The sequence below is a fragment of the Mixophyes fleayi genome, chromosome 4 (assembly GCF_038048845.1).
Source record: "Mixophyes fleayi isolate aMixFle1 chromosome 4, aMixFle1.hap1, whole genome shotgun sequence".
Taxonomy (NCBI): Eukaryota; Metazoa; Chordata; class Amphibia; order Anura; family Limnodynastidae; genus Mixophyes; species Mixophyes fleayi.
In genome coordinates this window covers 276398633-276542811 of record NC_134405.1, presented here as the reverse complement: position 1 = coordinate 276542811, position 144179 = coordinate 276398633, and the positions used below count along the sequence as shown (strand labels likewise).

The following is a 144179-nucleotide window of genomic DNA, read 5'->3' as shown; positions in this document are numbered from 1 at the left end:
TTAAATGTTATGATAAACATTACGTTGTGTACGATTTGCATCGCAACTGATTGTACTGTGCAGTAATTATTAATTTACTTCCTTTATCTTTAACAGTTCCACTCTTTGAGAATATAACTAACACTCTCACCCTTTCAAGATTCTATTACAGGATCATAATAGCACACTTTTCTGTGACACATGTCCCTCTTAATAGTATCACATTGTCATTTTCTGGGATCACCTCAGTCAAATATTTACCGTACTTCAACACAGCAGGAACACATCTGATACATAAGCCAATTACTATAAAGACACCAACTGTAAGGATAAGGAGCTTACCTATAATAGCAACAAGTTCTTGTACTCATTTTGTAGGGGCAACACTTATCATCAAACTGGGTGTCTAACACCAAACTATATTCATCATTAATTCTAGTAATATACTTTAGTACCTAATTTCTGTTGTACTAATTCCTTTCTATATGTTTGTAGCTCCTTATCCATATACCTGTATGTGCCATTGTACATTTCGGTAATATTGTCAATTAACTTTGCTAGATCTTGTATATACATATAATTTAAGGCTCCCTGAGTAATCTTAGTTGGGTCCAATGCAACCATGATCTAGAACCCTGTAGTTTCTGAAATTAAATTTGCAGCTACAGGTTCTTCACCTGGAATCATATTTTTTATGAATTTGTGTTCATACTGTGTGTGTACATAAGAGGTGGGATCATTCTGTGGCTGTCAGTCATTTTATCATGGGATATTGTCATTAGTTCAGGAACTACTAGGAAACATATAACTTTGGAACTCGGAGTTAACCATTTGTACACCCTTCATCCACATATGTAATATACATTATCTGGAAGGATATAAGGCACAATATAATACTTTACAATACACAATATTCTAATAAAGTTCCCCCTGTCTAGCATTTCCATCTATCCCAGGCAAGTCTCCGCTTCTATAACATTTGAACTGTAACCTAGAGGAACTTTCACAACTAACACCCTCTTATGTCTATTACATAACCTAATTTATGATATCCTTCAGCCTTTTAAGTTAAATGCATTCCAATAATATTGATGGGATTTTCATCAAAATGTGTGGGGCAGGTTATTATCTGATCAATCAGTTCAGCTTCCTAATACTCAAGTTTCTTTTTGTGTGAAAAATTCCGACTCAGCAAAGAACGGTCTACTGAGTATTGGCGAAGTCTCAAACTAGGGGACCTAGTAACATTACATCTCCCTTCAATTGGCCTCCCATACAATAATTAGAGTACCTCAGAAACATTTAGTGGATATAAAACTAGTCCTACATAATTTTGTCTCTGAGGCACGTGAGAGCACACCCAGCATCTAGTTTGGTCTAAGACCTTACCCACCAAAGAATGATAATCATTCTCATGGATGCTCGCCCAAGTCCAAATTATTACTGGACTGGCATCGCTGGATGTGCCTCTCTTCAACTATGGGGTCACTGTACTTACAGACACAATATTCTTCAGACAATAGTCCCTCACACTCTCTCCGAGCTCCAAGGTTAGCAGACCTTTTCTTTACCCCCGAATTGAATAGTGTAATCGGCTGGACCAATTGTGTTAACAATTTCTCCTCCATCCCCACATCCTCAATATCACTACTAGTCTCCATCACCTGACCACCATTGCAAAAATAAAAAGTCCTGGAAAATAATAAGGATGAGAGAAACACTGGAAAGGGAAAAACAGAAAAAACGCTACTCCATGATGGGATAACAATTTTTGCAAAGTCCTTGGCTCAGGTGTTAATAACTGCGATCTTAGGTCTAATAAAACAGATTCACGAGGGTCATCCTCAGCTATTTTGAACCTTCTCTGGGTTGCTGACTTCTCTGCAGTGGATGAAACGGATCCAAGTGTCTCTTTCTGCTACTTTCAGAGATGTAGTACTGGTCATCAACACTTTGAACGGGCCTTCTCGCCTGTCTGTTAAACAACTTGAGCACAGGAAATTACAGTCCATAATATTGGGAACTGATTAGCAGCTAGTTTGGTTGCAAAAGAAAGCAAAAGTTAAACACTGCTGTTCATTGTAGTGCCATACTTGTTAAAGGTTCAAACTGTGAATTGGGTGGGGTCCAAAAAGAAAAAAAAATTAAACTGTTGTAATGCTATGGGGGGAATTCAATTCCCCCCGAAGTACCGCTGCACTAAAACTATGTTATTACGGTAGTTTTAACCCGGCTTTAGAACTACTAGTAATTATGCTCACTATTATCGTAATAACTGTAATAATGCGCAGGCCCCATTACTTTTAACAGTAACGCGGGCAGTTGAATTCCCCCCTATGTTGCTGTGAAGAGACAAACCTTTGTACTGGGAACTGATTAGCAGCTGTTTGGTTTCAAAACAAAGCAGAAGTTAAACACTGCTGTTCATTGTAGTACCACACTTATCAAAGGTTCAAACTGTGGGGGGAATTCAATTTCCCCCGAAGTACCAGATATCAGATATAGATATTACCGTTATTACGCTAATATTAACCCGGCTTTCTGCTCGTAGCTCAAGGAGCTGCGATCAAAAAGTCAGCGTTATAACTAGCATAATAACGGTAATTACAAACACTATTACCGTAATAACGGTAATAGTATTAGCGCGGCGGTACTTCAGGGGGAATTGAATTTCCCATTGTGAGTTGGGTGTGGTCCAAAAACAAAAAAGAAAAAAATATTTTTTCTGCTTTGTTTGCTATTTACCAGTGAAGGTTTAAAGCATATGTCAGCTGGAAAAAAAGGGGGTTCAAAAACAAACAAAACAAATTTATTTTTCTTGTAATTGTAGCACCACACCTTGTGGGTCACTCAGTTGTGAATGGGGTTTGGTCCAGAAACTTTTATTGTTTACCTGAATGCTGAGAGAATCTAAGTTTCATTTCCCAGCACAAACTCCTGTGTGAATAGAAGACATTTTAAGAACCCTAGTGAATGTGGCAGTGCAGGAGGAAAATACCTGACTTCTTCGTGAGGAGATCGCTCAGGGGAGACGGGATAGAAAGACTCCAGCTACCGCACTGCTACAGAAATTAACTTCTGATGATGACGTGAAGGCATATCTAATAGCCTTTGAGCGTGCCGCCACCGGAGCCAAGTGGCTACCTGGGTCTTGGTCCAAATACCTGGCTCACTATCTTTCAGGAGAAACACAGCAAATCTATATAGACCTAGATGAGGACCAGGCTTGCGATTATCAGCGGCTGAAAACCGCCATCTTAGCGAGGGCTGGAGTCACCAGTGTCAGGCGCCGTCTCCGCACTGACACTTGGTGCAGGAAACGGACGCCTCCATCTTCTCAGCAACCACGTCCCGTTGCCTAGCAAGGGGATGCTATCTCTGCTCACCTGTCTGCAGCCAACATGTGTTACCGCCAAAATCTCCCTAACCCTATCAGGAGGCACCTTAGGGTATATAAAGCAGCCTCTGACACATGTCTAGTGCCAGAGTATTTGGTCTTCAGCCTTGCTCCAGCGTTTGTTCCTGTGTTGCTGTTACTTGGATTCTGACCCGGCTTGTTCCTGACTTCTCCTTCGGTTCCTGATTCTGGCTTAGACTGATATTTGGTATTGACCCGGCTTCCTGACCATTCTCCTGCTTCTGATTTGGCTATATCCTGTCACAAATCGGGATCTTAGCCGCACTTAACTCATCCGCCGCTGTCATATCACGGCTACCTGGGTCCCTTCTGGTCATCTGCAGCAGTCCCGTTCTCCACACCTCCATTTGTAAACAAACACATACTGTTTGTTCTGCTGCATGGGCGCGGCCATCTTGGATGCAGTCAGGTGATCATTCCAAACCAACCAGATTCAGAAGCTGTGATCACATGAACTGATCAGCCAATAGTTGTTTGGGACATCCTATTTAAACCTGCTGCTGTGATCTGTTCATTGCCAGAACAACACACTTCTCTCCAGAGGATAGTTCTTGGCTCCTGGTTCCAGTGTTCCTGTCTGCATAACTAAAGTGCAGTGTTCCTGCCTGCATAACTAAAGTGCAGTGTTCCTGTCTGCATAACTAAAGTGCAGTGCTCCTGTCAGCATTTCCAGACTGCCCATTCCCCTGCTATATTTTACATTCAGCAAGAACATAAGCAGGAAGATTATCCAGGCTGCTAGTTTCTGTTTCAGTCCTGCTCCAGCTAGGCTTAAGGGTCCTGAATCGGATCAAGAAATTCAGACGACCGTGACATATCCGTTCCTCTGGTCGTGACCCGGCTTGTTGACTACTCTTCCATCCTGCATCCTGGTGGGCTGTCACCGCTGCCTCAATTGTTACCTCGCCAGCTGACTGATACTGGGGGCCGCGACCTGCGCGTCCCTTGCAGCAAAGTCCATACCTCCTTACGGGCGTTCCTGGTGAAAACCAGGGGCGTGTTAGACTCCGCGCCTCAGTACTCAGTAGCGGGTATCATCAATTCCACAGAGTAATTCTGACAACTAGAGCAGGGGACGCCAACGATATCATGACTGGAGACTCTCAAAAGATTTACCGGTTCAGGCTCAGCTTGCTGAACTTGGTAGAACACTAAAAAAGTGGTTACAGCCAGAAAAGAACACTGCAGGCCAAATGATCGAAATTCTGGCCATTGACCATTGTATCCAGAGTATGAACCGAGGGCTTCAAAGGTGGGCACTGCAGGCGGATCCTCAGTCATATGAGGAATTGGCTGCTGTAGTGGAAAGAAACAGCGCCTTGCAGCATATGCCCAAACCTCTGTTGCCCGCTCCAAAGTTTGTGCCTCAGTCAAAATCTGGCATATGGAACAGTGGACCAGATGTTGGTGAGGAGAGATTGCTCGATAAAAATGCAGCCAAACCTGCATTAAGTCCAATCTGCTTCAAGTGCAAAGAACCTGGACATTTGAGGGCTCAGTGCCAAATGTTAGTAGAGCCTATGGATTGTTCACTTATGCACACACAACCAAGCTATTCGAGCTACTGTACAATGAGTCCGGTTACCGGGAAGTCCTGCTTGTTTCGCGTGACTGTGTTTGTTGATCACCATCTGGTGCTGGCTCTGGTAGACTCAGGTAGTGAACTGTCCTTGGTTTCCATCTCCATATTACAAGAGAAACTGATGCATAATCTGCCCAAAGTGAAGGTACTCTGTGTCCATGGGACTGCAGAGGAATACGACAGGACTCTTATCCCTATTACTGTGAATGGACAGACCGTAACAGTGGTAGCGCCCGTTGCCCCAAAACTGCCATACCCTTTAACCCTGGGCAGAGACTTTCTGCTGTTCAAACAGATCCTCTAGGAGTGAATCCAGCCGGATACGTCGGCAATTGAAGCACCGGTCGAAAGTCCAGCCTTGGTGGAGGAGTTTGAAGGAACAGAAAATGGAAAGCGCCAGGATCTACAACGAAACCTGAACCAGACAATTCAGGAAAATACACCTCCTAAGAGGTGGGAGCATAGACAAAGGAGATCTGCACAAGTGTCAATGCAGAACCAGACCCTGGCATCATTTGTTGGCGTGACCTCGGGTGAAGGTGCTACGCCTCCCAATGAGGACTCAGACTGGGCAGGATTGTCTAACTTGTTTCCACTAAGAGACTTTGCCTGAGACCAACTTGGAGATGTTGCCTTAGCTAATATCTATAAGAATATGGTTGAGATTAATGGGGTAGAGAAAGCTAACAAGCCTGCAGAAGGTATTGCCTATTATATGGTAAATAATGATCTGTTGTATAGAGTTGCTAATGTACAGAGTAGAACTGTGGAGCAATTGTTAGTGTTGCATATCCATACCTCACTTGTTCTCAAAGCTGCACATACACATCTTTGTGGCGGGCACATGGGGGAAGATAAAACACGGGGGTGGATATTGTTCAGGTTCTATTGGCCAGGAGTGTACGAGGCAATAAAAAAGTTTTGCTGAATGTGTCCAGTATGTCAGAGAACATGTCCAAAGCCAGACTACCGGGCCCCACTAGTTCCCATCCCTGTGGTGCAGACCCCATTGAGCATATTGGTATGGATCTGGTAGGCCCATTAGAGAAGTCGGCCCGCGGCCACCAGTATGTATTGGTCATAGTGGACTATGCCACCAGGTATCCCGAGGCTATACCTTTGAGCAATATAAAGTCCAGTACAATAGCAAAAGAACTCCTTCTGTATTGTACAAGGTTGGGTATCCCCAAAGAAATCTTGACTGATCAGGGTACTCCCGTCTAAGAGCTTTGCCGGTTGTTAAAAGTAGAAACGTTACACACGTCAGTATATCACCCGCAGTTTGACACTCAAACATATGGTGAGGTAGGCAGAGGCACAGGAAAAATAGGACTGGGATGTGCTATTACCCTATTTAATGTTCGCAGTCAGGGAGGTGCCTCAAGCATCTACCTGTCAGGTCGATAGCCTTTTGAGGAGAACTACAGGAGGACACTAACCGGTATTAGCGCTACTGAACTAACAGGTGCGGAGTCTAACGTACCACTGGTATTCGCCAGGGACTCCTGCAAGGAGGTTTGGACTTCGCTGCACAGGGTACGCAGGTCGCGGTCTTGCTAGCCAGTTGCCGGTGTAATGTAGAAGGGTCAGACGTTCCGGGTCAAGCCAAATCGGGAACGCAAGGTACCAGAGAGAATCCAGAGGGATGGTCAAACAAGCCGAGGTCACGGAGCAATTTAGGTCACACAGAACGAGGGTTTGTCGACAAGCTGGGTCACAACGAGGAAGCAGGAACACTGGGAGCACAATCATTAAACTGGAGTAAGGAAAACCAGGAACTCAGGGAATGAAACCTGTTACTCTGGCACTCTAATGGCGCCAGAGACAGGTTTAAATAGAGGCAGAGGCTGCAGCTGATAGGAGGGCTCAGGGGGCGGCACGCTGGTGGTAAAGTAGCGTCCCGTTGCCTGGCAACGGGATGAGAGCAGGACGCATACGCCCGACAGGCAGGGACAGGAAGCCGGAGCGGGTCTGTTGCTAAGCAACAATCCGCTCGGCGGAAGTCGGGCGTCCGTCCCCATCAGCGGGGACGGCGCCTGACACTTCCTAGTTCAGCCCCTTCAAATTGTTGTATGGTAGCCAAGGGGCATTTTGGATGTTCTCAACGAAGGCTGGGAGCAACAGAGTCCAAAAGAACCCAATATGATCCAGTTTGCGTGCAAGTTGTATGACAGGTTGGGGAAGATCACCTCTTTGGTACAACAACATATGCATGAGGCACAGGAGAGACAAAAAAGAAACTACGTTAAGTCAGCTGTAGTTAGGGCTTTCCAAACAGGTGAAAAAGTTCTGATCCTGGTACCCACACAAGAGAGTAAGCTCTTTACCCATTGGCAGGGGCCATAAGAGGTGATTGAGGCTGTGGAGCTGGTTAATTATAAAGTCAGGCAGGAAGGCAGGAGAAAACCTATTCAGACATATCATGTCAACTTGCTGAAACCTTAGCATGATAGGGAGGAGCCACAAGCCGCGTTGGTAAACGCAGTTGTACAGGAAAACTCTCCACGCTCATAGAACACGACATAGTCACACCTCCAGAGGTGGTGGTGAGAGTAAGACCATACCGCATTCCTGAAGCTAGACATGTAGCTGTGAAACAGGAGATTAGAAAAATGTTGGACCTTGATGTCATTGAGGAATCCAATAGCAACTGGAATAGCCCCATTGTGTTAGTGGCGAAGCCAAACGGGAGTATTCATTTTTGAAAAGACTTTAGGAAGTTAAACGAAGTCTCCCATTTTGACACATATCCGATGCCTCGCATTGATGAATTGATGAATTAGTGGAAACCTAAGACAATAGTCGGTGCCACACGACATTAGATATAACCAAAGGCTCTGGGCAAATTCCCCTAACACAATCTGCAAAGGCTAAAACAGCCTGTTCAACTCTGGATGGGTTATTCCAATACAAGGTTCTACCTTTCGGGCTCCATGGGGCTTCCACCACCTTCCATAAAGCCATGAATCTTGCCTTAAAACCACACCAGGAGTATGCAGCTGCATACTTAGACGATATAGTCATCCACTCCCAGGACTGGGAGACCCATCTACCCAAAGTGGAGGCAGTATTAGCCTCACTCAGGGAGGCGGGTCTAACCGCCAATCCGGAGAAATGCGCATTGGCCATGCGTGAGGCCAAACACTTGGGGTATGTTGTGGGACAGGGTCAGGTCAAACCTCAAGTCGATTAAATAAAGGCTGTCAGAGATTGACCCAAGCCTATGCGGAAGACCCAGCTGAGAACCTTTCTGGGCCTAGTGGGCTACTGTCGCCGGTTTATTGCTAATTTTGCCACTAGCGCTGCTCCTCTTACAGAGCTCCTAAAACAAACTTGCCCAGGCAAGTTGGTCTAGTCGGAAGCAGTGGAGGGATCTTCGGGTGGCTCTGTGTTCAGCACCAATACTCCAAGCGCCGGATTTCAGCAGGAGATTGTATCTCCAAACAGATGCCTCTGGAGTATGTTTGAGTGCTGTGATGTCGCTGAGATTTGATAGGACAGAGAAGCCCATCCTTTATCTAAGCCGCTAATACTCCACAGTGGAGCAGGAGTGCCTGGCCATCAAATGGGCTACCAAGGCTCTCAGGTACGGGTGGGGTACCTTTTTACGATGCCCATCTTGCCGATACCAGATACGCCGACAATAATACACCGAAAGTGTATTCCCCGGCGCATTGGTAATACTGACAGCTTTAAACAGTGACCGGAAACCAGTGCGCCGGGGAATACACTTTCGGCGTATCTGGTATCGGCTAGATAGTCATCATTTTAATGACTACCACCGCTCAGGTACTACCTCCTGGGCAGGGAATTCATCTTGGTCACTGACCATCCACCACTAAAGTGGATGCACAGGAACAAGGAGGTGAATGCCCGGGTAACTAGGTGGTTCCTAGCTTCCTCTTTTAGCACATACACATACAGGTGTTTCACATGGGTGTAACCAGTTTTGCTTTGATGTTATTTGTTGTAGTGCTTGGGTGGAGGATAAAGGCACTATCTGTACGTGTGGGTGGGACCACCGATGCCAGTAAGTGGCCGGATTGCAGACAGGGATGTTTAGCCAGATGTAGGTGGTGGGGAGTTTTGTGTTACTGTTTCTGGATGACTGCTGCACCATTGCTGTAAATTGTTTACCATCTTTACAACTGCTAATAAACAGTTAAATGGTTCAGCATACCTGTATTCGGCTTCGTGAATGCTGTACTTTCACACACAATATATATATATATATATATATATATATATTATTTTTAACTTAAACTTCTTTAAATTAATAATGTTTGTTTTGTTCTTTTTGGCTAATTATATGGATGCTATGCTCCTATGCTTCTACTTCCAGATCAGCCACTGTCAGTGACAGGCTGGGCTGTGGGACATGGTGGCATTTGCCCCCCAGGCTGGTCCGAAACTCATTTTTTTAGTTTCTCTTAGTTGCAAACATGTTCTGGCATGCATACGTGTGGTCATCACTATCAGTTGGCATTTACACTTGCCCTGTAGCTGTTGCAAATGATACATGTACTTATGAGATATCCTGAACTTCAATTGGCTGCATCTGTATAGACAGGCCCGTCTATGTAAGTCCACCCCTGGTCCACCTTTCAAGTTGTAATAGTTTTGTTAGTTGGGCGTGGAGTCTAACGTAGCGGCTGGTCTTCCAGGAACCCTCATAAGAAGTTGTGTTTTTTTAGCGGCTTCCGCCACACAGGTTGCGGCCCTCAGGAGAGTATGGCGAGATCAGTGGAGTTCAGAGTTATCTGTAGGGTGGGTCACAGGAATGGAGAGCGAAGATCAGCGGGCGGCAGGTGTTTCCACTGGGATAGCAGATTGTTGATCTGCGGACAGCAGGTATTTCCACTGGAACAGCGGGTATGATGATCTGTGGATAGCAGGTATTTCCACTAGAACAGTGGGTATAATGATCTGCGGATGGCAGATGATGATCTGCGGATTGTAGGTGTAATGATCTGTGGACAGCAGGTATGATGATCTGCGGATAGCAGGTATGATGATCTGCGGAGAGCCGGTATGATGATCTGCGGATAGCAGGTATGATGATCTGCGGAGAGCCGTTATGATGATCTGCGGATAGCAGGTATGATAATCTGCTGACTGCAGGTGTAAAGATCTGCGGACAGCAGGTGTAAACACTGGGATAGGGGAGGAGAGAAATCCAGAGCTTGTTCATAGGGGAATGATGTCCAAGAACAGGCTCAGATGGAGAGAGGGGGCTGCCTTAAGTATTAGGCAAACCGCCCAAGAGCCAATGAGAAGGCAGGAAAAGTCTTTAAAGAAAAATCTTTGCGCAGACCCGAATCTAAGATGGCGCCTGGCAGCGGAGACCGGAGGACGCCGGCAGGAAGGTAAGTAAGCTGGGTCTGTGACAGTCCCCCCGTCTTTAAAGGTGGACGCTCGACACTTAGAGCCCAGTTTACTAGGGAATTTAGGGGTATATTTACTAAACTGCGGGTTTGAAAAAGTGGAGGTGTTGCCTATAACAACCAATCAGATTCTAACTGTCATTTTCTAGAATGCACTAAATAAATGAAAGCTAGAATCTGATTGGTTGCTATAGGCAACATCTCCACTTTTTCAAACCCGCAATTTAGTAAATCTAGCCCTTAGAGTGAGACCTTTTCAGAAGAGCCGGGGCATTGATTTCGGCAGCACGGATCCAGGAGCGCTCTTCAGGACTGAATTCCCTCCAATGAACCAAATACACCTCCTCTGGAAATTTTAGAGTCAAGGATGTTAGTTATCTCAAATTCCTTGTCTCGTTGGAGCTGAATGGTCGGCGATGTGGGGGAAGGAGCATAGAATCGGTTGACAATAAGAGGCTTCAACAGAAAGGCATAAAAGGAATTGGCGATACGGAAATTCTTAGGTAACTGTAGTTTGAAACAAACTGGATTTAGGATTCGTGGTGCAAATTTCATGCAAGGAATTCTGAGGCGGATGTTTCTGGTAGATAACCAGACTCGAGCCACCAATTTGAATACAGGAACGGCCCGCCTCCTTTTGTTAGTGAAAAACCTGTATCTAGAAGATGTTCTCCTGTGGGAAGGCCGAGCTTGAGTCCAGATGGAAGAAAATCTCTGTCGTACAGAATTATCCCTCCACCCCACTGCATCCCTCCCCCCCCCACTGCAGGAACCTGGGTGTGGGGGGGTAAGAGTTCTAGGAGTAGTGGATGGAGCCTGTACACAATGGAAAAAGGACTGGTGATTCTTGTTATGCATTGTTATGGGTGAACTCTGCCCAAGTTAGAAGATCCACCCAATCATCCTGGTTAGCTGAAGAATAGATTCTCAAAAAGGTCTCAAGATCTTGGTTGACCCTCTCGGTCTGTCCATTGGATTGGAGAAGGTAGGAGGATGATAGAAAAATAGCCAAAAACCCAGAACTTGGAGATGAACTGTACTCCTCTATTCCACACAATTTCAGAGGGGCATTAATGAAGACGAAAAATCTCCTTAATAAAATGGTTAGCCAAAATAGGGGAGGAAGGCAGACCCACCAGAGGAACAAAATGGGCCATTTTGGAGAACCTATCCACGATTACCCAGATGGTGTTAAGCCTCTTGCTAGGTGGAAGGTTCGTAATAAAGTCCATGCTGATATGGGACTAAGGTTGGGATGGAATAGGCAGTGGTTGAAGGAGACCAGCAGGAACCAGATAAGAGGACTTGAATTGAGCGCATATATTGAAAGCAGCCACAAAATCCTTAACATCATTTGGAATAGTGGGCCACCAATAGCTTTGAGAAATGATTTTTAAGGTCTTCTGTACTCCAACATGTCCAGAAAAGCGAGAGGAGTGGTGCCAGGAGAGGATTCTTTTTCGGAGAGAAGGGGGCACAAAGGTTTTACCTGAAGGTGGAGTAATAGGAGTTGAGGCAAATAGTAAAACACATTCAGGATTTAAAAGTGGACGTTCAAATGGAACCTGAGGCACGGGTGAAGGCTCGAGATAAGGCATCTGCTTTCTTTCTTGTTGTTAAAGGCAGGTTTGAAGGTGATGATAAGTTCAAAACGAGAGAAGAACAGCGACCATCGTGCCTGCTGGGAATTCATACATTGAGCAGAATGTAAATAAAACAGGTTTCTGTGGTCAGTAAAGATAGCAATAGGGTGTCGAGAACCGTCCAGAAGGTATCGCCATTCCTCCAGAGCCACCTTCATAGCCAACAGCTCCTTATCACCGATGGTGTAGGTCCTCTCTGCCGGCAATAGACTCCTAGAGTAGAAGGCACAGGGGTTAAGTTTGTTCTGAATGGATTTCTGTGACAGGATAGCCCCAATTCCAACGTTGGAAGCGTCAACCTCAAGGTAGAAAGAAAGCAACGTGTCGGGTTGTTGGAGTATGGGAGCCGTCAGGAATCCATCCTTTAGAAATTGGAATGCCCGTAGTGCGTCAGGAGGCCAAAGCTTGATGTTGGAACCTTTCCGGGTGAGAGCAGTTATGGGTGTAAAAATGGTGGAGAACCCTTCAATGAAGTGTCGGTAGTAATTAGCAAAGCCCAAAAAGCGTTGAATAACTTTAAGACCGGTGGGAAGTGGCCATTGCAAAACAGCCCTCTCCTTCTCTGGATCCATCTCAAGACCGGAACCGGACACCATATAGCCTAGGAAGGGAATCTGTGGGAGTTCAAAGGAGCATTTCTCCAACTTACAGAATAGTTGATTCCTCCGGAGTCTTAGAAGTACCTCCACCACATGTTGCCGGTGAGAGGCAAGGTTTTGGGAAAAAAATCAAAATGTCATCCAGGTAAACGACCACACACATGTAGAGGAGGTACCCGAAGATTTCATTAATGAAACTTTGGAATACACTCGGGGCGTTACACAGACCGAAGGGTATCACAAGATAGCCATAGTGACAGTCCCGGGTGTTGAATGCTGTGTTCTATTCGTCACCAGCCTAAATCTTAATAAGATTGTAAGCGCCACGGAGGTCTAGTTTGGTTAAAATTCGAGCTCCACTGATGCGATTAAAAAGTTCCGTAATTAGGGGAATAAGATAGCGGTTCTTAATGGTTATGGCATTGAGACCCCTATAGTCGATACAGGGTCGTAATGTATCATCTTTCTTCTTAGTGAAGAAGAACCCCGCTCTGGCAGGAGAAGTAGAAAGTCTGATAAATCTACACTAGAAATTCTCTTTGATGTAGTATGACATGGCCTGAGTCTCGGGCAAGGAAAGTGGGTATACCCTACCTCTGGGTGAAACTTTGCTGGGTGCAGATCCACAGGGCAATCGTAAGGTCAATGAGGGGGAAGCTGTTCAGAACGGACCTTGTCAAAAACATACTGAGTATACTGAGCAGGGAGACCGACCGGAGAGGAACTCAGAGAGGGGCTAGTCGCCTTGACAGTAAGGATTTGAGGAAGGCATCTCTTGTGGCACGTGGAACCCCAAGAGAGGACTTGGGGGGAACACCAATCTATTTGAGGGGAATGGAGTTGGAGCCAGGGCAGGTCCAGAATGAGTGGACTGGTGGCGGAAGGTAAGACAAAAAAAGAAATTTGTTCTAAATGCAATGCTCCTACTTGAAGGGTGAGTGGGCTAGTGCATTCATGAATAAATCCCTTAGGTATTTGTGATCCGTCAATAGCCGTGATAACAATGGCCTTCTCCAGAGGAATGACAGGTAGGGCCCACCGAGCAACTAGAGAGTGGGAAATTAAGTTGCCCGCAGCTCTGGAATCCAATAGTGCATTGGTGGTGAAAGGACCAACAGAGGCAAAGATAGTGATGGGAAAGGAGCAGGTCTTAGAACCGAAACAGATTGGGGAGGATTCGAAGGACCCTTGCCTGACCTCCCCAGAGCAGGTTAGGGTTTCGCGTTTCCTGGTCTCTTGGGGCAGGAACTGAGCAAGTCACCGGAATCAGCGCAATAAATACAAAGTTTGTTTTTCAGTTTACACTTTCCCTACTCTGGCGTTAGACGAGAACGACCCAACTACATAGGCTCCACTAAAGGAAGAAGGTGTTGGAGGCGGGGTGCGAGTCTGATAGGAGGATGAAGTAAAGACTCCTTTTCAGAAGACCTCCCCCGGAACCCTTAGGTCAACGCGGTTACATAGGGAAATTAATGCATCCAAGGTGGAAGGTAATTCTTGTGAAGCCAGTACATCTTTGATCCTATAAAAAAGTCCTTGCGAGAAGGTAGCCACCAGAGCATCATTGTTCCACTGAAGTTCTGAGGAAAAAGGAAAAAGTGCGGAACTCAAAAACATACTGTGCTACTGAGTGAGTCCCTTGTCGAAGCTGGAGAATGCAGAGGAGACCCGACCACGTTTATCAAATATCTTACTGAAGACGGCTATGAAGACGGTACTATCACTTAACAATGGGTCATTTCTTTCCCAAAGGGGGGAGGCCCAAGCCAGAGCCTGTCCGGAGAGTAGAGAAATATTATATGCCACTGTGGAACGGTGAGTCGGAAAATTTTGACGTTGAACTAGAAGTGAATAGAGCATTGGTAGAGGAAGTCCCGGCAGGACTTCGGTTCCCCATCGAATTTGGTGGGAGAAGGCAAATGTAAGGTAGAGGGAACAGAAGCAGTAGAGCACTCAGTGCCCTGAGGGACCACAGGGGGTCTGCAACAGGGGGTGGTGCAGAAATTTGCAGAGAGTTCACACAGGTGACCAAGGATTGGAAGCACTGCAATAATTGCCATTGGATGGCATCCTGTTGTTCCAATCGAGAGACCAAGTGTTGGAGTAGATCTTTCGCTGAAGGTTCCCTAGCGGGGTCCATCATCGCCTGTTCTTACTGTCACGGATATCTAGGAGGTTAGGACCCTGATCTGCCTAATAGCTAGTACCCTTCCCAGAGGCACGGAGTCTAACGTCGCGGCTGGTCTTTTCCTAGGAACCCTAGCAAGAAGGTTTGGTTTTTTAGCTGCTTGCACCACGCAGGTTGCGGCCCTCAGGAGAGTATGGCGAGATTAGCGGAGTTCAGCGTTATCTGTAGGTTGGGTCACAGGAATGGAGAGTGAAGATCAGCTGGTGGCAGTTGTTGCCACTGTGATAGCAGATTGTTGATCTGCGGACAGCAGGTATTGCCACTGGAACAGCGAGTATGATGATCTGCGGATAGCATTTGTTGCCACTAGAACAGTGGGTATAATGATCTGCGGGTGGCACATGATGATCTGCGGACTGTAGTTGTAATGATCTGCGGACAGCAGGTATGATGATCTGCGCACAGCAGGTAAGATGATCTGCGGACAGCAGGTATGATGATCTGCGGATTGTCGGTATGAGGATCTGCGGATAGCAGGTATGATGATCTGCGGATAGCAGGTATGATGATCTACGGACTGCAGGTGTAAAGATCTGCGGACAGCAGGTGTAAACACTGGGATAGTGGAGGAGAGCAATCCAGAACTTGTTCATAGGGAACTGATGTCCAAGAACAGGCTCAGATGGAGAGAGGAGGCTGCCTTAAGTAGTAGGCAAACTGCCCAGGAGCCAATGAGAAAGCAGGAAAAGTCTTTAAAGAGAAATTGGGTCTGCGCACTAAGATGGTGCCCGGCCGGGGAGATGGGAGGACGCCGGCAGGAAGGTAAGTAAGCCGGGTCTCGGTTTAGAATTACCGAAGACCCGGCGTGTGACATGGACTTGCATCCGAAGGTGAATCAGGCCCACAATGTTTCATGGGCCCCAACTATTGCATACCCCCCAGTGGGCCATTCATCCCACAGTACAACACTTAACTGTAATATTCTGCTAAGAGACCTAAACACACTCAAAGTACAAAACTGTACGATATAAAGTATTAAACCATGGATAAAGACAAGTTTATACGCAGTATAACACTGCTATATAGGAATGATACAAAGCATAATAATAGCTCTGTGGTTATGAAAATTTTGTGAAGAGAAGATTATTCAACGAATTGCAATGGAACTATTAATGGAAGGGGAAAAGGTGATGGTGTGGTACCAACCGTAAAACACAGACAGAAAATATAATTAGTTCATAGCCATAATTCAGTGAAATTTGTATATACTTAGTTCTAAAGCCAAAACATTAAGATTTACACAATTCAAATATGTTTAAAATGGAGAGTAGACATTTAAACTGACCATTTTTGGTTTTGAAGTTATACGCCTTTAAAGTTGCACTTTTTTAACAAAAAATTAGTTTAACATTTTTTTAATTTGCATTTGTAGCTCAGCTGTTTGAGATAGAGAGTTGGACAAGGTCTCATTTTAAACCTATTTTTATGGGTTTTCATATGATATATAACACATCAGTATGTTTCAATAAAAATTAAAAATGTAAAATTTACAAAATCAAAATATTGATTTTCTCAAAAAGCTATATTATCAAATTTTTAAAAAATATCTAAAAAATTGTTCATACTGTTGTAAATAAATTCCCAAATTTATTATGGAATAATCTGCTACAGGAGCTTTCACTTTGGGCTGTTTGTTAAAATAATGAAAATGGGGACTATCTAGGCATATTCATTACTTTTAATTTATCTCCTTAAACAATCCCTGTATATTATGTACAATGACACAGTATATTAATACTGAAATATTTAAAACATTTGTGATAATTTTATGTCTTTCACATATTATAAGAAAACTTACTACTGATCATTACCATTTGGTGCTGCTGCTCTGGATTGATGGTGCTAATTGATGGGTTGGAACTGGCTGAAGTCTTCATTTGTTATTTGTATTTCCATTTTAGAAAGGGTGTACATTTGACTTAACAGATTCACCTTACACAGAACATCTACCATAGAAATCCATAAAACATTTGGCTTTCTTGGGCATGAAAAAGATGGTGATGGACCAGCTGGATTGAGGAATGTCACTTTCACTTCATCGATGTTCTCATCTTTCTCCAGGATAAATGTGAGCCACCATTTCTTGTCATATATAGCAATTACATAACCCATGATGTCAGCAAGTGGGAGCTAATACTACATTATCTTGAGGAACTGAACAATGACCCTATTGCTCATTTCGAAGTGTCCCAAGTTGTTTTCTGCAGCTGGCACAAACTTTTGCAACTTTTGGCATTTCAGATAAAAATGTACACATCCATTCTGAAATAGTTCTCAACCCCTTCCTACCTAAGTATGATTAGCCTTTTTAAATGGGTTGAAACAACAAGGTACCTGTCACTTTCCTCCATCTTTAATCTTCTTTAAACCAATTTAAACACCAACCACTGTAACGGGTGGCTAGGGGAACAAGGCCACTCAAACCACAATCCCCTTCACTACACACCAGGCACTCACCCGATTCCGAGGGATAGCTACGAGGCACCGTATTTTTCTGACCTCGCATTGATCCCCTTTCTGAATGTTGCAGCTACCACCTCACAATAGTCACCCGAATCTACCGTCACAGCCCCTCCACAGGCCTCTGCCCGTGACCTGAACCCTGGCTCTTAGAAGGATTTTAGGTGCCCTTATGGACTGGATGAAGGGTCTCATACACAGGGCACTCTCAACAGCTTACAGTTAACTAATAATCAGGGACCGAACATCCCATAGATTAAGGATCTAGTGTCCTTCAATTAAACTGTACAGGGCCTAGCGCCCTCCTAACAAACATGGCCTAGTGCCCTGCTAACAACCAGGCCCTAGCACCCCTCTTACCACAAGGGCCTAAATGGCCAACTACATAAAAGGGCCACTGCACAAAAAGGACTAATGCCTAGTAACCCTAAAGGGCTTAATGACTAGCTTCCCTAAAGGGCTGAATGCCCACTACTAACTATTAGGGCCTCATGCCCCTCCCTACTCACTATTGGATTGTTGTGGATTCTTGGGACCTGATACCCCTGCTTACTATTAGGGTTTGAAGATACCAGGATTTCTGGCCCAATTCTACCCACTTCACGCTGGCTGACCACCCACGGGTTCCTTCCTATGCCAGGGAAGTCTACCCAGTACATTCTAAGGTTCTTATTAGTCACTCAGGCAAATGGAGTTATAAAGTAAAGCAATACATTTATTGTAATAAAAACAATCACTAGATTATTATGTACACACAGTAAATAAATGCCAGGCAGGTTTACCACATCATCTGTCCCTTACCCCACTAGCTTAAGGAGTTACAGTCACCTGGCTTTCCGGACTTGACGACCCATGGATCTGCCGATGTATTTCATTGGTAGAGAACGGCAACTCTAAAAGCAGCCACCCTGCAGCTTCCAGTCCCAGAAATAATATCCCCCCCTGGAGTGGCTCTTTATATATAGGGTCTAATTTCCACAGTGTTTTCCCCTCCCTGGGCAAATCCCTGGGTCTCTCCTTAACCATTGGTGTGTGCTGTATCAGGAGGGTTGGAGGGGGAGTGAAGATGAGCTGTACTTCCACAGGAGGTTCGTTACAGAGCTCTCAACAAAATTTCTGATCTAGTCATGTTGAGATCAATGGATACCAATTGGTCTTCCCCCTCACCTGTATCCTGCAATCTGATCCTCACTTTAAGCACAATGACTCCAGCCTCTATGCATTATCAACAAGATACAATAGACAATATACATATTTACAATTAGCTACAATGTCCCCTTATCCACAAGTAATTAGACACTGCAGTGGTATTCTGTTGAGCTGGGGAACAAAAGTAAGGCTTATAAAAAATACATGCTATAATCCACATTTTATGACAGGCTGGTTAGGATGACAGGCTGGTTAGGGTAATATTAATACCTCGTTTCACCACATGGGGCCTTGTGCCCCTTCCTACTTATTATTGGTGCCTCATAGAGGGCATGCCCACAAGGGCCCTACCTGTTTCCTTGCTTCTGCCGCTGTCCTCTGGGTCAGCCGAGGAGTTCTTCACCCAGCCGGGCTCATCTCCACTTCCCCCAGTCGTCTACTTGCAGGGTAGTTCTCAGCCCTTACAAAGGCTCCCTGACACTGCTCTCTGCCATCTTCTTCCTTCTGCTCTTGACCGTGGCGGCTGTCTCTTCTGTCCGGCACATCCACTCTTCTTCTGACGGGAAGCATCTTCTTTCTTCAGTCGCCGCCGTCTAACTAAAATGTTGCGGGCCGTAGCAGTATAAAAAGTTGCCAACGCCATGTAACGTCACAGCACTGTTGTGTGACAACGTGGCAAGCCCTGATTGATTCGCCATTGCGTCAAAATTCAAAAGTCCGTGCGGGGAGCCCTGATTGGCTCCCCGGCCCGCCCATCACTACCGACGCCGCTGGAGAGCCACAACGGAGTCAGAGGGACCCCCTGGATGCTTTACATCCAGGTAAGTCCACCACAAACACTGCACACACTGCTTTAAACCAATTTAATCACCACAGCATGCTCGGACAGGGCTGCCAGAGAGTCTGGGAAATATTTTCCATGAGACTTTGCAGAGGGGTAGAAGGTGCATGTACTGAGCTCTATCACATGCTCCTCTGACCTGTGGAGATCAGCAGCAGCCTGATGGGCTGTGCCTTCTCTTCTCTGCCTGGCCGGGTGACTGAGGCTTCTTCTCGTGAGTTCAATGTTGCTCTCTCCATCCCAGCACTCCTACTCCAAGTTGCTGTTCCTCCCTGCACCCAGCACACATTCTCCCAGTCTGATACTTTACTGTAATTAAACATTCTGCTTTTTCAAATATGACACAAATGGCCCAGGGTCAAGGTTTGGGTGGGCCCCTTGGTCACTAAATCAGTGACCAAGGGGCTTATCACCACTAATTAAAGCCCACCCAAACCTAACCTATTCCTGTAAAAGGTGGGCCTATTCAATGGAAGTGAAGTATCTTTTCACATAGAGTATCTTTCCACTTAAATTCACAAGCCTGCGCAGAAGTGGGAGCAGGCGTTGTCTGTAAAATCTCATCCCCAAACACACCTGAAGAGGAATGTGCTTATCTCTAATGAAGTGAACTGGAAACAATATTGTTTTGTTGATTTTCTCAGATGTGTAGTGCCTCAATAAATACAATTTTCATGAATCACACAAAACTGAAAGCTCTTGTAGCAGATGATCCCATAATGATCCCATGATTTATTAACAACAGCATGAACAATTTTTGACATGTTTTTCCAAAAATTTCAAAATATTGCTTTTTGAGACAATCAAAAATTTTATTTTAAAAATGTTACATTTGTAATTTTTATTGAAGCATAATGCTGTGCTATGTATCATATGAAATCCCATAAAAAAGCTACTTAAAATGAAACCTTGCCCAACTCTCTAGCTCAATGAGGTGAGCTACAAATGCAGTTTAAAAAAATGTTAACAGCAAGTTTTTTGCTAAAAAATGGCAGCTTTAAAAGCGTATAACTTCAAAACTAGTGCACATACCAGTCTAAGATTTGGGGGTTTTCTTTACACCCATGGCAGCATTTATTATACCAAATTTAATTAAAATTTGGGAATGTAAAGTAGCTTTTCTAAAGTTAAATTGATTTGATGTGGAACGACCCAAATCATAAAGAATACTTCCATCTGTGAATCCCTTCTTTCCATAAAACCAATCTCAGCCACATGGTGAATGGATAAAATTGCAAATATATCTACATTACATACTCCTATAACAATATTCTAGTTAGTATGGTCACCCATGAATACTTAAATGGAGATAATAAATCAGGAATAGGAGATGAGGCTGTCTGCAGGAGAGAAACACAGTGTGACACCCAGAGAGGTGGAGACATCATTGTGGAAATCGGAGGATGGACTGAGATCCCAGCATGATATCTAGTGTGGAAGCACCAATCATGCTGACTATGGGAACAAATGACAGCGGGGTGAGGAAAACCCCAAAGGAGGTCACCAGCATGCGGGCAAGCTAAGTATCAGTTTATTCAGTTGCTTATTCATTGTGCAAGTGCGAACACTGAGAGAGAAGACTATTTAGACATGAGCTCATGCAAACTGTTATAGTACTGTTATAGTACTGTATTGAATTGCTGCAATATTAGGGCAGAATTACATGTGGAGCTGAGGGAAAAGTATTTCTATAGAACTACATAGCCCCATAAATCTGGTACATTCTGCTCTATAGTAGGTGTATGCAGTATTATTACATGCCCCCCTAATATTTGGATATGTGGCATCAGGACAGGAGCATGGCCACAACACAATGGGGCATGACTATGTCATGATGGGAGCGTTTGAAGCACTAGGCACCACATTCTTTTCTCCCCTCCACACCCCTTCATTGATGGCACCCGTTCACTGCTGTTCTGAATCATTTAGTTTTATAAGGATAATCTGCGTGTCAAGACGTCTGATAGTTACTGTGAACCAGTATTTACTTTATATTTAATATTTATATATTTAATATTTATATTTAAACTGTGTAGTAACGTGATCTCTTACATCACTTCCTGGATTTAGTCATGTGAAGTAGTACCTGTCCCGTTACCCGCATTTCATTTATCTGGAGACTGCCATGTTCCAGCATCAGACTGTCGAAGTCGTATAATTGGATGAACGAAAGTATATTGGTTAATACTGTTTTATTGGTCGACTGCACTCAGTATGCTACACGTGGCATACGGCGATTGCAAGGTAAAATACGCACGTACACACTCGCATTACAACATTTAGTTATTTATATAATTCATATTCATATTGGTTCCGTTACACTGTAATTTATGAGCAGATAGTATTTGGTTTATTATTAGTTTATATAATATGATTATATGTACACTTCAGTGATATTTAAGGTTCAGGTTATAGGAAAGGTGTCATGTCTAGTAACATATTAAACCCCTATTCATCAGCAGCTGTCCGGTTCCATCGCCGAAGAGATAGCATATTGCATACTTTAGTTATTGATGTTAGGGAATAAATAGCCAGATTGATATCAGAATGTGAAATGCTAATGAACTCATTGTAACTGGAGCACATCCCCTGGAGAGATTACCCCCACCTTTGGATTCCTTAGTCTGAACTAGCCTATGTTTACCCTGGAACCACCCGAAGTCTGGACCTATAGAAGCAAGCCACATCATTTGCATTGTTCTCTGTAACACTGAATGTGTATATATGATCATAGCTGCGCACGCAGTATTTCAGTCTACTCTGATCACAGTATTCAAGGGTGAATTACTGTTCACTGGTGCCCGTGGTTAGCGCAGCGGTATGTATTTATCTTTTGGTATTGGCTGTACTGTACTGTATTATATTACAATCATGTATTGAACTGTTAAACTTTACATCTGCTAAAATAAATCACTTTGTGCTTCGGAAACACAATACAATCGATTGGGCAATGCTTATTTGAAAACGATAAAATAACTTTAATAATTTGGGGGCTCTTGAGTTTAGAGGTTACGTTGCTGGAAGGTATGCAACACTGACGGAATTAGGTTCCTCAACAAAGGGTGGATATTGACAGACGCGTCTCATACGGGAAAGAACGCAATGTGTTCAAAACCTGTTGTCCATTCTGTGTTGAGAAGCTGAATGTCCGCAGTTGCGTAATCTGAAGGAATGCTAACTAGAATCTAGGGACAAGAAAGAAAAATGTTTCTTTTTATTGTCGTTTTGCGTTTTAAAAGGTATTGCATTGCATAGTGTATGTGTACTTCCTGTTTAGCGTGTATGAACTTCCGGTATTGTTACCACGTGTTTAAACAATCATGTGCATAGTCTGTTATATATGTATAGTATAAGCATTTGTTGAAACCTCTGTAAAACTACCATTGTTTGGGAAATCTATTTTCTGTGCAGAAAACAAAAGGTTGTATGTGAATGGTATGCATAATGATAAGAGAAGAGTTTGCATACTGTTGAAAAGAGATAGATAAGGTAAGAATTTACATACTGTTGAAGACAGACAAAGAGGTGATTTACTATTGAAAAGACAGGGATATCGGTTGCTGCCTGACCAGGGGGACTGGATGGGCAAGGTTGTGTTTGAAATAAGAACACTATTATAAGTAGTATGTGGTATTTTATATAGCATACGGTGCAGTTTAATAAGTAGTATGTGGAATTTTATGTAGCATGCGGTGTTATAGGTAATATACAGTATTCTAAGCTGTATATGGTGTAGGTTCAGGTGGTATGTGGAATTTTATGTAGCATACGGTGTTATAGGTAATATACGGTATTCTAAGCTGTATATGGTGTGGGTTTTATGGTAGTATGTGGTATTTTGAGTAGCATACGGTGTATTGAAGAAGTACGTGATTTGAATAAGTAGTATACAGGGTATACGGTGAAAACAGATTTTGTAGAGAGCCAGGATATCGAGGAGCTGATATTTCTGTTGTCTATAGTGATATTTCTGTGTTAGGAGGTGTGTGGGCGTAGCCTGTGAAACCATCCACGGATAAAAATCTCTAGTAGGTTCTGTTTGAAAGGAGAACAGGTAAAAAGTATTTTTGTGTAGCGTTGAGAAATAAGTTGTTTTCACAATGGATGCGAAGCAAACGCTAGAGATAGTTCATGTTGTGCTGCCTAATGAATGGCCGGTTAGTTCAGCAAGGTATGTTATAAATAATAAATATGGTGCATACGCAACGGCATATTGCGACAAGTGGGTCAAGATAACCAAGGATTGTGAGAGACCTTTCCCAAACATAAGTAGTTTTGAGTCGGAGGTGTTAAGTAATGTTATAAATAAAGTGCGGTTGATTACATAAAAAAAAAAACAAGAATTAAACATGATGATTGTTTAAAATTGTGGCAAATGGAAGGCAACACGTGGCAGAGCAGCGAGTGCACAGCGGAAGTAGGTGTTGCGAAAAGCGCGCGCACAGCGGAAGTGAGCATTGAGAAACGTGGAGAACTGAGTGCACAAGCGCCCTCGTAGCCAAATGTGATTGAGGTGATAAGTGCAGCCAATACCAAAAATGTTAAGAATGTAACCAGTAACTTGTATCCTATAATTTACGTTAAGGATAAGCTATCAAGGCAGGAAGGTGAACCCACCGTCATTTCGGCCACTGCCCATGCTAGTAACATGCAAGAGGCACCACATGGACAAGGAAAGGGAATGGTTCCACCAGCAGGGGCAGCGGCTGAAATCGGTGAGAATAATGTAGAGATTAATAGAAGGGGAGACATCCATTATACTGCAACAGCAATTCCAGCAACTAGTTCAGAATGTAGTGATTTAGTAGGTTTGCATCCTGTCCGCACAATAGCAGTTCCCAATGGGAAGGCAGACAGAGATGGCGTAGTTCCCATAAGACATGTAGAAATGCATTGTCCATGGACTAGATCTGAACTGCGTGCAATTATATCTGAGTTCCCAGACCCTAGGAAAGATTTAGCCAAGTGTCAGAAATTTGTTAGCGATTTAGGTTATGCACATGAGCCAACTAATAAAGATTGGCGAGTGGTGTTTAGGGCCTGTCTTCCTCCCGGTATTGATATACAAATGCTTATTAAGGATTGTATGTTGGAGGAAGAGAAGTCCTTAACAGATGATGATAATCAGGAAAATAGTATAAACGCATAATCTATCAGTTGGCCATATACTTTCCTGTGGTAGTGGACTGGAGTAAAATTTTCACTATCAAACAACAGGATAGTGAAAATACAGTGGACTATTTTTCTAGAGCTCTGATAGAGATGGCCAAATACACTGGGTTATCAGACATAAAGGATAATGTACACTACAGGGAGGTTGCTGTTTCAGTTCTAATGGATGGCCTCAGAGAAAATTTGAAAACAAGGGTGCAAACTTCATTACCAAACTGGAGAGGGATCACTGTAGATGCTGTCAGGGAGTCAGCTATAGAACATGATAAGAATATAAATAAACAGAAAGAGACACTAAGTGATAGGTTAATGATGGTGAGTATCCAAGCACTAGAGCAGGGGTAGGCAACCTGCGGCTCTCCAGGTGTTGTGAAACTACAAGTCCCAGCATGCTTTGCCAGTAGATGACCAGCAGATAGGTGGCAAGGCATGCTGGGATTTGTAGTTTCACAACACCTGGAGAGCCGCAGGTTGCCTACCCCTGCACTAGAGGGACGACACACACAACCACAGCATAATAACACCTGGTTTAAGGAGAAGAAACAACAAGTGTTTTAGATGCACTAAAACGGGACACCAAGCAAATAACTGTACAATGACAAGAGCGGAAGCAAAGAGACTTGGCCCATCTAAGGGGGAATCATACAGACACCCACAGAGACGGCGCACAGAAGTCTCAGAGGCTTATCAACAGTTGCCTGCGCACCTCATAGCAGCCAATGCCTTGGGGGAGAACTATAGCCAACTCTAGAGTTCAGGTCAGACCTGTAGTCCTACAATAAGGCGGGGTAAATTTTAAAATGTGGTAAGTATTAGTGTGCAGGTTACTGATTTAAAAGGTATACTTTGTTGATGTTGCTTGTTTGTTTTATGTTGTCACATGTTTGCTTTCCTAAATCGCTGGCCGATGGTAAAAAAATGGAAATGTTTGTTTCGTTTGCTGTTTTAAGATAACTATCTTGTTTTTCTTCTCACAGATAAAGGGTACACAAAAGAAATATAGACTTAGTGTTTACAGGGGTGGGATAGAGAAATAGAAAAATCACTCTTGAAAGACAAATTAACAATAGACCATTGGAACACTCTTTGTTTTAGGCTGCAGTGACTCATGATAATTTGTTTGGCTGAGAATCATTATCCAAAAATGAAGTATGTACATACTTTGCTCCAAAATATCGTTTTGTGTATTTCAGAGAAAATATGAGTCACTAAGAGTAAATTTTTCATTTCTCTATCATAAGTTAGGAAAGTCCGTTGCAAAGGTATGTAGTTATGGTGATACCGAGTTCTTAATGAACAAATGACGGACGACACTGGATTGCACGGTTGACGTAAGACCCCCTAGTCAAGTAGGGGGAGGGATCATAGTTTGGTGAATAGCTAAGGGGATTAGTGAAATGAATACAGCCATTTTCGCATAGAGTCCAATCCAGCTGTCATTTTTTTTTGCTGTAAAATCTCCCTTTCTGCATGTATGTTTGTTTTCAAACCCTTGTATTCAAAGCTTTGTATTCCTATTATTCATTGCTTTCTTATTTCTCATTCTTTACATCTATGCTAGTATCTCTCTAGTCTCTCTCTCTCTCTCTCTGGTAGAGATAAAAACAGACACAGGGCTAGATTTACTAACAGGCGTGATGCATGGCGGCTTAAAGCAATGCAAACCCGCCGGATTTACTAATGGGCGCATTTCAGCTTCAATTTGAAGCCGCTGGCGATGTAACGGCGGGATGTAATGCTCAAAGCCGCCGGCGGCTTTGAATAGAACATGGCGCATTGCTTGAAATGACGGCGCTTTTGTGTAAAGGCGGTTTTTTGGAAAATTACACCTGTCTCCTGGCCTGTTACTATTGGCTATTTTCAAAGTCAGGAGATTTGACATCACAAGCCCTATATAAACTACTGGCCTGACACTTTTTTTCTCTGATAGGGTTTTGAGGAGTTTTGAGAGAGGTGTTAGTTGGTTTGAGCTTTGGTGACAGTTGGTGAGAGTTGGAGTTTGGTGGATTGGTGAGCGATATCTGAGTGTGTCTGTATTTAGTGTAGTTTGTCCTTTGTGTTTGTAAGTCTTTCTGTGTTTTCTGTGTTTGGCATTTATTTGTCATTATGTCCAGAGATAGGAGGGGAGAACAGGCTGAGGAGAGGGAGATGGAGGTTGAGGGGGCAGAGGAGGGAGAGGGAGAGGTTGAGGAGTCAGGAGAGGGCAGGAAGACGAAGACAGGGAGAAATGTCCGATTCTCCCACAACGAAAATTGTGTTCTGGTGCACCACATAGTTCCCTGCTATGAGGTCATCCTAGGGAACCTGGCAGCCCGGACTCCTCTAAGGCGGCGTCACCAACTGTGGGGGAGAGTTTGCGATGCTGTAAACGCGGTGGGCCCACTAAAGAGGACAGTGGCGCACTGCCGCAAGCGCTTCTCAGACATCAAGAGGAGGCTTAAAGAGAAGATGGCCCAGGAAAGGAGGTCCACAAGACGCACGGATGGTGGCCCCCCACTTCGCATTGAATACACCAGTTATGAGGAGGAGCTGCGGCAGATAATGCCCCGTGAAATTGTGGAGGGAATTAATGTGCAAGACACAGATTCACCCTCGTTTGCCCAAGGAGTTGGTGAGTTATTTGTCGTTTTTACGATAACAATATTAAAAGTGTTTTTTTTCTTAAAAGTGCCTTTTTTAGACAATCAGTATGTAAAGGGCAAAAAAATGTTTTTGAACTGTTTTTAAATTTGCAAACACATTTTTTCGAAAAAAAAATTCTTTGTAAATTGCTTTTTGCTGCAAATACATTGTATGCTTTGTCTAATACATCCAGATTCGCCCGGAAGCCAGTTTACTCCCAGTCCAAGGTCTACACCTCCACCTTCAGCAAGAGATTCTGGCTCTGAAGAGCAAGCAGGTGCGTGTTCTCTGTTTGGGGGAGAAATAATGGACTTGGATGTTTTTGTGTACAAATGTTGGTGTCCATGTTATATTTAGTGATTTTTATATGGTTTGCAATGAGAACATAGGGCAACATTTACTAAACTGAGGGTTTGGAAACCTAGAGATGTTGCCTATAGCAACCTATCAGATTTAAAAATAATTTATTTATTGCGTTCTTCAAAATGTCAGCTAAAATCTGATTGTTATATGATATGATTGCTATAGGCAACATCTCCACATTTTCAAACTCGCAGTTTAGTCTATATCCCCCATCATGTACTACACAGAGGGAGACCTAAAATAGTATTCGCTTACCCCAAAGCACGGTCTTGCAGCATTTTGATACAAACACCCTCAATGTTAGCATAAATTTTTTTTGACATTTTGAACCCATCACTGTAACGCATAGGCAAAATGAGATTTTACTCCTAAAACATATGAGTAGCATCCTTCATCAGGTCGCAGAGGACAACTAATCTTGAAGGTAGACATTGCTAACCATTCTTAAGTTGTTAAATGTTTTTTTTTGGGTACATTTACCAGAATGCAATTTACAAACATGTTATTTCCTAAATACTTACCTTGGTTATTTCACCACAGGAACCTCAGCATCTCTGCAAGGCCAGCGCCAGTCTGCGCAGATGTCACCTACTGATGACCCACAAGGAGACACAGTCATCACTTTAGAGATGGTAGATATCCCCGTGTCTACGCGCAAGGAACAAGCATCTGGCCCTGCGGAACAGTCATCCGAGCAACAAGCTGCAGCTCCTCAGATGGATACAGGGCGAGAAATGGCCCAATCCATAGCTAATTTTCAGGTACAGCAGTGTCAGTTTATGGACAGCCAAACTCGGCACATGTCCCAAATCGCGGCCCAGTTGAGGCGGATACACCGCTCCAATAGCCAAATCCCTGCTGGAATAAACCGGCTGGCAAACGCTTTGGAGCAAACCAACGTGCAGCTGGCCCAAATGACTGGGGCTGTGGACACCTTGCATTCCTCCGTTCGCGAGGGGAATGCAAATGTTATTCGGCTGGCAGGCCAACTACAGCAGGAACTCATTGCCCACTTGCCGGCACCTTTTTCATCAGCCTCCACCAGTACTGCTAGTACGCCAAGCAGATCGGCATATAGTACTCCTCCAAGGAGAGGTGCTCGCACCAGGGGTGGGCGAGGGAGGGTAGAGAGTGGGGCAAAACATAGTGATATGCCAGCGAAAAGGCGGCGCTAGGGCAAAAATTGTATTATTGGGTAATGTTTTGTTATGTATGTGTAAGCGTTATACTTTTTCTTTTATTGTGTTGTAATGCAATAAATGCAGTTATATTTCATTGGTATCAGTCTTTCTTTTCTGCACATTAAACAAGAGTATACTGTTTTCTTTAAAACGATGCACTAAATTCACGTACACATTGACCTCTGACTGTCACTTTCCAGGGATTTTCACAATTACAACATCCGGAGTACACACTATCCTATGTTTAAAGGGTCCAATTTTATTAAAAAATTCCATAAAAAAAACCATTGCACTGACATAAAAAAAAAAACCAATATATGTTTTTTATAGTATGCACTTACATTTAAAGTAGTTTGTAATGAGACGGTCTCAAATCTGCCTCCCCCCACCCGCCCGTGTCCCCCCACATCACCAAATGGGACACGGGCCCCTACTTGTTCACTGTCTACTGCAATAATCGGTGGGGTAAGTTGATGTAAAGCTAGATTATGTATCAGACAGCAAGCCAGGATAATATCAGACACCTTTACAGGTGCATACATAAGCACCCCACCAAATTTATCTAGGAACCTGGTTTACATGAGTACAAACATTGGTACTACGTCCACATCAGCCAAAGATTCCAGATTCAAACGCACTTTAAATGCACGTGGAGTGGACGGTCTGCGCAGGGTCCGCGGAACAGATGACAACTGTTGTACATCCTCCTCCAGGCGCCTTTCTGCCTCCATCAGGTAAAAAGCTGCAAACATACACTGTCCAGAATGCACCACATTCGCCGCAAAAGCCATTCTCCAAAAAACCCACACCTGATTAACTGCTGGCCGCTAGACTGTCATTGACTGTGATTTATTCAGGCAGAAACACCTTTTTGATTTTGTAACTTTTGGATTGCATTACCATTAAAGTAAGGGTTAACTATGTAATGACATATTGTGCATCCTGATTTTGAAAAAACAACAGTATTTTTGAGGATTTGTTGCAACTGGAAAACCAAAAAAAAAACCTTTACATCAGTAAATAGGATGCAATAATATTGGGTGAAAAAAAAAAAAAAAAGTACCCTCAAATTACATGACAGTTTGCCCATTTCCCATATACAATCCTAAATGAGGAAACTTTGCACAAAATGGCTCTTTCTCTTATGTTAAAAATGGCTAAATAGTTCAAACAGCACACTGTTTGAGCAATCTCGCCGCTCACAAGCAGCGCTTTCATTTTGGTCTATTGAATGGCGGTTTTCCGGCGGCTTGATAAACCCCCTAATAGTAAATCCGGCTGTTTGTATGTTGAACATTGTTGAAACCGTCATGGCGCTTTATACAGAGGCGGGTTTGGAAACATAATTTCTGGCCGTTTGGACGGCGGGTTTAGCCTTCGTAAATCCGGCGATGGCTAAACCGCCGCCAAACCCGCCGAAAGTCGGCGGTTTTACAAACACGCCTGATAGTAAATCTAGCCCACAGTCTCATCAATGGGGCTAAGACATATTTTTTTTCTACATAAGACAAATTCAGGGATACACACACTAGATTGACATGAGTTACAGAAACAGTCAGGGGTTTTGTTTTCATGTTTATAGAAACTGCTGATTTTAAGCAGAAAGGTTCTGTTGTGGAAATACGATTCACGTTTTATAGATTGCATATTTGTTTGATTTTTTTGTTTTTTTTTTGTTTTTGTGGTTCGTGCCTCCTGTACACAAATGTGCCTTTATAGGGATGCACAAAGGGTGAAGACAGGAGATTGCTAGAGGATAGGCATACAGATATGCATCTCTGTGTAGAACATTGGAGTAGGATTTTTACCACAAGATAGGACATAATGTGAAACCCTAGAAAATGTAGAATTTTCGTGTTTTATATTTTTCACTGTTCGACAGACATGTACTGGGTACTGTTATATTTGAAGAAAGTGTTATAGAAATAGACCCCTTTGTCTTTCTCACTTAGTCAAGTAGCTGAATGTGAGGTACTGAGAATGGCATGTGAGTTGGCAGAGGGAAAATCAATTGATATACATTGGTCTTCAGCATTTTTCTAGTCTAGAGGGCGATGTTGAGTTGACTGAAAATTCTTTTTATAGCAATACCAGCACATGAGTAGGACACTACATAGAGGACTTTACACAATGACACAGTTACCAACTAAAGTAGCTGCTAGAAAAGTCCATACACACATACACGACCATACACGGCTGTCACACCAGGTCGAACATAGCTGTCAAATAGACAGCAGGGTTTTAGGTGACAGCTGACAAATTTATGTTTTGTTTTTTGTTGTATTGTTTTTGTTTTAAAATGTGAACACACACACACAAACATGCACACATACACCTATTACTCCTGATGAAGTTCTTTGAATGAACGAAACGCGTTGAGCCCCTACACCACATCCGGAAGACCACTGGCTGTACTGCTACACCCTGAGACACATACCATTAGAATTTCCTGCATTGAGCTTCTGTGTGGAGCCTGCTGAGAGACTTCTACTATACAAGGGGATGAGACTGCAGACCAGTCACTTACAGATAAGCCTGTTTTAAGCATATATATTGTGAGTTTGTACTCTAGATGCTATACTTGAATAAAATGTTTATATAAAAATACTACACCATATGGCTTTTTATATATTTCCTTTTATGATGAGCGGATAAGTTTGGTGTCGCGGTTGTTTTAGAACATACATTTTATCCATCGTTAAGGAGAATTGGTTGCAGATCATACTCCGGGATTTCTAAGGAGCCAATATACAGATAAGCGGTTTGATTTTATATATCTGGTACGCACACCACTTCTATATATTCTGCACGATCAACTTCTGATTATATTTATCCTATACTACAGTGATTTTGAGTTAGCTGCGGTACTGATACAGACACCGTCCTGTTCTAACTACTCTGGACTATTTCTGTGTACATTTGTGCTTATATGTTTATATACATTGTATACACCTGAAGGCGCCGCCCTTTACTATCTATACCCTACATACACATATTAGTTAATATATGAAGATTTGGGTTACCTGAAGAATTTCTCCAGGTGAAACAAATCCACGTCATCCAATTGTAGAGATGGGCGGGTCCGGTTCTCCGAGAACCGAACCCACCCGAACTTTGGGTATCCGAGTACCGAGCTGAGCAGCTCGGTACTCTCCCGCCCATTCCGAATCCAAATCGAGGCCGAACATCATTGTGACGTCGTCGGATCTCGGTTCTCGCGATACTTCAACTTTATAAATACACGCCTCCACAGCAATCCATCGCCATTTGATAGAGGGAGAGAGCAGGGTGTAGTCATAGGCTAATTAGAGCAGGGACAGAGAATACAATATTGTTCTTGCAATTGCTCTAACCAAAATCGCTAGTGCAGAGAGGAGGATAGAGGTTTATTATTTTTTCTTCATATTTGGCACTCCCCAGCGCTTTTGGGGTGTCCCCCATAATTGTGCATTAATATTTCTGGCTGTCAAAAGTCATTTCTGTCAGCAGTATCTACTAAATAATTTTTAGCACACCTCAGTGCTTTTGGGGTGTCCTCCCTAATTGTGCATAAATATTTCTGGCTGTCAAAAGTCATATCTGTCAGCAGTATCTACTAAATATTTTTTAGCACTCCTCAGTGCTTTTGGGGTGTCCTCCCTAATTGTGCATTAATATTTCTGGCTGTCAAAAGTCATATCTGTCAGCAGTATCTACTAAATAATTTTTAGCACTCCTCAGTGCTTTTGGGGTGTCCTCCCTAATTGTGCATTAATATTTCTGGCTGTCAAAAGTCATATCTGTCAGCAGTATCTACTAAATAATTTTTAGCACTCCTCAGTGCTTTTGGGGTGTCCTTCCTAATTGTGCATTAATATTTCTGGCTGTCAAAAGTCATATCTGTCAGCAGTATCTACTAAATAATTTTTAGCACTCCTCAGTGCTTTTGGGGTGTCCTCCCTAATTGTGCATTAATATTTCTGGCTACCAAATAATTTTTAGCACTCCTCTGTGTTTTTGGGGTGTCTCCCATAATTGTGCATAAATATTTCTGGCTGTCAAAAGTCATATCTGTCAGCAGTATCTACTAAATAATTTTTAGCACTCCTCAGTGCTTTTGGGGTGTCCTCCCTAATTGTGCATTAATATTTCTGGCTACCAAATAATTTTTAGCACTCCTCTGTGTTTTTGGGGTGTCTCCCATAATTGTGCATAAATATTTCTGGCTGTCAAAAGTCATATCTGTCAGCAGTATCTACTAAATAATTTTTAGCACTCCTCAGTGCTTTTGGGGTGTCCTCCCTAATTGTGCATTAATATTTCTGGCTACCAAATAATTTTTAGCACTCCTCTGTGTTTTTGGGGTGTCTCCCATAATTGTGCATAAATATTTCTGGCTGTCAAAAGTCATACCTGTCAGCAGTATCTACCAAATAATTTTTAGCACTCCCCAGTGCTTTGCACTCAGAATGGATTCAAAGCAGTCCACATATGATCAGAATGAGCAACCAGGTACTGTCACCAGTTCTGATGTTAGTGTTCCCAGTACGTCATCTGGCCAAGGCGATGTCAAACAACAGAGTGTTTCCAAATTAGTGCAAAAAACAAATTTTTTTTTACTGTATTGAAGCGAAAAAGAAGTGTAACTGAGCAAAAGTTAAGTGACAATAAAAAAAAAATTGCAAGCATGCCATTCTACACACGCAGTGGCAAAGAGAGAATGAAGCCTTCACCTTTGGCTATTAGTGGCAGATCCCAAAAAGTTACCCAGCCTACAATTGGTGCACAACTACTGTTATGCGTCAAAGCCGAGCTGCAAGATAACAGTAAGGCATTAGAGGAGAATGTTTGCTCTGATTCACAAATGACAACAATCCCTGTAGTCTATCCAACAGTGGGATGTCTAATCGTGAGCATTCTGCTGATGTGTGCCTTAATAGCCCGAGTGTAGCCGGTGATACCCAAATTGAGGATGCCACTTTGGAATTAGAAGAGGATGAGGGGGAGATTTGTGTAGGCGACGAGGGCGCTAATGATGATGTTGATGATTATGATGCAGACAGATACCAAATTGCCTTTCTCAATTTCTATTTATATTCTAGATTATATAACGGCTGAATAGTTTTCTATTTTACTCCTAGTGGAGAGAGGATCTGATGCAGACAGATACCAAACTGCCTTTGTCCATTTCAATTTTTATTGTACAGTCTATAACGGCTGAATTTATTAGTATTTTATACAAGTGGAGGGGGGCCTAGAGAGACAGAAACCAAACTGGCTTTCTCCATGTCAATTAATATTGTACAGTCTATAATGGCTGAATTTTTTTTTTTTTTTTTAAAAAGTGGAGGGGGGCCTATAGAGACAGAAAGCAAACTGTCTTTTTCCATTTCTTTACATATTTAAGTATAAGTGTAGGGTGTAATATACATCCAAAGATGATGGCTGCATTGCTAATATGCATAGATGGAGAGGAAGACAATCTGTTTTGTGTGTAGAATAAATGAAGGCCTACCAACAAAGAATTAAACTGTTTTTTTGGATGATTTATTACCTCAACAATTAGATTACTTATCTCTAAAACAGTTGGAGCACTAAATTGGGTTATTTTAGGCACAAAAACATGGATTTTCCAACAAAATAGCAAAACAAAACCAAACAAAACCAAAACCAAAACCAAAACACGCAATGGCGGTTTTGCAAAACCAAAACCAAAACCAAAACACGACGGTAATCCAGATCCAAAACCGAATCCAAAACCAAAACACGGGGGTCAGTGACCATCTCTATCCAATTGCCACCATGCAGGATCCTCAAGTATACACTGGTGTACCGATAAAATATAGCTAGGTAGAGGCGTATTTAAATGTGTCAAATAATGTATTACTATGTCATACTCAAAGCTTTTGTTATTCTAGGTGATCGCCCTAGAGTTATAATAGGTGATAGGGGTATTCATGTTATTGATAATAAATGTATAACGTATGAGTAGTGGTAACAAATTACATGCTTTTGATTAGCCACAAACCAGTGTGAACATAAAGTAACGGTACTAATTAGAACGAATTGAATAGAATGAGAGTTGGAACTTGAATGAAGTGGCTGATAGCTTAAGCCACTAGTCCTCCACACTATCAATGCCACTCCTGAGCTGCCTCTTAACCTGTCGATTTTTTAAATGTTTTTGACCCCTCTTGAGATGAATTTGTAACTGAGAGACTAGTTTAGACCTTGAGAGGGAAGGTAAATAGTGAGACAGCAACCGAGAACGTTCAGAACACTGTTTCCTGAAGGGTTACATTAACTGTCAGGATGTTGGACCGAGAGAGTAAGTTGTGGAACAGTAAAGTTCTTAGGCTCAGGTTATTTGACAGACAGGTACCAGGTGTAAGCTACCAGCACCAAAAGTAGCAGAGACACTGGTACCTATTCCACCCACTGCAGAAAAGCCAACACTCAGAGAAGGGTCCAAGGGCACTCATGAATCTGTTCTGGATGGCCTCAAATGCAGTTAGTAGCACCTGAGCCAAAGGCTAAGACAGCTGTCCATCATGAAGTTGTAGTTTTCCTGTTCTGTGTTTCTCTCATCACATTTTCTTTTCAGGACGGTCAATTCTTTTGATTATTGACAGGTGACAGAGGCTGGTTCAGGTAATGATATTGAGGAGTTGGGGATGAAGGAGAAGTTAGTAGCATAATCGGTCCAGCCAATTACTCTATTCAATTCAGGAGTAAAGGAAAATTTGGAAACCATGAAGCTTGGAGAAAGTGCGAGGGGCTATTGTCTGAGTAGCATTATGTCCGTAAGTACGTTGACCCCATAGGAAAAAAAATAAAAGGAGGTACACCCAGCGATGCCAGTTCAGCAATATTCGGACTTGAGCAGGCATCCTTGAGAATGATTAGCATTCTTGGGAGGGTAGGGTTTTAGACCAAACATAGTGCTGGGCGTGCTCTCACGTGCCTCAGTGATTATATCAAGTAGGATTAGTTCTCTTTCCACTAAATATTCTTGAGGTACCCGAATTATGGGTGGGAGGCCACTAGGGGAAAAGTACGACACCTAGGTCCCTTAGTCTGGAGTCTCCCAATATTTTGCAAGCCGATCACTGTTTCACGCACAAAGAAACCTGAGTATTGGGACACTGGAAACAACGAACAGACAATAGCCCACCCACAAGTGTTGATGAAAAGAACTGATGACATTATTAGAAGTGTGTATATTAACGCAAGCTGAAAGAGATTGTATATGACATTATTGATAGACATAGGATGATGCTATTGATGAACATGAAGTGTTTAAATGTATTCTGAGCTTAAAGACATGCGTTGGACAGATGAACCTGTTAAACTTGAAGACCTGTAGTAGAGTATTCTGTATAACTGATACATGTTCTATTGTACTCTGTACCTTTCCAAATAATGTATTACGTGTTTTATTACACCCTTGAAAGGCATACAAAAGGTTATCTCCAAGCTCCAGAAGTGTACGGTCTATAGTAAAAGAAAATTGTTTTGAGGATTAAGACTCTCTATTATGATATCTTGTTTAGATCTACAGACAGCGTGGTCATACACCAAGGGGGACTTACATTACATAGCAATGAAACGTGGTACTGAGATCCTGCATATAACATCTTTAAGGTGATAGTTTATTATACTATCAAAGGGTGGAACTGTCGAAGTTGTATAATTGGATGAACGAAAGTATATTGGTTAATATTGTTTTATTGGTCAACTGCACTCAGTATGCAACGCTACACGTGGCATACGGTGATCGCAAGGTAAAATACGCACGTACACACTTGCATTACAACATTTAGTTATTTATATAATTCATATTGGTTCCGTTACACTGTAATTTATGAGCAGATAGTATTTGGTTTATTATTAGTTTATATAATATGATTATATGTACACTTCAGTGATATTTAAGGTTTAGGTTATGGGAAAGGTGTCATGTCTAGTATCATATTAAACCCCTATTCATCAGCAGCTGTCCGGTTCCATCGCCAAAGAGATAGCATATTGCATACTCTAGTTATTGATGTTAGGGAATAAATAGCCAGATTGATATCAGAATGTGAAATGCTAATGAACTCATTGTAACTGGAGCACATCCCCTGGAGAGATTACCCCCACCTTTGGATTCCTTAGTCTGAACTAGCCTATGACCTGTTTACCCTGGAACCACCCGAAGTCTGTCCCTATAGAAGCAAGCCACGTCATTTGAATAGTTCTCTGTAACACTGAATGTGTATATATGATCATAGCTGCGCTCCCAGTATTTCAGTCTACTCTGATCACAGTATTCAAGGGTGAATTACTGTTTACTGGTGCCCGTGGTTAGCGCAGCGGTATGTATTTATCTTTTGGTATTGGCTGTACTGTATTATATTACAATCATGTATTGAACTGCTAAACTTTACATCTGCTAAAATAAATCCCTTTGTGCTTCGGAAACACAATACAATCGATTGGGCAATGCTTATTTGAAACAATAAAGTTACTTTAATAAGACTAACTTCATTCATTCAGCTATATTCAGATCTGTACAGGTGCAAGCCTATTGCACTTCAGGACCTCCTCCCTCTTTTTCATTGGCTAAGCACTTCTGGAGCACTATTTAAACCTCCTGGATTCATCTGTCTGATGCCTGTTCTTCAAGCTCACTTCCTGTAGCCTGTGGTTCTGGTTCCTGTTCTCCTTGTGGTTTGCCTGTGTTCCAGTCTGCTCAGTCTCCTGCTGTGTTGAACTATTGCTGCTCCAGCACTGCTACTACCATCTCCAGTGTACTTCATCGCGACAGCTTCAGTTCTCTCATCGCTACCACTCAGAGCTGCTACTACACCTGTGACCCATCAGCTGTTACTACGGGTTACCTCCGTTACTTCAGTTTGCTCTCAGTCTCCTGCTGTGTTGAACTATTGCTGCTCCAGCACTGCTACTACCATCTCCAGTGTACTTCATTGCGACAGCTTCAGTTCTCTCATCGCTACCACTCAGAGCCGCTGCTACAATTGTGACTCATCAGCTGTTATTACGAGTTACCCCCACTACTTCAGTTTGCTCTCAGTCTCCTGCTGTGTTGAACTATCGCTGCTCCAGTACTGATATTACCATCTCAACTGTACTTCATCGTGACTGTTAGGAACTCTTCCAGCCGGCACAACACAACCCGGAGTCTACTCTGTGAGTCAGGTGTTCACTGGAGCCCCTGATGGTGGGGACAGACTGGGCTGCAGACTGACAGAGGGTCGTGAAGTGTGTACCGGCTGGGGAGAACCCAGGCAAGAAGAGTCAGGTCCACGCAGAGGTCAAAAGGCCGGCAGCAGGTATCAGTATCGATGAACAAGCTGAGGTCAGAGGTCACAGGCAGAGAAGCGGAACGGGTAAACGAGCCAAGGATCAGAGTCACAGGAAACACAAGCGAAGTCCAATACAAAGCCAAGGGTCAAACACGGGTAGTCAAAACCTAGATAACAGGATACAGGAACTGGAACAAGCAGGTCAGCAGACTGGAGCACAGAAGCTATAACCGGCAATGAGGCAGCAGACCTCATTGCCTTAAATACAGACACAGACCAATCAGCAGTTGAACACACTCCTGCAGGCTAATTTACTAGTATCCAGCAGGGCCAATCAGGGCTTGCCCCTGACCTACACAGTTGCAGGCTAATGCCTGTTAATAAGCCTAATAGAATCAGCCCACAGGCTGCCTGCTATGCGCAGGCGCCCGGCTACCAGCACCGCCGGGACGCAGCGCTAGTGTACTAGCGTCTGGCCGTTGCCCTGGTGACGGCCGGACAGGAAGAGGAAATGACGTCCCGGTCGTCAAGGTGACGGCCGGGACGCTGGGGCGCATGAGAAGCGAGCCGCGGCGGCTGTGAGTACCGCCGCAGCTCGTGACAGTACCCCCCCCCCCCTTGAGGAGGGGTCAAGGGACCCCGACACCCAGGTTTTCTTGGAAATTTCCTGAAGAATTCCTTCAATTGTTTGGGAGCATGGAGTTGTCTCTGCGGAACCCAAGAGCGTTCTTCTAACCCGCGGTTCCTCCACTGTACCAAAAAGTGCACCTGTCCTTGCACTTTTTTGGAATCCAAGATTTTCTGAACACTGTACCTCTGTGGCTTGCCTGAAGACTGGGCTTGAGCTGCATAAAGAACTGGTTTTAACAGAGAACAATGAAATGTGTTTGGAATTCTTAACGAGCCCGGAATTTTTAACCTAAATGCAACAGAGTTCACCTGCTTGATGATGGAAAACGGCCCGATGAATTTAGGGCCCAACTTCTTGCAAGGTTGCTTCAGCCTGATATTTTTTGTAGACAGCCAGACTTTCTGGCCAACCTTAAGAGAGCAGATGGTACGGTGTCGGTCCGAATTTTTTTTTGCAACAAGTGAGGCTTGTCTTAAAGATGAGTGCACTTTCTTCCAGATAACTCTGAGATCCCTGGCAGTGGAACGGATCTCCTGGATACCAACGGACTGGAGAGAATACAAAGAGTTCGATCTGGGGTGAAAACCATAATTGCAAAAAAACGGAGAGGTTTTGGTGGAGGAGTGACGGGAGTTGTTACAGGCAAATTCCGCCCAGGGCAACAAGGAGGACCAGTTGTCATGGAACTCCGACGTGTAGCATCGCAAGAACTTCTCCAAAGACTGGTTAACCCTTTCCGTCTGCCCATTTGACTGAGGGTGGTACGCTGATGACAAACTAATCTTGATTCCCAGGAGGGTACAGAATGATCTCCAGAACTGCGCAATGAACTGAGAACCCCGATCGGAGACGATGTCTGTAGGGAGTTCATGGAGGCGAAAAATGTGTTGAATGAACAGGACGGCCAAATCTCGAGCAGAAGGAAGCCTGGCTAGTGGAATGAAATGCGCCATCTTGCTAAACCGGTCTACCACAACCCAAATGGTATTGTGTCCCGCAGAGGGTGGTAGATCAACTATAAAGTCCATGGATAGATGTGTCCAAGGTTTAGCAGGAGCGGCTAACGGAACTAACTGCCCTACCGGGCGAGTCCTGGGAACCTTGTTCCTGGCACAAACTTCACAGGACAGGACGTGACTTTTGACGTCGGCAGACAGAGACGGCCACCATACGGTACGGGAAAGTATCTCTAGTGTTTTGTAGATGCCAGGATGTCCAGCAGTCCGACTGTTGTGTGCTTCAGCAAGAACTGTCTTCCTTAAATGAACTGGGACAAACAACCGTCCTACCGGAGTGTTGTCAGGAGCCAACTTCTGAAACCTTTGTAAGGTACAGCTCAGATCTTGAGTTAATCCGGCATGGACCATGGATACAGGAACAATAGGCTCTGGGTTAGTGACTGGGGCATGATGTGCCAGAAAACTTCTAGACAGGGCGTCCGCTTGAATATTTTTAGAACCAGGACGATAAGTGATAATAAAGTTAAATCGGGTGAAGAACAGTGACCACCGAGCCTGACGGGGGTTTAGACGTTTAGCTGACTGAATATACTGCAGATTCTTATGATCCGTTATAACAGAGATCTGGTGTGCAGCGCCTTCCAACCAGTGTCGCCATTCCTCAAAGGCCCATTTAATTGCTAGCAATTCTCGATTTCCCACGTCATAATTGGTCTCCGCTGAGGAGAATTGGTGGGAAAAAAAGGCACATGGATGCAAGCGGTGAGTCTGAGGATCCTTTTGTGACAAGATAGCTCCAGCACCGACGTCAGAAGCATCTACCTCGAGAATAAATGGTACCTTTGGGTCCGGGTGTCTGAGGACCTGAGCGGACATAAAAGCTTCCTTTAAGGTTTTAAATGCATTTATTGCTTGCCGTGACCAAACAGCCGGATCACCCCCTTTGCGAGTCAAGGAAACGATAGGAGCCACGATGTCAGCAAAACCGCCAATAAATCTCCTGTAATAATTGGCGAATCCTAGGAATCTCTGGACCGCCTTGAGGTTATTGGGTTGTACCCAATCCAGGATTGCCTGGACCTTGGTGGGGTCCATGGAGAAACCCTCTGAAGAGATTATATAGCCAAGAAAGGATACCTTCTTAACCTCAAACTCACATTTTTCGAGTTTCGCGTAGAGATGATGTTCCCGTAGTTTCTGTAGGACTTGTCTGACATAACTCCGATGTGCCGGCAATGAATTGGAATATATGAGAATGTCATCTAAGTAGACAACAACAAAGTGTCCCAGGAACTCACGTAACACCTCATTAATCAAATCCTGGAACACAGCAGGAGCGTTACTAAGGCCAAACGGCATGACCAAGTATTCGTAGTGGCCCGAGAGCGTGTTGAACGCCGTCTTCCACTCATCACCTGCTCTAATGCGTATGAGGTTATAAGCACCACGAAGGTCGTTTTTTGTGAAGACCGTTGCTCCTCTTAATTGATCAAAGAGTACAGAGATGAGAGGAAGCGGATAGGTGTTTTTAACCGTAATCATATTCAGTCCTCGATAATCGATACATGGTCTGAGTCCACCGTCCTTCTTGGACACAAAGAAGCACCCAGCCCCTACTGGAGACTTAGATGGCCTGATGAAGCCTTTCTCCAGATTTTCATAAATGTACTCCTGCATGGATTTGGTCTCTGGACCGGAGAGAGAATACAAACGTCCCTTGGGTAGTTTAGTACCTGGAATTAACTCGATGGCACAGTCGAACTCCCGGTGCGGTGGTAGAATATCAGCAGCCTTTTTAAAGAAGACATCCCAGAAGTCATGATACTGGGAGGGAAGCTGCTCCGGAATGGACCGAACCACACGTAGAGGTACTGTCAAACAGGACTGTGAACAATGAGAGCTCCACTGGACAATCTCTCCTTTTGCCCAATCTATGACAGGGTTATGACAGGATAGCCAAGGATGACCTAGAATCAAAGGCACTGACGGGCATTCAATGAGACGAAAGACTATAGATTCAGAGTGGAGAGCCCCAATCCTCAATTGTAGTAGCGGGGTCTCCCAGGTAACCTTACCGCCTGGCAATGGAGCACCATCTAAGCCACATACCGTGATGGCGGATTTGAGTTTAACCCGCGGAATTCCAGCAGAGCGGGCAAACTCGAAGTCCAAGAAGTTACCTGCAGCTCCACTATCAATGAAGGCCGCTAGACCCACAGAACAAGCACTGAACGTGAGCTGTGCAGGAACCAATACCGCATTTTTTGGGGAGACAATTTGTAGACCTAAGTGAACTCTCCCCTCGTTCCCTAGGCATGCTCGTTTCCTGACTTGTTTGGGCAAGAACGGGAGAAGTGGCCTCTTGCGCCACAATATAAACATAAGCCTTGTGACCATCTCCTGTCTCTTTCCTCAGAGGAAAGACGGTATGCTCCCAATTGCATTGGTTCCTCACCATCCTGGGAGATAGGAACGAAGGCGGATGGAGGTGATGACGTTTCCTTTTCAGTTTTCCGCTCTTTATATCTCCTGTCAATTTTAATGGAGAGGTGCATCAGATCCTCCAGAGAGCTAGGAGACGGGTATTGCACCAGCGAATCTTTAATCTGTTCAGATAGGCCGACACGGAACTGACTACGTAAGGCATTGTCGTTCCATCCACTGTCAGGTGACCATCTACGGAATTCCGCGCAGTATTCTTCTGCCGACCGTCGGCCTTGTTTCAAGGACCGTAGATGAGCTTCCGCGGAGGCCACTCGATCCGGGTCATCATACATATATGTCTCCGTGAGTGGGCCGGTTATAATGTTAGGAACTCTTCCAGCCGGCACAACACAACCCGGAGTCTACTCTGTCAGTCAGGTGTTCACTGGAGCCCCTGATGGTGGGGACAGACTGGGCTGCAGACTGACAGAGGGTCTTGAAGTGTGTACCGGCTGGGGAGAACCCAGGCAAGAAGAGTCAGGTCCACGCAGAGGTCAAAAGGCCGGCAGCAGGTATCAGTATCGATGAACAAGCTGAGGTCAGAGGTCACAGGCAGAGAAGCGGAACGGGTAAACGAGCCAAGGATCAGGGTCACAGGAAACACAAGCGAAGTCCAATACAAAGCCAAGGGTCAAACACGGGTAGTCAAAACCTAGATAACAGGATACAGGAACTGGAACAAGCAGGTCAGCAGACTGGAGCACAGAAGCTATAACCGGCAATGAGGCAGCAGACCTCATTGCCTTAAATACAGACACAGACCAATCAGCAGTTGAACACACTCCTGCAGGCTAATTTACTAGTATCCAGCAGGGCCAATCAGGGCTTGCCCCTGACCTACACAGTTGCAGGCTAATGCCTGTTAATAAGCCTAATAGAATCAGCCCACAGGCTGCCTGCTATGCGCATGCGCCCGGCTACCAGCACCACCAGGACGCAGCGCTAGTGTACTAGCGTCTGGCCGTTGCCCTGGTGACGGCCGGACAGGAAGAGGAAATGACGTCCCGGTCGTCAAGGTGACGGCCGGGACGCTGGGGCGCATGAGAAGCGAGCCGCGGCGGCTGTGAGTACCGCCGCGGCTCGTGACAGTGACAGCTACAGTTCTCTCACCGCTATTACTGTGAGCCGCAACTGCCTTGGTGACTCATTGGCTGTTCTCCCTCAGCTACCTCTGCTTTCCTGTGTGTGCTCAGTATACTCCAGTGCTGTACTCCCGCTGTTCCAGTATCTCTACCAATCACCATTGGATACACCATTGTGACAGCCTCTGCTTTTCCTCGTTGTACCACAGGACATCTATTCTCCTTGCGCCTCATTTGTTTCTACAAGTGTTACCTGGTCCTCCACACCGTTCTGCTGTTCACCCACTCACAGGACCGCATCCTGCAGGTTTGGTGCCGCTAAATCCATACCTCCTCACTGCTTTCGTTTAGCCACTTGTCACACGCTGCTCATTCGGCTTCCATGGACAAAGGCTGAGACATTCACCTGCGTCTCATTAGCAGACCTCAAATCCATAAGGCCTGATCTGCGCATGTGCAGACTGATTACCTGTCTACTTCTCATAAGATTCCTATTGGTTCCTGTTTTGGGCTCCAGACTTGAAAAGGCACTTCCTCCCTTTCCTCTGGGCCTGTTGATCAAGTTATGTTCCTACCTATTCCATGAGCTCTCACCTGAATCGTCAGTGCCTCTTCTGTGTTGCTACTCCACGGGCTATACTGCTCAAGCTGCACCTGTCTCCGCTGTGTTGCTACTCCACAGGCTATACCGCTCAAGCTGCACCTGTCTCCGTTGTGTGCTACTCCACGGGCTATACCGCTCAAGCTGCACCTGTCTCCACTGTGTGCTACTCCACGGGCTATACCGCTCAAGCTGCACCTGTCTCCACTGTGTGCTACTCCACGGGTTATACCGCTCAAGCTGCACCTGTCTCCGCTGTGTGCTACTCAACGGGCTATACCGCTCAAGCTGCACCTGCCTCTGCTGTGTCGCTGATCCAAGGACTGGACTGTTTAAACCACACCTGACTCCGTCTAGCTGCTCTATACTACTCAATCTGCACCCGCCTCAGTTGTAGTCCTGTTCAAGCTTCCTCTACTCCGCATTTGCCTCTGTGGCTCAGTGGCACTACAGGTAGTATCATCAAGTTGCTTGTTGTTATCTTCTCTGGCTGAACTGTTCCTGTGTCACCTAAAGCATATTAAGGCATTGAATGGTACTTGGTTCCTGCTGCATCGGTTGTGATTATACTGCTGCCTGGACTGTTACTCTCTCCTCTGATGTGCGCTGTCCTATTGTGATACCATACACCTGCTGCCTTATCTTCTCTACCATATTGCTGGACTGTTCATTCTATGCCATATTTTATTACATGCTGATCGTTCTCATTGCATATGATATTGCCGGTGGCTCTGCTCACCTTGTACTACGCTCCTAGTGTCTATATATATATTGAGACTTTCTTGTTATTCATCCAGTCATCATTAAACCGCTGATTGCACTTTTATCCTGCATTTATGATATGTAAATACTATTAATTTATTGCTGGGGCTGGTGGCAGGGAGGGAAATAGGTTTCTTTATTAAATGGGAATACTATTACTTTAATGTTGAGGCTGGAGGAAGGCCTAATTATTATTCGTGGGTGCTATTGATTTAACGTTGGGACTGGTTGTAATTTTATAAATTTAAAATTTTTTTTCAAATAGGGCCCCCAAACATTCCAGGATTCAGAGACGCTGCAACTAAAGACACCAGCAAGCACAGGTAGTGAAAGTGAGAAGAACAGGAGGAGAGAGCAGGAGAGTGTGTGAAATGTTGTGATTCTAGTGGGCCAATCCCAATTTTTGGTGACTGGATGGTGCACACAATGCAGGTTTATCTTCTGTAGGAGGGTGGCCTAGCGATTCTCACCTAGTAGTTATTCCCAATGATGCATAGCCATGCCCCCAATTGTATTAACACACCCACCAGTACACAGGAGCGCCCTTGGCGCCAATTTTTTTTACATTCTCAACTATAAGGGGGTCACACTACAAATATTATTCAGGAAAAGTTTGAGGAACATGACAAAAAGTTCAAGGTGTTGTCTTGGTCACCAAATTCCCCAGCTCTCAATCCAATCAAGCATCTGTGGGATGTGCTGGAAAAACAATTCAGAGCCACGGAGCACCACGGAGCAACTTACAGGACTAAAAGAATCTGCCACTAACGTCTTGGTGCCAGATACCATAGGACACCATCAGAGGTCTTGTGGAGTCCATGTCTCGATGGATCAGAGCTTATTTGGCGGCACAAGGGAGACCTACACAAAATAAGGCAGGTGGATTTAATTTAGTGGCTAATCACTGTAGATGTACAAATGCATTGCTTTTTGCTGTGATTGTGCCTAGCAATGTAACAAAGTCTCAAAGTCTGAGGTAAGCTTATACATGTTGTTATGACTCACGCCCCAGGTATCAGCTCCTAGAACCGCTTCAGAGATCTTCACCTATAGGAACCACTTTGCCCGTAGAGCTAGATGCGCTCACAGGTACTCTGATGTCCCCAGGTCTTGTACTCTAGTAGTAGGAACTGATGGCCTGGGAACGCAGCGCTGGTGCACACGTAGAAGTTGAGTGAAGGTAGCGGCAGAGGTAGTGTAGGTCGCCAGTAAACGGTAGCGCCTAGGTCCAGGCCAGGGTGTCAAACAGGTCACAGGCAGTACGGCAGCGTCAGTATCCGAGCAAAGGTTCAGGGTCACAGGCAATACGGCAGCGTCAGAATCCGAGCAAAGGTTCAGGGTCACAGGCAATACGGCAACGTCAGAATCAGGCAATAGGTCAAGGGGCACAGGCAATCAACAAGGTCAGAATCCAGGCAGAGGGTCGGCAACAGTAATCAGGTTCAAAAAGACAAGCAGGTAGCACAGACAGCAGGGTAGTATGCACTGAAGCAGGGACTATAACCGGCAGGGAGGGCTTGCCCCTTATAAACTGATAGGGGCCAATGAGAGGTGTCCTGTACAGCAGGAGGAACTTAGCCCAGCTGGGCTATAACGAAGAACGTCATTAATCAGGTCTTGGAAGACAGCTGGAGCGTTACTGAGACCGAAAGGCATGACTAGGTATTCATAGTGGCCTGTTAGAATATTAAATGCCGTTTTCCATTCATCGCCACTTTGGTTATTGTATGCTCCGCGAAGGTCTATTTTGGAATAGATTTTAGCTCCTTTTAATTGGTCGAAGATGGCTGAGATAAGTGGTAAAGGATAAGTATTTTTAATGGTTATTTTATTTAACCCTCGGTAGTCAATACAAGGCCTAAGCCCACCATCTTTTTAGCCATGAAGAAGAACCCTGCTCCGGTAGGTGACTTGGAAGGCCGGATGAAGCCCTTTTGCAGGTTCTCCTTTACATACAATTCCATGGCTTGGATTTCTGGAATAGACAAGGCATATAATTTTCCCTTGGGCAATCTAGAACCTGGGATAAGGTCAATAGCACAGTCGTATTCCCGGTGAGGAGGAAGAAGATCTGCTTCTTTTTTTGAAAAAATGTCATGAAATTCACAGTAGGGAGAGGGTAACTGCTCAGGGCAGATCTGAGTAACCCTGAGTGGCAGAGACAAGCATGCGGAAGAGCACAGAGGACCCCACTTAGTTATCTCACCCTTAGTCCATTTGATACAGGGATTGTGAAGAACAAGCCAAGGATGGCCCAAAATCAAAGGAACCGAAGTGAATGAGATATAGAGAGATGGTCTCGGAGTGAAGGGCACCCAACTTTAACTGTAGAAGAGGTAAGCGATGATGAATTTCACCCTTAACCAGGCGATTCCCATCCAAGCCATGTACAGCGATGATGGATTCAAGGGGAACGGCGGCAAAACCCAGGGACTGGGCGGAGGTCAAGTCTAAAAAGTTTCCGGCCGCTCCACTGTCCAGGAATGCAGGAACAGAAATATCTCGTCCATTATACAAGAGTTGAGCAGGTACAAGTAGGGAATTTTTTGGAGAGATGACTTGTAGGCCCAAGTGTACACTCTCCATGTTCACTTGGCCTGGTCTTTTCCCAGTTTGACGGGGCAAGTACGAAGCAAGTGGCCCTTCTCTCCACAGTATAAGCAGAGTCCCAGATTACGTCTCTGGGTACGTTCATCCGGTGACAACCGATATGCTCCCAGCTGCATTGGCTCGACCTGGTCAACGAATGAAGTTTGGGAAGGCATAGAATAGGTTGAAGGATTTTCCTTCTCAGCTTTCCTTTCTCTGTATCTTCTGTCGATTCGGATAGCTAGCTGCATGAGCTCTTCGAGGGATCCCACAGTGGGTACTGGACAAGGGAATCTTTAATTTGTTCAGAGAGCCCCAACCGAAACTGACTACGGAGAGCTGGGTTATTCCACTCACAATCCGAAGCCCAAGGCCTGAAATTGGAGCAATATTCTTCCGCGGACCGTCGTCCTTGTGTTAAAGATCGCAGCTGTGCTTCTGCAGAAGCCACTCGGTCCGGGTCGTCATAAATCAAACCAAGAGCTGAAAAGAATGCATCCACTGATTGTAATTGGGGACTATTGGGATGCAAACTGAAAGCCCAAGATTGAGGATCCCCTTGTAACAGAGAAATGACTATCCCCACTCTTTGTTGTGGTGATACGGACGAGAGTGGTCTCAACTTGAAATAAAGCTTGCAGCTTTTACGGAAGTTGCGTAATAGTCTGTGGTCTCCCGAAAAGCGATCTGGTAAATTCATCTTTGGCTCCACCACAGAAGGCTGAGCGGCTTGCGAAGCTCTTGACGCCTGTTCTTGGGCAGTCTGCCGCTGAGACAATTCTTGAACCATTTGGGATCGAATGCAAATCAATTCACTCACTACTAGTGTATAATTTGGGCCGGTTATAATGTTATGACTCACGCCCCAGGTATCAGCTCCTAGAACCGCTTCAGAGGTCTTCACCTATAGGAACCGCTTTTCCCGTAGAGCTTGATGCGCTCACAGGTACTCTGATGCCCCCAGGTCTTGTACTCTAGTAGTAGGATCTGATAGCCTGGGAACGCAGCGCTGGTGCACACGTAGAAGTTGAGTGAAGGTACCGGCAGAGGTAGTGTAGGTCGCCAGTAAACGGTAACGCCTAGGTCCAGGCCAGGGGGTCAAACAGGTCACAGGCAGTACGGCAGCGTCAGTATCCGAACAAAGGTTCAGGGTCACAGGCAACACGGCAGCGTCAGAATCCGAGCAAAGGTTCAGGGTCACAGGCAATACGGCAACGTCAGAATCAGGCAATAGGTCAAGGGGCACAGGCAATCAACAAGGTCAGAATCCAGGCAGAGGGTCGCCAACAGTAATCAGGTTCAAAAAGACAAGCAGGTAGCACAGACAGCAGGGTAGTATGCACTGAAGCAGGGACTATAACCGGCAGGGAGGGCTTGCCCCTTATAAACTGATAGGGGCCAATGAGAGGTGTCCTGCACAGCAGGAGGAACTTAGCCCAGCTGGGCTATAACTAAACTAATTGTGCGCACGCGCCCGGCTGCCTTAGGTGCCAGGACGCGGCGCTAACAGCTGAGAGCATCCCGACCGTTGCCTAGGCAATGGCCGGGACCAGGTGGAAATGACGTCACGGTCATCATAACACAAATTATATAAAAATAATGTTTAAATTAGCATTGGTCACATATTTGTAATATGAATGAAAATATAATTTAACACCTGTATCCTAAGGGGCAAACTTTCAAATATGGGATAAACAATTGAATTAAAGATCGTTTTGTTTTTTCAATTTTATTAAGGATTTTGTAACATTTTAACATGAAAAAGACAACATAACGATGAACAGCATTGGGTGAGGGAAAGAAAATGGAAAAAAAGAGGAGAATAGTGGGAGAGAAGACAGAAGAAAGGGTGGGAAGGGGTGATAAGGTTTGGCATGTTCTTGCGACAGTGGATAGATAGATAGGGGTGGATAGATGAAGACGCTAGTTAGGAGCATGTGAGGTGGGGTCGGTGAATGGGGGGTGTCTGATCTAGCTGCATGCTAAATATTAAATACCTGGTACTCTGTCTACTTGTGATACTGAAGCCGCCAATAACGTGAAATAAGAATAATTAAGTATCGGTCTCATGGTAGGGGAGCCACATGTTCCAAATGGTGCAAAATTTGTTGGGGCGGTCATTTATAATACTTGTGATGTATTCAGAGATAGGTTTGCCAAATCCTATTGATTACTTCCGGAACGGCAGGGGAGTCCGGTTGTTTTCATGCAGCCGATATTGCACATTTGGCTATGTGGAGTATATGGCTGGATAGTGCCATTATGTATTAGTCAGTGTCTGTCACCGGTCTGTGTAGGAGGGTGTAGGACAGACAAGGTGGCAACATCATGGAGTTAACATTACGAATCAGGGTTTGAACACCTTTCCAGAACCTAATGATCTTGGGACATGTCCACCAGATATAATGAAACGAGCCGTCTTGACCAGTGGCGCACGCAGGGGGGTTTCTGGGTCTCCAGAAACCCCCCCTCTGCTAACTAAATGCCCACCATAGCTGCACTGTCCTATACAGCAGGCGCTGCGCTGTCAAAGAAGCATCCGCGGCGGTGCTGTATTGTATAGGACAGTTCTGCCGAAATGGAGCTGCAAAGCTCTCGGGTGTTTTTTTTGGGGGGGGGGGTCAGGGGGGGAACCCCCCCAACAATCCTGCGTGCGCCCCTGTTGACCACAGCCTCCAGCAAAGCCCCATTAAATATTGTAAAGTTTTTAACACCAAAGAATGACACCGCCATGGCCATTAATAAATACCTGCTACGCTACTTCCCCAAAGAGGAGACAAGGGCCAGTGGACGGCGCAACTGTCACTCACCGGGCGGTTAGTGCCTCTGGTTTGGGACATGGGTCTCTCTGTCTCTTGCCGGCGCCTGTTCGGCGCCGCGGCCATTCGCCATCTTGACCAAGGATTGCACATGTGCACAAACCACGAACTGTTAAAACCTTGCTCATAGTCTCATTGGTCAATCAATCACCTCTCACTACTTAAGGCACCTGTTACTCTATTACCGTTGCCTGTTCTTTGGTTCTCATTCCCTTGTGACTCCGAGGTGTTTCCGGTTTCTACTCGTGCTCTCTGTTTGCTGTGGAACATACCTGCGCCTGGACAAGCCTTCTCTCCATAACGTGGTACAACTTGTCAGTCGCAGACCACTCCACGCTACCTTGTTACATACCTGCACCTGGACAAGCCTTCTCTCCATATCGTGGTACAACTTGCTAGCTGCAGACCACTTCACGCTACCTTATAACATACCTGCACCTGGACAAGTCATCTCTCCATATCAGTGGTACAACTTGCTAGCCGCAGACCACTTCACGCTACCTTATAACATACCTGCACCCGGACAAGTCTTCTCTTCATATTGGTGGTACAACTTGCTAGCCGCAGACCGCTCCACGCTATCTAGCATTATACCAGCATCTGCACAAGTCTTTACAGTTACCAGCGGGAACATATGTCAGGAGCAGCTTACCCTACTATTTTGCATGGTACCTGTTATTAGGACTAAAGCCTATAGTGCCTCTGAAGTATAGCTGCAAGTCGCTGACTCTCCTGCTGCATTATTGATTGGTCCTTCCATAGACTTTATCCAGTTGTCATATATTGGTCTGCTGTATGCTACCTGTGTGCTAATGCTCTTTGGAACTTTCTCCTCCTTTTATTACTGCTCATCAGTCTACCGTGTTACCATTGTTTCCATTGTTCAGAGACTCTGCATTTATATCATTGACATTCCCTTTCCTATTGAGTTGTACAGTTCCGTATATTCACCACACTTCCCAGAGGGCCACGACCTGCACAGTGGCAGACGCTAAAACCATACTCCCTTGCGGGAGTTCCTGGAGAAGACCAGCCACTGTGTTAGACTCCGCGCCTCTGGTAAAGTGAAATTCCTAGTGCCCGTGACAGTAAGAACAGGCCTTGACAGACGCAGGATCGGAACCAACAGCTAAGGACATGTTACAGCACCTGGTTACTCGGATTGAACAACAAGATGTTCGTCAGCAACAATTACTTCAATGTTTCCAGTCTCTAGTTTCTCGGGGAGACCCTGTGCAAAATGTATCCTCTGCTGTTAATCCTCCAGTGTCTTCTTTGCTCCTAGTGCCATCCCAGGCGTCTACTGCTTCTGCTCTACACCTGCCTAGTCCTTCAAAATTTGATGGAGACTCGAAAGCTTGTAGGGGCTTTCTCAATCAGTGCTCCATTCATTTCGAGCTCCAACCTCAAAATTTCCCTACTCATCGTTCTAAAGTGGCATATCTAATTTCTTTGTTTTCTGGACAGGCTCTGGCATGGGCCTCCCCTCTGTGGGAAAGAGATGACCCTCTATTGGAGGATAGTGCCATGTTTATTTCTACTTTCCGAAGAATTTTTGATGAACCTGGTCGTGTTATATCTGCTGCCTCTAGCATTCTTCGATTACGCCAAGGATCTCGTTCAGTAGCACAGTATGTAATCCAATTCCGCACACTTGCCTCTGAACTCCAATGGAACAATGAGGCATTGATAGCTGCCTTCTGGCAGGGCCTTGCTGACAAAATTAAAGATGTACTGGCCTCACAAGAGTTACCTTCTTCTTTGGATGCTTTGATATCTGTGTGTAACCGAGTGGACATGAGATTCCGAGAAAGAAATTCTGAAAGGGTGTCTTTATCTAAAATACCTGTCCACTTGGCATCCTGATTTTGTCATTTCTCACCACCAATAGAACCCATGGAGGTGGGACGTTCTAGATTGACTCCAGAGGAGAGGGAACGACGATTAAAGAATAAACTCTGTATCTATTGTGCTGATCCTAATCATATGCTGAACTTTTGTCCTAAAAAGTCGGGAAACGCGAGGCCCTAACCTGTTCTGGAGAGGTAAGGTTGGGATCCCTGGAATCCTCTCCATGTCATATGGATTCTAAAACTTGTTCGTTTGCTGTTACTATTTCTACTTCCACTAGGTCTTTTACTACTCAAGCACTTCTGGACTCTGGAGCCACTGGAAGTTTTATTTCAAGTTCCCTAGTGTGTCAGTGGTCCTTACCAGTGACTCCTTTAAAAACAGCTATTGCTGTCACGGCCATAGATGGTTCACGAATTATCAATGGAATTATTACTCAACGTACTATTCCTTTAACCCTTCAAATCAGGGTCTTACACCAAGAGCAAATTTCTTTTTTGATTTTCCCTGTTACCACTAGTCCTATTGTACTTGGCCTTCCGTGGCTTCAACTCCATTCTCCACAAATTGATTGGAACATTCCGCAAGTTATTTCCTGGGGTCAAGCTTGTCATCATAGATGTCTGACTCAAGTTGTTCCCGTGAAAATAAATAAATCCTCTATAGCACCTTGTTTGCCTGGTCTTCCTCCACAGTATGCTTCATTTGCTGATGTATTTGATAAAGCCCAGTCAGAACGTCTTCCGTCCCATCGGGCTTGGGATTGTCCAATAGACTTACCACCTGGTAAGATTCCTCCAAGGAGTCGTGTTTACCCTCTCTCTTTACCAGAGACTCAAGCGATGTCCGACTATGTCAAGGAAAATCTCCATCGTGGGTTTATTCGGCCGTCCTTTTCCCCCGCTGGAGCGGGTTTCTTTTTCGTTAAGAAAGACGGGTCATTAAGGCCTCGTATAGATTATCGAGGTCTCAATGCCATAACCATCAAAAATCGTTACCCTATTCTGTTAATTACTGAACTTTTTGACCGCATCAAGGGAGTTCGGATATTCACCAAGCTGGATCTTCGTGGTGCTTACAACTTCATTTGGATTAAGGCCAGAATTGAATTGAAGACAGCTTTTAACACCAGTGATGGACACTATGTATATCTTGTCATGCCATTTGGGTTATGTAACGCCCCAGCTGTCTTCCAGGGATTTGTGAATTGTCTACCTAGACCACATATTGATATTTTCTCAAGATATTTCATGTCATCGACAGCATGTGGCAGAGGTTCTCGGAGAAATTTACTATTTTGTAAATTGGAGAAATGTTCCTTTGAATTATCCCAGATTCCTTTCTTAGGATATATTGTGTCTGGAGTAGGCCTAGAAATGGATGCGGAGAAAGTGAATGCAGTTTTACATTGGCCCCAGCCAACTACACTCAGAGCTATTCAACGCTTTTTAGGATTTGCTAACTATTATCAACGTTTCATTCAAGGATTTTCTTCCATTGTCTCTTCTATAGTGGCTCTTACCCATAAGGGTGCTAATACCAAGCAATGGCCTCCTGAGGCTCTTCAAGCATTTCAGTTCCTCAAGAAGGCGTTCTCAACTGCTCCTATTCTTCGACAACCTTATGTGACTCTTCCATTCTTCCTGGAGGTGGATGCCTCTAATGTTGGACTAGGGGCCATTCTATCTCAGAGATCGGTACAAAAGAAATTCCATCCTTGTGCTTTTTATTCTCGAAGTCTATTACCTGCTGAGAAGAATTATACTATCGGGGATAAGGAGCTATTGGCCATTAAAGTGGCTTTGGAGGAATGGAGATACCTGCTGGAGGGTGCTCGTCACCCCGTGACTATATTTACTGACCACAAAAATCTTCTCTATCTGCAGTCAGCTCAATGTATTAACCCCCGACAAGCAAGATGGTCATTTTTTTTTTCTCGTTTTGATTTCAATATAACCTTCAAACCTGCTTCCAAGAATAAAAAAGCGGATGCATTGTCTCGGGCGGTTGCTTCTTCCTCCGATATTGAAGATTGTTTTGATCGTCCTATACTTGATCCTAAATGTGTGAGTTTAGCTGCTTCTTCCACCAATGTTCTACCGTTTGGAAAAACCTTTGTGCCACCACTTCTTCGAAAGAAGATTCTGTCATGGTATCATTCCTCTCGTTTTGCTGGGCATTCTGGAGTACGAAAAACATTAGAGGTTCTCTCTCGGAGTTACTGGTGGCCATCTATTAGGAAAGATGTCAAGGAGTTTGTGACCGCTTGTGATGTTTGTTCCCAATTTAAGTCTTCCCGTAGAACACCGGCGGGATTACCTCAACCACTACCTATTCCTTCCAAACCATGGACCCCTATAAGTATGGATTTTGTTACTGATCTTCCTCTCAGCAAAAAATGTAATACCATTTGGGTGGTAGTCGATAGATTCTCTAAGATGGCTCATTTTGTCCCTTTGATAGGGTTACCTTCTTCCTCTACATTGGCTGATCATTTTATCAAAAAAATATTTCGACTTCATGGATGTCCGTCTGAAATTGTTTCGGATAGAGGAGTACAGTTTGTCTCCAGATTTTGGCGAGCCCTTTGCAAGACCTTAGGTAATTGATTGTCATTATCATCCTTACACCATCCTCAATCGAATGGACAGACCGAGAGAGTCAACCAAGACCTAGAGACTTTCATTAGAATTTTTTCTTCAGCCAATCAGGACAATTGGGTAGACTTGCTTCCATGGGCGGAATTTGCCCATAATAACATGTATCATGAATCCTCTTCTAAAACACCATTCTTTGTGGTATACGGTCACCATCCGTCTCGCCCAGAATTTCCTTCTCTCCCTCCCACCCAAGTTCCTGCTGTTAATGTATTATGTCAAAAGTTTAAATCCATTTGGGCTCAGGTTAAATCCTCTCTGAAGAAGGCATCTTCGAGATATACATTTTTTGCCGATAAAAAGAGGCGAGCAATTCCAGCACTCAAAATTAGAGATCGTGTATGGCTATGTACCAAGAATATTCGCTTGAAGGTTCCTTCTATGAAGTTTGCTCCACGTTTTATTGGTCCATATAAAATCATTCAGGTGATAAATCCTGCTTGTTTTAAGCTGTTATTGCCTAAGAACCTTTGTATCTCCAACTCTTTCCACGTTTCATTACTCAAGCCTCTTATCAACCGATTCTCTGTTCCTTCTTCAGCACCTCGCCCAGATCAAGTTCAACAAGAGGAGGAGTTTGAGATTACTCATATACTTGATTCTAAAATTTCTAGAAGAGTTCTTCGTTTTTTGGTGCATTGGAAAGGCTTTGGTTCGGAGGAGCACTCTTGGATCCGTGCAGATGATCTTAATGCTCCAGCACTAAAAAAGTTTTATTCCAAAAATCCGGGCAAACCCGGTTCCAAGTGTTCTGTGCCCACCTTTAAAAGGGGGGGGGGTACTGTCACTCACCGGATGGTTAGTGCCTCTAGTTTGGGACATGGGTCTCTCTCTCTCTCTCTTGCCGGCGCCTGTTCGGCGCCGCGGCCGTCCACCATCTTGACCAAGGATTGCGCATGTGCAGAAACCACGAACTGTTAAAACCTTGCTCATAGTCTCATTGGTCAATCAATCACCTCTCACTACTTAAGGCACCTGTTAATCTATTACCGTTGCCTGTTCTTTGGTTCTCATTCCCTTGTGACTCCGAGGTGTTTCCGGTTTCTACTCGTGCTGTTTGCTGTGGAACATACCTGCACCTGGACAAGCCTTCTCTCCATATCGTGGTACAACTTGTCAGCCGCAGACCACTCCACGCTACCTTGTTACATACCTGCACCTGGACAAGCCTTCTCTCCATATCGTGGTACAACTTGCTAGTCGCAGACCACTCTACGCTACCTGATAACATACCTGCACCTGGACAAGTCGTCTCTCCATATCAGTGGTACAACTTGCTAGTCGCAGACCACTCCACGCTACCTTGTTACATACCTGCACCTGGACAAGCCTTCTCTCCATATTGTGGTACAACTTGCTAGCTGCAGACCACTTCACGCTACCTGATAACAAACCTGCACCTGGACAAGTCGTCTCTCCATATCAGTGGTACAACTTGCTAGCCACAGACCACTTCACGCTACCTGATAACATACCTGCACCCGGACAAGTCTTCTCTTCATATTGGTGGTACAACTTGCTAGCCGCAGACCGCTCCACGCTATCTAGTATTATACCAGCATCTGCACAAGTCTTTAGTTAACAGGGGGAACATATGTCAGGAGCAGCTTACCCTACGATTTTGCATGGTACCTGTTATTAGGACTAAAGCCTATAGTGCCTCTGAAGTATAGCTGCGAGCCGCTGCCTCTCCTGCTGCATTATTGATTGGTCCTTGCATAAAACTTTATCCAGTTGTCATATATTGGTCTGCTGTATGCTACCTGTGTGCTAATGCACTTTGGAACTTTCTCCTCCTTTTATTACTGCTCATCAGTCTACCGTGTTACCATTGTTTCCATTGTTCAGAGACTCTGCATTTATATCATTGACATTCCCTTTCCTATTCAGTTGTACAGTTCCGTATATTCACCACACTTCCCAGAGGGCCGCGACCTGCACAGTGGCAGCCGCTAAAACCATACTCCCTTGCGGGAGTTCCTGGAAAAGACCAGCCACTGTGTTAGACTCCGCGCCTCTGGTAAAGTGAAATTCCACCTGGTGAATTCTGGGTAAAACTCCTAGTGCCCGTGACAGCAACAAATGATAAACAGTTATCTACCCCGTGAAATAGTTCAACTCTCTCACCCCTCCAGGAATGCCTCCTTACAAACTGATGCTGAATATTATAGTCCCCATTATGTTGCTGCTGAACCTCAACACCCCACAACTCTACAGCCTGTATCTAAGACACCATACTTTAAGATCATTTTGTACACTGAGGACCTGACTTAGTTATCAAAATCATGTTGTGCTGCAGGGAGGCAAATTTAAAATGTGTGGACAAATTTAAAAATGTAAGGTGGCGTTCTAGCTCAACTCTAATTCGCAGTGTTAAAATAAAGCTGGACAATATTTGTGTGCTACATGCAAAGCAGGGCAGTATGGTATTTGTACCCCTTTCATTGCAACATGGTTCTAGAGGTGCAAATTTGTACCCTTTAACTAAATTAGTGCCTAACTCTTAATAAAGTACTGATTGCTCACATATCTTACTTACTATGCACCACAAAACACCTTGGTTTACACAGGAGCTCCTAAATGATCCTCTAAGTCAGTGTTGGCTAACCTGTGACACTCCAGGTGTTGGGAAACTACAAGTCCCAGCATACCCTTCCAGCAATAAGCTGCTATACATTGGCTAAGCATGCTGGGACTTGTAGTTTCACATCACCTGGAGTGTCACAGGTTAGCCAACACTGCTCTAAGTGAATCTGAAGGTGCAAGACTACTGTGTAAAAGTGTGACTATCATGTGAAAGTCCGAACTCTTACTACTTTGGAACCACCTCTCTCATTAAACCTTGCCTCCTAAAGTATAGCTTAGTTTAGCTTCAATTGCGAGTTAAATTATTAATGACTGTGAAAGGACATTGGGAATGACTTTATTACTTCAGGCACTTTTGTGTATTTAAAGCTTTCTTTTTAACATTGGGCAAAAGAATTCAGGAAATGCACTTCTTTCCTGTACTGAAACTGTAAGGTGCAAAACAGGACCAAGTATTGAACAAAACCCATCTGGTACTAAATAAAAGTTTTTTTGTGGAATGAACATGGTTGATGGAAAAAAATGTGGTCTTGCAAAGCATGAATTCCAATGCCACGCATGTTTATGAGCGTTGCATTTTGACACCTGTGGGTACAAGGCCTGACTTGAAAGAATTGCCTTGAAGGATCAAAAAACACTTTTAATGTGCAAAATATTAATGAATAAAGATTAGAAATTAAACAGAAACTATGTAACAGTCTACATAGCATCTCTTTTGCTGTGATAGCTATATCTTTATTTTATCATATGAAGTAGCCAAAGAGGTACACCTATAATTTGTTTCCCTTTTTCATGCATTCAGACATGCATATTCATCTCAGCAGCCATTTGTTTGCAAAATATATAGTTTCCCAAAGCAACCTTGCTTTCTATAATAAGCTAAACTGGCCAGTTCTCAGAGTAAGTTTTTATAAATGTCTAACATTTAAAAGGCAGACACATTTTGGGAGTCACATGAGTTTACCCATACTGAGATCTATACATCAGATTCTAAGATGGGAAATGGTATTTGCTTTAGAAGAGTAAACAACGAGGCTGGTTAGTTTCTTATTCAGTCAGCTTATTATTGACTTCTTATTCATGTTCAGCTTCTTATTCAGAAAACCTTATTTTTAAATGAACTTGGATCACTGATTTAACATTTGATTAACACTAAAGGGTTTCCTTTACACAAATTGCAATTGCATTTAGCCTGGCCCAAAAGGGGTAGGGCATGAAATCAGGTGGGAAAGTGGGCCCAGTCACTATATGATATCATTTTGGACAAGTAACTGTAGGTTTACAAAAGTTAAATCCTGTTGGGCCAAAAACTTAATAGTGAAAATTAATATAAAACCCGCTGGTCCTCTGCCTGTGCCAACAAGGTTTTGGGCAATAAATCAGGTGGTTAAATCCCGCAGGGCTATAAATTTGATAGTGGGAATAGAGGATCATTAGTTACATAAAAAACACTTGCATTTTGCCTGGCCCAACAAGTCTGACCACCATCTGTTGATTCCCATTAACAAATCTTGTCTGGACTATTGCAACCTCCTTCTCATTGGCCTTCCTGACTCCCACTTTTCTGACCTTCAATCAATACAGAATGCTGCAGCTAGGCTTCCTATCCTGACGCACCTCTTTCGCTACTGCTCTGCATAAATCCCTGCATTGGCTTCCTATCCATTTCAGTTCAAGCTCCTTACTCTCACTTACAAAGCCCTTACCAACACTTCTCCCCTTACATCTCTGACCTTGTCTCACGGTACATACCTACCCTGCCTCTCCGTTTTGCCTCTGACCTCCGCTTAAATTCACTTCTAATTACCTCCGTCCAAGCTCGCCTCCAAGACTTCTGCAGTGCAAGCCCTATTCTTTGAAACTCCCTACCCCATCTCACTCGACACTTCCCTACCCTTCCAACGCTCACTCAATATTTACCTTTTAGTTTGCCTATCCCATTTCCTAACCATTCTATCCGTCAACTCCTCTTACTTCCCTGCCAACTCCATTTTCTCCCAGTTAAGCTGGGTACACACTACAGAAATTTCGACCAACAGCCATGTTGTCGTGAGCAATGATTTTAATTTCGTACACACTGCAGCGACATTTGCAGGAAATGATCATCACTGATTGGTACACAGCATAAACAAACGCCTATGTCTGAGTGTATAAAATTATAGAGGAGCCTGTCTGGCGCCGAGGAACGTGAGAAGATGGCGAATGTAGAGGTGTTAGTGGAGGTTGAATCAATGGAAACGGAGACAGTCACAAATGGTGCTGGGAGGGCCAACATATGTTGGAAAAGTTAAGGTGGGGGAAGGAGATGCTCAAGAAGAATGTACTGCAGTAAAAAGAGCAAAGTCAATGAGTCCAGGAGAGATGGAGATGATGGTAAAAGTACTGGACCAGTACGACTACGACTGTCAAAAGCGAAAGTACAGAAAAGTTAATAGAAAGGAATTGATAATGCAAAAACTACTGCGATTACTGAAGGAAAAACTTGGAAAGAAAATAAATAAATTCAAAGTCCAGAAGAGGTGGTCGGACCTTAAAAATAAAGAGGCTCGGAGACTGGAGGGAATACGTAGAAACATTAAAAAAAGTGAGTAACACGTGTAGTCGTGTAATGTACCTGTTTGAAGGACTGTATGCATTTCATTCTACTGTCACATGAACCAATGCAAACGCATGATTATTGTTTTGTCAGACGCAAGAATTAATGGTGACAAGGCCACTGTAGATACCACTGATGTAATAACACCTGTTATCAAACAAGAAAAAATAAATGTGCCAGAGGGACTACAACACAAACTGATCTCGAGTAGTGGGCAAGGTGAGCACATTTCAGGTGTCAGATTAAGACTTTTATTAACTTTATTACAGATATAGAAGTGTAATGGTAAACATTTTTTATTTTCTTGCTTCATAGATACCATCGTCATATCCGATGAAAGTTCGGAAGAAGAAAAAAATGTTGCCAAGCTCAACGATTATTTTAAAGAAATGAAATATTGCCAACATCAAGAAAAAAAAATTAAAACCTTGATAATACTTTTGATGACATGTATATGCTGTGCAACTGTTGTGCCACAAACCAGTAGCACCCTTTCAGCGTAATACTATTTTTTTTTTTCACATTTCATATTGTACTATACAAATTTTATATTGTTATTTTTTTTACCTGCAATAAAACTGTTGCATTAATACTGTGTGGTTTATTCAGAGTATTTTATAAATATTATTTAATAAAGGTTAATATGACTTTATAACTTTAATAGCTTTTAAACTTTATTAAGGTTAAATGAGAAATGATTGCCAACATAGATGCAAAGGGTAATAACACACATGCTTTATACACGTGTAACGGTCTGCAGCCAGACAGGTGCAATACACATCGATAAAAAAATACAAGTCAGTGATGTGCGAATTCTGCACCACGTGGGACTGGGACAGACATCAAAAAATTTACATACACACGGCCCCCCAGGTCGAGGAAGTATCGGAGGATTGTCATGGATCGGTCGGAAGATTATACACACTACACAACGGAAACGAGATTGGAACGAAAATATTAAACGGTACGACCAACCAAATGAGGCGACAATCCACTTTCGACCATCGTGTCACTGCATACACTGACCCGACTTTTGAACGAGCGGTCCTATGTCGGCTGATTCAGCTTATTGGACGAAAACCGTGTAGTGTGCACCCAGTTTTAGTCCAACTGTCTCTCACTACACTTTTGTTTAAAATGTAAGATTCCACAGTAGGGGTCCTCTCTACCTAGTGTACCATGTCTGTCTACTGTCTAACTTTCTTATACATCCTGTGATGTCTTTTGTTCCACTCAGTATGAGTTCCCATTGCATTACTCACACTAATTTGTGCTACTTATGTGTATTACTACTTGTTACGTGCTTCTGTATCCAGTACTAGGGAATCTGTGGTGCCTCATAAATAAATAAATTATAATGTTAAATCAGCGACCCAACTTTTTTAATCCTTTAAAAAATAAAGTTTTCCGAATAAGAAGCTGGAACATGGTTAAGAAGTGACTACGAAGTTGGCAGAATGAAAAAAACTAATTTCAGCCTTTTGAGAAAACATAAAATAACAGCACTCTATTGTAAAAATCTTATTCCATGGCACCTGAATTCTCTCTGGATTATACTATACAAGCTATAACGACTATTCTGCTCCATAAATGGTGTCTGAGAACCTTACGTCTCCACATAATCTCAGTGACACATATGTCAGCATGTTTGCAGTACACTGTACTATCCGGTGCACGGTGGCAGTAACGCGTACAGGAAGTGCCACGTGTACTTAGCGCGCATGTGCGGGGCCGCCCCGGGGTAGGGACTCTGCACTTCCTGCTGCCTGAGATCCCAGGGCTGAATTATTTCACTATTGCTAACAATTTTGGGCCTCGATCAGGCGGACACCGGCAGCCTCCAGTTAGGAAGAGTCGCGATGAGCGGCTGAGTCCCCGGCACACAGCGGACATTTCAGCAGTATCTCCGGGTTCACCCCTCCTTCACCCTGCCCAGCCACCATGTCCAGCGCCGGGTACAACTCCCAAAATGGGGGATCTGGGCCCCCGTATTCAAATGGTGAGTGTGGAGACATCTACTATACTTGTCCTAGAGGTCAGTTAAAGGGGAGACGTCTCTCTGTGTTGCATAAGGAGGTGGCCCTTGGTATTTAATAGCAAACTAACTGGTGACGGCTGTCTATTCTCTCTTCTGCCAGCATATAAGGGGTTAAGGAGGAGGTGGGTAGCATATATATATATATATATATATATATATATATATATATATATATATATATACATATATATACACATACATACATACATACACACATACACACATACACACAGAGCAAAGTAAAGACTTATGCTGGAGTCACAGTGGTTAATAGCAGACATAGAGAAGGTCATGGGACCTTGCATATCAATTGGCCCACCTTTAGGCTCATCAGCCCTTCTGTTGAACTGACCAAAGGTCACTGTTTCTCTTGCTGGTTGTTTCTGCCACCTTTGAGCTTTCGTTAGTTGTATCGTCTGTGGTTGTGTCAAAAATTAAGGTTAATCATCTATTTTTTTCCATATTGTAAAATAAATAAAATTAATTGTATTTGGATCTGCTTACATATAATTTGAAAACCAGGTTATATGAAATTGCAACAAACATTAATTCCCTCTTGTTTTTTTTTTTTGTTTTTTTTTAGAGAAGTGGTTGATTTTGTTATAGTTTGAGGATTTATCGGAAGCGCTTCCAATATAGTGCTCCATACTACTGAATTTGTTTCTGACGTTTTTATTCCATTTACTGGATTCATTCTTGTGTTACATGATACTTTTGTGAGGATAATGTGTGTTAGGGTTATACATCTGTTACTCTAACTTTTTATTATTGTGTGTCTTCAATATAATCAAAATGGAAGCATAAATAAAATTATGGTATTACCATGTGTTATTTAGAAACACATATTCAGTGTGTTGGCTACATACATAATATCTTTTGTTAAAGGCATCAGTAGGATATTGTGCCCTATATAATTACTCATTTGGTAGCCTTGTCAAACTGCACCATATTGCTCAGACAAACAAAGTTTACATTGGGACTGGGCAAACTATAAGGGGGAAATTGGATGTCAATTTTTAAAACTTCCTTAGTTCTATTATGATGTGCCCAGTGTCTTTCTCTGACTTCACTGTCACTGGTCTACCCCCACCTACATTAATTGTAATAAAAAAACCTCATAATTTTCAGTTGTGCTTTTTATGTTGTCAATGCAATCCTAATGTTAATATCAAAACTGCACAGCTGCTTTAATGATTGCTGCATAGTTTACACTACTGAGAACAGTGGTATTATAGATTAATGCATTGCAAAATTGCCAACTTAGAAACTTGTCAAAGAACATTTTGTGTGGAACACTAATGCTGATTTGTAGAGTTGTCTTTTGTTAGGGCACAAAAGACAGTACTGATTTTCACTTTGTGGTCTCGATACAGGGAAACAAGTTTTAAGCAGCACAGCAGAATAATCTTGCATAAATTTAGCTTACCATTCTTGGCTTTGATAATGTACATCCGAGTATCTTGTTCACATATGTTTTAATAAGATATAAAATAATTTTCTAAATAAACTTATGTACAAAGTTAATTTTGTAAATGAGTGTTTTATATCTAATGTACACTAGATGGCCAAATGTATGTGGACAAACTTTCTAATTAGTGTTTGGCCATTACACCTATTGCTTACCGGTGCATAAAATCATGCATACAGCTTTGCAATCTTCATAGTCAAACATTAGAAGTAGAATGGGTTGTACTACTCAGTGACTTTCAACATGGCACTGTCATAGGTTGCCACCTTTCCAAGTCAGTTTGTCAAATTTCTGCCCCACTAGAGCTGCCTCAGTCGACTGTAAGTGCTGTTTACGAGAAGTGGAAATGACTAGGAGCAAAAATAGCTTTGCCACGAAGCTGCCCTAACAAGCCCACAGAATGGAACTGCTGAGTGCTGTAGCGCGTAAAAATTGTCCTCACTTCCAACACTCACTCAGAGTTCCAAACTGCCTATAGAAGCACTGTGAGTACAAGAACTGTTCATCAGGAGCTTAATGGATTAGATATCCATGGCAGATCAGCCACACACAAGTCTCAGATCACCATGCTCATTGCCATACATTGACTGTAGTGGTGTAAAGCTCATCGTCATTGGACTCTGGATTAATGGGAACACGTTCTCTGGAGAGACATATGAGGCTTCACCATCTGGCAGTCTGACGGACAAATATGGGTTTGGCGGATGCCAGGAGAATGTTTCCTATATGAATGCGTACGGTCAACTGTAAAGTCTGTTGGAGGAGGAATAATGTTCTTGGCTGTTTTTCATGGTTTGACTTGGGCCCCTTAGTTCCAGTAAAAGGAAATCTTCATTCTACAGCATACAGTGACGTTCTAGAAAATTGTGTGCTTCTGAATTTGGAGCAACAATTTGGTGAAGACTCTCCTTTTTCATCATGACTGTGTCCATGTGCACAAAGCGAGGTTCATAAAAACAAATGGTTTCTCAAATTTGACTAAACTTGATTGACCTGCACAAGCCCTGATGTCAACTCCATTTAACACCTTTGTGATGAATTAGAATGCTGACTGCGGACCAAGACTTATCGCCAAACATTAGTGCCAGACCTCATTTATCCTCTTGTGGCTGAATGGATGTGATTTCCTGTAGTCATGTTCTAAAATGGAGTGAAATGCCTTCTCAAAGGAGTGGAGGCTGCAGCAAAGGGACGTATCCGCTCCATATTAATATGCATGGTTTTGGAATGAGATGTTCAACAAACACACATGAATATGATGTTTGGTTGTTCACATACTTTTGGCCATGTTGTGTATTTGCTGTCTGTAAGTATTAATGCAAAAAGGTTTTTTTTCTTTGTCCCTTAAGGGAGAATTCAATTGGGCGTGTTACGGGTAAAAGTAATGCGGCTTGCGCATTATTACCGTTATTACGGTAATATTGCGCTTAAATACCATTTATTATGGTAGTTTTAACGCCGGCTTTTTGCCCCCAGATCTGCAAGCACAAAGTAGAGTTTAAAATCACCGTAATAATGGTAATAACTTTAGCGCCGTGCTAATTCGGGGGAATTGAATTCTCCACTTATTGTTGATTCAGTGATATAAGCGCTCACAATTACCACAAGATTGTTCACTTTGTGTGGAGTTTTATTAAGGTTAGGCTACATTCACTACACAGTCGAGTTTTAGTTGTGTAATCTGACAGTAGTTTAGCAGAGATCAGTTGTTTTGTAACTTTGTCAGTTGTTTTGCTCTGCTGCTCAATTGGTCTTTTAAGTTGCTTTCTAACATGATGATCCTTCAAATGTGCAAGGCAGAAATTGAACCCCCTCTGGAAATCATAGGCAAATGATTTTTTGTTTTTGCTTTTTTTTTATATTTATCTCAAGACAAATCTTGCCAAGTCACATTGTGTTTTCTTAAATGCCTCATCTCATGATAAAAATTTAAGTCCAAAGACTGAAAATCACCTGTGTGACCCTCTGCTAATGTGGGTATTTTTTCACTCTATTCTGTTAGCTTTTACTTTGGTAATTTAATTAGGCATTGTTTACATTTCCCATGATGCGTTTCAATCTGCTGATTGCTTGTTGACAATCAATCACATCTTCAACTGTTTCCTGATAACATATAAAAGAGCTCAAATTTTGTAAGAATGCATTGTCAAAATATTTCCTACTTGTACCGTTAAGTTTCAAGTAAGTTTTTATAAATGGGGATCAACATAATACCAGATCTGCAATCGCCATTGTTCCACTACTGGGAGCTGCTACACTAAAGCAGCCGATGATGGCCGAAACTGAGTAGCAGCTCCGTTTTGTCCATCCTCAGCTGCTTTAACGAAGCAGCTGTGGAGCGACAAAAGTGGTCTGTGTGCCATGTCTTGCACGTGTGTCAGGTGTTGCCGACCACTGCACTAGTGTGAAATTGCCCTAAGGGTGATATTGTAGTGTTGTGTTGTTTTATCTTCACCGTACCTTCACCATTATTGTCTATGTAGAAATGCAAAATGGTCATCTAGTGGGAGACAACTTCTAAAAGATATGGTCATCCAGACAACAATATAGGGAGCTAGGAGCCTGAAATGTGATAGCCTGAGTGATTGCAGATCAGTATCACATGTATAGTCTGGCCTTTACATAAATGGCCATTGTCAAATGACAATGGACATAAATAATGTTCAGACTTTAGTTGTTAAAACACATAGTATTGTCTCTTTCATGCTGTTTTGGGTGCAGAACCTTGTGTGTGAATTTTTCTTTTAAGTGGAACTTATTTGAAAATTTAAACTGCACTATGATAAGGATTGTAGCTTCGTATAATCATTTACATTTTGACAAATGTTTTGCTGGCATGTTGGGTTTTTGTCAAGAAGATGTAAATCCATTTTATTTATGTCCTACTCTCAATATAGTGATCTTTAGTGCGGTGTTGGTCAAGTATGTACACGAACATGACATCATTTATATCATAAATATGTGCTCATGGCTTGATACAGTAAAAAAAAAACGAATGCTGTAATAGAACAGTCCTAGGTTCAGGAATGAAAAGCCTTGAAAGGGTGCATATTACCAGCGGCATCAACCCTGACTCGCTGGATCATCTTGGGCAGACTACACACCTTTTGTGAATTAGGTGGCATACATGGTTTATTAGGAACGCTGTAGGTGAACTGCACAGGGGTCCCTGCAGATTGATTCTTCGCTTTTCTGCAGGGAAACACTGGTGCTGACAAGGTCCTCTGGTGACTTAGAGCTGTGTGTGTATCTATGCATGTGTATATATATATATATATGTATATGTATATATATGTATATGTATATGTGTATATATATGTATATGTATATGTGTATATATATATATGTGTATATGTGTATATATATATATATATGTGTATATGTGTATATATATATATATATATATGTATATATGTGTATATATATATGTATATGTATATGTATATATATATATATATATATATATATATGTGTGTGTGTGTTATATACCGGTGTGTGTGTGTGTATGTGTATGTATATATATATATATATATATATATATATATATATATATATATATATATATATATATATATATATATATATATTACGCACACACACACGCAATTAGGTGTCATTTTGCTTTCTGTGTGTCCCCTTTCAGCCCTCTGAAAGTGGAGGGGTGCAGATGTTCATGTTTAGCAGGTCCATTTTTCCCCCTTCTATGTAAATTGATGGGTCATGCTATGTTTATAACAGGTTGTCTGCTGGATATGTCTATACTCTGTCACTCTGTGGTATTTCTTTGTATGGTTAAGGAGACCTAATTTAAGGGATCATGTAGTTTCTTTCGTTTTGGATTAGAAGGGTTTTAGAAACCACCAACTTATTCTGTATTAGAAACCACCAACTTGTTCTGTGACCAAAGGCATTAGGCCACAGATAAGTGTTCAATGCTGGAATTATTTGTTTTGTGGAATCTGTAATGTATGTAATGTAGTTTGTGCTAATAGGTTCTGTTGCTTTAAAAGAACATGTCAGGTTTGTGGAAAAGTTTGTTTTACATAAGCCTATATGTACTAGGAATGTGATTACAAAAAACAAACAAAGTTGTCCTATGCTCTCTCTCTACCTGAGAGAGAGAGGGTAAAATGCAAATGCGATATGCCAGCTTCAATTTCATGCTGGCTTCTACTTCACAGCTCTCCTGCCTCGTGAGTATAGAAGGACAAAGCTGCCCAAGAGTGGACATGACTGACAGCATCCGCTTGTGTCATGTGTTGATATGTTCTCCCCCTGGGTTGTGTTCTTTGTTTACTTTTTTTTATGTACAGATATAAGGTACAATGTAAAACATTAATTTTTCTCAGTGAACTGTGTATAGGGAGGGGAGGGGCACTGGAAGCAAGATATGACTACTGTAAAAGGGCTCGTTAATACATGCGTTGGGTAAGTGGGTAAAAGATGTGAAAAGTGACCTGCAGATTAGTGAAGTGTATTAATGTGTTTTTCATGCAACATTGATGTGCTATGCTTTTACCAGTACAATTTGCTATACTGTTAGCACATGAGAATTGGGTCACACCACGTTCTAAAATGTTAAACTATTAGAAACTTTAAATTCTACTTTTAATGCCATTTTCATGCCTTAGCAGTGGATTGGGGTGGATAAAGCCTAAGATCATTAGAACATGTATTTCATAAAGAAGCTGCAAATAACTTTCATAGATCTAGATATGTATGTAAAATGCTCCATATTTGCTAGCCATTTAGACAACTCTCCTCACCCGCAACCCCCACTGCCACTTGCTCACTCGCCATCTTTTAATGCTCCTCGGCGCCAAACAGGTTCCTGTGTCATTTTATACACTCAGACATGGGCGTTTGTTTCTGCTGTGGACCAATCAGCGATGATGCACGCCGAGAATGGAGCATTCCATTACATACGAAGGGATTTTATTAGGGAATATTGATTGCATTGCACTTTAGCAGTTAAATGTTTTTCTAAATTTAATGTATATTACTAAACTTCTATTTTATAGAAATGAATGAAGAGACAGTGTTGCCTTCTATTTTTATGCAGCTTTGGGTGTTAACTATAGTGAAAGCTCTGCCCCTTTATGCTAATGTATTTGGTATATCGTTACATGCCCCGCAAATGTCGCTGCAGTGTGTACAAAATTTAAATCATTGCTCACGACAACATGGCTGTAAAAAGTCGCAAAAGGAACGTCCGCTCTTCCCTTTATCGTCCTAAACAAGGCTAGTGTGTATGCAGTCCATGGACCGAGCGATCGGACCATCGATCGCATGTTAAATCGCTCGGCATAAAAAGTTGGTCGAAATTTCTGTAGTGTGTACCCAGCATTACTCTGCTGTGGGGTAATAAGTCTGTCCATAGAGTGGGTCATAAATCCAGGTGTAAGATTGATAAGAACATTTCAGTCATTAACTCAAGGACTCAGTTTGAATTTCCATATTTTTATCTCCCTGTCATTCTTAAAAAGACCTTTTAGTATGAAGACTTTTAAATCTGTCATTCTGTGTCCTGGTCCAGAGAAGTGTTTACCCACGGAGTTGTCCAGAGACTTCCTTATTGTGTGTCTGTGTAAATTAAGATATGAGTGTGAGGAACATATTTAATGAAGTATAAACATTTTTACTCAGACCAGAATTGGGAAAAAATCTTTTTCCAGTTCTGGTCTTTAAATAAAAATATCTCATGTAGTGTCATGTTCATGTAGTTGTAAGAGCAACCCCTTAGAAAAATTGGATGACAATGAGTCAAAAGATTTAAACAAAAGAGCCCAATGCCTAGTGTGGAATGAACCACCCCCCTCTTGTGACACACAAACATGCCAGTTATTTAATATATAATCAGTCATGTACTACAATCTTTGTTATTATTGAAAATAATATGAAATAGTTTAGTTGCTCTTGAGTTTTGTAGGATGTTTCATACATGTATCTAGAGATCAATGCTGCCTAATAGAGTATCCCCTGCCACAAATTAATTTGCTGCCAGCTGCAATTTATATTTTCTTTTCTATAAGCTGTAATTTATATTGGCTCTTCCACGTATAGGGTTGCCTGAACTTGTATTGTAAAAGTTTAATACATATGAAATTCATATTGTTATAGATTAGATAAAAAAAAAATCTTAAAGTGTATTCCAATGTCTGTTGTGGATATAAACAGAATATCCCAAAGACTATGAATATGCTAAAATGCTCAGGGGGATATTCTGCAGTGGTGTGAACACGAACAGTATTTCTGAGTGTGTATTCCATTTGTGTCTAAGACACATGTGGAAAGTATCAATATAGTAGTAAAATTAAACTGCTTGATACCAGTAGGATCATCTATATTACCATTTGCAGGGCTGCTTGCAATGCATGATTTCTTTCTCTGTGAATGCACTTCTTTTTCCCATGTGTACATAACGTTGCAATTGTATAGTCAAAATGGTTTTAAATCTGTGAAGGAAAAAAGTTCAACAATGCCAAGTATTACTATATGCATGCCTTGTATAAAAACAAAGTGTTCCTAATAAATTGCTCTGGCTATGAAGTGGCTAAGAAACTAACATGGGATTGCCTGTATGGTCTCCTTCACATGTATGTGCTGGCTGTGATTCTTATAGTGGCAAATTACACTCAAGCTACTGTAGAAGGTAAAAAAAAAAGTGCTGCAGGAAGATTTATAGTTTGGAACAATTTTATATTTAAAATTGACAGTATTTTATAATCTATACTTTAATTAGTCTTAAACCTAAAAATGTAGTTGCCATTATTTCCTTTTGTATGCTTCATTGTATGACCTAATTTATTCGGATCTGACCTTCTCTAATAGAAGTGGCCAAATATATAACATTCTGCATAGATATCCTTACAATGAATGACTTGTATGGTATGGAACCTCTTGTGATTTTTTTTTTTTCCATTTTTTTATAAGAAGCTACAACAATTTCTAAACTTGTTTTTGTTTTAATAACCAAATTGTGTTTGAAAGTTCAGTCGTTTGTCACATGTTATGCCGCTGAAGTGTAATCTTTTTGGCCAAATGCAGTTACTTTTTAAGTAAAATAGCCGCACTAAGTTGTTTGTGAGCTCACAAATGGCATTTTGCTTGATCAGAATTTGAGAGTGCCCTGTTTGCATAATAACTTCAGTATCTGGATGACCAATGATTGCATTTACATATTTTATGCATTCGTTGACCAGCTGTTTAGTCACTCACCTCTGTGATCTGGTTGTTCAGTATTTCTGGAAATGTGCGTTTTGTTCCACCAATTGTGTCAAATCCTGCCGTTGGCTCAAATGTGTTCTATTGATTGAGGGAATGGTACAGCTTGGCCATGTGCTTATATAGCCAAAATGAAAAGTAATCCTGTTGCTTGCCATAAATTGATCTGGTTTAGTTTATGGTTGATTTGTGACTCAATGTGTACATTATTGGAGATACATCTAAAAAAAAAAAAAAAAAGTTATACATTTACATATTAGCCTTTGTATGTTGGTACAGCTTGGTCAAATATACACTTCAGTGTTTAAATGTATATAATCTGTTTTCATTTTCTCCTTAAGGTCCGCTTCAAAACCCATTGATTTATTCACCACAGCCGCCAGTGGGACAAGGCTATAATCCAGCGCCTCCCAGCTCATACCCACAGCATATTCCAGCTAAGGCTTCTCTGCAAGCAGGCCCTGGACTATACAGTTATGGTAGACCTCAGATTGTTCCACAACCAGGCAATAACCCAGGATCTGGGCAGGCTTTTAGTAGACCACCTATGGCACCTTCACCAATGGTATCGCCTCAAAATACAAACTCTGCATCCAGAATGCCACCTCCCCCTCAGAACTCAGTTGGAGCCCCAGCGACTCTTGGTGGCAATCTTCCTCATGGAATCCAGCCTCAACAATCAAACTGGCAGTATTTTCCAACACCCTTGAGTCATGGACAGCCTCAACCTGTGGCTCACCATGTGTCGTCCACAGCAGGAATTGTCCCAGCAGCACCATCAACCTTTGGGAACTCAAAGCCACCAACTACTCACCAGTATGGGGCTTCTTTTGAAGGTCCTCCTTTTCAGAACAGTTTTATGAGTCCAGGTACAGTATGAATGCCTGAAAATCATTTTTATGTGTGTATGTGTGTCTATATATAGATAGAGGTGGGAGATATATATATATATATATATATATATATATATATATATATATATATATATATATATATATATATATATATATTACTCACACATACATGCATACCTATGAGGGAGCATTACATCCCTACTTAATTTCCTTTATCCAGTGATGCACTTAGACACTAATTAGAAACATGTGCATGAATTGCCAAACTCTTGCATTTTTGCTATTAAGATTTAACAGTAAGTGGAGAGAATACCTCTCCAAGATGATGGAATGATCTGAATTTAATACAGGACATAGTGTTGTTTTTGTTGTTGTTTGTTTTTATATTTCCTCCTGCAATATGAAGTTTAGAAATGTCATATCTGCCTTGTAGCTGAAGGGTCCAGCTACAGCGCCAGACACTGATTTCTGAAGGATTGTACAATGCAGGAGTGTCAAAACATTTCCTCATGGTGAGGGGAAGTACCAGTGGTAACAGTGTGAAGTCACCATCTTCCCTTTGATAGACAGACCTCTGTTCTATGCATGGTATTACTGAAAGATCCAGGTGGACATTGGTCAAATACAGGGTTTCCCAAACTCACTCCTCCTGGCCCCCTAATAATCTTTTACACTGTGTCAGTCAGCAATAAATACACTTGTGCTCCAGCAAAAGGATATGGAAAGCATGCACTGTTAGGGGGATACTGAGGGTTGAGTTTGCGAAACAGACTTGGTTATTTTTAGATGTAGGATGTGTTATTAATAAGATAGATACTACCCAATGCCCTTTTTTTGACACTGAGCCCTGAGCACTACCTTACATGCTGCCATAGTTGGACACCTTATATGTATCTTTATGTTCTTCCCCTCTGTCTCTCCTCATTGACTCGTCTGAACCTTAAGTCTTTAAATGGCCATCTGGTTTTATCGCGCTGCTAACTACCAGCTGATGGGCTTACTGTGAAGCCTTTTGGGTTTTTGTTGGTTCCTAGCAATTGGTTGTCACTGGCTTCTCTTCCTGCCACCACTTGGCCAAGCCAGCCACCTACTATGTGTGTTAATTTAACACACAGATAGTGTCCCTAGTTGTAGCTGTGCAGCTGCTGCAGTACCTCTTGCTGTTTTTTTCTGTCTGAATCCTTACTGATTTCTTACTGTGGATAAGGACTGCTGGTATGCTAGCAGAGCACAGACACAGGAATTCTGGGCTCAATGCATAACAGACAGGGAATGGATAACAGTGTGCGCTTTAATCTGTTGGCCACAAGAACGAGCACATGATCTTAATAGTAATCAGGTTTAATGTCTGTCATAAGAGCTGTTCCTTCTTTCATACATTTTTTTTTCTTCTTGTTTTTGGATATAACTACACAGGTCTGGGTATGTGTAAACTCAGACATGTGTAATACACACTCAATACAGCAACATGTGTTCTTTATATAGAACCAAGAGCAGTTTCCACTCCTGCTGTAATTTGTATGAAGTGAGGAGGGTGGCCAATCTGAAAGAAGCATAATACTTGTCTATAGTAAACAATTGGGTGAAGACTGCACTGAGCCAACCAATCAGGACTAGATTTGACTGGACTAATGGACAAGGACTTATCTGCCCATGAGCCATTCACTTCTGTTGTTAGTCAGGAGGACAGTGATACAAACATATTAATAGTTGGCATCAGGGTATAGATTCTGGCATAGGTAACAATGGGCTGTCTAGTATTGTGTTTTAATGTAATTTACAATAATCTGTGATTCCAAAAATTGCTACACACACACACACACACACACACACACACACACACACACACACACACACACACACACACACACACACACCCGTTAGCCTCTCCAGCGCTAAAGAGTGTAGGGGGTGGGGCAGGGTCTAGGTGGTCTCTTGCCACTGCATCACGACCAACATTCTGTCTTTACCCTTTTGCAGGATCCAGTGACTTTTACAGTGCACTTTCCAGGAGGGTTGCAGCTCTTTGTACGGCACAACAGCGTCATTCAATGGCGCAGTTGTACAGAGTGGCAGCGTCTGTTTCTGCTGCATATTGTTTTCTTTGTTGCATGCCTTTGCATTCACAAATGCAGGGTTTTGGCCACAAATATTGCGCACAGCCGTTTCAGAGCATTCCCGCCCTTGGACACAGCTTTGGTAGCTCCCCAAGGTAACGCAGTGTCGCCCAGTGGTAGGACAGAGAAAAGAGGATTTTTACTCGCCGTAAAATCAGTTTCTCTTACTACACTGGGGGACACTGCGCGCCCTCCCTTGCTCTGAAAGTAGTGCTATCTTTGGTGTTTCTTTCTAAATTGCTTCTTCTCTCTTCCTGGCTTGGTTATACAAAACTGAAGTCAGCTACAGAGGAGGGGCATAGTGGGGGAGGAGTCAGGGGAACAAACAAGTTTATAAGTGCCTAACTCCAGTCCCACCTACTATACCCCAAGGTAACGCAGTGTACCCCAGTGTAGTAAGAGAAACTGATTTTACGGTGAGTAAAAATCCTCTTTTTGACTTTAAAAAGCATTCAATTGGCCTGTGCATTTATCTTTAGCGACACCACTTTAACTCCTCTAGGAAAGCCAGAGCTTAGGTTTGACAGAGGTAATAATTGTTTCCATATTCAAGCATATTACATAAGCACTTATGTCCTACCTGTACAGTAGTGCTTTAAATTGAGTGGCATTCAGTCACAAAAACATGTACACTAGATTGTCCTACCCCAGTATACCTGGTTGTTGGCATGCACATGCAATTCAAGACAAAATTATGCATTGTGAACCACTATTTTCTTGACTAGAGACACCTTCACTTCTCTATAAAAAATGCCTGAGTTTCCGCCAAGAAAGGCTTTGATTGCAATAATAACAGTGGTACCCTTACAAAGGAAGTGTTGGTGGGGTTTGAACATAATAGAAAATGTAGGTCAGCTGGAGGACTATCTGTTGTCATTCCCTGTTAAAGGACAATTGTTTACTATAGAGTATTTTACTTTAAATATTTTAGAATTCCTGATGTTCATGGTTTGTAAAGACTCAGACATTACAGTGAATATACACTAAAAAAAACAACTTTTTTTTAGCAATGTAATTCCATACTTAGTGACGGTCCTTTAGCACACTGATGTGATTCTAGTACACAGTAGCCTCTCTTTCATTCTACCTGACAGGATGTTGGTATGATCTGTAGATTATATAACTAAAGGCATGTTCATAGACCACAGATAATTAACATTCCTGTTTTAATTTAATTGATGTCTATTACGTGGGGACTATGGAACCTAATTATAATCTATACCTCCTCCCCTTTATTACCTCTGTCTGCACCAATACCTCTAGGGCCTGATTCATTAAGGAACTTAGGCAAGAAATTTCTTGCTTAAGTCTCCTGGACAAAACCATGTTAAAACGTTTTTTCATGTAGCACACAAGTACTTGATAGCTTATTTGTACACTGAAATTTAAGTTGATATTTGTGTGCTACAAAACACACTATTTAACTTATGTGCAAAATATAAAACTAATTTTCACCACTTGCATTTTAACATGGTTTTGTCCAGGAGACTTAAGTAAGAAATTTCTTGCCTAAGTTGCTTAATGAATCGGGGCCCTAGTCTTTCACTTATGTCTGAATGAAAATGATGTCACTAGTGTGTTTCTATTTCCAAAAATGTAAAATTTCACTACATTTTTTTATTTTGTTTTTCATAAGGGCCGTCATGTAGGCAATTCACTAGGAAAATATTGGTTTGCATTACATAGACCTAATTTGCATTGTAAATATTCTAAGCTTATTTCCTAACAACTGCTATTTCTCAGGTTCTGCTCTCCCACCAATGAGCCAGTCTCAGCAAGGCCGACCTCCTTTGGGGCCTCCTCCCACATCATCCCCTTTGACAAAACTCACAGCACCTCCTTCTGGTCCACCAGTCAGCAGTGAATATATGCCACCATTAATCAGCGCCCCTCCCAGGCAAGATGGTAAGTAGCCAGTTCTTAATGAGACATACTATTGGTTGTGTGTTTGCTTTTGATACCATTTTATTTAATTATTTTCCTTTGTTAAAGATTCACTGAATAACAACTCTATACACCTGATGGCAATATCTTAAGAATAGCTGATGATCAAGTTGTGCTACCTGCTATTTAATAATTGAACTTGTCCATCTCTAGACAGCCTAGCGTACTACTATTTTGTATTGTGTGTGATGTAATAGAGTTAGGACCTTCTTATAACAGTAGGTATCCCATAATTCAGGTATGATCACAATTTAGCCCCCCTCCATTCAGCTTTAAAAAAAACAAAAGTAATGTCGTCATGTTAATTTAGCATTTGAGCTACAGCTTCTTGTTTACAACACCCTTCCCTTCCTCTGCATCCTACCAACTAAGATAGTCCAGTAGCGTGACTTGTTTTTAAAGATCTACAATATGTTTAAAGCATCTTGGGTTATTAACGGAAGTGTGTTTTGGCTAGGAGTCTCTAAATCACATCTGTTCTGGAACGCCTCTGACACCCCTATGTTTAAGTTGCAATAACCTTAGTTTATTACTATGTTACAAAATTTCTGCTTGGAAATATGGCAAAGAAAAGTGTTCCAAGACAGGAAACTATCTTTAGTGGCTGCGATCTGTTGAGGCAAGTAGTTTCTCTAAAGCTACCCACATGTCCAGATTTTGGTAATTTTTGGTCAAATCGGGAAAAAATTATTGGGATGGTTATGGAACCCAAAATCATTGTTTGATTGGAAATTGTACTGTTAGAACAAAAACTCCAGGCTATCCGTGACTGCATCAGCCAGTGTGCTGGGTCATAGGCTGAAATGTTAATTTGGCCTGCCCACTGAATGACGAGAGTGCAATAATTGGATGTGCACATGTTGACTGGTGTGTGACTTGTAAAACAGTTCTAGGCTTTTACACTTTATAATGTTAAATATTCTAATTGTCTCACATTTTTGGTGCAAGTCATTTTGATTTAACACACCTCGCATTTCTGGTGTAAGTAATTTTGGATTAACACACATTTTCCAGATTTAAAGCAATCTGAGTTTGCAGTTGAAATTAAAGTAGATATATTAGAAGATAAATAGAGATGACAAGGTACCTACAGTGTAGTAGTATTTAAGTGGCAAAAATGAATGCCTACCAAAAACTAATTTTGTGATGTTTATCTGTGTACTTGTAGAATCTCTTGTGGGTCTCTTGCTTTTGCATGATCCAACCTAGTATGACATCAATGGACCGTTATATGTGAAAACAAGAAATGGCCAGTGTTAACAAGTATCTGCGTACCAAAGATGATTTATTTAGAAGGCATCACAGATTTTGTAGCACTGGACAATCGTACAGATAGAAAATAACTAATATGGTTAGTGTGCAAGATCACAAATCAAGAAAACAATTACACCTAAGGAGCATAAATGAGTGCAAATAAAAAGTCTGTGGTTTTAGTACCGTTTATTCCATTTGTATTAAAGTAGATGTATTGCTTAGCTGAATAATTAAACTATTGTATTTCTTTTCTAGCTGTGAAAGCTTTATCAGTTCATTTATTTATAGCATTAAAACAACATTAACAAGTATTGTAGTATGCCTTTGGAAATGTTTTATTTTTCTTCTTTACAAAAGAATGACAGCATTGTTATTTTATATACCTGGATTAACAAGACAAAACTGATTTTAAAGGATATTGAATTAAGATCTCCATTATATGTACCTGACAGATGATTTGTTACCAGTCAGCCATACACTGCCTGACAGGTGAAATCCCCAGGTCCCTTCCTTAGAAGTTTGCTTCTGTAAATTCCCTGATGATGCCTAAACCCCTAGAGTTGCTGCTTACTGCTTTTATACCTCCTGCTACAGCTTCTTCTGTCATAGTGCTTGCAGCTGCTTGTGTTGTGAACAAATGTGGGAATTCTGCATACAATAGGTAAAGCAATGGAAAGTGTATGTTGATCTGTTTGCCAAATTCTGAGCTGCTGTAAGGAAGAGTCCAGTAATAGGTAAGAACTGATCATGTTTGTCATTTTGTTTTGATAGACCGCTGTAATATATGTATATCAGTGTATTTATTGCATTGTGCTGTGTGTTACTGATTAGTACTCTTCATGTAATGCACCAGGGATTTAAGGTACACAGAACATCAGTATCATTTGATAAGTCTGGGCCTATGCAAGATTAAATTGTTGTTGAGTAATGCATTTACTCCATGGACACGAGGGACAGTTAAACGTACAAACATTAAGGGGAGAGTAGAGCCGCCTTTGGTGCTTATTCTATAATCATGGAAGTTAGAAGAAATATAGAGCTTGTTAAAAATGACTAAAATGCAAGCTGTCATTAGGACCCAGTGACCCTGACATGACACCTGTGGTTCTACTGTTTCCTAGTTACAAAGTGGCACTGTGAGGCGATGACCGGTGCAGTATAATCTGGGCAAGAGAGATGTTTATTCATTGATAGACCCCAGTTGTTTTTAATGGCAGAACCACTCTACAATATGGTAGTGATTTTAGACAGCCCCCTTAACACCACATTAGAAGGTGTTTTGTTTTTTTATATATATATATATATATATATATATATATATATATATATATATATATATATATATATATATATATATATATATATATATATATATATTTCAAAAACATAAGGGACATGGTGCCACAATGGTAATGGTGTAGTATTGTTTGTATAACAGTACTGAGAGATAAAGATAAAAATATTACAAGGAATAATGTTCACAATCGATTTTAAGTGTAATGATTACACACACAAACAGTGCAAATGTGAATAAATATGAAAAACGCGAGTAGACTTCATGCAACTCCCAGGAATTCTAATAGTGCAGATGCGTACCAATTATTAGGACTTTAAAGCTTATCTGTATATGGAATAATAATCTCCAAGTATCCCTTCATCCTTCCAAGGATGGTCCACCTTTTAGGACTGGGCTCTTTAGTGACACTGCTTAGACTTCCAACAGTACGCAAAATAGATCCAAAGAGAAACCAACATAGTGTAACAATGTACACACAGTGGGTTTATTGCACACAAGGTAAGTAACACACATAAAAACAAATAGAATATGCTTATCTGGGTTTCTTTCATGCAGTCAACAGCAGATGGTAATGTACAATCAGTCCAGCTGTTAAGTCGAAAGCACGATGAATGCCAATAGTTCCAGTTCAAGAAAATAGATTAGTCCACACTTAGAACATTAATCCTCAACGCGTTTTGTCTGGTATATAGTCAGACTGCATCAGGAGGTGTAAAGGCCTTTCCAGATACACCATCTGGTTATGGGAGCTAGCAGCCGCCTGACAATAGGCTAGTGTTTTGAAGATTTTTAGTGGGACTTTTTTCAATATCGGGTTATGCGCCGTTCTATCTCTTTGTATGTGTGTGATATAGATAGATATAGATATATATATATATATACTTAACCCCATCTCCCATCTCTCCCTTTGCACGTCCTCCCTTCTCTCCGACTAGCCGGAGTTTCTGAAGTATTGGTACTTTTTGTTCATTGTTCTGTATGGTTTCACCCTGTATTGTCTACTGTTAGTACTGTGTGCGGCGCTGCGGATACCTTGTGGCGCCTAACAAATAAATGATGATGATGATAATAATAATAATATATACACACACACACACACACACACACACACACACACACACACACACACACACACACACACACCAGAATGGGGAAGTAATGTCAGCTAAGTGGCTGTGGTATAATTTTTGGTGCCAGGGAGGTTGTTTTGAGTGTTTAATAAATTGCTGACCTCTGTTTTCCATGCACCACAGTCTAGAGTTTACGGAGAATGGTGCACAAAACAAAAAAACTGCACTGAGCACTGGTGGAAAAATGTCTTGTTAGTGAGGGAGGTCAGAGTAGAGTGACCGGGCTGGTTCAATCGGTTAGGGAGGCAAAAGCAACTCCAATAACTATGCTTTGCTACAGTGGTATGCAAGAAGAGCATCTCTGAACACACAGCACATCGAACCTTGAAGCAGATGGAGGACAGAAGATCACACTGGAATCTTTACTCCTTCTATACTTCTTTCAGCTAAGAACATGTAATGAAGGCTACAGTGGTCACAGGCTCCCCAAAAGTGGACTTTTGATATTTAAAAGAATGTTGAATGACGAATTTAGATTGCAGTTGCAACGTGCAATAGTAGGGTCAGAATTTGGTGTAACCTACATGAATTTATCTTGCTTTGTGTCAGTGGAGCAGGGTGGTTGTATAATGGTGTGGGGAATGTTTTCATAGCACACATTGAGCTCCTTAATGCCAATTGAATATTGTTTAAATACCAAAGCCTACCTGAGTATAAAGATGCACAGGGACAGCAACAACTGGCCACAGTCTACCCATCTTCTAATGACTTGTTCCAGCAGAATGACACCATGTCACAAAGCACATGTCCACTTAACCTGGTTCCACGAACATGACAATGAGTGTTACCCAGTGTCACAAACACGCTCTCTGCTGCCGTGACTTTGAGGTGTTCGCTGTATGAGGTTACACACGATTTCAGCCTGCAGTCTCTCTGCCTATCACACAGGTTATAGACCTACGGCATCGCCCCCAAACACAGCGCTCTCACACCCCCAGACACTTCAGGTTTGCCACCGCCTATTGAATACAGGCAATAGGAGCCCATTATACTGTCCCACACTGGCACACAGACTTCTAGCTATTCACAGACTAGCAAGACCCACACAAAGGGTTACCTCTTCACACCTCCAGACTGTTACACAAATGTAAATGCAAGCCAACACAGCTTGTTAATCAAATGTATCAACAAATCCCACACTTTACAGTATCAACAGCATACAGGTTTAACTGCAAATCAAACAATTTGTTAATAGAAGTAAACTAATAAGAACATTGTTATAATGGTACATATCAAATGAATTGAAGGTGAAAAGAAGACAGAACGAGAATGAAAAGAAAAGGGGGGAATGGGGAGGGAGAAAGGGGGAAGGAGACCCAGCCCGCCATCCTGATTCCAGCAAAATGTTCAGTAAACCTTTTGCAATCGAGCTCACAATATCTTACTTTTCATTTAACTTAAACTCTGATTTTGATCGGTCCTTGGTTGATCTGCTCCGTAGGCGGCTAGCCAAGGTTGCCAGGTATTTTGAAACTTAATGGGTTTATCATTTATTATACTTGTAATGTGTTCACAACGATAAGTCTGCCACATTCTGTTTATGATTTCAGCTAAAGTGGGGGGGGGGGGTTCTGTTTTTTTCCACTGCAGTTTTAGCAGCGTTCAGAATATGGCCTACAAGCGCTGCTGTTTGTTTGTTTGCCAATGTCGGGGGACAATTCTATGTAAAAGTGTATAGGAAGGACAGGGGGGTAGTTGTAGCGTGGTTACTCTGTGTACTAGATTATGTACTTTTTTCCAGAATCCCACCATCTTAGGGCAAGACCACCATATGTGATGGAAAGAGCCCTCTTGCCCGCAGTCTCTCCAACATAAGTTAGAGGAATCAGGATAAATGGCTTTTAGGCGGTTGGGGACCAAATACCATCTATAAAGTAATTTATATGCATTCTCCTTGGTCTTCACACATATAGAGCTCTTGGCGACATGCGCACTAATCCTAGCCCATTCCTCCACTTCTAATACCTCTCAAGTCTTCCTCCCACTTAAGCTCGTACCGATCTTTGTCAGGTTGACGAAATGCCACCAGGATGCTGTAAAATGTCGAGATTAAACCAGTAGGGATGGATTTGTTTCTGCAGAAAGATTCTAAGGGTGTACGATGATGAATGGTTTTAAGTGCTGGAATTGAATAATATAAGTGTCTTAGCTGTAAGTATTGGTAAAAGCGGTTATGTGGAATGCTGTGTCGACGTTGGAGGTCCGCAAACTCTGGGAAAATACGCAAAGGGGCTATATCTGACAAGAACCTAAATCCACATGAAGACCAGAGCTGATAAAAGGATTGCTGTTGTCCAGGGGGGAAAGCTGGGTTATGCCATAATGGAAACATAACTTCGCGATGCGCTAACAAGTGAAATGTTCGGGTACAGTAGTCCCATATCTGGAGTGAAAAACAAGTAGTAGGTGTAAGTGAGGAGAGAGGCGGTCGGTGTTTCTATGTCAACCCATAGCCTCGTACCAAGAGGAGAATGGAACAGGACTAGTTGAGTTAGATGTGTAGCGATATAGTACTTAGAAATATTTGGAAGGCCCACTCCTCCCTCCGAGGTTCGGCGATGGAGGGTGTGGGCTTGCACGCGAGGCCGTTTCCCCGCCCAAATCGAGAAACCTGCTTCTGTAAAGTCTTTAGTGCAAGTGAAGGGACCCGTATAGGTAATGCCTGGAATAGGTAAAGAATTTGTGGTAGCAAATTCATTTTTACCGCCGCTATGCGGCCTAGCCATGAGATGTACAGGTTGTCCCATTTCTCGAGGTCTCTTTTAAGTGCATTCAAGAGGCGCGGGAAGTTAGCTGCATATAGCTGACCGTATTGGCTCGTTAAATAGATTCCCAGGTATTTAAGCTTATCCGCTTGCCATCTAAAGGTTGATTGACGTTTGAGGGAGTCTAAGAGATGAGAAGATATATTAAGGGGGGAGGATTTCAGATTTGTCCATATTAATTTTAAAGTTAGAAACTTCTCCGTACTTGTCTAGTTCCTCCTGTAAAGAGGGAAGAGAAGTGAGAGGATTGGTGATTGTCAGTAAAATATCGTCCGCGTACATGGAAATTTTATAGTCATTTACACCTGCCTGGATCCCTACTATCATTGGGTTATTACGAACTTGGGATGCTAGTGGCTCCATTGTTAGGGCAAACAGCAAGGGGGAAAGTGGACATCCCTGATGAGTACCGTTCGCTATCTGAATTGGAGGTGACACGCTATTAGCCCACACTGCTGCTGAGGGGTTGTGATATAGGGAGGCTAGCGCATTCATGAATTGTCCTTTAAATCCCATTTTCTTGAGAGTAGCTCTCATGAACGGCCAGGACACCCTGTCAAAAGCCTTTTCTGCATCAAGAGACACCACCAGGGCGGGGATTCGTGACTGGTTCGAAGCTTCAATTAGGGCAATCGCACGTCTTGTGTTATCTGTTCCTTGGCGAGTAGGAATGAAGCCCACCTGATCAGGATGAACCAGTGCGGGAATCACTCGGGCTGGCCTGTTCACTAATATCTTGGCAAATAGCTTTAGATCTACGTTCAGTAGAGATATGGGGTGGTGGCTCTCACAGTGACTAGGTTCTCGTCCTTCTTTGGCAATAACAACAATGTCCGCCCTGGTGGTGTGTCTCTCGAATTTTTTACCATTCAAGTTTGCATTGAAGAGAGAAACAAGCATAGGTGCCCATTCGGCTCTAAATGTTTTATAATATAATGCTGTAAGGCCACCTGGGCCCGGCGCTGCAGAATTTCTAAGGGATTTAATGGTTACTTTAACCTCCTTCACTGTGATATCAGCATTTAGTATTGCTATTTGTGTTTCTGTTAGGCGGGGAAGAGAACGCACTCGGAGGTAGTCAGAAATTTGTACATTTCTAATGTCTGGAAAATCTGCAGTAAGAGGGAAGTTATATAATGTATTATAATAATTTCTAAATCTATTCGCTATAGTCTGTGGATCGTATAACAGTTGCTGCGCTTGATCTCTAATGGCTACAATGCGATTGCGGGCGCGTTGATTCTGAAGCCTACGAGCCCGTAACGTGTCGGCCTTATCTCCCTTTTCATAGAAACGCTGCTGAAGCCATTGGAGGGTCTTAGCAGCTTTTGTGGAGAGTAGTTTGCCTAACTGTCCTTTTCAGAGCTAGCAATTTAAGGTATGTTGTGCGTTTAGGATATTTCTGGTGCCGGGAAGTAAGGGTTTGTATTTGGGATTCCAGCTTGGTGATTGTCTGCCTATGTAGTTTTATCTCATGTGAGGTTAGGCTGATCAGTCGACCTCTAATAGTTGCTTTATGAGCTTCCCATCTTATGGCAGGGGTGGTTTGATCCGGACTGTCGTCCGCTTGAAAATCCTCTAAGGCTTGTCGTATTGTGTTTAATATTATCCTGTTTTAAGAACAGGTGTTCATTTAATCTCCACCTAATACGTGGAATACAAGTTGGCAAAATGTCAAGTCGCAAAATCACGGCCGAGTGGTCAGACCAAGGGATCGGTGTGGTAGAGGCTGATTTCAAGTGCTGTGTCGTCTGAGTATCTACAAAGAGCACATCTATTCTGGAGTAAGTACCATGTGGTACTGAGTAGTGTGTGAAGGTTCTATCATTGGAGTAAAGTACTCTCCATGCATCGTATAGATTAATGTATACCTTTTTTTAAACATCCCCAAAAAATGGGATCCCTAATGTCAATTGAACCTAGCGTTTTTAATTCTATTCGAAAAACGTGCATTTTTGCCGTAACGCAAAACATTAGGCAGATAAAATAATTTGGTTTGGATTCGGGAGGAATTATTACCTTAGGGGTCCAAATTTTGTGACGATTCCTTAATAAACACCCGCGATATTTCAAATAAACTGGATAAAGAAGCCGCTATTGGTAAATTATTTAATAGATTGAAAATCAATATTTAATCAACTAATTGTCAGGCGGTCAAGATATTTGCATAGTTGTTTTGACATCCTCTCAACTAAAATTTTTTCGTAGAAATCTGAGATGGGTGGTGGACAACCCTGGTTCAACTGACATGGAATGACCCAGAACTATTAAATTTTAGATTTAATATACAAAAAGTACAAATGCTTACAGATAAAAACAATTAGATAAAGATTTGACATACAAATAAAAAATGGCAAACAGTATAATAACAAAAGGGATAAAAATACAGAGCATAATTTATCATAATCTGTATGCCTGGGGGTAGGCAGAAAAGATGGACAATCACCATTTACATGTTGCCTGATTTACTAACCAATTCTACTATGTGATATATTTTTTCTGTAGAGCGTTACATTGATCCAATTTTATAATTAATAAATCCCCTATGATTATCCATCTTTTGATATCAAACAAGCCTAAATACAGTGTATTTGCAGAGCTTACACTCCTTTCCTTCATTTCTCTGTGGGGCAGAATTCTTAATTTAACATATGAGCTGCCCTTCATCATGCTACTGAGGAATATGTAGTTGATCACTACTTTTATTGATTTTAAGTAGCATATTTTAAAACTGAATTCTTTTCGTCTATATTTCATATAGCTTATGTCAGCACATGGCTTCTTTGAGCCAGACCACATGCTGAGCGGTACCTAAATGTCTATTCAGGTGTCACAACCAGGCTATATGTCACCCGGGGAGCTCTTTGAAGCTGCCCCCAGGGGACACTTCTATCTTCTCACACTGGGATGTACAAAGCCATTAAATATATTTACATCAGACTCTCTGACTTCAGACACATTTTAAACTTCAAACTTATCAATGGATTCATTTGATATAACCTATTTACATTGCAGTCATTATTTTATCCCTTATAAATACCTGCAAGCTATGTTCACGACACTCAGTACTAGAAATGTGTGCCTAATAAAGAGCCCATGGTAGTAAAATGCAACTTAAACATGCCTAAAAGTAGTACTAGTGGGATTATTCATCAAATACAAAGAGAATTCATGCAAATACAGCAGTTATTGGGAAAAGTCTTAATAATTCAGATGTCATGTTGTTGCAACAACATGGTTGGGAAAAGGGATTATTTTTATTTACCAGCTTGAATATTAATAGGTTTAGTTTAAAGTGTTCTTTGCTCTTCTGATATTTACTTCACTCTCCCCCTGGCAATGACACATCTCTAGAGAACTGAAATATATTGCAGAAACTCTATGTGGGAGCTATAATTAGACTCTGGCAAACTAGGTGTCTGTAATTATATGTATTGTAACCGAGCACCTGAAAGTGTACCTGGTGCTGCTTACATCAGCTTTTAAATATGGGGTGCTGCATTTTCATTTAGAACCCTCTGATTTATTTTTTTTCCCCATTTTTTTTTTTTTCTTTTTTTGCTTTTGATATGAGTGTGTAAAACTGTACAGATGATATGATACATACATTAGCAACGACTGAAAGATGCACCTGTTTGTATGGTGTTGGCTTCTAAACAGCCATATGTGGGTTGATGGTATGCTCTATTTTCCCACTTTTGTTCTTTTTATTTAACCTCTAACTTCTCAAACCTGTAATCCACCTTAAATTATTTATAGATGCATTGGGCATTTGAATATCTAATTTCTGCTCAAAGCAGGAGTGTAGACAAAACACTAAAAAGCTTTCCTCAATATCTTTTTATGTCATGTTTTAACAAGACTATAAAAAATGCTTTTTTATCACATTTTGAATACAAATTACAAAAACATTTTGCTTCTCGCTTATTGAGTAGATATTGTTTAAGCTAGCCAAATATTTACTGATATTGCCAATTATTACATTTTGTATGGCCACAATATAATAATAATCAATATTTTTTACCATACATATTTGTAAATCCCTTTGTCAAATCTTTCTTGAGGGTACATTCACCTGCCGATTGCGTTGATGAAACTTTTTGCTTTGTGAATTTATTTGAGCCGTCTAATTCTAAAGGATCTTGTCATTGAGTAATTTGTATACACACAGGACTTTCAAAATGTGATTTCCGTGAGATTTTTGACAAGGCACAGAATAGGTTCTCTTAATTGTGATTGTTTCATCTACCTGCAGTCTCTGCTATACAATCAGACTTTGATGATAACATTTCCGGCTGATCTTTTTAGTTGCATTGTTTTAGATGTTTGTTCATGTGCCACACACACAGTGAAAATTGTAAGATATTATCGAAAAAAATATTTCTTTACGAAGGGGGTTGACATTCAACTTATAATGCGTTCAGATCAGAGTTGCACTGTGCAGCTGCTCTTTGGCAGGAAAGACTTAAGCAGCAATCGTATTATTAAGATGTCTTAAGCTGGTGATTTCATTGATCATGGACAGATTTAGAGTAAGTTTACCTGACTCTGCTGCCAAAGATGGTTGAGAACTATTAATATTCAAGCAGATTTTAATTGTTCACCTATTAAAAAGCATTTGGCCTGTTATTGTGAATCTCTGTTGGCAGATGACATTAGCCTGCATGTGTTATCAGCCAAAACTAAGGGACAGCTATGATCTTTCCAACTGTCAAACTGGAATGGGTCTGCACATTTTGACCTTGCAGGGGTGTTCAGTTAGCCATAGTTCCAGGTTCCATATTTGGCCAGCATACAAGTGACATGATTGCATTATGTGCCTAGCTTTTGGTTTAGAATTTACTTGGGGCCAAAATATTTAAGAATTCCAGTCAAATGTGTTTGTTTGTGTTTTTTTTTTTTTTTTTTATGCTTGCCTCTGACACCCCAGTCTCCCCAAAACTGCAGAACCAAAGTGTTCCAATATTTGTTACCTCTTCTGTTCCCCCACCTCTGTGTAATGCTCATGAGGGTAGCATGGTGGCTCAGAGGTTAGCACTTCTACCTAGCAACTCTTGGGTCATGAGGTTGATTCCTGAACAGGGCCTTATCTGTGTGGAGTTTATATGTTCTCCCTGTGTTTGTATGGGTTTCCTCTGGGTGCTCCAGTTTCCTCCCATACTCCAAAAACGTGCTATTAGGTTTATTGGATACTGAACAAATTAACCCTATTCTGTATGTTTGGGAATTTAGACAGTACGCTTCATTGAGGCAGGGACTGATGTGAGACAAATATTTTCTGTACACTGCTGCTGAATTGGCGGCGCTACATAAACAAATGGTGATTTCTCCCATTCTCAACACCTTGCAAATATATAGTGCTGAGTAGAGGGCTTCTAATCTGTTCATTTGCAAATCTGGAGAGAGAGGGAGTGTGTGTGTGGTGGTTTTTTTTTTTTTAAATATTTGCGAAAAGTTAAATTAGTACGTTTAAAATCTGATTGCCATTTTTAAGTTAGAATGGTAGTAGACTTAAACTTGGCAACTTTGATTACCCCCCCCCCCTCCCTTTCCAATTTTATTTGTTCCTTTAAGCTAATGACTACTCTCTGTGTTACGTATTTTAATTTCCCTTGCATGGAACAGCCTAGTTAATCAAATTACTGTGTTTTCTCACAAAGGCCTCCAATATAATTATGTAAAATGGTAACAGTGCTTTCCAATTAGCATAAAGCAACAGGAATATCTGCCTGTGTTCATAGCATACATTTATCAAGCAGTTTAACAGGTTGTTATGATGCATGTTATACAATTTTTAGAAATAAACTTGTCTCGCAAATATAAAACTGTATACAACATTCTTATTGTTTTTCACCATCTGTGAAGGAATACTGTATGTATTTAACCCCCCCATCAAGATTATAGCACAAAATACTCGTAGTGAATAAACCTATTGTAGTTAAAATAAATATTTTTCATCCCTCTTTCATTAGCCAGGGCTGTTTTTGTTCTATACCAACAAAACCTATTCTCTTTTTTTTGTCAGGTTTTCATCAACCCCCAACCAGTGACAGCGCTTCAGTTCAGAATAGCTACGATACGATAGAAGGTGGTGGATTCATGGGTAAGTTCTTCTTAGTATAAAATCGAAGTGTCATGTTGGAAGTTTTATCAGCAAAGGAAATAAGGTGTCAGTTTTGTTTTTTTAATTTATTTCAATTACGCACAGGGGGGTTACTTTAACGGTGAGGGCTGAAATTATCCATTAGAAGAGGCCTCTATCTCTTCAAATGTACATCACCCAGCAAATATATGTTGTATTGGCTCACTGCCCTTGTGAACAGTGTTTTGTCTTTAGTGTGAGCTGGAACAGAAATGTGCGATGCTAAAATATTACAAAAGAAAATGGTTCCATTCAATTAATCTGTCTATGCCATAGGGATGGTTCATCCTGCTCCGCCTCCACCAGCTCCTCAGAATCCTAAAATAGCCAGGAATGTTGGAAGTGTGTACCCAACATTACCACCGGGTTATCAGAATGTTTTTCCAGCAGGAGGCCCAGGCTTAACACCAACAACCCAGCAGTATACCAGCAGACCTCCACCCCTGTCACAGGTAAACATGTGCTCTGTGGTTATCTGTGCAGACTGGTTGCAGTTTTTGCTATTTTAGAATAAATGTTGTGTCATGTAAAGCGACCTTTTGATGGTTGTTAAGTTAAATGCCCTGACTTTCTTCATGGATAAACTTTTCACTTGTCACTATTGATGATAATCCGGCATGCCTCATTCTTGAAAAGGTAGGAACTATCTGAACTTTGAGTAAATGCCTGATTTAAAGCACCCCCGCCCTAATTCCAGAATAGTGGGGTTCCCGACCCTGATGACATCTGGCCTTCAAAGAGCAGTACTCGATGTGTAGAGGTTGCTTCTGCTAAATGTAATGCTGGCATGTTCCACATATCCATGGCGCTGCTTCAGTTCAGTGAAATAATAATATTTGAATGTCTGAGCTTGATAACTGTTCTAGCTGGGGCTTTCACATAATGTTACCTTGGTGTACTGAAGCAGCATCTAGTCTTGGGAGTAGTCCTGTTCAGTTGCTGAAAGAACTCCATGGGGTGAATTTATCAAGCTGCGGGTTTGAAAAAGTGGAGATGTTGCCTATAGCAACCAGTCAGATTCTAGCTGTCATTTTATTGAATGTATTTAATAAATAACTAGAATCTATAGGCAACATCTCCACTTTTTCAAATCTGCAGTTTAAGTTTACCCCCATATTGGGTCCTCCTTTGTTAAAGACAGATTTCATCAGAAGGCAGAGGTGATGGAGAAAAAATATATATACTGGTGAGGGGTGTGGGCAATCGTTTGTTAAGGGACTTTAGAAGGACAGTTGTACTTTGAATAAAAAACTTGTTTAAATGCAAAAGCCATTATACTTTACTAAACCATGTGTGCTTGACCAAAGATAACTTTGTGAACTAGAGATTTTTAAAACTACTGTATAGCTCAGCTTGGCTAACCTGTGGCACTCCAGGTGTTTGGGAAACTACAAGCCCCAGCATGCTTTGCCAATATATAGCAGCTTATTGCTGGAAGGGTATGCTGGGACTTGTAGTTTCACAACACCTGGAGTGCCACAGGTTAGCCAAGCCTGTTTATAGCTGCTCATTCTTTCACACTGTGATGTAACAAATGATTGTCCATTCCTAAAACCTAGTCGTAGTGATAAATATACTTAGAATTGTTGTTGCTTATGGTTTTGTGACCATTGTGTATTTTTTCTTCTTTCAGCCCGCCATGGGAATTAACAGTTTGATGTCATCAGTTGGAGGTTTGAGTCTCCAGCAAGCACAGCAGCTGGATGAACTACGAGCTGTAAATCTTCTCCAAGAGAGGAACATACTGCCACCGGCACCCCTGAAGGCCCCTACTCCTTGTCTGCAGGAAGATATTCAGAAACTGAATTGTAGTCCAGAGTATGAATACATTTTACATTGTGTGCCACCAGTTTTTAAAATGTTTGTCAGTAGGGGTTGTATGTATGGTTATAAAAAGTGATTGAAAACCTTTTTCTCTAATAGTTATTTGCCATGATATAGTGTATTATACTGTTGTGTCAAGTGTTGGATCGCAAGCAAGGTATTTAAATAGGCAAGTAGGTTTTTGCAGCACTGTGTATTTTGTTGTGTGTTTTATGAATGAATAAGCCCATCTCTAAGACTAAACCTGCTGATTTTTATTTTGAACCTATTGCTGTTTCTCACAGATTGTTCCGCTGTACTTTGACCAACATCCCTCAGACTCAGGCTCTGCTGAATAAAGCCAAACTTCCCCTGGGGCTCTTGCTGCATCCATTCAAAGATCTGTCGGTATGAGAATATTTTTAAGATGAAGGATCTAAATCGAGGTTCAGACTTTGTAAATACAATCTAATACATCTTGTGCTAAAGAGAGAGCATTTTACTTCTGTGTGTTCGTAAACATCACACTGGCCTGATTCACTCTGCTCTAATGTGCTGTTCTGCGTGCTTAAAGGATTAGATGGCTAAAGACGTTCTTATCCTGCCTTCACACCTGCAAAAGTAGCACAGTGAAACTTTGTACTTTTAATAGTTGTCAACTTATATGGAATCTTATTTTTCCCCAACGCCATTTACTCCTCTATGAATTGCTAACGTCTGATACTGTAGTATAAAAAATATTTATTACTCAAGTAATAAAGAAATGCTTTCTGTAACAATAATGTAACCATATTGTTTTGTAAAATAATCCAGTTTGGATCTCCACTATATAAAGCTTTGATTGTCATCTGCAGGGACACAGTGGCTCCTTCCCACCTTCTGTATTCATGTTGTTGTCTCTAATATCATTAGTCTTACACATTCAAAATATGTTTACTGTAAAAATAATTAAACCATTATTTTCTCAGGCATAGTTTTACTTTAGGTTTAAACTTTTTTTTTTTCATTTGAAGCATTTGTGGCAATGAATATTTTTGACAGGTCTTCTGTAAAAGTACAGCGTTGTCCTTTTAAAGTATATCTTTTGTTCCAACATAAAACCGCAATTGGTCCTTTGAGTAATGATTTCTTTAGATGTCAGCATCACCTCTTCTTGTAAGTTGGGCTCAAGATAACAAGATGTATACAAAGTATATGTACTGTTGATTCAGAAAAATGTAATTCCAGATGACTAGTCCACTTCCATGTTTAGCTTCAAAACCAGTTGATGATTAATTGCAGATTGCATCTATTCTCCCATGTGAATAATGTTTTAATAAAATTTCATGCAAATTTTTTTTTTTTATGCAATAAGTGATCTACTGGTGCTCAGCAAAATATAGGAAATAAAGTTAAAAACTTGATTATAAAATGAATGATCTTTTATTGTACCTAAATATTAATAATTGGTGTGCTAGTCAGCTACATAATGCTAATAAATGTTGCTGGATTTCACTTACATTCCTAAGAAAATGTGCTCCTAAAAATCCCTCTCTTGCAGCACCAGAGTATGACTGATCATCAATAGTGTCGTACAGACTGTAACATACATATTCACAATATCCTTGGAGCAATAAAACGCTGCTGTTAATGTCAATTCCTGATCCAGTGGAGCTAACATTTTAAATCCTCTACCCCACAAACACACATATATGGTCCGTTCTGCCCAAAGCCAGTTAATCACATATATTTTGTGAACTGAGAAGAAACTGGGAAAACTCTACCAGATAGTGACTGATTGGACTTGAACAAGTACAAATTATTTGGATTACTTCTTTCAATGTATTATACTAAAATGATTTTGAAATTATCTCAGATATCTCTAAGGATTCAGTGTGCCTATAGAAGTTAAAATTATTCTATATGTTAACCCTTGTGTATTTTTTTTAAATTGAAATTAGGTAGACCAATATGGATGATTTTGTGTTATTTTATTTTTAAATGAGGCTTTATTCAAGTGTGCTTGATGTCTGACAAGCACACAAGTTCATGAGGTTATCTGGTAATTCTTTGAATGTTCCAATATTTAATTTAGGTACAATAAAATATATTTTTAATTTAATGTAAATTTATAATCTTCTGTCCTATGTGTTGGTGAGCAATGGGCCCTAATTTATTAATATTGCTTAATGATTATCCCTTCATTTTCCTTCCAGTGGTGGCTGGATTAACATATATTTAGGCAGCTAGTATTGGGCAAAAATTCTGGAATCTATGTTTAGCACAATTTTCCAAGTACGTCCTTTTAAGAAAAGTATTTTTCTCATGCTTTTCCAGCAACTACCTGTTGTAACATCCAGTACAATAGTCAGATGTCGGTCTTGTCGAACGTACATCAATCCTTTTGTCACTTTCTTGGATCAAAGGAGGTGGAAGTGCAATTTATGCTACAGAGTAAATGATGGTGAGTTTATGGTTTGTCAAAACAAAAAAAAACAAACCCAGCATACTGTTCTGTGTGAGAGGTTCAAAATACATACCTTGTATAATTATTGAATAGGGCTGGTTTTTATTGGATGAGAAGTAAACTGCTTAAAGTGCACAAATATGTAGGTCTTCCAGTGTTGTGTGTGCATATACATTACTATTATTCTTTAAATTATAAATTCACATTAGCTGGGTAATTCTTGTGTGTAATGTATTTATATATTGCTAAAGAGCCAGGCAGTGTAGTTTTATCTATATTACTAATTTCACTTTTTTGTTTTTTAGTCCCTGAAGAATTCATGTACAACCCTGTAACAAGAGTATATGGAGAGCCTCACAAAAGACCTGAGGTTCAGAATGCCACTATTGAATTTATGGCTCCTTCAGAGTACATGGTAAGATTGTCAGGCATTTTCATTGTTATTGTTTATATAGCACCACTGTATATCACAGTCCTTTCCAGAGAATTTAAACATTCACATTAGTCCCTGCCCCAATAGAGCTTACAGTGTACGTACGTACTGCACCAGGGGGGGACCCACACAAACATGGAGAGAACATACAGTCTCCACATAGATAGGGCACTGGTCAGTTTTGAAGCTATGGTCCCAGTCTTGTGAGGAAGCATACTTACCTGTGTGTACTACGATCTAGTGATGTCGCTGAGGGAAAAGGCAATTTGTATCATACTATCACTTGACAAATGCATTGTGTGTGGACAACAAATATATCCTAGTCAAAAATACAGTTAAAATACTTGCAAATGTAATAAACATGAGGTATTTTTGTCATTTTGCATAAAAGCTTACACTGGCAGAACAACTTACCTATATCTAGTTATTGAACTAAAAGCAAAGACTGTGTCTCATACACTGCCTAATAAAGATAAGAGAAGATTAAAAGACTGCTAAATCAGAACATCTGTCATTATAATCTATAATTGATGTAGAATGAACATGCTAGTAGTGGTGGTGTTAATCTGGGAAATTAATTTGATTTTCTTGTTTTGCGTTTTCTTTCTTTTTCCAGCTGCGACCCCCTCAGCCTCCGGTATATCTGTTTATGTTTGATGTGTCCCACAATGCAATAGAGACTGGCTATTTGAACACTGCATGCCAGACCTTGCTGGACAATCTGGAATGGTATGTTTAGAAACCAGCTGAACAGTTAAAGTAAAATACATGGTTCAGTCTTTCTTTTTCATCCTATCTGGGGGACACTACTACTATGGGTAGTGTGAGGGGAGTGCAGTTTGGCACTTAACTGGTTAACTTGTTAATGTATCATGCTGACAAACCCCTCCCCTCTGCAATCCCCACCTATAGCCTCTTCAGTTTTAATTGAGTGACCAAGGGAGTTGGCCTTATTTATGCTAGATGGTTTAATTTCTTTTGTTAAAACAATTTTATTTAACTTTTTTATTTTTATTCCTTTTACAGATGTGTGCTCTGTTCTACTATCGCAGAGCACACTTGTTCTGCAAAAAGGGCAGCACTGTCTGACAATTTTTTTTTTATCTCCCCTTTCTTCAGTGTAGACAGGCTGCTTCAAAACTGCTGTTACACTGATCCTTACCAGATTACCGACGCTGCCACAGTGGCGGATCCAGGGGGGGCAATCTGGGCAATCGCCCCCCCTAGCAGGGACTTGTTGCCGAAGGCTGCACAGTATGTGCAGGTCCGCTCGGCAGTGACAGTGTGCTGCCCGGCTGCTCTGATTGTGTTTTAAACACAATCAGAGCATCGGGACAGCACACTGTCACTGCCGAGCGGACCTGCAGCCTTAGACATCAGAAAGGGGGCGTGGCCTAAATCGCCCTGGGTATAGCAATTTTTTAGATCTCCGCTGCCAAGTGTGGTAGTGCGCGCCAGTAATCAAAGCACTGGAGACTGCCATCCTGGACTTTACTAAGTCCCTTCCGCAGAAAGGGGGGGGACGGACTTGGTTGTTACTTATAGTGGCCACAGAAATAAAGATTTGGGGATTTACTGCTTATTGAAGAAGCAGCAAAATTGCCATAGCAGGAATTACTATAAAACGAGGGGAAGACAGCAGAGGTGCAGAACGGGGAAGAGCTAAAGATTATAGAGCTCCCCCACCTGCAGAGACAATGTGGACTTTCCCACGACGCCAAAGCAACTGCCCGGGAAAAGCAGCAGCTACTTCTGAGGGTAACACGCAGGGGGCTCATCTGGTTTGATTGGGACCTTTCCTGCTCCAGACATCTTAGCCTTATGGAAGGCTAAGTACCACTAAAATACTTTCTATACTCACTATAATATAGATAGGGGTGTATTAGAAATTTAATTGATGCAAATAGCATAATATATAGAATACTAATTGCATAGATATTTCTTTTGTCTGCCACACATAACCTTAACAGGGATACTATCTTTTGACTTCTGTCGTAGATTGATTAGTATCTTCTGTCTGTCTTGTGTGATTGCCTGTATTACGTTTCATTGCTGTGACACTGTTCTTATAAAATGTCTGACAAGGGTAAAGCACCTTGTGCAAATTATTAAACCTGTTCCAAGTGTGAAATTAAACTACCCATTGAATAACAGAACCCGGGGTACTGACTACGGTGGGGTTACCCTAGTAGCGCAGACCGACTAACGCACCACCAAAAAATGGAAACGCCAGCATGTGCGGCTGCCTGATGAAGGCGGTTGCCACATTGGTACAATTGCTTTATAAACCTGCAGAAATTCCGGCGGTACTCCCGTCGGTCCTCTATTGCATGCGCCTGCTAGGAAAGATGGTGTCGACCCTCGAGACTCTTCTTTATGGTCAACTTCACTCTCGCTGCTGGGACCTCTTAAAGAAGTAGTCAGGATACCATCAAAAATTAGAACGCCAACTGATACGCTTGTCACCAGAGGCGAGACAATCTCTCAGAGATGGTGGATGGTCCAGGACAATTTGGTAGTTGGCAGGTCCTTTGGATCTTAGTATCCACAGACTCCAGCTTACGGGGATGGGGGGCTGTGGTATTTCATTTGCGACTTCAGGCACTTTGGTTCACTCGGGAGACCTCTTTCCCCATCAAAATAATGGAACTGAAAGCCATGCTAAATGGCCTTTCACAGGCACCGTCTGCAGTCCGACAACGCCACGGCAGTGTCTAATGTCAACAGTCAGGGAGGCACCAGGAGTGCAGGAGCAATGGAGGTGGCGGCTCAGATCTTGACCTGTGCCAGAAACCAAGTTCCATCCATCTCCGCAGTCTTTATTCCAGGCATCCAGGACTGGGAAGTAAACTATCTAAACAAGCATGTGATACTGCCGGGGGTCTTCCAGTCTTTGGTCTTACGATGGTGGATCAAGAAATAGTGGGTTCCGGTGTTCACAGGGAGGCCACAATCTTCAGGAACATGCTCTATGCAGGTTCTGGATGTGGTCAGAGCTCTCTGAATCTATGTCCATAGGACATCAAAGATTTGCCGCACGGACGCCTTATTTATTTGATTTGACCCCTCAAAATGAGGATGGCTGGCCTCCAGGCAATCAGTTGCTAGGGTGGCTTACCTTGACTATAAGCAGGCTTATATCAATGCTAAGTGCCAGATCGTGTTGTTGCCCTTTCTACCTGTTTGGTGGGGGCATCCTGGGCTGCGCAAAAAGGGATCTCAGTGGACCAGTTATGCAGAGCAGCCACTTGGTCCTCGGTCCATACTTTCACAAAATTGTATTAATTCAATGTATTTGCAGATGCCAGTTTTGGCCATAGTGCTCTCGATAAATCCGCTTCTCTGATTCCATCTGGGGGACCCTGCATTTCCTTCCTTTTGCTGGTCTCTGTTTGGTTGAATCCCCTTCCTTGGAACTTTATACTTAAACTGAAGAGGTTAAAGGGGAGTTGCAGAAGGGAGGGGTTTGTCAGCATGATACATTATCAAGTTAACTACCAAACTCCACTCCCCTCACACAACCCCATTTTAGCAGTGACCCCCCCCAGATCGAATCAGAGAAACGTATTTATAGTGAGTATAAAAATCCTCTTCTCTTTCATCCTATCCGGGGGACACTGCTACCATGGGGTCGTATGAGGGAACATGGCGTAGGCACTCAAATAGTTAACTTATTTAACTTCCTGCCGACAGACTATATACCCTGTGCAACCCCCTGCAAACCTCAGTGTGTTTTGAGTGCCAGAATAGTAGGACCTCTGGTGTACTCTTGCTAAGATAGGCTTTTGTTTAGCGGATAGTTTCATTTATTTTATTTTAATAGCGATGCTGGAACAAGCACACTACTCACAGTGTACTGTCTGCGGGCTTAACTATGGAAGCCCTGAAGAACAGGGGCTATTTAAAAATTGAAGAAATCTAGGCACGGTAGACAGACAGGGAGGAGTTTATAGGGAGCTCCACCTGCCTTCATCAGCGTGTTGGTTTCACTGAGCACGGAGGAACCTTTGCAGTCAAACCAAATACACGTTGGCTGCTGTCGGACTCCCTCCTTCTTGCTAGTGTTAGCAGGAAGCTAAGTATCTTTTCCTTTGCCTTTCTATCTCACATTGTATTTGTTGCATTGTATACAAAGGGGAAGTATGTTGTGTACTATAGAGAATATATATTAATATTAATTATAATTATATATATTAATATAACGTTGATACATGTATAATACATTAAGGTCTACTCACTTCATTTTTTATTTTTTTTTGTGTGTTTATATTTAAAAAACAAATAAAAATACAAAAACAGACCAATGGGCTTATTAGAGAGAAGCCTGCCTTGGTCAGCATTCTCAGAATGCCAAGGAGGAAAAAAGCAGTCTGGGGGAGAGAAAGATATAGAAATATCCCTGCTTTTGTGCAGCAGTTGGTATGTTCCCAAGAGGGAAATACAATTGAGGCAGCCAAGGCTGTAATTCAGACAGGACATTGCTGCACAGATTTTTCTTCTCTCCAAATTGTTTTGAGCTGGTCCTTTGCCATCTAGGAGGGCTAAGTACCTTTTTCTATCATTATTTACACATTATAAAAGAAAACATGCGCAGTGTTTATATTGTTATAGTGGATATATGTATGCTGTTTAGAATAAAGATCATGCCACATAAATCACAATTTCTGTACCTAGGTATAGAAGTAAAGGCTGGTACCTAGGCGCGTGTGTATATGTGTATGTATGTGTGTGTATGTGTATATATTTATGTGTATATATTTATGTATGTGTGTGTGTGTATATATATATATATATATATATGTATATATATATATATATATATATATATATATATATATATATATATATATATATATATATATATATTTATTTATATATATATTTATTTATATATATATATATTTATATATATATATATTTATATATATTTATATATATATATATTTATATATTTATATATAAATATATATATATAAATATATATATATAAATATATATATATAAATATATATATATAAATATATATATTTATATATTTATATATTTATATATTTATATATTTATATATTTATATATTTATATATATATATATATATTTATATATATATATATTTATATATATATTTATATATATATTTATATATATATTTATATATATATTTATATATTTATATATATATATTTATATATAAATATATATATATAAATATATATATATAAATATATATATATAAATATATATATATATATAAATATATATATATATATATATATTTATATATATATTTATATATATATATTTATATTTATATATATTTATATATATATTTATATATATATGCGCACGACGGGCTGCAATAGTACACAAGATTTAGCGTTGATTGACACGGCGTTCATGGCTGCGTTCCCTACATACTCGGCAGTCTCTTGTATGTGTTCTGCCAACGTGAGAAGTTTGGAACGAGGAGTGTTCTCCTGTAAACCTTTAAGCCCACAGCTGAATAGTCTTGTTCGCCCAACCTACGGCCATATTGGGTCTAAATAAGCTGCCTGCCGCAGTATATGCTGAGCGCAGGGCTAAATCGCATTTTTTATCAATTGAGTCCCTAAGGGATACCCTCTCCTTTAATGGGAATGGCGGAGGATGAGGACAGGTGAGCTACTGGGGTGTCGACCCTAGTTACAGCATCCCACTTAATAGAGTCCTCTAGCGGCAGGGGTAAAGAGACTTAAAGCTGCCTGGCATCAGAAATTGTCTATTTGGTCTTTACCAAGCCTCAGCTACAATTTCCATCATCTCTGGGGACTATGGGAAGGCAGCTAATTGTGTCTGTCTTTTTAAATAACGAGAAACGAGGTGCCATGGGTTCGGGCTCCGCAAAGTCTAACGTACACCTGATGCCTAAAATGAGGCTATCCACGCTCTGGCTCAAAGTCGAATCCCCGTCATGAGGGGTATCTGCCTTTGGACCCAGATCGAACTCCTCTTCCTCTGCTGAGGAGTGGTCTAACTCCTGATATTGGTCTAGTACCGTATCAGGGATGATCCTCTTGCCCCTGTGGGTTATGGACAGTAATCTATCCTCCCTGTGAGTGGATTCGGCCTGTGGTGATGTACCCTCACCAGCCTGACTGTGTGAAAAGGTGTTTGAAATAGTGTTCAGGTACCCCTGTAGACCGTATCATCACCTTAGTGAGTTCCGCCGTTGCCGTTGTTAGGGTTCTTATCCAGATCGATACCCTCCAGAGCTGCAGACGCCTGAGCTGGGTTGCGTTGCTCTGGGATATCGGCGTTGCAAGCTGCGCAAAGTGCATTTCGGGTCATCTGTCCAATAGATAATTAACAATTACACTTGGTACAGTATAGTATAACACAGCAGAACCAGGGGGTCCTTTGCTTTTTGTTGTCCCATTTTCAGCCATAATTTTAAAATAGAAGAAAAATAAAGTAAGGCTCTATCTCTTTATAGTAGTCTGCTGGCTGAAGCAATAGAAAATTAGTCTGTTTACAAGGTATTCTCACAACTAACACCACTCTCCCCAACACAGAGTGTTACAGCACTGTATGTGAAAAAGATACACATCAAGCAACTCAATCGCTTAACAATCGTTCTCAATCGAATTGGTAGCAACGATACAAAACAATACCAGCTGAGGAGAGGCAGAGTCGGGCAGCAGTGTGTCTCCGTTTCCAATATGGCCGCCGTCCACGCCAGAAAGTTCATAGGGGGTAGAGGGGGAGGTTCCTCCCTCAACTCCTCTTGTTCCTGCTGCCTCCGCCGCCTATTGCCTGTCGCAATATGGCCGGCACTGTGTGCCTGCACCGCGCTAATTTTAATGGTGCCCAGGGTGTGTATGCGGCCTCTGCAGATGTTATGCCTTCTATTGAGTGCAGAAGCTGCTGTGTCCACCCGCTGCTCGTTGTCAAGGGGGAAGACGCTGGGTGGACCTGCCGGCAAGAGGGGCGGACGAAAAAACATGAAAAAACCTAAAGACTAATACAAGGATAGGTAGAAACCTATACCGAAGTAACCTATCTCCTAGGCACTTAGAAAAAAATTGTGGAAGCTACAGAAGAGGAGGGGCATAGTAGGGGAGGAGAGTGAAGATCAAACAAGTTAAGTGCCAAAACTCCTAGACCCACTACTATACCCCAATGTCTCGGCGTTCCCCAATGGTAGGAAAGAGAAATATAGTTAGATAGATATACACACACAGATATATAGTGTGTGTGTACGTGTGTGCACACACGGTTGGGAGGTACTGTGGTGTATGTCATAGACAAAACAGTATCCTCTACGAGTTTAATTTTTCTTTTTTTTTGGGGAATGGAAAAAAAAAGCACACCTCCCAATTATCCTTGGGTGTGGCTGCTACATTCTGTCTAGACAGGTGGCAGATAATGGGGGCAAATCATTATCTTGTTATATGTCAGACAAGGAAAAGACCAGGGGGTATATTGACTAAACTGTGGTTTTGAAAAAGTGGAGATGTTGCCTATAGCAACCAATCAGATTTAAGCTGTCGTTTTGTAGAGTGCATTACATAAATGACAGCTAGAATCTGGTTGCTATAGGCAACATCTCCACTTTTTCAAACCCGCAATTTAGTAAATCTAGCCCCAAGTGTAAAGCTGTGTGTGTGTATATATAGATATAGAGAGATAGATATATAATATTTTGGAGAGGTACTGTGGGGTAATTCACAGACAAAACAGTATCCTCTAGAAAGTTCTTTCCTATTTGAGTTGTTACCTTCTGCTTCTATACTGGACAGGTGGCTTGTAGTAGGGGGAAAGAGTCTTCAGTGGAGGAAGGTGATTTTCTTGAGGATTCGGATTCCCCCCTGGTGGGTGATATGGGTGAACCGTCATGGAGTCAGGGCATTGAGGATCTGGTACTGGCAGTTCACCAGACATTGAATCTATTGGGTCTAGAGGAACCTCTGTCAGATCTAGGTCTTTTTAAGCGCAGGAAACGTCATGTTGTCTGTTTTTCGTCATCAGTGGATCTTAGAGTCAGCTTAAAAGCAGCCAGATCGTAAGTTTACCACACAGGTTTTCAGTGTTTTATCCCCTGCATGTGTTAAAAATGGCCCACTGGGAACAGCTTCTAAATGTGGATATGCCAGTGGCCAGGCTGACCCGCCATACTACTCGGGTTGTGCGGCACTGCCTAACGCCACTGACCGCAGTGTTTAGTGTTTTCTTAAATCCATCTTTCTGACGACAGACGCCTCACTAAGACCTATATTGTCTTCAGCGTGGGTTGCCGGGCAATGGTGACCTGTACTGACCAGCTGGTAGCAGGGTTCCAAGACTCAGATCTTCCCCTGGCTCTACATTTAAAGGTGGCCTCGGGTTATACCTCTATGAGGCTGCTCAAAACGCAGCTTCCGTTTCCTCATCTATCTCAGCATCGGCAATAGTGGCCTGTAGGACTCTCTGGCTCAGGTCCTGGCATGCCGATTCAGAGTGAAAGAAATCTCCGGATGCTCTTCCCTACTTGGGCTCAGCCCATTTTTGGCCCAGAATTAGATATTATCTCTCGGGCCACGAGAGGTTAAAGTACCTTCCTTCCGGTGAGTAGCCCTAAACCTAGGGTTCTGAAGTTTGGGTCTTTTCACCAATCTCCCTTCAGGCAGGTATCATTGTGGAGAGGCAAGACCATTAGTAGCAGGTGCTCTGTGGCCAGAGGTCATTCCCAGAGAGGAAGAGCCCTATTCTCTACAAAACATCCAGACATCCGGCTCCCAGACAAAAAGGCAGCCTGACTGGACCCTTCCCCTCTCTGACCGCAGGGGTAGAGGGACGCCTGCTGTGGGCCATAATTCTTGGAGCGTCGTTCTCCCGGAACTTGAAGAGGGGTGATCATTCAGGGGATCAGCATAGCTGTTGTTCTAGGGTCACCTCTCCCCCCCCCCCCCCCCTCTTGTACTTTTCACATAACTGTGACACTAAATTGAAGCCGGGCTGTCGCTTTGCTTCCTTCAGCAGAAGTCATCTGCTGGAATATGTCTGGGAGAAGGTTCCTTTCACTCCCTCAGAACTCTCCTCAAGAGATGACTGGGAATGAAAGTTTACACTCTTCAGATAATCTTGTGGGGGGGGGGGGCATAGCCTTGTTACTGCTTGTAGGGCCCCATGAGCCGGCAGAGGGACTTTTTGTCCCTCACAGAGCCCCAGAAGTTGCTGGCCTTTCATGGGCAGCTCCTGGTGAACCTGAGGGCTACCGATTTGGCCCTGTCACATCGAGTCCACAGACATTCTAAGCAGGGTAGCAGTTCCAAGAAGGTTTCTGCTCCGTTGAGGCGACCTGTTATGGCAGGGCTCGGTTCTTTACCAGCACCTACCTTTGTGGGTTTTAATGGCATGGTCTTTGAGGCCAAACTCTGGTGGGCCAGAGGGGTTTCCTCCAGGGTGGTAGACACCATGCTGCGAGCCAGGAAACCAACCTCAGTCGCATTTATTACAGTGTGTGGCATACCTACATTAAGTGGTGCGAACGAAGACTCTGCCACTCGACTAATTTTCATCTTTCCCGAATCCTAGCCTTTCTCCACTGTGGCTTGGACACAGGTCTGCAACTTGGGTCCCTAAAGTCCAGATGTCGGCCTCCTCTATCTTTTTACAACTGAAAGTAGCTGATATTCCGGAAGTAACAACCTTCCTTCATGGGGTCCTGCATATACAGCCCCTTATTTTATGCCTACAGCTCCCTGGGACCTAAACTTCTGACCATGCTTCAGAGTTACCCCTTTGAACCAATGGGTTCGAAGGAGCGAGGTTGGCCGACTTCTAGGCAGACCATCGCTAGGTGGATTACGTCCACAATCAGGCAGGCCTACGTTATTTGTGAATGTCCTGCGCCTAGTCATATTGCCGGCCATTCTATCCACTTAGTAGGGGCTTCTTGGTTCTGCGCATAATGGGGTCTTAGTGGATCAGCTCGTCCGGGCGGCCACCTGGTTGTCTGTCCACACCTTCACTAGGTTTTATCAATATAATATGTTTGTGTCCTCGGACACCAGTTTCGGCCGCACAGTGTTGCGGACTGGACTGTCAGAGCAGTCTCTCCCTTAGGGGGCTGCTTTGGTACATCCCCATTGTAGCAATGTCCCCCCAGATGGAATCGGAGAAAGGGATTTATCGTAAGTATAAAAATTCTCCTTTTTGTGTTCTTGTTTAGGAAGTGTTATTGTAAATAATGCCAAATAGTTATGAGAGGACCGTGGTCAAAATAACTTTTCTGGGAAGCACCAATATGTTTATAACCCATTACTATTTCATAATTGTATAGTAATAACTCCAATATTAGTTTTTCTCTTAACATCAGTGTCTAAATACAGTGGCAAGAAAAAGTATGTAAACCCTTTGGAATTACCTGGATGGCTGCATAAATTAGTCCTAAACTTTGATGTGATGTTCATCTAAAAAATATACAGTCTGCTTAAACTAATAACATATAAACCATTATACACTTTAATTACTTTACTGCATGCCACTGTGTAAACAGTCACAGTGCAGGGTGAAAAGGTATTTTAACTCTTGGATTTAATAGCTAGTTGACCTTCCTTTTGGAAGCAATAACCTCAACCTCAGACGTATCCTGTAACTGCGGTTCAGACCTGCATAATGGTCAGAATTTTTTGGACCGTTCCTCCTTACAGAGGAAGAGGAGTTCGATCTGGATCCAGTTTAGCAATGTTCTTGGGATGTCAGGTGTGAACCGCTTTCCTAAGGTCATGCCACAGCATCTCAATCAGGTTGGGGTCGGGACCATTTCAAAAGGGTAATTTTTTTTTTTGTGTTCCATTCAGTTGTTAATTTACTTATGCGTTTTGGGTCGTTGTCCTGTTGAGCTTAAGTTTCAGCAGTATTTCTTTTGGACAGCAATGGCTTCTTCCATGATGTTCTCCCATGAACACTATATTCTTGTTCAGTGTTTTACATATTGTAGACTTAACATATATGTTGGCAAGTTGCAGATATTTCTGTAAGTCTTTAACTGACATGCTAGGATTATTGTTAACCTCTTTGAGCACACTGCCTTGCTCTTGAAATTCTTTTGCAGGATAGCTTAGGGAAAGTGGCAACAGGGCTGAACTTTCTCTATTTATAGACAATTTGTCTTAACATGGGCTGATGGACATCCTTTGTTTGAGATATCATTGACATGAAGCAATGCTTCCTGTGAATAACAAACTCAGAATTTGAGTGGTTTCCATAAGGCAGGGCAACTTCAACCCCCTAACCAATACCTCCAATCTTGTATCATTGATTGGACCCAGGTTTTTTGGTTTGTATTTGTTTTGTTTTTTATAATTTGTTAATAGTTTAAGCATTTAAGCAGACTGCGTTTGTCTATTTTTGTGACTTCTATGAAGACCAATTTATGCTGAAAACCAGGTAATTCCAAAGGCTTCACCTACTTGCACGGTATATGTTAAATTTGTGGTGAATGGGGATTTGTTTTAGAATAGCCTACTTGACTTACATTAGTCCAAAGTATTCACACATGGTAATTGCAACCCCTTATAGGCTTCCTGGCAACACAAGGACGAAGATAGGTTTCATCACATTTGACAGCACAATACACTTCTATAGTTTACAAGAAGGATTGTCACAACCGCAAATGTTAGTGGTGTCAGACATTGATGGTAAGTGCTCTAACATAATCTGAGTATTATATACATTTTTATTTTGCATAATAAGCTTCAATAGATCTGATTTTATTTGACAAGTTTGCTTGCCATTTGTTTTTTTTAATTAATTTTACTGCAGTAAAGTGCTTTTGATCTTGTCCATTTGTACTCCTATCTCATACTGTACCATATTTTCGTTCAACTGGTGAATTCCCAACCGTTAATTGAATCCTCTTCCAAGTCTAGTCTACCAATGGGTTTTGCTTTTGGGTACTTGTGATGGCATGTAACACTTAACTGCATACACAAGACTTCACTGTAAATTATCATCTTGAGTGTAGGAACTTCTTGTGTTACAGTTGACTGAATATACTAGATCATTTCCTTCATTTTTGTTTGGAAATTGTTTGTATGTCTGGGTAATAATGAGTTTAAAAGGTAAGCTTACACTAGGTTTATAATAGATCTTAGTGTTTACTTGAGGGCATGATGACTAGATGCTTAATTATTATTCTTGTGCCTTGTTCTGTCATACAAAACATTGCAGCATGAAGCATGTTATTAGAGAGAAGTGCCTGATGCACCAGATATTTATAGGATAGTCAATTGTGAACCAGCTTGATTCTTCTGGTTACATTGTTTTGTAAGTAGAGAGAAAGAAAGCAGCCACCTATCCCCACAGGGACAACAGAAAATTAGAAATTAAACAACACAATTTAAACATGGCAGTGCATGCATACATACTTTTATATAAATATATTTTTAAATTTGAAACATCAGTAGCTAGCTAAGGTGTAATTGATGCATTGTTAACATGGTTTGTTTGTGTCCAATTACAGATGTGTTTATCCCAATGCCTGAAAATCTGCTGGTCAATTTAAATGAATGCAAAGAGGTATGTCCTAACACCTGTTTTTACATCTGTCCATATATAGTCAGTGTTTAAACTGTGGATTTAAAAGGATACATTGATTACAGTGTAGTGTGCTTCTGTAGTTAGTGCAATGTGGACAATGATTTAATAATTCTATTTGTAAAGATGCCAAGTGCTTGCAATGAAATGAAAAAGAGCCTTCAACAGATCATAGGCCAATTAAGTGAGATCTTGCTAGTTATAAACAAACTATTTCTTTAAAGGAAAATTTTACCAGTGATTTCATATAATATTTTAGCTAAAAATATGTGAAAAACTGTTCTTTTGGGGAAGCAGGCAGAGGAAAAGGCAAGATCATAGTTAAGATATAGCATTATTACCGTTACTTTGGTAATTTCTCCGCTGATTTTTGCTTGCAGTTCTATGAGCCACAAGCAAGAATCTGCAGAGAAATTACAGTAGCAATGGTAATAATGCACGGCTGCTTTGAATCTGCCCCATAATATATTATCCTTCAAATAGCACCTACATATTATGCAACACTTTACAGAGAGTGCTTAATCATTCTCATCAGTCTCTGCCTCGCTGGAAAATACAAGCTATTTATTTGTATTTGGAAGTGGGAGCTGCTATACAGTTTGCATCACCCATGGACTCAGAGGACAGTAACAGTGGCCAGTTATGACTGAAAATGGCAAAATGACAATAAGTAATACAGTTAATACTAACACATGGTTTTGGGGTTAGGAATACAGACACAGCTGTACGTGGTGCTTCGCCCCTCCCCCCACATTCAATATGGTAATTGATTTTAAAATGGCTTTTATAAAAAAAGAAAAAATTAAATATATATGCTAAACAAGCATGGAAAGGTTGTTGAATTTCAAAATTGCATATTGGTCATATTTGTACGTTTTACACTGCTTCCATTCATGGTTTTCTAGTAACAGTGCATTTTTACATTTTTATGTGCAGTTGGTCCAGGATTTGCTGAAGAACCTGCCACAAATGTTCACAAAGTCATCAGAGACACAAAGTGCTCTGGGACCAGCACTGCAGGCAGCATACAAGCTGACATCACCGACTGGTGGTCGTATATCTGTTTTCCAAACACAACTGCCATCGCTAGGAGCAGGAGCGCTGAAACCCAGAGAGGAACCTAACCAAAAATCCACAGCAAAGGTGTTGCCAAAAACCAGGCTATCAAATTAAAAACTTCCATTGACTGGTTCTTTAATTTTTTTTAGTCTGTGTTAAATAGTACATTTAATACTTTAAGTTTTGTAATTTAGGGCTCTTTGCTTTTTTATGGACGGTGCCGGTTTTTGTCACTAAAAATCCTAAACCTAAATTGCTTATATTTATAGACCTCATACTTGTTTCATATGTATTAACAGCATTCAAAGGGACAGGTACTATTAGTTGTCTGTAGTAACCTAGCGGCAGTTAGAATTGTTGTGAAATGCAGATGGAATTGGGTTAGAACAGAAGAATAACTAGGGTTTTTTTTTTAGTTTTCTACGGCTTTTGTTTCATCTCCTTTTTAATATTTTGGCTAGTAGAAAGAGCAACTTGTTATAGCTTAATTCTATTCTCAAACCACTAAAGCATTACAGCTATAGCAGGATGTACTAAACTACAATACAATATATCAAAAGTTAACAATGCAAAACAATAAATATTAATACTTATTTTGTTCTAAATTATATCGCAAATGTGTTCTCTTAATAGGATATCCATAATTTGACACCAGCGACTGACTTTTATAAGAAATTGGCTTTAGATTGTTCAGGGCAGCAAATAGCGGTTGACCTGTTCCTCTTGAGCGGCCGTTACTCTGATTTGGCTTCCCTGGGTATGTTATGTGATGCTTTTCAGTATTGTGTAGCAGTCTCCTGAAATATTTGCTTGTTATCGTGTTACATGCTAACTGATTGGGTTCCACTGTCGTTTCAGGTTGCATTTCCAGATACTCAGCTGGTAGTGTTTACTATTATCATGCTTACCATCATCAGCACAATCCAGTGCAAGTGGAGAAACTGCAGAAGGAATTGAAACGATACCTGACCCGGAAGATTGGCTTTGAGGCTGTTATGAGGATAAGGTGCACTAAAGGTCTGTAGAACATCCTTTTTTTTTAACCATGAGCCATATTGCAATAGCTTCATGGATATTAAATTGTGTAAGTAAACAAATAACTTTTTTGTGATGATTCTGTTAGGCAACACCTAGCTCCCTCTTCCTCACTATAGCACTTCAGCAGGTTACCCCAAAACACATTTTTTTTCTTCAAAAAACATTATTGACGCTTTATAAATTAATGACGATGGAACTCTTCATTTTTGAAAAAAAAATAAAAAAATTATCAATTTACAATTCTTAAATGCACTGGTTGCTAAGTCAAACAGTTTAAAAATTCTGCAGTGGAAAAGAGAAGTCTCAATGTTGGATGGCTGCTGAAGAATTTAAAAAATCTGTTTTGGGTGTTAAATGTAACAACATTTATTTGAATGGTCGGTATCCCCTATTAAAATTCAAACTTTATTTCTGTACATTTTCTCTTGCAGGCCTTTCCATACATACCTTCCATGGAAACTTCTTTGTTCGCTCTACGGATCTCCTGTCTCTACCCAATGTTAATCCTGATGCAGGCTACGCTGTACAAATGTCTGTGGAAGAAAATCTGACTGATACACCTTTAGTGTCCTTTCAGTCGGCTCTTCTGTACACATCCAGCAAAGGTTTCAAAATTTTGGTTTAATCCAAATAATTTTATTTAGGCATTTGATTTATTAAGTGAATTTGGGGCTTTGGGTTAGGAAAATTATTTGCAGTTTCAGATATTAAAGGATCCATTTCAGTCATGGTAATAAGGAAGATAGTATTAGCTGTTCTTGAACACCGATTTATTTGACTAAAACGAATATTAATATTTACCAAATGATGACCTGCAAGCATTGTGTTTTTGTATTTCTATCTATTCAGTTTATTCTGTAAAGAATGCCCTTCATTAAATTGCATTAATATACTAGATTTTTTTTCTAGCGTAAGTGATTTCCCATAAATCCAGCCTGAACGCAGTTTAGCAAAGGATTGGACAATCTACTCTGAACTTTGCTTGTTGTTTATCTGCATAGTTATAATTGTACAGAGGGGTTTCCTAATTATCTTTGTGGAGTTGTACAGACGTGTTTTTTGCTCTGTATACATATGCTTGTAGGTCATTGAGAATTATCATTGTATTTGCCAGTCACAGAAATTTTGGCAAGCCTAAGAACTGTGACCCAGATATTTTACGATGTGAAAGTGTTCTTGAATTAGTTACCACTAAACTAGAATCAAGCCAGTAAGATACATCTAGAACTGTCTGCTTTGTATTTTGTGGGACAGTGTCTTTTCTATTTTTTTTTTATATACAGCTGTGCATAAGTGTGTGCCATGTATGTTAGTGTGTTATTGTAGACAACTAAACGTGTATTACTTTGTTTGTAGAAGTGTATGTCTCATTGATGTCTACTGTCCTTAATTTAGAAGAAAATTCCCTAGTTGTGATGATCTTTCCCTGGAAGTGTTTGCTTCTTTCAATGTTTAGATCAATGTACCTCTTCAGTTGTTTTGTACATTGGATATAATTGTGAGGATTTGTTCTTACTTTGGCATGATTCATTTTTACATTGTTTTGAAGTTAACTGTTTATAGCAAAGTAGCTAAGGATCATATTATTTGGTCATGTCATGGAGGAAGTGATTGGTGTCTGCAGAGTGGCCAGTGTGTAATTGAGTTTTTCCCCCAGAAATGTTTCCCTGCAGATTGTGTTCATATGTTGTCAACTATACGGTTTGTCAATGTTATTAAGAAAGCTTTCCTGTAAGCTGAGAGAGGGTATAAATAGGAAGGGAGGATGGACTATGGTGGACAGAGGCCTGCCTGAGCAGGGAGCAGAGCCATGGGGCAACAAATATGCAGACTGGTACATTCTCCTGGGCATGCAGTACTTTTTGGGGGAAAATGCAGATGTTGTGAGAGGGTAATGAAGACTACTTTGTGTGTTTTGGACAAGTGGACAGAGTGTGTGATATAGTGTATCAAAGCTGCAGTGTACAGTGATTGTGTTACAGTTTATGTATACAAATTGTTTGTTTTGAACACTCTTGCCTTGTGTATATTGTAGGTAAGCAATTTGCAAAATGTGTTACACTGTACAATACTAACCTTACTGCTGATTTTGTGAAATTTCAGCTAAGAGTCTAAGGGGGAATTCAATTGAGCACGAGATATTTTTTAACACCGCATTAATTTTATTGCTGTTTTTTTATCATTTTCGATCGGGCTAACTTTACCTGCGATTCAATTCCATTTTTAATGCTCCGTTTCTTTTCCCATGAAACGTTTCTCTCACGCTCCAGTAGAAGTTCTATTGAAAGTATAGGGTGGGTGAGAGCCCCCTGTGGTAAAAGCTATTCAATTGTTTTTTTAACGCGGTGCGTTAAACAGGCCAATATGCTGTTTTATCTCGCACCTCTTTGGGTGTGCTAAAAATAAAAAACCTAAGAAAACTATTTGAAATCGTGTAAGGGAAAAAAAAGAAAAGAAAGATAAACTATGTTTATCAGTAATGCATACCATGTAAAAATTGATTTTATTTTAAAAAAAATAAAAAAAAAAAATATATAAATATATTTGTGGTTTTTTTTGTACAAATATGTATGTGTACTAATGTGTTTTGACATGGTATAGATGATTCTATATTATAAAATAGTGAAATAAAAAAATATGCTAAAGAAAGTACTGTAATGTAGATATTATCAAATACAATGGTTGTGTAATGCAATTTAATGTATGTCAATCCCTTTTTTTTTTGTTATACATGACCGTATACACTGGCCTAAAAACTCGTAAACACCAATGATTAATGCGCGGGGGCAGTGTTACCTCTTTTTTTTTAATTGAATGGCATGAGTTTTAACGCTGCGTTAATTAAAAGCCGTGTTTTTTTGTTTGTTTTTTACGCTGCAGGGAAAAAAAAACGCCTTGTCAATTGGATTCCCCCCTAACAGCCAAACTTGCATATCCCCATATTTACATAAGAGAACTTTGCCGACTTCCAGCACAGTGTTACTGTACTTTCTGTTGATGATTTTGCAACTAAGCAATGACAAAGTTGTGTTGAGCCATATATCTGTTCTATTATTTTCATGAAGGTGAACGGAGGATCCGTGTGCACACAATGTGCCTTCCTGTTGTTTCGGCACTGTCAGATGTCTATGCTGGGGCTGATGTGCAGGCAGTAATTGGACTGTTGGCAAATATGGGTACGTATGACAAGCCTGAGATGGTTTCTCAGTGTATTTTGTAAGAGGCATGAACTTCTTATTTTGATCTTTTTACACTTATTGGCCTTTCACATAATTCAATTTAAAAAATATAGTGATTTACTTACTATATGTTGCTAAAAGTAAATGTAAAAAAGTAAGTATAATATCTATCTTAAATAAAAATGAAATTATGATTGTGTAAACATGCTAGTATTTACGATGTGGGACTGTCTGGTGGCTTCCAACAGTGCTCACCTTAGCATGCTGTGGACTAGGAGCGGATCCTAGCATTTCAAGCAGAGATTTCTTTGTTTTCAGCAGCTGCTTGGTGTGCCTTTGACCCCTGTCTGATATCCAAAGAGCTAGGTGAACATCATTTCTTACAGAGATGTTCTTGACAGATTTTGTCTGTATACTGTCAGTGCTTTGTCCAAAAATAGACTTATGTTACAAGGGGTTTAAAAATGAGTAACCGTACATTTCAAAGTTGTAAAAGTAAAATACTATATAATTGAAGCATGTTTTAAATAAAATTATATTACAAAAATAATCTATTTGTTCTATTCTATCCACCTATTTCAAAGACAAAATTGACACCATTCGACAAGATATTTCCTCATGCCAAATTCCACTCACTCAACCCACCTTTATCTACACTCCCCAATCCACCCTTAATTCATTCTCTGCAGTAACTGAAGACAGTCTCTGCACTCATTTTATCATCTCACCCTACAAAATGTCCGCTCGACCTATTTCCTCCCAACTTCTCCAATCCCACTTCTACACTGCATACCTACGTGTAACTCACCTGTTCAATCTCTCTCTCTCTCCACTGGTACAATTTCACTCTTACTTTAAACATGCGCTCATCTCACCTATTCCAAAGAAATCATCTCTCGATCCAGTCTCTCTCTCTCCAACTACCGCACTATTTCTCTCCTCCCCTTCGCCTCCAAACTATTTGAGCGATTAGTGTACAAACGCCTGTCTCACTTTCTCTCCTCTCATTCGATTCTCGACTTTCTGCAATCAGGCATTCACCCCAACATTTCACTGAAGCTGCTTTCACAAGAGTGACCAATGATTTACTTACTAGAAAATCTAAGGGTTATTTCTTCATACTCATTCTCCTGGACCTCTCTGCTGCTTTTGATACTGTTGATCACCCTCTCCTACACACCCTTAACTCCATTGGCCTTCTTGACACAGTTCTTTCCTGGTTCACTTCCTACCCATCGAACCGCTCCTTTTGTCTTTCTACCTCTGGCACATCCTCGCCTCCACTCACTATCTGTTTCGGTTCCACAAGGCTCTGCTCTTGGCCCTTTACTTTTTTCATTGCACACGTCTTCTCTTAGGGCACTAATTTGCTAATTTTTCCCAATACCACCTTTATGCTGACGACACCCAAATCTATATCTCTTCCCCTGACCTCTCTCCTTCTGTACGTGTAACCAACTGACTTACTGCTACCTCCACATGGATGCACCAACGCTTCCTAAAGCTCAACATGTCCAAAACAGTGCTTATTATCTTCCCTCCTGCAAGAGTCACCACCTGCCCTCAAATCTCCCTCACTGTCACCACAGTTTCCTCATTCTCCCAAGCCTGCTGCCTTGGTGTCACACTTCAGACTCCATCCTCTGCTTTATTCCTCACATCCAGACTCTCTCCCAGTCTTATCCATTCTCTCATCTCCCATCTTGACTATTGCAACCTCCTGCTATCTAGCATTCCTGTCACCATATATCCACACTTCAGTCCATCCTAAATGCTGCTGCAAAGCTGATATTCCTCTCTCACTCCTCCACATCTGCTGCACCATTTTGCAAATCCCTACACTGGCTCCCTGTGTCCTCCAGAATCAAATTCAAATTTCTCACCCTTATCTACAAAGCCCTCAACAACACTACCCCTGCATACATCTCAAATCTCATATCAAAATATTCTCTTTCCCTACCACGCTCAATCAGACTTTCCCACAGCCTTCAAATCTTTAGATGCTCTTTGAAAACCGATCTCTTTTATTATGCACGTCTAGTTGCTATCCAATAAAAATTGACGATTTCCGTAGTGTGTTCCCAAAGCACAATATGATATAATAGCCAAAAGTAGCAGAATAACAATCAGAATAAAAAAAAGTACGGCCGTTACTTATCGCAGGCGCCCTGGATCCAGTGTACAGTCATTCAGGTCTGAAGCCTGTGGTCAAGTAGACTGTCGACTAGGTCCAGAGCCCCTGCTTATATACAGTCAGTGAATACAGTAAAATAATGCAGATGATGTGGCTTGCTTCTATAGGTCCAGGCTTTAGGAGGGTCCAGTGTAACGCAGGTAATAGGCCAGTTCAAACGAAAATATCCAAAGGTGGGGGTCAGCTCTCCAGGGGATGCACTCCGATTTTCCCACCAAGAATCCAGTTTAAACTAGTCTATTTACATTACAGAGACAGTATAATTTTAAACATTTATTCCCTATCATCGCTAACTAGAGTATGCAATGTGCGATCTCTTCGGCGAATGAACCAGACAACTCAGGATAAATAGGGGATTAAAATGATACTAAACATGACATATTTCCTGTAACCTGAACCTTTGATTTCACTAACATGTGTATAACTTATAATATTAACCGTAAATATTGCTACATTTCTACATAAATAACTGTGTTGCAACTACAATTAATGTGTGCTAATTACAAATGTGTGTGTTCGTGTGAATGTGTGTAAAACCTGTTTTTGCCACGTGTTGCTGCTGGATACGCTTCTCCACGCCGTAGCGTGCTCTACGCATAATTTTCAGACAGACGATCAAGTTTGCTAGATATTAATTGAAATAACTTTATCCAATTAGCTGACTTTGACAATTTGTTTTAAAGGTAACCTCTTCCTCGATAGCACTATTCACACTAATGCACCCTCACATTCCATTTAAAATGTAAGCTCTCTAATGAGCAGGATTCTTCATACCCTTTGTTTTCATGTCCCTGTTTTATGTATGTACAACTGTACGGTGCTGCGGAGCATTGTGGCGCCTTACAAGTCTACGATAATAATAATCTAGTAAATTCAACTGTAATCAAGCTAGGGCCATCAGAGAAGGTGTCAAAAACCTTCATGCATTATTGGTATAAACAAATGTAATGATTTAAAATTATAACATGGCATGGCGGATAGCACTGCTGTCTCAGTGCTGGGGTCATTAGTTTGATTCCAATTGGGGCCCTATGTATGCAAAACTTGTATGTCCTCCCCATCTTTGCGTGGGCTTCCAGTTGCTCTGCTTTCCTCCAACTGTCCAAAAACTTACTGGCAAATGAATTTGTTTCTGATCAAAATGTACCCTAGTGTGTGTGTATTAAGCTCCAGTGATGCAGGGACTGATGTTAATGACTGACTACATATTATCTGTACAGTGCTGTTCATTATCATTGGTGCTATGCAAATAAATGATAATAAAAAACATATTGTATAATATCTGTCATACATTCTTGCAGCTGTCGACCGATCCATTGCTTCAAGCTTGAGTGACGCTCGGGACGCTCTAGTTAATGCTGCAATTGACTCTCTGTCTGCTTACCGCTCTTCAGTGCTAACTGCGCAACAGCCAGGTCTCTTGGTGCCAAACTCGTTGCGTCTCTTCCCTTTATTTGTGTTGGCCCTCTTGAAGCAGGTTAGTTTTTATGAATTTACTATTTAAAACCAATGCATAAACTAATGGAAAATTTTCCATTCTTATCAAATCTCTCCGCTGAAATGTAAATACTTGTTTAGGTCTGTCTTTTAGCTCGCCCTGCTCCGTTCTCCCTACCTGCTATGTTTGTAGTCCTTTATTTAGACATGTATATGAAGTAAAATAGTTTTTTGACGGAAGAGTGTTTGATGTGTCACTGTGGAATGCCTTGAGTGATAATTTTGCTTTCTGCTCGAAATTTACATTTGTTTGTTTTATTTATTTTATTATGGAGCATCATACGTTATACAGTTCTGTCACTGACTGCACACACTGAATAAACAGGCCACACTTACTGCTTTGCTTTACTAGGATTCCAGGTGTACATTATTACAATTTTTCTATTGAAATCATGTTTTATGATTCACTGGCCGATTGTCTCAGGCAAAGTGTGGCATAATAGATAGTAGCATTTCATCCTAAAATATGAGCTCACTTTGTAATATGCAATGTCTTGTCACCACCCTCCTTTTTTTTTTTTTTTTTTTTTTTTTTTCCCCCCCCATCTACAGAAAGCTTTTCAGACTGGGACAAATGCAAGTTTGGATGAGAGAACAAATGCTATGTGTCAGATTAAGAGCCAGCCACTGTTATATCTTATGCTTATGACCCATCCTAACCTGTACAGTGTGGACAATCTGTCACTTGAGGTGAGTTTTTGATGATCAGCTTTTGTTTGATACATAATGCATTCTCTGAGGGAAGTTTAGAAATACAATGCATATATAACCTCTTAATGGTGTATATTTAAAAACCTATAACAAACTTATTTTAACCTGTCCTTATGCACACTGTCATGATGTTTTCAAGGCGGCCTTTCATCCATCCACAACTTAGATTTGTAGGAAAACACGTACTGCAGCTGTGGAAATTTCGGCTTAAAACCATGTGTATTAGGGTCTTATGTTTCTTGCTCAAGTTTAGAGCAGGTAGTGAAAGTGAGACTAACTTGTGCCTGGTATAAGTGTAATATTACATAAAAATGTTTGGCTCATAAGCCTTGTCCGTGCTGTGTTCAGAACATGACAGGCCAAAAAACAAATTCCCATATACTCAAACTGTTTCACTAAGTGGAGGTCATCAGTGTAGAATAGCATGTGTAATGTTGTAAGGCTTCTGCTTTTGTCAGAAAATGAGTGAGGTTTGTCATTAAGTGGTTTTTTGTTTTTATTTGTTTAAAGTTGCCGAGTCTCACATTTTGAACTTTTGAGCTACATTTCGTATTTAGAATTCTTTGTTACTCTAATGCAGGGAGCTCTTAACATCAATGACAAGACAATACCTCAACCACCGATTCTACAACTCTCTGTAGAGAAGTTGAGCAGAGACGGAGCTTACCTGATGGACGCTGGCACAGTATGTACAATAGAAAAAAAAACAACCCTTTCTTGCAATAACTATAGTTATGATGACTGTACATGGTCATAATGCAGTTTGTGTTTTGATATGCCCACTTATCACCTACTCATAATGGTAGCAGCATTTAAGAAATAACCTGTTTATTGTATGCAGCCATTTTGTATGCTGAACCATTATTCATGAAAATGCAATATATCACATCACTAGGAGCCTCCTAAAGATTGCTCATGATGCTTTGTACTGAATTAATAGACTCGCCAGTGTATTTGGACAGCAGACACTCTCTTTAAAATGGAAAAACTATTCCTACAAAAAGGAAATATGTTCATTTAATTTTTCTATAAAGTTTATGTAATAGAACTGCTACTTTATTAGCTTTTATCTGTTTTCGTTGGTGAACTCAGCAGATCATTACACATAATCAAAAGTATATGGTGGTTGATCATCTTACAAAAATACTTTTTATTTGTATTAATCTGTGTGAGATCTGCCGTGCTGCTTATTTTGCTCAGTTAATACAAACCGCACTAAGTTGACTCACATCCAAATGTATATGATTATCTGTATGGTAATTATCAAACCATATTATCTTTGTCTGTTGGTGCATCCCCAAATCATATTAGATTTGCATCAAAAAAGAAAGACCATGTGCATTTATTGGGGCACTCTGACTAATTTCTGTATAAAATATAACTTATTACATTTGTAATTAAAAACCTAAATTGAGATTGCACCTTCCTACTGATTTTTAACTTGCTAGCGAAATAATTAAAAACAATGAATTGTGATTATAGTGCAATAAGTGACATAAAATAGCAATAAAAATTTCTATGCCTTGCTATGTTTTTCAAATTAAATAAATTCAATATTAGTCCGTCTCAATTTCCGGTCTTTATTTCAATGTATTTATAGCTTGTTCAGATATTAATGGTCTCCCGCAATAATTTATGAGAGCGTTACCTCATTGCGTTACCTCATTGTGACACAGAGTAATCTTATTTGTCCCTGAGGAGTATAAGCTAAAATTTCCCCATTCAGGATTACCTCAGCATGTGTTCTTTAGAATCCCTCTATAAATGAAAATTTAGATCTGTCTGTTTCATTGAATATGACATTGGTCTGTTTTTCAAGGGCATAATTATTATAGTAGTTCATAGGCTCCTAGAGTTCTATAATCCCTCTGATCTAAAAGAATATTTGTCATCAGTTAGGTTTAAGTGTAACTCTTATTCTAATTGAAAAGTTAGGCTGCCCATTTGTAGGGATTCTAAATAAGAGTTAAAAATATTCTTCTAATTTGTCTTATGCATAAATTTCAATGAGTGACTGGTCGTAAATGGTAGAATTCTTCTTTGTCAAAGGGGCAGTTCCCGACTATTTAACACTGCAATATCAACAAAGCATTTTTATACCTTTGTCTTTTAGCATAAATGTTCCAAAATACTTCCTTTATAATTAACATACCATATTATGCCCTGTAGTGGCCACTTCATTTCACATAGTTATAAAATTGCCAAAAATACTATTTATTTAAACTATTAAAACATTTTTTTTTGTTTTTTTTTAATTATAGAAGATTATTAAAGCAATATTCTGGCATTTGCCATTATATCTGCCCGCATGGATTATTCATGTACAATATATTAGCAAACTTTTTTTTTTCTAATTATGGTTTTTAGGACAGTGCCATTTTGTTCAGAAATTCTTGTGGTTGTATTATGCATTTCCTGACGTACACTGTAATATCTGTCCAGATAATGCTCCTGTGGGTTGGGCGCAGCTGTGGACAGAACTTCTTAACTCAAGTTCTTGGAGTTGCTAACTACTCGGCAGTATCCCAAGACATGGCAAGTATTCTAGTTTCTCATATGTTCATATTTAATTTAAAAAAACAAAACTTTTTTTGACCGCTTTCCACTGTGAAACATGTAATGTTAATGTCCTTTGCAATCACACATTATAAGGATTGTTAATACTAGAAGTGTTTTGATAAAACAAGCTACTTGATTATTGTTTTAACGTCCTTTTTACTGCAACAGACTCTTTTGCCTGAACTGGATACAGCTGAATCTTCCCGGCTGATTGCTTTTATCTCTTGGCTGCGAGAGCAAAGACCTTTTTTCCCGACATTACATATAATCCGGTAAGTGATTAATAAATTGTCATGTTATAGTAATCCTTACAATAAGAATAATTTATGCGTAGTGGATCCCAAACTTTCTCAGTTCGAGGCACCCTTAGGGTCTCCATAATTTTTTCAAGGCCCCCCTAAACCAAAATAATTAGTTGCCTGCCTTGCTTACCACTGGCCCAGGCCGCTGCACCCCTGTAAGATCGGCGTGGCACCCCAGGGTGCCACGGCGCACAGTTTGGGAACCACTGCTCTAGTGTATTTGGAGGTATAGCCAAAGTTGATGAACAAAAGACTTTCTTGCAAGGACAATCTAGTCCTAAGGTGCTGTGTATGTATTTTGTCCATCTAAACATCCTTTCACAGTCATCAAAAAAATCTCTTCTTCCAAAATAAAAACCCTACCCTCCACCTTTTAGTCTTTGTTAAGGTCATTTGTGTAAGGGGGAAAAGGGAAACAATTTTACATAAAGGATGAGCAGTAAAAGTCAATATTAACAAAAACAAATATGTTCTCAAATACTTTTGCCAAGATAGTTCACTTTCTTTATATTTATTAAAAAACCTCTTTGGGGGTTTAGATATCCTTTTAGGTTCCATCAACAGATTATTTATTTTAGGTGGATGTTTTGGAGGAGTCTTATCTGCTTCCACACCAAGATGGTATCACAAGATACCTTAGAGCAGCGTTTCCCAAACCCAGCCCTCAGGACCCCCTAACAGTGCTTGTTTTCCATATCTCTTTGCTGAAGCACAGGTGTATTTATTACTGACTGACACATTTTGAAAGATCCACAGGTGGTACTAATTATTTTACTTGTGACCTGGAAATACCTTCACTGTTGGGGGTTCCTGAAGACTGGGTTTGGGAAACTCTGCCTTAGAGCAACATATCTGATTTAAAGGGGGGAGAAAAAGACAATGGGGGGAATTCAATTGGCTGCGTTACTGCCGAAAGTAATGTGTCCTGCGCATTATTACAGTTAATACGGTAATCTTTAATGCTGGTGTTTGAATCGGGGTTAAAATTATCATATTAACGTTAATAGATTTAGCTTTGCGTTACTCGCAGCGGAATTGAATTTCCCCCATAGTGTGAAATGTCTACATCATTTTCCCATAGTACGCGACTGTCTATTACATATTAAAGCACACTCTGCCCTTAAGTGGCAGTATATTTTTATGTATAGGTTTTTTTTGTTGCGTTTTTTTTTTTAAAAAAAGCCCCATCAAATTTCGTAGTGAACAGAATAAAGTGTACATCGATTCAAACAGTTGACAAATATGGGTACTGTTAGATTCTCCAAAGATCTAACAGCCCACAGAAAAGCTTGCCTCCATGCACACATTTACTAAGCAACCAATCAGATTCTAGCTGTCATTTTATAGTATATACTAAATAAATGATAACTAGATACTGATTGGTTGCTATAGGCAACATCTCCACTTTTTTAAACCTGCAGTTTAGTAAATATACCCCCCAAATGTTACAGGTGACTTTCTAATAAAGGAGTTCATTTCTATTCCTTATATTCATACATTTTTTGAGTCTCATGACAGGTTAAGTATATCAAAGAGGTTCCTATAAATCAGTTACATTTTTTTGTTAAAGTCTGTATACAAGTAGTATATTTTAAAAATGAGACACTGGAACTGGTCATAGTGATATTGCTGAATTCGTACAAGACAATTGCTTGTAAAATGGTAATGTAATAACAGCATTATGAGTTTTAGCTATGACTGAGCTATTGCATACTATGACTGACTGACTAATCTTTCATTCTAAGGGATGAGAGTCCTCTAAAGTCCACTTTCCTTCAAAACATGATTGAAGACAGAACAGAATCGGCCTTATCATATTATGAGTTTCTCCTCCATCTCCAGCAGCAAGTGAACAAGTAAATCTTTAAACTGATCAAATGTATAAGAGGATAATTCCTTCCCAGCAGTACCGCATACCGTGGCTCGGGCACCGACACGTCTGCATTGCGAAGTCCATAGGCCTCATGAAATAAGATGTGCATACACTGTGATTTCAACAAAAATTATCTAATAGCCGCACTTGGGAACTGATTTGTGCAAGCACACGTGCTGTCATTTTTAAATGCTATAATAAAAAACAAGAGTCCAGACACCCCCTTTGTGCTAGGTGTTTATCAGAACTGCTAATGGGCTCTTCACTACTGTCAGATGGGCTGGTAAGACACTACACAGAAGCCCTTATTGGCACCACGTGGTTTCTGCAATATTCAGGAGGTGAAAAGACAATAAAATAAAGCCAGAACTTACTTTGGAATACAGATTTTATTTTTTTCCATTTTTCTCCATTTTTTGTTTTTGCTTTCTTTTAATTGCTGCTAGTTTTTGAATGTTGATGAACTGAAATACAAGTTGCTGATATAAGAGAAACTGCTTTGTACTCACATGTATATGTGTAAATGTTTTCATACATTAATAGAACATATGAAATTATAGTGTATTTACAGCAGGCCACAGGAGTGATTTTCCTTTACAGTTGTAATTCATGTGATGTCTCTCAGCATCACACTGGCTTGAAAATATACAGGAATTGAAGTGTAGTTAAATTGCTTTCCTGTGCCTCTTGTAAAGCATGCTTTTTGACACTTAACTTTTAGCAAGAAACATAACATATGTTTGTGAATATTACAAGAAGTTTTTGACAGAAGCCATTTGTATTTTAGCAATAGTTATCACCTAAGTTGTTCGAAGTAGGCAATGATTAGGAGAAGAAAATGTTTATTATTTGTGGCTCATAGTCTGCTCTAACAATCAGAAGTCTATACAAGTGCCCACTACTACAATATACCAGTTTGTTTCTCTTTAAGGACCAAAGTGAATAAATCGGTATTGTCTTGTAATAACCTGGATTGTCACAGGAGTTCTTTGGAAATTTTACCAAACAGTGAAACAAATCTAAATGTTTTCTATTAAAACAATGACTGTTGAAAAACAAAATATTGATTTGCCGTTTAGAAATGGACAAGAGGTAATTGCTATATAGGCTTATGCAATGAAATGAGGCAAAAAACACATATGTGCTTCAACATGGCAGTTGGTTACTCGTCTGCTCTCATTAGTCTACAGCCACACTACACGGACTACAGTGGATATCTATTTACAGTACATATTCCAAGTGCACCATGTTTGTCAATGACATGGATAAAACAACCCCCATTAACACGTTACATTTTCTCCAGTTATTAATATTAAGCATATGCATGTCCAAACTTTTGCAGAATTTAGGCTGAGGACCCCCCATAGCTGAATGCTATTTTCAGTATTGGCACCTCCTTAGTCAAATGGATATATCCTTTTTTTTCCCCCTTTTATGTTTTGTGGTTTGTCAGTATTGAACATGTACATGCAAAGCAATACAAAGCCATTTGTTTCCCTTAACAATAACCATGTATCAAACCTAGAGTGTGGTCCAAATGTTGAAAATAACAGTATCCAATGCTAGTAACACAAGCAGCAAATAAATTCCACTTAAAAATAAAGGAGCATGTGGTTCTCCTCCAAGATCTTGACATAAATTATCACTACCACTTTGGTTCTATGTGGGACTGCACCTTTAACTTCAAGGTGATTGGCTTAGTAAGGAGTCTTTCTGCAATCATTTATGTAATTTTTTTTTTTTTTTTAATCTGGCAAAACCTTTATTATTGACTAACTTATTGTAAAGTGGAAAGATAGAACAAAAATGTGTGTGACAAAGTGATTTTGATTTCCCTTGTTTTAATAAATTGCACCTTTTATTCTGGGATTTCATGTTAATAAAATTTTTAAAAATTGTTACTTTTTTCCCACTTGTGCATATTTGGCTATTGTCAGAGATGACCTAAACGGGTCCTTTCTCCTGAACTCCAGCTGCTATACCTTGTGGGTATCGATCGATAGAGAAACAGACAACTTCAGATGTTTAGGCTGAAAATGATTCTGATTCTGACCAGCCCTAAGTCAGAGTAGCTTTATTTATGCATAGTTTCACAGACAAAAGAAGATAAGGAATCCAAGGTTTCTGAAGGCATCCTGTTCAGGTCAGCAGTTTGTAGACAGGATGTACAGCAGGTGTCTTATCTCAGTCACGTAGGCCTCAAATGGGGGTCGTGGGCTCCCTGTACTGAAACTGCTGGATGTGCACATTCTTGAGAAGAGACATATTGAAGAAAAGATAAGAATGTGAGGCAAAGTTCATTAGGGAATAGTAATTATACAAAATGCATTACTTTAAGAAGTTCATAAAATGTATATCTCTCACATAAACCCCTCTTTTTATCATTTTTATAATTGCCCTGCCTATCCTTTTGGTGTGCATGAAGCACTCCTGCACCCGACCTACTTCATTCAATTCAATGGAACCTCTGATAGGCCCTTAGAGGATGGTAAAGATACATTCAATCAGGTCTATGGTTCATGTACACCTAATTCTTAAAAATAATAAAAAAAGAAAATGGGAAAGACTGAGGGGGGGAGAGTACAAAAGAGCCTTAAAGCTCAGAGAGGGCAAGATAAACATCTGATACCGGTTTGGGCTTTACATGTCTTTTAAGAGACTTTTTATTCAGAATGAGATCATTTTTGCACCTTTTCAAACAGCATTGGAAAAAACATAAGCTTAGTTTAAAAATGACATATAGCAACAACAATAAAGCGAATATCTTAGCTATCCATATTAAAATGCCTGAAATCCATGCGAAAATACCTTTGCCCCAATTACTAGGATTTAACCATGAGAAGGCTGATGTCCACCAGCCATCATTAACCGTATCGGGGTCAAAATTCTCTTTCCTGAATTTCTCCTTCATTTCCTTGGCTTCTGTCATGTACCTGTCTATTACTTCTTCTGGATTATCAGTGTCATTTGTTACAAAGTTACAACAATGTGTTCCGTATTCTGTTTCTAGGGTCAAACAGTACCCTCCTGACTGAGCAGTGATGTAGTCTAATACAAGTTGATGTTGTATTAACTGGGTTTTCATCGCCTGCAGTTCTTTTCCAACATACCTAAAGGATTTGTCATAAATTTCTGTTATGTTATCTAAAAGTCCTGCAACCTTTAATATCATATTATAGTTTGCCATGTACCCCCATGTCCCTATTGAAATGATGTTACCAAATCCAATACCCACATTGTGCCCTTTGGACTTTGCTATGAGAGGGATATGTTCAGTATCTATTGTCTTAATTTCCCTTTTTTCAAGCCTATGGTCCTTTTTATTCCTGAATACTCCTCTGAGGTCATCATGGGTCATGACATAGAATTCAGGAACCAATCTGGCCAAGTAGCATACCCCTATTGAATTTGGGGGGAGCCACCTGTAGGCATTGCGTCCACATACATAATAAACATCATCTGGTAAAAGGTAGGGGATATCATAAAACAGGCAATATGTAGATACCTGTTGTCCTAAGTGACATGAAGTGTCATTTTCTGCTCTGTCATTGCCAAAGGCAGGCAGTGTGCCGTTCCAGGTGAGATTATATCTGTCATATTGACATTTTATACACTCCTGACTCTTTAAAAAAATAGTACCTTTTCCGGATTCCATCTTCACTGTTTGGTTGCATTCAGAATTACAGTGTGATAAATAAGGTTGGGTGAAATTCACTATAACTTGACAGCGTGATTTAGGGACAGACCCTAAAGGGAAACTCTTATTCTGGTAACTAATGCGTATTTGGCCATATGGGGTCCATATTGACTCATTTATAGCCCTATTGGATTCTATTCCCTTATTGAAACAATATTTTAAAGGACCTTACTCCCCTTCATGGTTTTTCCTGGGTCACCGTAGCCTTTTTGCAGTGGCTGGCGTGGATCCAAGGATCCTTTCCTTCAAGTTTCACAGAAGTGGGTGTAGTCAACAGAACTTGATATGGCCCCTCAAATCGTGGTTCCAGAGACCTCCTCACGTGTCTTTTTACGAAGACTTAATCTCCTGGCACCAGGGCATGTGTTCCAGTGCAATCCTCTGGATCTGGGATTGAAGAGAAAACTCGAGAATGTATGTTAGTGAGGGACTTCTGTAGTTCTTTCACATAACTAGTCAGTTCACCTTGGTGTTTCACTAGAGATTGTGGAAAATAACACCCTGTCTTTGGCGGCCCCCCAAACAGTATTTCATAGGGGCTCAGCCTGTGTTTCTTATTAGGTGTTGTCCTGACTGAGTATAGGGCGAGGGGAAGGCATTGCAGCCAGTGTCACCCTGGGAGGTACTGTTACTGTGTGACCAGGGTTGTGTGTGTTACAGATGGCGCAGGCCTTTACCAGATTACTGGCAGCTGTGCTGAAGCCTGGCACGATCCAGTGTCTGAATACAGAGTTAATTATTGCGTCTTTTGAGACATGGGAAGGCCCATGCACTAGAGCAGCCAGTGTAGGAAAAAGGACTCTAGGGAGACAGTGTCTGTCTGTTGTGGCCCATATGCCCTCTATGTGTTCCGCCCCCCTCTTTTTCCACTCCTCTCTTTCAGATACTGCTGCTTGCTTTTGTAGGATTTTTAGCATTTTCAGATCTATAGGGAGGGTGGGGGGTGTTGTGGACACTAAATAGTGTTGTACTAGCGGTAAGTCTGCTGCAGCTCTTGCAGCCTGGTCTGCTAGTCTGTTTCCTCTTACTTCCATAGTCTGCTCTCTGGTGTGTGCTTTTACCTTTATGACTGCCACTTCCTTGGGCAGTTCTAATGCAGCAAACAACCTCAAAATTATTTCTGTATTTTTAATGGGTTTACCATTAGAGGCCATAAAGTGTCTGTTCTTCCAAATACTTTGATAGTCATGTGCAACCCCAAAGGCATATCTGGAGTCAGTGTAAATGTTAGCTGTTCTCCCTTCTGCATACTGACATGCACTTATAAGTGCTTCTAATTCAGCTTGCTGTGCCAATTGACTTGGTGGGAGGGGTTGCTGGAGTACAATGTCTGTTTCTGTTGTAACTGCATAACCTGTTTTGGGAGAGCCCTCCTCATAGTACCTGGACCCATCTACAAACAGGAGTAAATCAGGGTTGCTAAGAGATGTCTCTTTAACATCCCCGGGAGGTTTAGTTTCCAGATCCATTAAGGCTAGACAGTCATGATCACAGAAAAAAGTTTTTAGTTGTGTTTCCTGTTTTGTCACAGTCTCAACACTCTCTGTATTGTCTGTGTCTTCAGCGTCTATACTGTTACTCCCCTCTTTTATATCCATGCAACTTGGGAACAATGTTGCTGGATTTAAAACTGTGCATCTTTTTAGTGTAACGTTTGAGGGTGTCAGTAGTGCTACTTCATATTTAGTTAATCTAGCCGCTGAGATGTGTTTTGTTCTGGCTTGATTCAGTATTTCCATGACTGAGTGTGGTACCTGAATGGTGAGAGGGTGATCCAGCACTATGTCTGCAACTTTTTGTAGCAATAAAGCGGCTGCTGCTACTGCTTTTATACATGTTGGGGCTCCCACTATGACGGGGTCTAATTTTTGTGAGTAGTACCCCAATGGTCTTTGTCTGCTCCCATGCTCTTGTGTTAGTACGCCATGAGCGTGCCCTTCTTGTTCATGGCAGAACAAGTTAAACGGTAGTTCATAGTTAGGGAGCCCAAGGGCTGGGGCGCTTGTGATTAAATCTTTGATCAGCTCAAAAGCTGCTTTTTGTTCAGCTGTTGACCAAAACATATTGCAACTTCTATTCATTGGAAGTTGGATCAATGCAATCTGGATTGCCTAAATGGTCTTTTTTTGCTGGAGATCTGTGAAGAAAAAAACTTTTGCATAAAGATTAACATTTATTCACTAGGAATTACAGTAACTGTTATTAATTCACGTTGAACAGCTGCTAATACGACACTTGCTTAAAAGTTTCTCTTTGTAGCTTAACTGTGACGCTATGCGTTCCATGCAATGAAAAACTGATTTCCTCAAAGAGGCAGTCCCCAATATCACAAACAGGGAATGTCAAAGTGACGAGACCTGGTCGAGTGTTCAAAGCCACTCCTTTCTCATCATCTCTTTGTAAACCAAATATTCACACATATTTCCAGATTCTGTGATTTCCATGTTTAAAGTACAAATATATATTCACAATTCTCGCTCACAGACGACATTTTATCTCGTAACAATTCTTTATGGGCATAACAAACCCTCCTGATTTCTGAGAACATTTATCAGCGCCATTTTACACAGATAAAAACAGCTTGTAATATATCTCCATGTAAAGCTCACTCCCACAATTCTCAACTTCATTAAAGAGAAAGCTATTTTTCTCAAAAAAAAATAAAAAAAATTACTTTGTTCAAATATAGAAACGGCTTGTTGGACCCCAGCCAACTTTGTTCTGAAACCAGTAATAGTGATAATGTACATTATTTACAGTCTTGTGACGGACCAAAGACTTTAAAACTTCTTTTGCATCTCTTCAAAAACATTACATTTACAACTGTACAGCTTTTTCAACCTTGAAACATGTCTCTTGTAAAACGGTCAAGACAGACAAACACGGATCTCTCTCACACACAGTAAGAAGGAGATAAAACTCACATACAGAGAAAGAAAAATTAACTGCTATCTTCCAGCCTACTGCTGTGGAACTACAAGTCCCAGCATTAGATTAAATACACATTAGCTTCAACATGCTAATATCAATCAGCACTCAGGACATATTTTTCCTATTGAAAAATAGAAACATACTTGGAAGAACCATTTTATCAATGTTACATTGTCAGATAACAAAAAAAAAACACAGAGTGCTTCTTATCTCAACACACTGAAATCTTTTACACAGGATAAGGGAGGGGCACATCTCACTCTTCAGCTGCGCAGCATTTAAACATACATTTTTAGTACACAACCTACTTGATTCATTGTTTTAGTCATTATATCATTTAGCTTGTGATACATTTTCTATTTAATCATTGTCACTTAAATTTGTTAACTGTAACATATCACAGCAATCATTGTCATTCTCTAATTCTTCTGACATTTTACACCATGCAACACATCTGTCAAAATAACCTTTTTCTTTCAGTGTTTTCTCATTGTCTTTAATTAGTTTTTTAAAAAATGGAACCTTTAATATACCGGTTTTCAGACACCCCTGCAGCTTTGAACAGTTTTCTCATCCCTTTTGTGAAATCCTTGCCTTTATGCTTTCGCATATACTTTATGGGGTCTAGATCCCCGTACTTTTCGGATTTCTTTCCTGTCTTGGACCCTTTATTTCCCATAATGGGATTACCTTATGGTCCAATATATTTTGAATGAGAAAACTTTTATTTGTTCCTGTCTTGCTTTACAACATGTTTGCAGCTGGTCTGCCTTTCTGAATGTTCCTGACTACTTTCATTAAAATCCATCAAAAAACACAATCACGTATACAATCAAGATTATTTGCAGGGTCAACTGTGTGATCTGACTGAGTTCTGTGGTGTTATTCATGTGTATGTATCAGGTGTATGGCATAGAGAAGACAATATATCAATACATGTAACAATACAAGACAGATTACACACAAGTACCTTGATACTCTTAATAGTATCTGTTGCCAGAGTTCAGGGATCTCCGTCAATCAGACTGCAGTACCCTCGAGCTGGGATAATTCCCCCTCCACAGAGACAGCTCTAAGAGCAAAAATAAAGCTTTTTGCTCACCAGCGCTGGATTAACGTCTGTCTGTCTGGAAAGGGAGAACCCCGTTGTCGGGAGGTCTGATGTATTGGAGATCCCGGCGACGAGTCCCCACTGAAACTGTCAGAGATGACCTAAACGGGTCCTTTCTCCTGAACTCCAGCTGCTATACCTTGTGGGTATCGATCGATAGAGAAACAGACAACTTCAGATGTTTAGGCTGAAAATGATTCTGATTCTGACCAGCCCTAAGTCAGAGTAGCTTTATTTATGCATAGTTTCACAGACAAAAGAAGATAAGGAATCCAAGGTTTCTGAAGGCATCCTGTTCAGGTCAGCAGTTTGTAGACAGGATGTACAGCAGGTGTCTTATCTCAGTCACGTAGGCCTCAAATGGGGGTCGTGGGCTCCCTGTACTGAAACTGCTGGATGTGCACATTCTTGAGAAGAGACATATTGAAGAAAAGATAAGAATGTGAGGCAAAGTTCATTAGGGAATAGTAATTATACAAAATGCATTACTTTAAGAAGTTCATAAAATGTATATCTCTCACACTATTATAGTTTATAATAATAATAAAGACAATGAAAACACAAAAAAATCCTTAATCATTGTAATGTCTTACAGGAACTATAATTAGAAACTTTGTCCTTAGTGTTAATTTAACTGTAACATTGAACTGTATATTTCCTGAGAGAAGAGATTGAATTAGAGAAAGCAGAAAGTTTATTTTGAACCACAGGTGAAATATGTAACTGGTTAGATGACCGAATGAAAGATAATAATTAATGAACTTTTAAATTATAAATGCTTTTAACTTGATCTTGTCTTTTTGTTTGCTTTGTTTTATTTGGGAAGAACCATAATATTGTGTTTGATGGATTTGATTCACACATTTGAAAGCAAATTTAGGAGCAAGATTTAGGTTTAGAATGAGACACGAGAATTTCTTTGAAAATACTGCAGGCATTTGGAATCACTCGGCCAGTTCAGAATGCAAAAATCGGCCTGGTTTTATTTAGTACTGCAGTTTGGGGGGTATTCAATTGTTGCCGTTAACGCTCTCAAACGAGCGCTCTAAAAATATTAGCGTTAATACGGTAATTATTCGCAAAATTTCACCTCGCGAAATTCAGCGAGTAAAATACCGTACTAACTGTATTTATGCGCATATTACCGTATAAACTGTAATATTTTTCGAGCGCTCGTTTTGTTTTTGTTTTAGCGCGTTAAAAGCAACAATTGAATACCCCCTTTGAGTTAAATAGATTTTAATAGGACAATTTTATTGAATACAGTGTATACTTGAATTCCTTTTAAAAGACTATGGGGTATATTTACTAAACTGCGGGTTTGAAAAAGTGGAGATGTTGTCTTTTGCAACAAATCAGATTCTAGTTCTCATTTATTTAGTACATTCTCCAAAAATGACTGCTTAAATCTGATTGGTTGCTATAGGAAACATCTCCACTTTTTTCAAACCTGCAGTTTAGTAAATATAACCCCAGGTATTCTTTATGGTACAATATGTACAGCTACCTTTTTTTTTTCTTTCTTTTTTTTTTTTTAGTTTTTGTCTTCATGTATGGAAATCAAAATTCCCAGTGACCCTATACTTTGCACAATAGGTTACTATTGTATGCAAGCACCATGACTGAACTCCGCTACATCTCTCTTCTATACTTGTCTGCTCCAAAATGTGAGGAAGGAAAGTTGTACTAAATAAAAAATTTCCTGCCACTGACTGTTGAAAAACAATACTGTAAGCGCACTTAAGCAATTTGTAGGTGGTATTATTGCTTTTCTTTTCATTTTTGTTTTTTTTTTATAACCGAATACTGCTCCTTCCTTACAGTTGATATCTCAACTCACCAGTGGTGCATCACTTGTTATTCCTACAGCAACAATTCTCAGAAAGTGACAGTTTTGTCCATCTACCTGTCATGTCAAAAACCACCTTTATGTTTGATCAACTATTCCAGGCTGTTAATACAGGAACAAAAACCTGTTGCAATACTGGTCTTGAATTCTTCTGAAACTGAGGTTGCCACTTTTAAAGGGGATGTTGGATAAAAATCAGTTTTGAGTGGAGTTATCTTTTTATATAATTTTTTTTTCGCCTTCGGCTATGTATGCATTTTAACAGTAGATCAACTTTAGAGATTAGGCCTATATAACATCTATTACAGCTGAAGAGTATTATTAATTGTCCATTCATAATGATGAATGGCAACTATATCTGCCAGAATGCCACTTAATCTCTGCGACGCTCAACTTCCAGGTACAATGATGTCTGATTGCCTAAGGACCGTTTAATAAAACTATTTTTCATTGATGCATATGGAGATACTTTTGGCCAACATGACTTAATGCCTCTTGTGAAGCCTTCGAACTAGGAAACGCAAGTGAATAATAAGTAAATGAATATGTACAGTACATTGGTTAAGTCACTGGAATTTGTTGCTTACTGTATAAGCTTCTTTCACTATATTATAGTCATAATTTTTAACAATTGCTTAATTTTATTTAACAGTATATACCTATCAACCAAATTATCGACTAAAACACAAACCTCAAATAGAAGCTCTTGCGTCATGGGAAAGCATTAATATAGCCTGAATGAACACAATGTATTTCACATTGTAGGTACATTTTCTTTGAAGTGGCCACAGACATCTTGAGCCCAGAGAGGGTCCCTGAATAGTCCCTTAACGTGCACATATACACAATTTTAATTTGTGGTGCAATCATATTAAATTATATAATTAGCACTATGTATGCAACACAGAAATAATATCATTTTGATTGTATGTTACCCAAAAACAATTCAGTGTGGACAGATTGCATAAATTGAAATATATTGGGCAGAACACACACTCTCGCACAGACTCACACTCCACCTAATTAGTGTGTTTGCCCATTTGAGCCACACCCATTGCTAACTGGTGCTTAAAATCAAGCCGACAGCCATGCAATCTCCATAGTCAAACATTAGCAGGAGAATGGATCGCACTTAAGAGCTAAGTGACGTTCAACGTGACACACATCTTTTCAACGAGTCAGTTTGTCAAATTTCTGCCATGCTATAGCTGCCTTGGTCAACTGTAAGTGCTGTTACCGTGAAGTGAAAATGGCTAGGAAGCTGGAATGGCTGAAGGTGTAGGCCACACAAGCTCACAGAATGGGACTGACGTGTACTGTAGCATGTAAAAATTGCCTGTCCTCTGTTGCAACACTCACTACAGAGTTACAAACTGCCTCTGGAAGGAACAGCAGCACAAGAACTGTTCTTCAGGAGCTTCATAGATTAGGTTTCAATGGCCTAACAGGCACACACCAGCCTCAGATTACCATGCTCAATGCCAAACATTGACTGGAGTGGTGTAAAGTACACCGCCATTGGACTCTGGAGCCGTGGAAATGTGTTCTTTGGAGTCTCATCACACTTAACTGTCTGGCAATCTGCCACCTGGAAAGTTTGTTGGAGGAGGATTAATGTCTGAGGCTGTTTCTTGTGGTTTGGCCTGGGCCCCTTAGTTCCAGTGAAGGGAAATCCTAATGTACAACATACAATGGAATTATAGATAATTGTGCTTCCAACTTTGTGGCAAAGCCCTTTTATTTTCCCTACTCCATGGCAGCCCTTACAATGGGTTAATCCCTAATCCGCTAGTGTAGAGAGGAATTGAGCTGGCTGTGTGTTACAGCTCCAGCAGGACAAGTGCCAGACAAGTCTGCCTCTTTTCAGTGAGCACCCCCCCCCCCTTCCTCCTGATTGTCAAAGTCTACACGATCTTTATTGCCTTCCAAGAAGCAGGTGTAAAATAATCTGCTAACGATCACCTGGGCGTGGTCAATAGCAGGCACTGTGTTGAGCAGCTGCAGCCCATTTATGAGGCTCAGTATTGGCTTGGTGTTTGATGCTGCTGGACCTAGCAGCTACCTGGATAAGTGCACTATGGACCAGGAGCCCACCCCAAGGTAAGCCCTTAAAATAATGGGGGTTGTGGTTACTCTTGGGATAGGTTACTTAGTTCCTCCTTTCTACAGTACCTATGTGGAGCTTGTGCAGGGAAAAGGGAAATATAAACTGAAGATTCATGTATGTGCAGCTTGTGCTGGCAGTTTACCGGAAGATTGTACTGATCTCTTGTGTGTGTCATGCACCCCGGAAATGGTAGAGGAGCCTGGTCCCCTGAACAATTTAAGCAGTTCTTTTCATGGATGGTTAAAACGATGCAAGAGTTTCGGGCCCCAGATACTTAGGTATTGAAGAGCCAGCAGTACCAATCAAACCGCAGGATACATTTTTTTCAAAGCACCAAGTAAAGTCTAGTGTGTTCCATACGCATAAAGTTGTTAAAGACTTGATTGCTAAAGAATGTCAGGCTTTAGACAAGAATAATCCTAATATGGGGAGACTGAATCGTATATACCCTTTTCAGGATGAAGATTTGCTGAATTGGTGTTCTGTGCCTAAGGTGGATTCAGTCATAGCTGGCTTATCCTCAAACACCACTCTTTTGTGGGATGATGGTGTCCTATTAAAGGATGCTATGGATAGGAGAATGGAGACTTCATTCAGGAACTTAAGCTGGGTACACACTACAGAAATTTTGACCAACTTTTTATGCCAAGCGATTTTACATGCGATCGATGGTCCGATCGCTCGGTCCATGGACTGCATACATACTAGCCTTGTTTAGGACGATAAAGGGAAGAGCCGACGTCCCTTTAGCGACTTTTTACAGCTATGTTGCCGTGAGCAATGACTGTAATTTCGTACTCACTGTTGTGGATCGGTCGGAAGTTTATATACACTACACAGCGGAAACGAGATTGGAATGAAAATGTTAAATGGTACGACCAACCAAACGAGGCGATAATCGTCCATTTGGGCAGACTTTCGACCATCGTGTCACTGCACACACTGACCCGACTTTTGAACGAGTGGTCGTATGTTGGCTGATTTAGCTGATTATTGGACGAAAACAGTGTAGTGTGTACCCAGCTTTACACATCTCCTCAGGCATAACTCTAAAGTCTGGGATAGCCATGGCTTTGGTATCTAGAGCCCTGAGGCTGTGGGCCACTACTCTACAGACAGACATTGAGGATAAGATAAATAGATTGTATCTTCTTAAATCCTTACAGGTTATGCAGAAAAGCATTGATTTCCCATGTGAAGCTTAATGGGATACAATTGTTTTTTCTTCCAGGAGCATGACCTCGGCGGTTGTAGCAAGAAGGGCGCTCTGGCTACGTCCGTGGGCGGCTGATCATCAATCCAAGAGCCATCTGACAATGCTTCCGTATGAAGGCAGTTTATTGTTTGGTGAAAAACTGGATAATCTCATGCAGAGGCTTGTAGGCAATGCCAATTGTCTACCACAGGACAGAAAGGTGAGACGGTACCAGTACCGTCAAGTCGGGAAAACATGGGGTTCTATTCCAGACTATTCCTCATCCAGAATCCATCAGGTGCCTTCAGGACAGTGCTAGATTTAAGGGCTCTCAACTGCTATGTGTGAGCAAGACATTTCCGGATGAAATCTGTTGACACAATTCTCAAGGTGGAAATAGACTTAAAAGATGCATATTTCTATATTCCAATCACACCTCATCACCAGCAGTTTCTAAGATTCTGCTTTCAGGGACGTCCCTTCCAGTTCACTTTTCTCCCATTTGGCCTTTCCACGTCTCCAAGAACATTCACCAAGGTCCTTATAGTTCTCATAGCGGCACTCAAGGAAAGAAGAGTGACTTTGTGGCCGTATCTGGACGATATTCTAATTTTGGCTAAGTCAGAAAGAGCAGCCTTCGAGGTTACAGCCCAAGTAATCCAGTTTCTGCAACAGCACGGTTGGTTGGTCAATGCATCAAAAAGCTATCTGACACTGTCACAACAGCTTGTGTTTTCTAGGAGTGCAAATAAATACAAGAACAGACAAAGTCTGCCTCTCAAGAAAGGACGGACAAAATCCAGTCCTTAGGGCACCAAGTTCAAATTCAACCTCATGTGTCAGCACGAACATGTCTACGCCTCCTAGAAATGTTTTCCTCAACAATAGGAATCCTCCCGTGGGCAACATGGCATATAAGAGATCTTCAAACGGACCTCTTTGTGCAATAGGATCGTACAGTGGGGTCTCCAGGCTCCAAAGTCAACCTCTCAAGTCCGGCAAGACTGTCTTTACGTTGGTGGCAGCTCCCAGGCCTGAGAAAGCAAGGTGTGACTCTCGGAACCAGACTGGTGTGTCCTTACCACAGATGCCAGTTCAGTAGACTGGGGTGCTCACATGCCAGCTATGGTCATGAAGGACACTTGGTGAGACGAAGAGAGATTTTTTTCAGGGAAACATCTTGGAGATGAAAGCGGTCTGGCGTGCGATCCAGTACTTCCAGCCTTACCTACGAACCAAGCATATATGAGTGTTCTCCGACAACAGGACTGTGGTAGCCTTCATAAACACGCAAGGTGGTACCAAGAGCAGGGCAATGTTGGCCGAGATAATCATATTAATAGAATGGGCAGAGACAAACCTGAAATCTCTCTCAGCCCTTCACGTAGCAGGCAAAGACAATGTAGTGGCGGACTACTTAAGCAGACACCAAGTCCACACAGGAGAGGGGAGCTGCACCAAGAATTTTTATCAACTTATACAACGCAGATTTGGAACGCCTCAGATAGACCAGATAGCCACAGGAAGCAATGCCAAGGTACCCCTCTTCTACTCCCATCACAGAGAAAACAGGGCCCTAGGGATATATGTCCTGTCAATGAAGTGGAATTCGAAGCTGGGGTATGTGTTTCCCCCCTTTCCAGTCATCCACCAGGTACTCTGCGAAATATGGAAAGAGAAGGTGGAGGTGATAGCGGTCCTCCCGGCATGGCCGAGGCATTCCTGGTTCACTGTAGCACAGAGAATGTTGCTGGAACATCTATGGTCGTTACCAGTCAGGCCACACCTCGTACATCAGGGTCCAGTTTTACATCCAAATTCAAACTCCCTGAGTTTGATGGCGTTGAGACTGAGAGGCAATTACTGAAATCCAAAGGGGTCTCAGATGAAGTAATAGACATTCTAATTCAGGCCAGGAAAAATAATTCCTCTATCATTTATTGCAAAACTCGGAAAAATTCATTTGTTGTGCAAGGGACATGGCGAAGGATTCCATGTCTGCAGTGTGCAGGATGTGTTTAGATTTTCTCAAATATGGTTCAAGTATCATAGCATCCTTCTTGATATCAAGTTATCATCTCAAGGTCTCGTCTTCCAGTTTTTTCAGGCACTGAAGAGGTTACAACTGAGGCTGAAACCATTCTTAGCCCCTCGGAACCTTAATATTGTCTTGGACGCCTTAACAGCTTATACTTTTGAACCCTTGCAAGACATATCTCTCAGGTGGTTGACTCTGAAGGTGCTCTTCTGGTGGCAATCACTTTGGCTCGTCGATTAGGGGTCATACATGCGTTATGGTGTGAAGAACCCTTCCTGAATATATATGAAGATAAAGTAATTTTGAGGACGAATCCGGAGTATCTACCCAAGGTTGTATCTTCCTTCCACATCAATCAAGAATTGATTCTGCCATCTCTCTACCCTTATCCCACTAATAGTGACGAAACACGTCTCCATACTCTAGATGTGGTGAAAGCTATATCTGCTTACATTATCAAGACAAAGCACATGCCCCATCCAAACCCACATTGGCAAAGTGGATCAGAGAAGTGATTGCACAGGCCTACAGGGGGAAAGGGCGTGAAGTACCTAGGATACTGAAGGTGCATTCAACTAGGGCGGTAACTACCTCCTGGGCACATAGATTCAATGCATCGGCAGACGGCATCTGTAAGGTAGCCGGATGGTCGTTGATGCACACTTTTTCTAAGCACTATCTTCTTGATGTTTCAGTCTCTAAGGAGACACAGTTTGGGAGAAAGATTCTCCAGCAAGCTCTGTGAATACATTTTCTGTTTGACCTTATTAAGATGTTGATTTTATTGCCCTCCTGATTATGGTACTGCATTGGTATATCCCATTGTAAGGGCTGCCATGGAATAGGGAAAGGAAAATTGAGAATTATACTCATTTTTAGTTTCCTTTCCTTGAAATACTCCATGGCAGCCCTATATTTTCCCCACATTTGTTCTGACAGTTATGTTATAGATCGGCTTGGGAAGTTCCGAAAGACACTGAGGAAGAAGAGGAGCTACCTTATATAGGAGCCAGGTGGGACAAAATTCTTCCTGTCTACACTAGCTGCTAGCAATTAACCCATTGTAAGGGCTGCCATGGAGTATTTCAAGGAAAGGAAATTAATGGTGAGTATAATTCTCAACTTTCTCTTTCCTACCATTGGGGGACACTTCAAGACATTATAGTAACGGTATAGTAAGTAGGACTAGGAGTCTAGGCACTTAACAAACTTGTTTGTTTCCCACACCCCTCCTCTACTGTGTCCCTCCTCTCCAGCTCAGACTTCAGTTTTTTTTCTAAGTGGCTAAGGAGATAGGTCACTTCCGTATAGGCTCCTGCCTATACTTGTATTAGTTTTAGGTTTTAAATGATTTTGTTTTAATCCCCTTGCAGATGCAGCGCGGGACTCTATCTAAAGACCCAGAAGAGTGAATAGGACTGCAGCTCTGTTTATTCTGGGTCCCGACCCGGGTAAGCAGCAGCCTGGTCTCTCTCTTCCCTGGCACCTCTTCCGGCAGTCTTCTCCTAGAAACGAGCAAAGGGGCCACATTTTGTATGTCTGCCAATGGCAGCAGCTTCTTTGGGCTGAAAGTAATATTTATCGGCTCTATATACAGGCGTGGCCACATTCCTTTAAAGGCGGACGGGAGTTAAGCTGTAACAGCCTCTCCTCACCCGCCTCCCGCCCGCCCAACATGCCAACAAGTTCCCCCCACTCCTAGATACATGCAGCGGGGGGGACAGAGACAACGATCTCTCTCATTAGGAAGCGATTCAGTTGTTGTAAAGAGCACACGCAGCCTGGGCAGTTAATACATGTGTGGGGACTCTGAGTGCCGACAGCCATATGCTTATATGAGTGGATCGGCAATACATGGAGTCAGCCATATAATAGGGGAGGATCTGCAATGGCCACTTCCTTTCCTTTCAGCTTCCTGGTGCGGACGGTAGCCATCTTTGGAACTGGAACACGGAGACACATTGACTGCAGGCTGCTTCCCTCCTCTGCTTCTCCTCAGCTGCTATCCTGGTATTGTTTTACAATAGTTCTCTATTTACAGTGAATGGTAGCCTGCTTATTCGGCTGTAAGATACACAGGACTACAGTATTTTTGTTAATCTCCGAGTCTGGGGGCTAATGTTAGGATTACCTAGTATATACACTTGATAAACTCCTACTATTCTGAGACTTTATGTATGTATGTATGTATGTGTGTGTGTGTGTATGTGTATATATATATATATATATATATATATATATATCTATCTTGTGCTTAGCTGGAAGGCTAAGTACCATTATTCTTTTTATTTGTTTACTTTTCTATTCATACTAGGTAGAAGGTTATTGTTATATGGTGCAAGTAGTAATAAAGAAAATTATTTTGTATTCTACTTAACCATCTTAAACCCTCATTTGTTACTAGTTACAAGTTACAACTTTTACTGTTCTAGAGAAGTTGCTATACTTGTATTTAGTCAGACTATATCTTGTGTGACTGATTATATTGCATTGTGTGTTGTTTTTTCTCTTGTCAAATATGTTGAATAAGGGAAAAGCACCTCTTACAAAATATTGCTCAGCATGCAAGGTTAGATTGCCTTGTGGACAAAAGGACATGGGGGCACTTTGTACTGGTTGTGTCGCAGGGTCACTCACTATGCAGGCCCAGTCTATTGTAATTCTGATACCGGAAGAACCGGCGTGGGTAACTTCCTTTGCGCAGACAGTTACTTCCCTGGCCCAGCTTCTTACTAAGTCCACGGGGTTAACGGTGGCCTCTGCGGTTAGTCCCGCTGTTTCAGAACAAACGGCCCTTCCAGTAAGTTTGGGAATGCCTGTTACCACCATAACATCGGAAATGGCGGTGGCAGGGTCCTTCATCTCTGGTCACAAATCCAGGCTCTACCTCTGGAGAACCAGCTTGGTCCCTATCATTGGTCAGAGGCCTGAATAGGTTAAACATGTTGCTTGAATCTCCAAGATCTGGACTTTCAAGAAATAAGAGGCTTCGGTCTACAAACCCTCTTCTATCCCACTCTGATTCTGAAGGGTATTCAGTAAGGGTGTGCACCGGTAACTTTTGGTGTTTTGGGTTTTGGGTTCTGATTAGCTTGAGGTTTTGGGTTCTGATTTGTTTTGCCACAACACCCCACGAAAGATTTTGCTTCTGATTTCGGGTTTTAGGGTTCTGATTATTTTTTAAAAAAGCAGAAAGTGCTAAAATCCATTATTTCGTTTTTTTTTCACTCCTACACTATTAACCTCAATAACATTCATTTCCACTAATTTCCAGTTTATTCTGAACACCTCACAATATTGTTTTTAGTCCAAAAGGTTGCACCAAGGTAGCTTGATGTCTAAGCTAAGCGACACAAGTGGGCGGCACAAACATGTGGCACTGCAGTGGCAGACAGGATGGCAGTTTGAAAAACTAGGCCCCAAAGAGCACATAATGACCAAAAAACAGGTGCAAGCTGGAATTGTCCTTGGGCCCTCCCACCCACCCTTATGTTGTTGAAATAGGACATGCACACTTTAACAAACCAATCATTTCAGCGACAGGGCCTACCAAACTACTGTGGCTGAAATGATTGGTTTGTTTGGGCCCCCACACCAAAAAAGCAATTCATCTCTCACTGTACAAACTAAACTAGCTCTACTGAGGCAAGATGTGGTCCTCATCCTCATCCTCTGATTCCTCGCCCCCTTCAGTGTGTACTTCCTCATCCTCACACATTATCAATTCGTCCCCGCTGGACTCCACAACCACAGGTCCCTCTGTAGTCTATGGAGGCCAGTGCTGGTCTTGATTGAAGAATTGATAATTCATTTTTATGAACATAATTTTTTCAACGTTTTGCGGAAGCAACCTCCTTCGCCGCTCACTGACCAGGTTCCCCGCTGCACTAAAAACTCTTTCCGAGTACACACTGGAGGGGGGACAACTCAGGTAAAATAGAGCCAGTTTGTACAGGGGCTTCCAAACTGCCTTTTTTCCTGCCAGCAAGAATAAGGACTGTCTGACATATCTACTTGGATGGTGTCAGCAAAGTAATCATCCACCATTTTTTCAATGGTGACAGCATCCAATGCAGCGACAGTAGACATGTCTGCAATGGTTGGCAGGTCCTTCAGTCCGGACCAGATGTTCTCAGCTTCCCCGCCAGAGGGTCGTTTAGGAAAACTAAGCTTTTTCCTCGCAGCCACAGGTGTGAAAGAAAATGAAGGAGGAGCTGTTGGCATGTCACGGTCCTCTTCAGAGGACAATCTTCTGACTAGCAGGTCTTTGCAACGCTGTAGACTTGTGTCTGACGGAAACAGAGACACAACATACGCTTTAAACCGAGGATCGAGCACGGTGGCCAGAATGTATGCCTCTGACTTTAAAAGAGTGACCACACTCGGATCCTGGCAAAGCATATGAAGGGCTTCATCCACAAGAGCTACATACTCTGTGGAATCGCAATGCTTTAACAGCTCCTCCCTCACTTTCTCCAGCTGCTTCTGCAACAGCCTGATCAGGGGAATCACCTGACTCAAGCTGGCAGTGTCGGAACTGACTTCTTGTGTGGCAAGTTCAAACGGCTGCAGAACCTTGCACAACACGGAAATCAGTCTCCACTGCGCTTGACTCAGGAGCATCCCCACTCCTTTTCCCATGTCGTAGGTGGCTGTGTAGGCTTGAATGGCCTTTTACTGCTCCTCCATCCTCTACAGCATATAGATGCATCTACCCAGTGGGCTGTCACAGTCATATAGTCCTTAGTTTGCTCTGAACCACTTGTCCACATGTCAGTGGTTAAGTGGACAGTGGGTACAACCGCATTTTTCAGAGCACTGAGGACACTTGTTCGTACTTCTCTGTACATCTTTGGTATCGCCTGCCTAGTGAAGTGGAATCTCGACGGGATTTGGTACCAGGGACACAATACCTCCATCAACCGTCTAAATCCCACTCCACTGATGGCGGACACCAGACACACGTCTAGCACCAACATAGCTGTAACGGCCGCAGTTATCCGCTTTGCCATAGGATGACTACTGTCGTACTTCGTGCTCATGGCAAACGACTGTTGTACGGTCAACTGTTTGATGAAAGACGTAGCGTTCTTACGACTTCCCCTCTGGGAAGATCACCGACTACCAGCAGCAGCGGCAGTAGTAGGCGTACCGCTGCAGGATCCTCCGGAAGAATCCCGGTTTGAAGAGGACTCAGTCATGCCGGTGACATGGCCTGCAGGACTATCTCTGATCGAGATCGTGGAGGAAATTGACGAGGAGGGTGTTGCTGGTGTGTATACAACAGGACCAAGGGATTTAGGTGTCCCTGGACTGCTGACGGTCCTAGCCACAGTTCCTGAACTAAACACTGAATTATGAAGGTTCTTCAGGTGACGTATAAGGGAGGATGTCCCTAGGTGGCTAATATCCTTACCCCTGCTTATTTGAGCTTTACATAAGGTACATATGGCCATACATTTGTTGTCCGGATTGGGATAGAAATAACTCCAGACCGAAGAGGTGGATTTTTTGGTCTTCTGCCCAGGCATGACGATGGGCTTTTTCATCCCATGGACAACAACTGTTTCCCCCCCCTGGTGCCTCATTTAAAATAACCACATCAGCATCCTCCTCGTCAAGTTCCTCCTCAGCGCCAGCTACTTCAATATCCTCCTCCCGGTGTACAACATTCACACCTTCATTAGCCAAATCTGTAACTGGACTGTGGGTGATCCTTCCAGCATATGCATATGTCTTCCCGTGCAGTGATGGGAAGGTCAGTCTTCGCAACCACCAACACCCTTGGATTTGTGATGCCATCTCTTTAGAAGGCAGAGTTTGCTGTGTTGTTGATGACAGCTTAACTCTCTTAATTTTTTTAGAGGGGGGAGGAGGAGGGCTTAGATCCTTGGGTGAAGCTGAACCACTAGTCATGAACACGGGCCAGGGCCTAAGCCGTTCCTTGCCACTCCGTGTCGTAAATGGCATATTGGCAAGTTTACGTTTCTCCTCAGATGATTTTAATTTTCTTTTTTTGCTAATTTTAGTGAACTTTGGCTTTTTGGATTTTACATGCCCTCTACTAGGAGATTGGGCATCGCCCTTGGCAGACGACGTTGATGGCATTTCATCGTCTATGTCATGACTAGTGGCAGCAGCTTTAGCATTAGGAGGAAGTGGTTCTTGATCTTTCCCTACTTTATCCTCCAAATTTTTGTACTCCATTATAGTTTAATCTCTGGTACTAATATTTCTGGACTGCAGGAACAGTGAACTTAGTTTAATCTCTGGTACTAATATTTCTGGACTGCAGGAACAGTGAACGTAGTAAAATATTGCAGTACTAATATTTCTTGACTGCAGGAACAGTGAACGTATTTATATATTGCAGTACTAATATTTCTTGACTGCAGGAACAGTGAACGTATTTATATATTGCAGTACTAATATTTTTTGACTGCAGGAACAGTGAATGTATTTATATATTGCAGTAGTAATATTTCTTGACTGCAGGAACAGTGAATGTATTTATATATTGCAGTAGTAATATTTCTTGACTGCAGGAACAGTAAACGTATTTATATATTGCAGTACAAATATTTTTTGACTGCAGGAACAGTGAACGTAGTAAAATATTGCAGTACTAATATTTTTTGAGTGCAGGAACAGTGAACGTATTTATATTTTGCAGTAGACATTTTTTTATATTTTTTTTAATAATTTTTAAATAACAATGGCCTTAGCAGAACAGAGCACAGGACACAGCACCACTGGACTCAGCAGGACAGAGCACAGGACACAGCACCACTGGACTCAGCAGGACAGAGCACTGGACAAAGCACCACTGGACTGATCAGCAGGACAGAGCACTGGACAAAGCACCACTGGACTGATCAGCAGGACAGAGCACTGGACAAAGCACCACTGGACTGATCAGCAGGACAAAGCACAGGACTAAGTAAAACCACTTGATTAAGCAGGACAGAGTCACAGGAAACAGGAGCACCAAACTACAACCTCCCTCTTCAATGATCTGAGCCTGACTGAAGATGGCGGCCGCAAGCGGGGAATTTATGCAATCTGAGTCTCTTGAGATCCGACGCGAGACTTGAACGTCATAGCCTCGTTTTCAGTTCTTTTGGCTGCCGGAAATACACGAACAGTGCTCGGATCCCGTCGGATCTGCACTGTTCGGGTGGGCTCGGATTAGCGCAAACCGAGCCCACTCATCTCTAGTATTCAGAAGAGGAGGGCGAATCCACTTTTGATTCAGACTCTGCACAGATCACAGACCCGGAGGAATCCTCTAAAAATCAGGGAGTGAGGCAAGTCTTGGACCTTTTCGGATTTGGATGAACCTAAATCTTTAGATCAAGGTCTTTTCAAAACAGAAAACGCGCTATCCGTTTTCCACCATCTGTGGAATTAAGAGATATTGCAGAGGGAGCCTGGAAACAACTGGACCGGAAGTTTGCGATGCCTAAGAGGTTCCTCTTTCTGTACCCACTTCCGGAAGAAGATCTTGCTCGCTGGTAATAGATCCCTAAGGTTGATACTCCGGTGGCTCGTTTAGCCCGCCACACTATGCTTCTGGTTCCAGGTACTACAGCACTGCAAGATCCCACAGACCGCAAAGTCGAGGCTTATTAAAAATCTATCTTTGTTGCAACTGGTTCCTCTTTCAGACCCATATATTCTTCGGCGTGGGTTGCCAGAGAAATGGAAGCACGGGCAGAACAATTCCTTGAGGGTTTACAAGATTCAGAATTACTTCTCCTTGCCTTGCATTTAAAAGAAGCTTCTGGGTATTTTATATGAGTCTGCCCAAAATGCAGCCTCTATTTCCTCTTCTAGACAGGCTTCGGCGGTGTCGGCAAGCAGGACTCTATGGTTAAGCTCCTGGGACGCGGATTCAGAGTCTAAGAAATCCCTTGAGACGTTGCCTTATTCAGCCACTGCTTTGTTTGGCGCAGAATTAGACAATATGATTTTCCAAGCTACAGGTGGGAAAATCACTTTTCTGCCAGTGAATGTTTCCAAGGCTAGGCCTCCCTCATTTAGCTCCTTTCGGCAGTCCTTTCGGGGGTGATTGCTTTTGTTCCGGAAGCAATGGATAGCGTCCTCCCAAGACCCTTGGATTTGCGGGATTATGGCGAGTGGGTACATGATAGACCTTTTAGATCCAGCCCCACGTCACTTCTTTGCAACCCTGTTATCTCGTGAATCCAGAATGGAGGCAAGAGTACCTCTTTTCCTGTCAGCTGCACCAGGCCACGACAAGAACGGTCTCAACCCCTTTGTTCTTTTGTTCTCGGGTCAGGTGCCACAGGGCGTGGTCACTTCTTTCCTCCCAGAGGAGCACATAGTACATGTACATTTACAGTTAGGTGAAGAACCTATAGGCCTGTTGACATTCCTGGAGGTTGGGGTAATTTTATCCTATCCTCCTCCTGGCCCACAGCTACACGGTTCTTCTGGCCCGTTTAAACCTGCAGTCTCTCAACAGACAGGCCTGCATTCTCTTGTTTCGGAGGTGTCGAAGTCAGCTAATTGGATAAAGTCATTTTAATTAATATCTAACAACTTGATTGTTTTTGTCTGAAAATTATGCGTAGAGCACGCTACGGCATGAAGAAGCGTATTCAGCTGTAACATGTGGCAATAACAGGTTTTACACATTTACATGCATTCACACGAACATACACATTTGTAATTAGTACACACTAATAGTAGTTGCAACACAGTTATTTATGTCGAAGTGTAGCAATGTTTACGGTTAATATTTTAGTTTTATATACATGTTAGTGAAATCAAAAGTTCAGATTACAGGAAACATGTCATGTTTAGTATATTTTAATCCCCTATTTATCCGCAGTTGTCCGGTTCATTCGCCGAAGTTATCACACATTGCAAACTCTAGTTACTGGTGATAGGGAATAAATGTTTAAAATTATATTGTCCTTGTAATGTAAATATACTAGTTTAAACTGGATTGTTGGCGGGAAAATCGGAGTGCATCTCCTGGAGAGCTGACCCCCACCTTTGGATATTTTCGTTTGAACTGGCCTATGACCTGCATTACACTGGACCCTCCTGAAGCCTGGACCTATAGAAGCAAGCCACATCATCTGCATTGTTTTACTGTATTCACTGACTGTATATAAGCAGGGGCTCTGGACCCAGTGGACAGTCTACTTGACCACAGCCTTCAGACCTGAATGACTGTACACTGGATCCAGGGCGCCTGCGATAAGTAACGGCAGTACTTTTTTTTATTCTGATTGTTATTCTGCTACTATTGGCTATTATATCACATTGTGCTTTGGAACCACATTACAGCAATCGACAATTGTTATTGGATAGCAACTAGATGTTCATAACAGAGGCTACATACAGTCATTGCAGGCAGTGAACAGAGAAAGTTCCTGGCTTCAATAGACATCAGGGAGGTCTTCTTACATGTGTCATTTTGCAGGGGGCACTAGTGACTCTTCCCCTTTGGCTATACAGAAATTTCAGTTCCGGCTCAGGACTCTGCCCTTCGTTCTGGACATGGCCTCAAGGGTTTCCGAGGTGATGGTGGTCAGGGTGGCCTTACTGAGCACCCGGCGAGTCATGATAATACCCTGCCTTGGCGACCTCTTCCCAAGGCCTCGATCATCTCTCTTTCTCAGATCCAGAGCTCCATTAAGTGCCTGGAAGTGCACGACTGTGTTCGGAACCTACCCACAGGGTCTTCCTACCGGAGGACAAGGTCCTCACACTTTGAGTGGAGAGAAGTTCCTCTTCTCGGTTGCATGAAGCTTCTGGAAACCATGGTACCAATGTCCTAGACAGAACGTTCGCACGCTCCACTCCCAACATCTCCAGAGGGAGATTCTCCAGATTAGATCTGGTTCCC

General features: G+C 41.5%; 1 protein-coding gene and 1 long non-coding RNA gene across 2 annotated transcripts; one reads left to right on the top strand and one right to left on the bottom strand.

Annotated features, from left to right (window-relative positions):
- Positions 1 to 61214: 61214 nt before the first annotated feature.
- Positions 61215 to 121269, top strand: SEC24A (SEC24 homolog A, COPII component). The gene is made up of 23 exons (XM_075209759.1): positions 61215 to 61484; positions 70557 to 71084; positions 74930 to 75091; positions 87602 to 87679; positions 87995 to 88170; positions 89352 to 89536; positions 89827 to 89929; positions 91838 to 91964; positions 92273 to 92382; positions 93017 to 93129; positions 103940 to 104058; positions 104883 to 104938; positions 105893 to 106099; positions 106649 to 106772; positions 106874 to 107032; positions 107485 to 107658; positions 110119 to 110229; positions 113728 to 113903; positions 114476 to 114613; positions 115215 to 115319; positions 117077 to 117169; positions 117362 to 117465; positions 119241 to 121269. The coding sequence occupies exons 1-23, from the start codon at positions 61427 to 61429 to the stop codon at positions 119353 to 119355; spliced, it is 3321 nt and encodes a 1106-aa protein (XP_075065860.1). The 5' UTR covers positions 61215 to 61426; the 3' UTR covers positions 119356 to 121269.
- A 121-nt stretch (positions 121270 to 121390) lies between these two features.
- On the bottom strand, positions 121391 to 127267 carry LOC142152772 (uncharacterized). Its single transcript, XR_012691390.1, has 2 exons — positions 126967 to 127267; positions 121391 to 123452 (listed from the first exon to the last, which is right to left on the bottom strand). It is a non-coding gene; the product is annotated as an uncharacterized LOC142152772 (long non-coding RNA).
- Positions 127268 to 144179: the final 16912 nt, after the last annotated feature.

Excerpts from the sequence above, each read along its gene's own strand:
- SEC24A (XM_075209759.1), top strand. The coding sequence starts at position 61,427 with ATGTCCAGCGCCGGGTACAACTCCCAAAATGGGGGATCTGGGCCCCCG. Across the intron at positions 89,537-89,826 it reads AAACTGAATTGTAGTCCAGA|ATTGTTCCGCTGTACTTTGA; the intron begins GTATGAATACAT and ends TGTTTCTCACAG. Across the intron at positions 113,904-114,475 it reads TGTTGGCCCTCTTGAAGCAG|AAAGCTTTTCAGACTGGGAC; the intron begins GTTAGTTTTTAT and ends CCCCATCTACAG.